This window comes from Xyrauchen texanus, chromosome 31 (assembly GCF_025860055.1).
Source record: "Xyrauchen texanus isolate HMW12.3.18 chromosome 31, RBS_HiC_50CHRs, whole genome shotgun sequence".
Taxonomy (NCBI): Eukaryota; Metazoa; Chordata; class Actinopteri; order Cypriniformes; family Catostomidae; genus Xyrauchen; species Xyrauchen texanus.
Window position 1 is genome coordinate 41,751,946 of NC_068306.1, and position 144,179 is coordinate 41,896,124.

At 41.7% G+C, this 144,179-nt stretch overlaps 2 protein-coding genes across 2 annotated transcripts; both read right to left on the minus strand.

Annotated features, from left to right (window-relative positions):
• Positions 1–23,784: 23,784 nt before the first annotated feature.
• On the minus strand, positions 23,785–65,789 carry col9a3 (collagen, type IX, alpha 3). Its single transcript, XM_052100477.1, has 32 exons — positions 65,657–65,789; positions 64,944–65,015; positions 63,978–64,013; positions 62,599–62,670; positions 62,371–62,424; positions 49,578–49,613; positions 45,949–45,972; positions 45,750–45,803; positions 44,777–44,830; positions 43,376–43,417; positions 42,711–42,767; positions 42,542–42,595; positions 42,362–42,415; positions 36,753–36,806; positions 36,570–36,623; positions 36,092–36,145; positions 35,919–35,972; positions 35,774–35,827; positions 35,636–35,689; positions 35,384–35,428; positions 34,904–34,957; positions 34,636–34,689; positions 33,111–33,164; positions 32,806–32,877; positions 31,955–31,990; positions 31,831–31,875; positions 31,705–31,737; positions 31,070–31,216; positions 28,845–28,899; positions 28,576–28,758; positions 26,857–26,934; positions 23,785–24,679 (listed from the first exon to the last, which is right to left on the minus strand). Exons 1-32 carry the CDS (start codon positions 65,720–65,722, stop codon positions 24,495–24,497), a joined length of 2,040 nt encoding a protein of 679 aa, XP_051956437.1. The 5' UTR covers positions 65,723–65,789; the 3' UTR covers positions 23,785–24,494.
• A 1,611-nt stretch (positions 65,790–67,400) lies between these two features.
• ogfr (opioid growth factor receptor) lies at positions 67,401–106,518 on the minus strand. The gene is made up of 7 exons (XM_052100725.1): positions 106,268–106,518; positions 91,700–91,768; positions 91,507–91,588; positions 90,731–90,809; positions 90,511–90,577; positions 72,277–72,425; positions 67,401–68,565 (listed from the first exon to the last, which is right to left on the minus strand). Exons 1-7 carry the CDS (start codon positions 106,370–106,372, stop codon positions 67,554–67,556), a joined length of 1,563 nt encoding a protein of 520 aa, XP_051956685.1. The 5' UTR covers positions 106,373–106,518; the 3' UTR covers positions 67,401–67,553.
• Positions 106,519–144,179: the final 37,661 nt, after the last annotated feature.

The window sequence follows — 144,179 nt, forward strand, 5'->3', positions numbered from 1 at the left end:
TAGCCTCAGTGTTTTTGTATTTACTTGCTAATTAATTATTTAATGTGTGTTTTTTTTTTTTTTTATTGCGATAGTGATCTTAAATTTTTTTTAATTCCTTTGAAGATGAAATCTCTTGAAGATGAGATACCATGTTTGATAAATAGCCATTCTAAATGACCAATTCAAGCACTTCAAGAAATATTTAATATGATTGATTTGATGAACTTTTGGTCTGTGGAAAAATTCATGGTTCAACAATTCAGTAACCGATTAGTCTCGTGATAAATTTTTCACCTCTAGTACAAGGATTCCCTGTTGTATTCCCTAGTATAACTGTTTTAGTTTTTTAACCAATTATTTAAGAAAAATATTTTTAAATATTAAAAAATAAAAATCTTAAAAAGATTTTTCTGCACATCAGTGGATGTATTTCATGAATCTTGACACATTTGTTTGCATTGTGCTTAGCAATTTTACTGGACATGTATCCAGTTCATAACATTCAAAGTAACACATTCCAGTGCCAGATCTCCACTTATTATAACACACACAAATATCTAAATAGAAATTCCTGCTCAAGAACTGGCAATGTTTCTTCTAAATTAGATATTTCTCATCTACATTAGACATTTACCTGACGAAAGCTATTTCAAAAAGAGTTAGGGACATGTACCACCCTTCCCACCCCTAAATGATGCCTACGGTCTTAAACACTCTGTCCTAACTGTTCTGGGTCATGGCAAGCAACAGGACATTTTGTTATAAAAGACGTTCGTAGAATGATCTTGAATATGAATGTTCTATACGACAATTTGCTAAATGTTACCAAAAACGATTTACACAATAATTCATAGTTCATCTTAAAATCATACGCACATGAATGCGCACATGGACTCATGGCACATGAATTACAGAATGCCCACAATTTTCCTAATATGGTGAGATGGAAAACAATTAAGACATATGCACAAGGTATTCATTCGTTCATTCATACATACATATTGAATGTTCCTGTGCGATTGGAAAGGTTTTCTAAAAAAGTAAGTGCAGCTACCGGATTCTGCCTATATAATAAAGCCTATTTAAAAACTTATCATCAGTTACTCATTTTCATTATGAATTTTATTCTCATTTTCATGATAAATCCATTCATTGACCATGTTTAGTGTAAATCCACACTATTCTTCAACCAATGTCCATATTCTTGCTAAATTGTAATTCCAAAAACATTAAATACTGTCATGTGAAAAATTAGAACACCCCATGAAATATTTTTTTATTTTCTAAGAAATATGGACATATCAATATTTGATCTTCTTTCAAACAATATCTATAGATAAAGGTGATGTAATTGAACCAAAAACAATGAAATGTTAACCAAGATATAATTTTTTTAACAAATAAATTACAAAGATGCCAATTCCTACTGAGGAAAAAGTTAGGACACCCATGCCCTAATAGCTGGTATTGCACCCTTTGGCTGAACTAACCTCAATTAGATGTTTCCTATAACTGTCTACAAGTCTCTGACATCGACTGGGAGAAAGTTTTTCCAACTCCTCCATGCAGTATTTTTTTTAGCTGTGTGATGTTTGAGGTGTTTCTTGCATGCACAGCCCATTTCAAATCACCCCACAGCATCTCAATAGGATTAAGATCTGGGCTTTGACTTGGCCATTCCAGAACTCTCCATTTCTTTCTTTTGAGCCATTCCTTGGTGGATTTACTGGATTGTTTTGGATCATTGTCATGTTGCATAGTCCACATCCGCTTCAGCTTAAATTTTCAGACAGATGGTCTTACATTTTCCTCAAGCACCCTCTGATACAATGAAGAATTCATAGTGGATTCTATGATAATGAGCTGGCCAGGCCCTGCTGCAGCAAAGCAGCCCCAAACCATGACATTTCCACCCCCATGCTTCACAGTTGAGATTATGTTCTTGTTATCAAATGCGGTCTTTGGTTTGCACCACACATGTCTTCTGTTACTGTGCCCAAACAATTCACCTTTGGATTCATCTATCCAAAATGCATTGTTCCAGAAGTCCTGGTCTTTGTCTGGGTGTTCTCTGGCCAACTTTAGTCTTGCCCTTTTTTTTTTACATCAAGGGTTTCCTCCTTGCACACCTCCCATGCAAATCAAACTTGTGTAGTCTCTTACTTATGGTATATGCATTTACTTTGACATCAACTGTGGCAAGAGCTACCTGTAGGTCCTGAGATGACATTTTAGGATTGTTGGAGACTACTTTAAGCGTCTTGCGATCTGCTCTTGAGCTGAACTTGCTAGCATGGCCTGACCTGGGCATGTTTGCAGTTGTTTTAAATGTTCTCCACTTGTAAATTATTTTCCGGATAGTGGAATGGCTGATTTCAAATTGTCTGGAGATTTTGTTTTAAAAATCCCTTCCCAGACTCATAGGCATCTACAACCTTCTTTCTGTTGGCCTCAGAGAGCTCTTTTGATCTCACCATGGTGATTTCACTCACTTCAACGATCATACAGGCTCCTCCACAATCCAATCTAATGATGTTCTAATCTTTTGCACCTGAGGCAGTGCACCTGATTCTAATTTTATGCATTTTAAGTAGTAAATAAATGTTGAGGTGTCCTATCTTTTTTCTCCTAGGTGTATATGACTTTCTTTCAGCCAAACATAATCGGAGTTATATAAAAAGAATATCCTGGCTCGAGTCAAATGAAGCAACACTAGGGGACTTTCTTGAAGGCCTCGGTTACCTCTGGACTTGAGGAAAGGCCAATGAGAATTTGGCAGACAGAATTTGCATGTCCCTCCCCCGGACATACGGGTATAAAAGGAGGGAATCTTGCATATGTTCATTCAGGTTTTGCACTGAGGAGAATAAAGTTAGGCCGTTACAGTGGCTCGGTTCAGCATCATGGCTGGGGTGAAACATTGTCTTTTTCCCTCCATCAGGGAACAGAGGTTACAACAGTAACCTAGACGTTCCCCGTCTGTCGCTCACTCGACGTTGTATCGAATGAAGCGTCACTAGGGGTCCCTATTCAATCACAGCATGTGCTGAACCATGTACGTGAGCTTTTGGGTGTTGCCCAGCCCGCTGCTCTGCAAATTTCTTTTTTTAGCAAATGCAAAAAGGCCAAAGCAATGGTGTCAACGACCCAGTGGGAAAGCATCTGTTTGGAGACAGCATTCCCTTTCCTCTGTCCACCAAAGCAGACAAAGAGCTGCTCAGAACATCTAAAGCTCTGTGTGCGGTCCACGTAGGTACGTAAAGCACAGCAATGAAAAGGCTGGGTCTGCCTCCTGGGGCAACTACCTGGTCCCTGAAGTGGGTCGTAGGAACCTTGGGCACGTAGCCTGGTCGCGGTCTTATGATAACATGGGTGTCTGCCGGACACGCTCCAGGCAAGTGTCGCTGACAGAGAAAGCTTGCAGGTCCCCAACCCTCTTTATGGAAGCGAGCACGATCAGGAAGGGCCGTCTTAAAGGAGAGGGCTCTGAGCTCGACTGATTCCAGCGGCTCGAAGGGGGGTCTCTGAAGGCCTGAAAGGACCACGGAGAGATCCCATGAGGGGAACAGGCATGGCCTGGGAGGGTTCAGCCTCCGAGCACCTCTAAGGAACCTGATAATCAGATCGTGCTTCCCTAGGGACTTACTGTCCACTGCTTCGTGGTGAGCCGATATGGCGGCTACATAAACCTTCAAGGTGGAAGGGGACAGCCTCCTCTCCTTCAGAAATTAATCTTAGAGAAAATTGTTTTTAATCAGCTTTCCCTATTTGTCTCAGGTAACAATATTCTCGGTGACTCGTGGGGACACTCCTCCACCCCTGGCAGCGGCCCTACCGCTCCAGGCGGTCAGGGAACACTTCCCTCCTCCCCTCACGGACGGCGGTCATCCTCTAAGGAGTGGATTCTAGATGCACTGGGAAAAACAAAAAATTGTTCATGGGGTGTGGGAGAAAAAGTGGAAACAGACAGTTCAAGGGGACACAAGAGGCAAGGGGATGGGAGGAACAGGGCAAAGACAGGGAGGCAGGGCCAAGATGGAGCCAGAGACCAGAGCGGATCTGGCAGAAAGCCATATGACAAGGGATAACAGAGCAGATCAGGCGGATGATCAGGAGACCCAGAAAACCTGAGCAGATCAGGTGGCTGGCCAGGAGACCAGGGCAGATCAGTTGGTTGATCAGGAGACCCAGGGAACCACCTAAGGGTAGGAACTGGATCAGGAGGTCTGGTTAATGGCCGCAGAGCTGAAACAGGGTCAGGAGACCACAGACTAGAGACTGGAGCCGTGGCAGGCGGAGCTATATGAGGCTCGAGAGGTGAAGCCATAGAAGGCAGAGCCATGGCAGGTTCGAGGCTAAGAGTCAAGGATGGCTGGGAAATTACCTCAGTGGTTGTGAACATGAGCAGAGTCTCGGGAGCGACCTCTGTAGTTGTGCACATGGACATAGTCTCGGGAATGACCTCTGTGGTCGTAGACATGGACGTAGTCTCGGGAACGACCTCTGTTGTCGTAGACATGGGCAGAGACTTGGAAACAGAAGCCTTTCTCCTCCTCCTCTGGGAGGCCGGTGTTGGCAGCACAGGCTCTGGGACGGACAAGGCTGGCAATGCAGGCTCTGGGATGGGCGAAGTTGACAACGCTGGCTCTGGGATGGAGGAGGCTGGCAATGCTGGCTCTGGGACAGACGAGGCTGGCAACGCCGGCTCTGGGACCGACGGGGCTGGCAACGCTGTCTCTGGGATGGATGAGGCTGGCAACACTGGCTCTGGTAAGGACGAGGCCGGCAACGCTGGCTTCCAGCTCATTGGCCATGGCAGGCGTTGGCTCGTTGGCCATGGTATGCTTGGCCGTTGGCAGGCATTGGCTCATTGGCCGTGGCTGGCAGGAGTACTGACAAGCTGTGAGGAAGGGTCTTCGTGACCCTACACACCGACATCAGAGGTGGGTAATTCAACTTGGAGACAAGGGCCGAGAAGGGCTTCAAGCAGAGGGTCGCGGAAGACAAGGTTATGACATGGTATGGAGCAGACTCAGGCGTGGATGTGACATGGCATGGAGCAGGCTGAGGCGTGGCTGTGACATAGCATGGAGCAGATTGAGGCGTGGCTGTGACATGGCATGGAGCAGGCTGAGGTGTGGCTGTGACATGGCATGGAGCAGGTTGAGGCGTGGTTCTGACATGATGTGGAGTAGACTCAGGTGTGGGAGGCTTGGAAACCGGGTTCAGGGTAGGGAGAGTAGGATCCACTGAATCAATATTTTCTTTAATTAAACTCACGTATTCCTCCCAAGTATATTATCCTGTTGCCGACAACTCCCTCCACTGGTGTGCAATGAGTCCGATTGAGTACATGGACTTCAGGGTTGATTCAGAAACGTCTGTGTATTTGGCAAAGACACAAAACAGACAGGAATATTCGAGGACAGTTCGCTTGGGTCAGCCGAATGAAGGGCGCTGCTAGATCCATTTCGGGAAGTCAGTTGTTCTGTTACGAGGAGGGAGGTCACAGGAACAGGATCTAAGTGCAGCTTAAAAGTGTAAATAAAATAAACAAAGTACAGATGATCGGGGTTAACACAGGAACAGAAGTAACATCCAGGATGGGAAAACACTGGAACAAAGGAAACATTCACGATGGGGACTGGTCATACACAGGGGTCGAAACACATTCAACAACTGACAAGGACTAAGCAAACAACAGGGCATTAAATACACACTGACTAATGAGGGAGTGTAACTCAGGTGAGAACAATGGGAACAGCTGGAAGTGATCAGAGCAGGGGATTATGGGAAGTGTAGTCCATGGGGAACAGATGACAGAGGCAAAACACAGGGCAGTCAACAGTGAACCGTGACAGCATCAAGGGCACTGCTTTAGATTGGTTTATATCATACCTCTCAGATAGGACTGTGAGGGTTATGATTCTTCTGCATTTTTCATTTGTGGGGTACCCCAAATTTCTCTCTATATTCTCCCTTTGGGTTCTATCATGAGGAATATAATATTTAGTATCATAGCTATGCCGATACATTGCTATATATTCCTCTTAGTTCTGACTACTCATGTTCTGTTCATCTAAAATGTTTTGAGGACATTAAATGCGGGACTGCAAAAAACGTTCTCCAATTAAAAGAGAGCAAAACTGAGGTTGTTGTGTTTGGTCTCCCTGGTGCTGTCGCTGATATCTCTAGGAACCTAGATACTGTCTTCAAATGTTCATCCTTTTGCAAAAAACCTAGGTGTGATTTTTGACTCGGAGCTACATTTTGGAAAACAAAATTGTGAGGAATAGCTTTTTTTAAGGATCTGAAGATAGTTATCAATGCCTTCATCTCATCTAGTCTTGACTATTCCAATGCACTGTATATGAGTCTAAATTACTCATCTCTGTATCGCTTGCAGTTGGTTCAAAACACAGCTGTAAGTTTGCTTACTGGTGCTAGGAAGAGAAGAGTGAAAAGATTTCACCGGTTTTAGCATCTCCCCACTGGTTATCGGTGCAATATAGGATCCATTTTAAGATCTTGTCATTTGTTTTCAAAGCTTCAGTGGTGTGGCCCCTTCTTATCTGTCAGAACGTATGAGTTATCAACAATCCTCTAGAACCCTCAGATCCTCAGACAAATTTCTCCAGCAAATACCTCGCTCTCGCCTAAAGTTTAAAGGGGATCGTGCTTTTTCTGTTGCTGGCCCTAGACTATGGAATAGTATACCTCTGGACGTTAGGTCTGCGCCTTCCCTTCCTATTTTTAAATCACGCTTGAAGACGTATCTATATTCCTTGGCTTTTACATGAATGTATATTGAGGATTTTATGGGTAAGTTTGTTTGTTTTTCGTGTTGTTTTTTCTTATTAGTCTTTTATTCCTCTGTATCTTGTTATTGTTTTATTTGCATATGTACAGCACTTTGGTATACACTAGTTGTTCTTAAATGTGCTATATAAATAAATTGACCTTGACCTACCATATTATTGTATGAAAATACTACATGATGTTTACATTGCAAGGCCATTGAAATAATCATTAAATGTTGCCCTGCTGAAAAGACCAGCTTAAAAACAGCATAAGCTGTGAAAAATACAGAAAGTTAGACAAACAGACAGACCCTGTGCATACAGAATAAAACAACTATTATAAGGTTACTAAAATGGAGTCTTCATCTCATGTGAGTGATCGATTTTATACATATATTACTGTTAAATTTCTATTCATTTCATTGAGTAAACATTTGTAATGAGGAAGAAAATGACTGAGTGCACCTTTAATTATGTTGATTTCAGAGTCACCATCTTGTGTGAGTGGAACATAGATGACCACGTATTCCAGCTTGATAATCTCTAAAGCTATTTATTTATACCAGGCAGCTATTGTTCTGAAAGGAAAACGCAACTAATAATAAAAAAACTATAGGCTCTCAACTGCACAGCATGACCTACGCAAAGCAAACACGTTCACTCACGCGACCGTCCACTGCACCGCTGCTAAACCTGGTGTGTGTCGCGCGTTGAGCATCTCGTGATGAGTGGTGATCATGTGAAGGGTTTGCCGGGTTGCGTGCTTCTGCTGGCTAGCGCTGTTTAGTCTCACTTTAAGATTCGGCATGCAGCTGCGAAGGACTTCAACATGTCAATAGACTAAAATGTATTCTCCTCTCTCTCGCTGTTGCTCACGTGCGAGTGAGTGATTATTAAATGCCAATGGTGGATCAAACAATAATTTGCGGACCCCCTGCAGTACCACCACGGACCCCTTGTTGAAGACCCTTGGATTACACTGTATTTTTATATTTTAGTCACATCATTTGTTTTTATTTATGTCCTCAACAACAGAAGGCAAGAAACTTAAGGATGAATTGATGAAAAAATGTAGGTGAGTTTTAAAAATTAGACTGTTGTGGTGCTTTCACACATCTGTATATTAATTTAGATGTTTTAAGGGCTGCAAACTAATCTCTCTTCCTCCTCGCTCCAAAAATGTGTTTGACATATTACATACTGTATATTACACCTGCCTGTTTTCTAGTAGGCCTTAAAAATGAATATATTATATTAATGTGCAGATAGGGCTATAAATATTTTGTTACAGTGGATATAAAAAATAAATTATGTACATTACGCATACTTAATCTAAATATGACCACATTCGGACTTATATCAGAATGTTCTTTTTTGCGTAAATTTGCTCACTCATTTATTAATAAATTCAGTCAGTTACTGACTATTCGTATTTGCATCACTAAAAAAAAGATCAAGTCAGTAGCACTGGTACTGGCACACCAGAGCATGAGCACAAAAAAAACCATTTGTACACATGCTTGTCAGTTGAACTATGCAAAAGACCATTTTCATATAAATTTCTGCTTTCACATTTGACATAGGAAATTATATCCATGTAATTTAGGATCAGATCTGATCATACGTGTGTTTTATTAATGAGGCCCCTGGTTCATATTTCTGCAACAATGCACTGAGTAGCTCCACCCACCATTGCTTGAAATGGCTTAATTGCTTAAAGTGACTTTCACACCCTGTATGAAGATGTGCATAATTATTAGGCAGCTATCTTTCTACAGGTAAAATGGGCCAAAAAAGAGATCTAACAGACACAAACATAGACACTCTTGAAATTTCCATCCTTTTGAGGTGTGACCACAAGACAATGAAATTTGCTTAATCAACTTAATCATAGAGCTGCAAAAATTTGTTGAGAAGAAAAAGCACAAATTAATTACAAAAGAAGCTTCCAGCGCCACTAATTTCCAGAGCTGCAACGCACTTGGAGTCTCCTATATTACAAGGTGCGTAGTTCTCAGAGACTTTGCTAAGGAGAGGAAGGCTGAAACACGTCTTCAAATTAATAAGAATGGCATGCATTTAGAATGGCATTAAGTTTGGGTCAGGAAACTTAATGCCAAATGGTTTAATACCAGAAGACTGATTTTTCAAAGGTTTTATGGACAGATGTGATAAGAGTGGCTCTTGATAGACCAGATTTGTGGAAACATAGCTGGATCACAAACATACATATGATATGGGTTCGGGACAGGTGCCATCAGGGTGGGGAGAGGTAATGATGTGGGTTGTTATTAAAACAATCCACATCTTTAAATGACATCTGGGAGGCTGTGGTTGCTACTTGAGCTAAAATTGGGGTAGAACCCATCACAAAACTGACAGAATTTATGGACTGGATGTTCATGAATGTTATTGAAAGAAGTGTGCTTATATTGCCCACTGAATATCTTGAAATGCCCAAAATGTTACTTTGTAATTATATAATTTTGCATGAATTATTTACTAAAAGCTACTTTTTTTACTGTTGAATTTCAGGTTAGTGGTGAAAAAAAAAGTGTTACCTAGTTGCCTAATAATTGTGCATGCTAATATTTTAAACTGTTGTCACTGTTGCTGACAGGTTAAAAATTGCTTGCTGCAATATATAGTGTTCACATATATATTGTTCATTGCCAGTATATCAAGCCATTTGTATGCATATTCATAAAACTCAGATGCAGTCCACACACTAGAAAATGTTCAGTCTAGACAAATTTTCCCCCATTTAGATCAGGAAATTATCTTGAGTTACGGATGTAATAGAAAATAGACAAGTTTTTTAGACACTGATGTAACTTAAATGCACAATGCAGAAATAATAATAGCCACATCGCTGTCCTTTTCTGCATATCGAGGCCCCCTTCGGCATATCACGACGCCGTTTTGCGACCCTCTTTAGCCAGACGTGGCCCATTCGTCTGACTTTCAGGGCCACGATACATTTTAATCATCTTGAAATCTGTGCATGATTGTACGTTTATTTTCCACTGAACAGGCTTTTTTAAGCTCAGCATTGTCGCCTCAGTTGAGTGAAGTCCCGTCTTTCACAGGACCATGTCGGCGGGTTAATTTTGCTCATCAAAAAAATCATTCACGCCTCCTCGCATATTATCTTTCAACACTAAAATTGTCTTACAAAAATTAATATATTGTTTTGTATGAATGAGTGATAAGGATGGTTTTCACATCATTTTGTAGCAAAAACTCTAGGCTACAAGATCCAGTTCTCAAAAGTCTTGTGGACAAATGTTTGGTATGTGTTATATGACCTTATTTCAGTGACTTAAAATTTTAGTTTTTCAAAAACCATGCATAAACGTTATTTTCTCATAAATACAAACCTGTACATACATGTTGCTCACATATTATTGTAGCCCAGTTTGTGTTGAATACAGTATTATCAGACATTAGCCATTAATATGTTTTTAAGCAACTGAAAAAGCACAAATGTCAAGGCGTCAAAACTTCTCCAGGGCCCAAAATACCCTCAGACCCCAGAGGGTTAATGGGTTAAACTTCTTTTATTCAGTGTACACGTCATGTATAGAAAACATTAGGTTTATTGTAGGCTACTTCAAAGGCGCATATCTTTCTATCCTATAGCGTTTTTTATTAGATTTTTTTACATCGTAACTGTTATTGGGAACGTTCTTCACAGAACAGCTGTCATTGATCAATGGCTAATGCACGACTGCACATTGTGAAATACGCTCAACTTTTCAGCTTATTTTTTCTCTCTTGTAGATTTGGCTTTCCTGTTATTTATTTTCAACAATGTCCTGACTTTTTTAATATGTTTAGTTACTTTTCCTTGGTCAATTACATTTAGAAAAGGCTATTAGGTTTGCTCTATTGGTCCTGCACTATTCTTTCAATAAATAAACCTGTATCTGCTAAAGGTGAATGCATGTCATGTTCTATATATTTAATATACATGATATACAATCATAATGCAAGGAGAAGCGTGTCACAGAAAAATGCCCCGTCAGTAAAATTAGTCATTCCGCTCACCCCTACTAGCCACAGTGCCGGTTGAGCCAAAACGTTCATGTCAAGCTCTGCCGCCTTACTGAAATGTCAAAATCCTATATCACACTTTCAGTGTGAACAGAAAATTGCACCTGCTTTCTTTTTGCACATTGCACATGGTTAAGGCACAGTATTGGATGTTTAAAGATGATTCACTCCAACCGCATGGCTGTTTGTTACACTAAATAAGGTCTTTTCCATATAAGTGAGTTTTCTGCATAATTTCTTGCCTCAATGAAGAGATGGAATAGAAGTAACGGATTACTAAAGAGCGTTCCACACCGAGAATGAGCATACAGTACATGCTGCAACAGCAGGTGAGTATGCCGATTTTTTTCCCCCTCACATGGCAATGAAATTGCTTGCATTTTACAGTCTTGCCATTTAGATCAGAATTGCTTACACATACAAGGATTTTTTCTTGGTGACAGAAGCTTCCAATGCACAAAAATACAGCAGCAAGACAGAGATAATAATATATATTTTTTTAAAAGCCAATAGAAAATATAAGTACATATAGAAATACACAATAAGATTATTGTGTATTAATGAATATACATACGTATGTACAAATAAAGATATGTTATATGCATTGCAAGGGATTGTAATGTAGAAGAGGTAGGATATGTTAAATATAATTGACCAAGCTGTGTATTGCACATAAATATTGCACAGTGGGGCAGTTTTAACTGTTCATGAGATGGATAGCCTGAGGGAAAAAACTGTCCTTCTGCCTGACGGTTCTGGTGCTCAGAGCTCTGTATTGTCGGCCAGAAGGCTGTAGTTCAAAAGGGTTGTGGGCAGTGTGAGTGGCATCCAAGTGATATTTCCAGCCCTCACTCTGGAAGTGTACAGTTCATGAGGGAGGGCAGGGGGCAACCAATAATCCTCTCAGCAGACCGAACTGTCCTTTGTAGTCTTCTGATATCTGAACCAGACCAGACAGTTGAAGTGCAGATGACAGACTCAAAGGCTGCTGAGTAGAACTGGATTAGCAGCACCTGTGGCAGGTTGAACTTCCGCAACTGGCAAAGGAAGTACAACCTTTGCTGGGCCTTTTTCAACATTGGAGTCAATGTGGGTCTCCCACTTCAAGTCCTGTGAGATGGTAGTGCCCAGGAACCTGAATGACTCCACTGCTGCCACAGTATTGTTTAGAATGGTGAGCGGGGTCAATGTTGGTGTGTTCCTCCTAAGGTCCACAATCATCTCCACTTTTTTGAGTGTTGAGCTCCAGGTTGTTATGACAGAACCAGTGTGAGCCGTTCAACATCCATTCTGTATGCAGAAATATCATCATCTTGGATGAGGCCTATGAAAGTAGTGTCATCTGCAAACTTCAGGAGCTTGATGGAGGGGTCCTTGGTGGTGCAGTTGTTGGTATAGAGGGAGAATAGAGTTTTGGGGGAGAGCACACATCCCTGGGGGGTCTACAGTGCTGATTGTACAGGTGCTGGAAGTGAATTTCCCCAGTCTCACTAGCTGGGTAAATTTATTAAAATAGGTAGAGCTGGGATGATGGTGTTGAAAGCCAAACTGAAGTCCAGGAGGTGTTGATGTTTGTGTGAAGTTAAGGTTAGAGCGGTTGTGGGGTGTGAGACTGGGCTTTTCAAATCTACAGTAAAACACATTCAGGTCGTCAGCCAGCTGCTGATTCCCTACATTGTTGGGGGATGGTGTCTTGAAGTAAGTAGCGTCTTTCAGGCCTCTCCACACTGATGCAGGGACGTTAGAGGAAAACTTGAGTAGCTTCTTTTAGCCACTTTAATGTCCTGTTTTTGACCTGAATACACAAGATTTTTTCCCTGCTTCTGTAAGTATCTTCTTTGGCATGATGAAGCTGTCTGAGTTTTGCTGTAAACAATGGTTTGTCATCGTTGAACATTAAATAAGTCCTAGGAGGAATGCATTTTTTTTGCAACTGATTTATGCTGTTACAGTATCTGTGAGCTATTCCAGATTGGTGCCTGCAGCTTCAGAAACACTCCAATCAGTGCAGTCAAAGAAGGATTGTAATTCCAGCTCTGCCTCATCAGTCAACTACAGGTTTAGCTGATTTTACCTTCTGCCTGTAGGTCAGAAGAAGATGAACCAGACAGTGATCAGAGTCCCAAAGCTGCTCTAGTGACAGAGCGATATGCATCTCTGACGTGGAGGAGGGCTCGATTCCCTCGCTTGCATCTCATAGCATGCTATAATAACACAGATGTACCTCTGACTAAAATGTCCTATAAAACGTCTGAATAGTCCAAAACTGGGAAAAGATCTGTCTGGTATGTGCTGCCAAATGTTCAGCAGTTCGTCCCTTGTAAAACTGATTGGAAAACATTACTAAACACAGGACAAAAAAACAAGTACTGTAACAAGTATTGTTCCAATTGATACCATTTGTTTTAATTATCTCAAATCTTTCTTGCTGAGCAAATCAACAAAAAACTCGTCATCACTGCTGCAACTTTTAGAGAAAGGCGTTTTCTTTTTTCAATCTGCTTGTTAGAGAACTCGCTTGCTTGTCTTTAACACTGATCCCATGGTAGTTTTTAAAAAAATTTGTAGACTTTTGTACAGCAGGTATTCATGTTGCTTGTGGTATGAAGGGGCCATTTGTCTACAACCGTCTCTCTTTTTCACATCGCTATCACCTTTACTCAGAAACACATTTTCACATAATTAATGGTTAGTATGTTTTAACTGGCTTCATTCACAGTTTGGTACAGATATTGTTCTTGTTTATCTCTTTCTCACTTTGCCCTCAGGAGAAGAATCCGTCTGTGCTGTGATGAGTTGAACCTGCTGGTGCCATTCTGTTACGCTGATACTGATAAAGCCACAACCCTGCAGTGGACCACAGCCTTTCTGAAATACATTCGAGAAATACATGGAGATTCTCTCAAACAGGTTCCAGCATCGTCTCACTTACCATGTTAACACATCGTTTTCTTTAAAGGTCCACATTCTGGTTAAAAGACACTTTCATGCTTCATAGTTATTAGGATAGTTTTGCTTACTGTTTTGCATTAAATGTAATGTTGTTGATTTAACACATTAATTTAGTGTGATAGATTTACTTTTTTTTTGCAGATTTTTTTACAATTATTAATTAATTATGCAGAAAAAAATAACGCAAATTATCACGCCATGGTAATTAGGAATTTTCCTACCAACTGAGCTTTTCAAGCTTGAAGTGCCACCTTCATGTTTTTGCAACTCACAATTAGCAGGGGGCAGTCAGCTCTACTTACATTTACATTTATGCATTTGGCAGACACTTTTATCCAAATCGACTTACAGAGCACTTATTAAAGGGACAATCCCCCCCGAAGCAACCTGGACTTAAGTGCCTTGCTCAAGGACACAATGGTGGTGCTGTGGGGATTGAACCAGCGACCTTCTGATTAATAGTTATGAGCTTTAGCCCACTACACCACTTTTTGTTTGTTTTTTGAAGTTTTAACTACATTAAACTTGACAGAGCATCGTGAATACACTGCATTTATGGCTAGTAATGCTGAAAACCAGTGAAATGCAACACAACCACAGTGAAACACTCCAAAAGCGTCTGTTTGACGCATATGTAAACGTCCTGTGAGAACAGCCCATGTCTACAGATTGATGAACTCAATTGTAAACTGGATTGCTGAAGACTGTAGGTCAGTGATAGGCTTGTGTTCAATAATATGAACATAACCCCACAATATATTGACCTCTAAAGCCACTATTGGTATTAAAAAGTCAATGCCTTACTCTTCTAACAATAATGTAATATATTTCAATTATCTGGTGTTATTATTATATTTTTTCTATTTCATTATTAATTAATATTATTTGTTTTAAATATTATATTAATAACTATTTTTATTATTATAAATTAAATTCTCTTTATTTGTGGGCCTTTTTCAGCAAATATTGATATATGTTATTAAATATTATTTGATTAATTAATCGACAAATCATTTCATTAAATTGATTGACAGCCCTCATTAAATGGAATCAGCATATTCTGAATAAACTAAGATATGCACATTCATTCCAGCTGTTCTCTTGGGAAAACTGGAGATTGCAATTAACTAGTTTATCATTCATGTCAAGTGTCCAGCATCAGAATTTTTAAAATGCCCTTAAAGCCAATTTTCTTTTTGCACATATAAGATTAAGGTCTGGACTTACTATAACCATTATTTTTACTGATATTAAAAATATTAAAAATATTTCCTATATAATTATTTACATTTTTAGATGAAGTCCATAAAAAAATTATCATTACCGCAACATGACATTACATTAAATATATGGTTAAAAATTTGTATTTTTGGCTAATGTTAAAGTAGACTCTTATTACTCGTGCTCAAAGCTATGTAAAACTCTGGAGAGATTACTTTTTCATATTTATTATTTTTTGTAATTTCCTTATTTTCTCTCATTACCGAAACATACGTGATGATTTACAATTTCTTTTATTTAATTGTTTTACTAAAAGATAACATACACATTTGTTATGTAGCAGACCTTAAATAAGTAGTGTTGTGTAATATGTATATACATTTTAAAACAAAATATGATTATCTAATTATTACTTAATTTGTAAAAAAGACACATGTTGCGGTAATGAAAATGCCATTTCGTTAATGAGAATCAATGTTTCGGAAATGAGATTTAGCTCACACATTAACTGTTGACAAAGGGGTTTGATGCCTAACCCTATTTTACATATTTAAAACGCATACAATTTTTTAAAAAATATTTATTTCATGAACAGAGTTTCATTTTCTCATTTATCGTAATCATCACAGTACCATGCCATGTGTTAACAAGTGTTGTGTATATAAGTTACAATGTTATGCTCATAAAGAATCATGTCATGTAGCCTACACTGTAGTGCTAACAAATATACAACCATTAGTATAAATATTATAATTCTAGTATAACATATAATCATGTGTTCATGAGAACTTTTTCAATGTAACATATTATCATGTGGTCCTGAGAAACATTTAAATGTAACAGCATCATGTGCTCTTGTAAAAAGATTTTAGTTTAGCTAAAACACTTTGGTCCTGACATTCAACCACACAACCTTTTTCTGAGAATAATTTCATGTGAAGAACTTGAATAGCAGCAACTCGATTCATGAGTCAAACAACTAAAACAAACAACTGGAACGACTGCTTTGTACTAGAGATGCACCGATCGACCGGCCGGCCAGGGACCGGAATTAGCCGATTTTTCGCATGCTCGGCCCGGACCGGTAACCGGCCGGTCAGCCTCACGTCTTACCGATTCCAAGCCGGTCCGTTTTGTTGCCAGCGGCGCAGGCAATAACGTCACAGCCGCATGTAAACATGTCATTGGCGTGGGAGATCTTCACTGTGTGAGTGAAGTATATATATAAAGTTCGAAATGTGTAATAATTGTAAGGCCAAAGTAAACCGTGGGGGAACCACCACAATAACTTTCGGAACAACAAACCTAATTAGACATTTAAAACACCATCACCCAGCTGAAAATGCCCATTTTAAAAAAGAAGCTAAAAAGTGAAAGCGGCTAAAGCTAGCCAGAGCTCAGAGCCAGCCACAAGTCAGCAGCCTCTCCTATCATTCCTTGGAATGAGCAGCGAAAAGACCAAAGCAATTACAAGGAAAATTATGCAATTCATGGCCCTGGATGACCAGCTGTTCTCCATAGTTGAGGACAAAGGGTTCAGAAATCTGATAAATTTCCTCGATACAGAGTATGAGGTACTTTCCGACGTCGCGTTGCCCGAGTTGTTTAATCTCGTGTCATGTCACACACGCAGCCTGTTATCTGTCAACATTTGGGTACACAAATCCGGGAGAGGGGAAGGGGGGTGCTGGATGGCAGAGGCAGGCTAAATACATACAAATTGTGCCGTTGTGATTTAACGTAATTTTTCCCACCGTGTCCGTATTAAAATCAGTGCGACACACATTACAAAAGGCGTGGGCATTGTCGATATGGCTTCGGGATATGAAATTCAATTCTTCCATCCAGCTGTTGTTAAATTTACATGTATATTTAGTTTTTTCACCGGAGCACCAGCTGATTCTTCTCCTCCCATCTACCAGTGATGCTTGATTTAACATCCCACGTCTACTACCTGCGCAGATATCAACAGTGCAAATGGGTTGTAGGTTGCCAGATTGTGGTCATGGCAACTGGACCACCTTGGAATAATATATTGATGTGATTATTCATATAACGTGGTTTGGGCCATACAAATTACGGGAGTTTTTTTGGGAGAAATAACAAAACGGGAGACTCCCGGGAAAAACGGGAGTGTTGACAGGTATGCAAGCCATTCCTGAAGCAGTGCTCAGTTTTACAACTGATATTTGGATATCTAACGTAAGTTGAGCGTATTGGACACTTCAGTTTTTCAGATCTTTGGAATTGTTTTGTTAGACGAGTAATAAAGAGAAAAATGTCCATTTCTAAAAATAGTGGAAAATGACATCTGTTATATAAAGCAACTCATTTGCAGTTAATTGTTATTTCTACCTCTTTCTAGTCACAGAGCACTTTATTTTGAGAGTTGTTTAAGTGAGAGAAGATCCTGTAACTTAGTGCAGTTTGGGGGAAATTGTAATGTTTAATAATTTATTTTATTATGAAAATAAAATTTAGCATTGAAGCAAGGTAGATTTTGTTTGTATATGTGGTCAATAATAGTTCTTGGAAAGAAAATCGGAAGAAAATCGGTATCGGCAGGTCACACTTGCAAAAAATCGAAATCGAAATCGGCCAAGAAAATTGCAATCGGTGCATCTCTACTTTGTACCAATCACGTTTTCCCCAACTGTAACTCATTCATGAGCGTTTTTATGTTTTGCCCATATGTCAGGTAAAATGCAGAAATGTCTAGCAGAGGAGGTGACATTTCTGCAAGGTTTACGCAATTTGTTCAAGTGTTTAAGGCAAATATCAAGTTATATTGAAATGAGCAAGAGTTATAGTGCATGTCCCTCCTTCATAAGTCTGTTTCTCATTACGGAAACATTGAGTATCTCCACCGCAACAGGCCTTCAATTGTTGCGGTGAATGATAATGGTGTTGCGGAGGATGAGCGACCTTAAACATTCTTGCTAACTGTGGAAGCTAAATGAGGGTTAGCTAAACTTTCCCTCTCTTTTTATATTTAGACCATAATGGGGTATATAGTAATCAAAAAATTAAAACGGCAACATTTTTAAAAAATTCACAAACTCATGTTTCTGTAATGAGAACTAAAAAGTTGTGTAGATACTATGACAAACAAAATTTTAACTTTTATTTGGAGAGAAAAAATAAGAACTGCTTACCTGGTAGCCATCTTGAGTGTCACAGTCAATTATGTCCCTTCCAACAAAATTTCTTGAAAATGTTAGTTCCTTGAGGACTTAAACAATGATTGAAAATTGTTGCGGAGGATGAGAAAATTGGTCTTGGACACATTTATATTCCTTATTATTGTCACTACATTTACCAATGATCAACAAATACCACATGTTTCTTTACTGTAAATGTTTATAGTATAACATGCACTGAAGCTTTTTATTTTTAAATTTTTAATTATAAATATTTCCATCTCAAAGAACACAAATCCAGTCATGGACACGCTATGTAATGAAAAATTTCCCTTCAATGTGGAAAAACAACAAAATTGGTATTTATGATGTCATTTGAAATCATGTGCAAAATAGTACATGAAGAGATGTTTATAACTGTATCCTTCTTATTTTGATAGCATTTACTTTTATCATCAAAATGTTGCATGACACCTCATATGTCTAATTTCGTGAGAATCACCCAACTGTCTGTATCTTCTATCACACTGAATATCACATTTGTTTGGACGTTGCAGCCACAGGTATACATTAATGTTCACTTTAGAGATGTCGCAATTATGAAATTTGGCTGACAATTAATTGTCAAACAAATACAGTACTGTGCCAAAGTCTTAGGCACATAATATGTTTCACAAAAACATTTGTCTTAAGATGGTTATTTATATAATTAGCTTTAGTGTGTCAATAGGAAATATAAATGTTAGACTCCCAAACATTATTTTTGCAAAAAGAAAAGATTAGAATAGAAGAACAGGGAGCCCTGCAGCAGATGTCATGGCCCCCATAGAACCCCCCACTGAACATTGAGTCAGTCTGGTATTACATGAAGAGACAAAAGCAGCTGAGACAGCCTAAATAGATAGAAGAACTGTGGTGAACATCCTATCTGAAAACAACCAAGAAAAATTGGTGCTGTTTTAAAGGCAAAGGTGGTCACACCAAATATTGATTAAACTTTTTTTATGTTTACTGGAATTTGTATGACATTAATTGATCTATGAAAACTATTTATTGCATTATTTTTAAGAAATCCTCCATTTTTCACAAGTCCTTAAAACTTTTGCACAGTAATGTAATTGCGATTATATTTTATATATATTATATTATATAATATTTAGTTATATTATATATATTAGTTTTTACAATTATGATGATTAATTGTCTGTTTTAGGGCTTTCAGGATTATTATTTGTTCATATTTAACAGTATGATTTTCTTAAGGCTTTAAAAACTTGCAAAATATTGCAGAAGGGTTGAATGACATGAAACATTATATTTTATCAACATTTCAAAATACTTCAAATATGTCTCTCTTTTAGGTGAATTATAGTCTTGGTCCATTTTACATTTACACATTTTTTTTTTTTTTTGGAACCCAGCCAACCTGAAAAGCTTATATAATATAATAAATTATGCAATAGTAAAATATTTCTGTTCTAAATTTTCATTTGTATACATTATTTTAAGACTCTTTGATTAAACCTATGAGCCCTTATTTCACATGAATGAAGACCTTTGAGATTCTGTGTGTCTTCAGTTTATCATCTCCACAGAAAGAGTAAGCTGGCATCTCTTCCTTCCATTAACGCTCATTAATATATGAACCTACAATTATCAAGAACATTTGCCATTACACGATTATTAAAGTGAATCCGGATTGCTTTGCATTCACTATCAATATCCATACTTATATTTTCGTATCCGCCACAGATGGCGCTTGTATTGGAGCGCTTCAGAAGCAGTAAAACTTCACGTTCATGGCATTTCAATATTCACTTAAAAGTACATACGATTATTTAATAATCACGACAGGTCTAGTTCACTTACAGTGGATAATCAGAATAGCGGTGTGTAATTTCTGCACCACCAAGCAGAATTGCAAAAATAAACATTATTTTCAAACAACTTTCTGAATATGCACTTTTTCTGCCATTAATTGAACAAAGTCCTGCCCCCAACTTACAGTTTTTGTGAAAATTAACCTAAGAATGGCTTACTTTAAGGCTCTCACGACGAATTTATTTTTCACTCTGAACTGGAAAGCAGGTCAAAGGAAAAACTCGAGCAACAGTATGCTCGACATTCAGACACCAGCCACACAGCTGGGGAAGGCGTTTAGAGGAACATTTAAATATGAGGACCCACAATACTCCTTGTCAAACCTTAATTAATGTGATATTAAAATGTGTTATCAATGACTTTATGCCTCATTCTACGAGTACAATTCACACAAAATCAATAAAAGAAGCTGTATGAACTACTTTATGATGATTTAAAGTAATACAGTAGTGCTGCATGATAAATCATATCGCAATCGTGATGTCAGCCTGTGCGATTATATGACGGCAAAATGCTGCGATTATATTAAATAAATAAGTGCATGTGTGGACGTGACCGCCCATTCTCTCTGAGAGCTGTTTGCCAATTTTCTACACTGCTAATAAAGATGACCAGTCAGTCTCAGTTTAGGGAGTGGCACGTGTGGTCATGTCAGTTTCCAGTGTTCAGCGTGGAGATAGATGCTGAGCAGACCGACACTGAACTGTGGCCAGAAAAAATAACACAGATCACTGCTTGGCGATATATCTTTATTTCATCCTTAATTCAAGTTCATATAATATGGGAGCATGCCAGGTAAATAAACAAACTCCAAAACTGTCAGAGCCGCTTCAACCAGTCGCGGAACAGACACAATCTGAGCGGGAGTCGAGACCGGGAGAGATATAAAGTTCTGCCAGGTGATGCGCACTCTAACACGGAGATGCTCGTCTCTCACCCCCGCAACTTGTAGCATCATTGATGAGATCATCATGATAAGATCAGTCTTATGTGAAAAATAACACTAAAATGACAACAATAAAATGTGTGTGTGTATATATATATATATATATATATATATATATATATATATATATATAGGTTTTGTATACACAAGATTGACAAATGCTTATCAATAATACTCTTATGGCTAAAATGTTTACAGTGTTCAGTGGCTAAAATATCAATATGACTAAATGTTACTAAAATGTCAACGGTTTTCATTGACTAAAACTACATTAAAAAGCCCAGTAAGCCAAACAAAGCACAATTACAGATGTGTTTGCGAGTGTCACGCCATATGACAAGTCTTCACGAAGATATAGAGACGTGATGCACCGTTAGCAAAGTGGGATTTCAGAAAATGATCCACGCACTGGACAAGAGGTACCAGCGATAAGTAGAACTTTTTAGAAAGAGGATTTGGAAATACCAGTTGGTCATTTAAAAAAAAAAAAACACAACAGTTTTAGTGGTTCGAGTGAACCACACTTTTATATCCAGTTTCCTTTCCAAAGAGTTTATAGAAAGTACATGTTACATCCTGATTCAATGTCCCTGTTTGTTTGGACAATCTTATTTTCATGAAAATGTGTATGTTCTTATTTATTGTTCTATTTTATTTAGGTGTAATATTGAGAAAATAACAAGTTTGCAGTAATGCAAAGATGTTATTATTTAATTTTGTAAAAATATTATTTTAATTTGAAAACACTGCATTTATAGTTATTGTTGTTGCTAGTTTTTATGTTTGAGTTGAGAAATACACATTTCAGCATTAACAGTAATTTATTTGTGCATTTTCCTTGATAACCAAGCAAGTTGACTCATGTTACCATTTGTTTATTATATCACAATCGCATATCGCAATATTAGCCTCAATAATTGCAATATGACATTTTCCCCAAATCGTGCAGCCCTAATATACAGTATATGTAGTGTATAATGTGTCATTTGTCATGTTTACATTTTGCATTTATGGCACTAATGTGCTAACATGCCATAATATGCACCAGTTACCATCTGTTGATGACACTGATTAGGGCTGCATGATTATGACAAAAATCATAATTGGTTGATTATTTCGTTTGATATTATAATTGTGATTATTAACTTTTATTAATAGTATTTACAGTAAAATACTTATTTTGTGTGGGGGCAGTTGCATGCCATATTCTTTATGTTGGCAATTCATCAAAACTTGAGAATTAAGTTCCTGAATTGCTTTAATATTTTAATTGCATGCAAAACAAAAAGCATTTTTAAAATGTAGAATCAATTGTTCACAGTATAATTTAGATAGTGAGCATTACTTATATGTCTTTAAACTAATTTAAACGTGTCAGATTTGCCTCTGCATGCATGCATACAACGACCCAAAAAATATGTTGTAAATAGACAATTTTGGTGCAATGGGAGTACACCTAAATGGAATGCTATAATTTTCCACGATTATATAATTGTGACAGCTCAATTAATTGTGCAACCCTAACACTGATACTACAAGATTGGTGTATAAATAGGTGCCTGGCAGGTGTAAGTGAGCAGAATACAGAAAAAAGAATGATGATTAGAGGCATATCTCACTGTATTTAATGCTGAGCAATTGTGATCAGATCACCAAGTCTATCCCGGGACTAAAACGCCTTCAGTTTGGCCAGACTTTGTTTGAAATTATGTCTCACCCATTTGTTCTGTAACTGCTAGAAGAATATTGAGGCTTTTATAGTTGTTTTTGTATTTTAACCTAGGATAGGAGGAAATATTTAAATATAGAAAAAGTTACAATATTGCAAACCGGTTCAGTCATTTACATGATTCTTTCAGAATTGGAATATGACTTATTAATTTTTGATTAATATCAAAATATTCTTAAGCATGTAAGCACATAAATGTTTTTGTTGTAGGATTTCCAGAGCACATTCTGTGGTAAGACTGGACTGCGGCTGAAGCCCAGCTGTGCTTCAGTGGTTCACCAACCAGAACTCTCTAAAGACGCTGCACAATCTTACAACTCTTCCTCACATAACTGACTTTCTCTTTCTGCTGTGTTGATGCTCAGAGAAAAGAGTTCCCTTTTAAAATTTAAACTCATGTAGCACTCTACACTACAGATTATGTAGTGTTTACCAAAGCACTGTTCTTTGCACAAGTAACAGATTTGAGAGTAATGTTATTCCATTTTTATTCTTATTAACAGGCCTCATTTATAAAAACATGAACAGAACAAATTTCTGTTTACATTTTTCAGAAAACTTCTTATGTCACATTTATTTCAGTACAATTTAAGAACTTTTTACGAACAATACATTTTTTTACAAACGATTCACACAGAAAATTTTTCTGAAATTCGTTCTGCTCATTTTTAATAAATGAAGCCCACTGTTGCATATTTGTTATTGTATGATCCTTGTTTACTTTCAGTATTTACTGTATACATTTTACAATATTTTATGAAAATGTTTTTTATTATTAATGGTTGGCATGTTTATGCCAACTTGTCAAAATTCACATTCAAACAAAAAATCTAGGAAAATATTTATTCAGAAAATGAAGCAAGGAATGTTCTGACACATAGCCATTTGTTGTCTTATTTTGTACTATAAATATTTGTGGTTGAAATAAAGTATTATTTATTGCTGTATATTTGAAGGGTTAAGAGATTTGAGCTCTAAAAGAACCGATTCACTGAAAAGTGGCTTTATTTAGTATTTCTTACAATACCGCGCTGTAGACATTCACTGTGCACACAACAGTAACTCGGAAATAATAAATAGTATTTAAAATAATGTAGATTTAATAGTTACAGCACTAGTTTCTATTGGGAGTTAAAGTCCACAGATGGCCAATTCAGTTTCTTACAGTAAAAGTGTTTGAAGCATCCAAATAGATGCGTTTTGTTTTTTATTCTTCAAAGGGTGATTTTGGACACTAAACATTTAAGAAAGTAACTTGGAATAAAATGACAAAAAAATGAATTTGAATAAAAATACAAATGTTTAAAAATCTTGCTGGAATACATCAAATATTTCTACACGTCTGTTTTTGATATCTGAAACAGTTCCCCAGATTTGACTGTTGTTGCCTCTGCCCAAAATTCATGCTTCATTAGAGGGTTATTACACTTTTAACTGGTGCTGTACAAAGTGACTTTAATTTGAGCTGCTATAAGAAATCAGATTTTTTTTTTTTTTTTTTTACATCAAATAGTTTCCACCGTGTCACTCAGTGAAGTATTTAGTCTTTGGTTGTATCTACACATGCTGCTGCTTCAAGCCAGAAGATGTTCTTGAGTTATGCTGATTGAAGTTACATTTAACATCTACATAACAAGTTAACATTTGTTCAGCTCTGAAAACGCTGACATTTGTTTTTGCAGTTCCATTTTCCCTCTCAAAAACATTTATGAAAAGGAATTCTGTTCCTCCCCTCCCCCCTCCCATCTTTAATTCTCATGTCTCTCCTGATGGTGTGGACAGGTTGGTTAATGGTTCTTTGGGTTGGTGGATTTCCCATGAATGACTGGACCCTGACACGCTGAAGTGTCACAGATTCCAGGTGAACCCTGGTGTCCTGTTCGCCCTGTTCTTCCAGCTTCTCCTGATTCTCCTGGGTCTCCAGGTGCTCCATCACGCCCATTTTTGACGATGCCATGCACTCCTGGCAAACCTGTCGAGCAGAGAGTACGATGATATAAAACTAGATTATTTGTGGTCTACCCTAAATCTATAAGTCATGAATGTTTGGAGGATTTGTCTCTGCAATTATCTAACTAGACAAGTTTGTGAACTTGGTATAGCTAGCAGTTTGCAGTTTTTTTCAGTCGCTAACAAGCGTTTGTCCAACCAGTTTTCACATTTTCAAAACTCTAAACACAATTAGCACAGCATCGGTCTTTTGTGGCCATACTATTCACACATTTCATGTCGTTTTCACACAATATAAAGTCAGTGAACACATTTCCACAATGCTTACATTTTCTTAACAGACAAGCTATACCTCCCAACAAAATTATGGATTGTTTTTGTAGTATTTACAAATGTTAACACACACAATCCCACAATAGCAAAAACAATATTCCAAACCTTAGATACAGTGTAAAAACCTCTGCTTCTGCAATGATATCAGTTCAAAAACCATATATCTCAGCTGATAATAAACAAACAATTGAATAATTGACACACAGCTGATTTATGTTGGGTAAATTGGGCCAACCACAGCTGATTCCAGTCTGGCTTAGACTCAGTGGCAGGGGTTATTTTTTTCTATTACATTGACACTTATACAGTAAAAGGAGAACTTTGAGGAGTGATGTTTTTGTAAACAGAAAAAGACAAACACTGTAATGTCTGGAAGAGTAAGAGCAAGGGGCCCAGGGAGAAGAGCAGGCCCAGTGAGAGATGGAGTGGGAGGTGCAGGAGCAGTGAGAGATGCAGTGAGAGGTCCAGGAGCAGTGAGAGGAGCAGGAGCAGTGAGAGATGCAGTGAGCGATGGAGTGAGAGGAGCAGTGAGAGGTGCAGGAGCAGTGAGAGGTGCAGTACAGTGAGAGATGCAGTGAGAGGAGCAGTGAGAGGTGCAGGAGCAGTGAGAGGTGCAGGAGCAGTGAGAGGTGCAGGAGCAGTGAGAGGAGCAGGAGCAGTGAGAGATGCAGTGAGAGGTCCAGGAGCAGTGAGAGGAGCAGGAGCAGTGAGAGATGCAGTGAGCGATGGAGTGAGAGGAGCAGTGAGAGGTGCAGGAGCAGTGAGAGGTGCAGTACAGTGAGAGATGCAGTGAGAGGTGCAGGAGCAGTGAGAGGTGCAGTACAGTGAGAGATGCAGTGAGAGGAGCAGTGAGAGGTGCAAGAGCAGTGAGAGGTGCAGGAGCAGTGAGAGGTGCAGGAGCAGTGAGGTGCAGGAGCAGTGAGAGGTGCAGGAGCAGTGAGAGATGCAGGAGCAGTGAGAGGTGCAGGAGCAGTGAGAGGTGCAGGAGCAGTGAGAGATGCAGGAGCAGTGAGAGGTGCAGGAGCAGTGAGAGATACAGTGAGAGGTGCAGGAGCAGTGAGAGATGCAGTGAGAGGTGCAGGAGCAGTGAGAGGAGCAGGAGCAGTGAAAGGAGCAGTGAGAGATGCAGTGAGAGGTGCAGGAGCAGTGAAAGATAGAGGAGCAGTGAGAGGTGCACGAGCAGTGAGAGGTGCAGGAGCAGTGAGAGATGCAGGAGCAGTGAGAGATGCAGTAATTTTGTGCTTTTTTTAGTTCCCCCTCTTTTTATCTGGGCTTTATGCTGTTGTTTTTTTGTTCAGAATGCTCTTGTGTGTTTCATGGATATTTTGTTCACTGTAAGCAATACTGTAAAACGTTTTCTGTTCTATCATACTGTGTTTCTACTGTACCTCCTGTAGTAAACAGTAAAGGGGAAAAAAAACGAATTTGCTTTTTACTGGAATGCTTTTGAATGTGAACATTACTGTACATGTGGACATACAGTTCCCAACCAAGAAATTTAGTGTAAAAACGGTGGATTCCATGTTTTGCATGCAAATACCTGTAAAACTGAAACACAAAAGTCTATGCAGTTTTTGTAATGTCAACAAGTGTTATTCTTTGACAGAATAATTTCATTTTGAGTCAGATTTCCAGTGTTTTGGTAAAGTTAGTGTGTGCAGAGAAAGATGTGTTCTATTTTGAAATGAAGAGTTACTATATATTTAACAAAATGTGTTTTTGAGAAGAAAATTATCCATTTGGCCAATTGTGTTTTGTAGGTGTGAGTCTGTGTTAAGAGTTTAGAAAAAGTATCTGAAGTATGGGTAAGCGCTTGTTAGTGATTGAAAAAAACTGTAATAAAATGTATTATGGGGCTGTACGTACCCTGGTCACCCTGGTCTCCAATGGGCCCTTCAATGGCTTTACCGACAGGTCCCTTATCACCTTGCTCACCAACATCACCTACAGGATTGAGATGAGACATGAAAATTCTTAGTTTTCTTTTAAATCAGGAAAGCGAATTTACAATGTCAGTGTAAATTAACCTAATGATGTTAAATGGTTCCTGGGTGCATTGAATATGTGTCCTTACAGTCATGATACCAAACTGGTCTTCATTTATGTAGTCCTTAAAGTGTAAAACGTCTCAAGAAAATGTTTTTTGAAAAAATAAATTCAAGGCATGTGCTGTGCTGAGGAAATGTCTTTCTCTGACATGAAACACATAAATGAGCAAAGGCAGATCGATATGTCAAACATTGTTTTTAAATGTTCAACTGATGCAGATTGTTCCAAGTTAAGGAGTTTAAAAGGATTTTATATTAAACATTAGCCATTATAACAGCCATGAATGATCAGAAGCTACGTCTGCAAAAGTGCCCTTCAGAGAAGAGAAGTAGGCCTATTCTTGTAACTGAGATGCTGGTAGTTGTGTGGTTTAGCTCTGGACTTTGTCTCTGGTTTGTCATGGTTATCAGGTTTAACCTGTGCAAGATGACTTATCACAACATAGAAACTAATGAATAAACATATCATGAAATGCTTAACCCTTGGTTAGGGTCTTTTTTGAGCCTGGGCAAAGGCCCCTTTTAATTCTAGTTAAGCATTATAGCAGGTAATATAAAAATGCCCACACACACAGGTGGGACTAAATAACCTAGGGTTAAAAATTACCCTGGAATACATTTCTAAATGCTAGCGTAGATATTTGTATGTAGTTTACATTTACAATTTTGTACATTTGGATTGACACTTAAACATATAATATCAACAGCATTTAAGTAAATGAATAAATAATATTCACAGTTTAAATGTAAACACTTTTACTTATGTAGAGCTTTAGAAACATACAATTCTTTATGAATCCTCTGACAACTGATCGGAAAAGAAATTCCCAAAACCTCCATACAATGCAAGTGAGTGGTTCCCAAAAACTCTGAAGCTCCAAAAAGCACATAAAGGCAGCATAAAAGTTATCCATATGACTCCAGTTGTTAAATCCATCAGTTTTGTGTGAGAACAGACCAAAATATACCTCCCTTTTCACTGTACATCTTGCCATTGCAGTGTCTAGGCTCAATCATGATTTATAGCTCGATAACTCTTCCTAGTGCTTGACACATGTGAAGAGCACTACATAGCACTAGTAAGTGTAATCAAGCTTGAAATCATGATCCATTTTTATCTCTTCAGAAGACATGGATTAAACCACTGGAGTTTGATGGATTACATTTATGCTGCCTTTATGTGATTTTTTGAGCTTCAAAGTTTTGGTCACCATTCACTTGCATTGTATGGACAAACAGAGCTGAAATATTCTTCTAAAAATCTTAATTTGTGTTCTGCAGAAGAAAGAAAGTCATACACATCTGGGTTGGCATGAGGGTGAGTAAATGATGAGAGAATTTTAATTTTTTGGGATGAATTATTCATTTAAACAAGTTTACTTACTGCATTAACACATTAGAGTAAAACTCAATGTGCTACAGATTGTTGCTAAGTTCAAATATACTTAAATATATAATAAAAGAGTATACGAATATACTTTTTTTACATTTTCATTCAAATGGACACTAGAAAGACATTTAAATATCTGTCTCTCACCTCTAGGACCAGGGTCACCAAGATCTCCTGGCAGTCCTCTATAGCCTGGTGGTCCACGCGCTCCAGGGTGACCGATAGATCCCACCTCTCCGGGATTCCCTGAAGGTCCTGGTGGTCCCGGGCGTCCCACGGCACCAGGAGCCAGAGGTCTTCTGAGGTTAGCAGCTAACTGAGCGATCTGATCTGAGATGAACATCAGCCAGTAATTTGACACTATCACACAGTTTTCTATAAGATGTGGTAGATTTGAGGGTAAACAAGAGCCCTACCATCTATCATTGATCCACACAGTTCTCTGATCTGCTGCTCACTGGCCAGTTTGCCCTGAGACACAATCACAAATCATCAATTATAAAACAAACCAATCATTTATTCTGAACTTGTGTCAAGTGACACACTATGTGGCCAACATTTCATTTCAAAACCATGGCATTATCTGAGAGCTTGTCCTCTTAACAGCTTTCTCTCTTCTGGTTCTGTTTTTCATAAGATGTTGAACATGGCTTCAGGCATTTTGATTCATTCCACTGAGTCAAGACTTTTGAATCCATTCAACACAGTGATTTTATTCAATGATGCATTCAGTAATTATTTCTGCACATCTTTATGCTAGTAGGTGGCAAAAACAATTGTGTAATGTGTAACTAGTGAGTCACTGAATAATGATTCATTGAAGAATATGGGCAAATTTGCAAAGAATTTGTGGCACTGTTTGTGATATTTCTGCACTAACCCACCCTCAATCTAATATAAGCAGGTGCTGCGTTTTGAATATTTCAATTAATGTAATTCCTTTATGTGGAAACACAACATTTTTCTATGTAAATTTAAAGCAGTTTGAGTCAGTTTTGTTTGAGTCAGTATTTCAACGAAAATGTCCTTTTGTCAATATTTCATCATGTCATATACATTTATTTCTGTCAGTTTTACTCTGACAAAAATGTAATATAATTTTAGCAAAAGGAAAAAACATTTGAGTTGATGATAATGTATAATATATTTTCAGATTTAAAAGACACATCTGGGGTTTTCATAGAGGTGTAAGGTTCCTGACACTATGGTCACTATGATAAGTTTTTATTTAGTGTTTGGACCCTGTCACCTGTTTTCTGTTTTTGTTTCCTGTCTAGCTTTTGTTTATTTCTTGTCACCATATGCTCGGTCTCGTTTCTGGACCCCCACACCCTCATCATCAATTCCATATTGTGTTTGTGTCAATAATCATGTGGATTTTCCCTTTCGGTTTTGAGATTTTGTGGATTATCCTTTAGGTCTGTGTTTGGTCTTGTATTTGCCTGTTTTTTTGGGGGGGGTTTTCCTGCCCTTTCAGTATTTCAGTTTGGATTTTTATATTTTCTGATTATTGACCTGTTTGGACTTTATTTTTGTAATAAACCTTATTTTGACCTGTTCCTGTCTGCAATAGATTCCTATTCCTCCCCCGAAACCCTGAAAAGAGGATTTCAACAAATAATATGTACAGCACTGTCCTTGAGCCGTGCTGACAATTCATCTGGGTAGCGCATAGCTCTATTTCATATTCCTTATACCCAACAGAAAACGACAGCACATCAGAAAGAGTTGGCCTATGGCCTTCCTTTGTAGTCACACCAGTGCAACCTCTTACAAACAGGAAAAATGGTCACAAAATAAGACCAGTCAGGAGCTGATGCTAAACACCCGGCCCCTAATCAGGCTAATCAAGCATCAGAGAGGGATAAAGGCCGACTGAAAGTTGCAGTGGGACAGAGAGAGAGATTTAAGGGCAGCTACCCGACACATTTGTGTGTTTGTCTTTTTGTTTAAATCCCTTATTATTTATATTGTCAAGTCGGTTCTCGCCTCCTCCTTTCCATTAATAACTTTACAGCTACCTTTTAGAACTTCCTGTATTCTGAATTCTTCTTGCTTTAGAGACATGTGTTTTACATTGTTTGTAGCATATTTACAGTGTATTCACAACACAAGTTACACATTCTTACACAAACAACTTGGTTCAAGTTCACCTGTTCATTGTAAATTGTAATATTACATATATGTTGAAGATATATTGATTAACCTCATGTATAAATAGCATGTTTGAGTGAGGTAAATAACCCATTAACAGCAGTTTATTTTGCTGGTACTCAGCTCTTTCTGTTCAAGCTGAGAAATGACCAACATACTGGATTACTGTATTAGATGAATCAGTTCTATCTAGAAGACAACATGGTTCTCAGAATCAACCCTTAAATATGGAATTTTGTGAGCAAACTGCATTCAGCACAGATTTTGTGGCCATGCAAAACCAGTGCAGACGATGCATGCAAATCCACAGAACTTCTACCAGCCGCAATTCATTCTGAGAGAGTTCCCCAACAGAGTTCTTTATGAGCCAAACTGACCTGAATGAGAATGACTGGTTCATATGAGTGTGGTGTATGTCCTGATAGGTTGAAAACACCTGGTGTAGTGCAGTAGAAACAGCTTAAGTATACATTAGGCAGTTACTCACAGGAACACCAGTCTTTCCAGCAACCCCTGGGAAACCTTGTTCTCCCTGAAATCCCATTGGTCCTGGTTTTCCAGGTGTTCCTCTTCCTCCGATCTCTCCCTGTGGTCCTACAACTCCTTTAGGTCCCAGTTCACCATGTTTACCAGACTATAACATAGAAAAACAGGAATTTATAGTCATCAGATAGCAAGTTTATTTAATCACATACCTTCATTTGTTTTAAATTATGTAGTCTGTGTTCGTCAGTCAGTACAACTCTATGAATTAGATGTGAATCTAAAACATCTCTTTTAAAACATGAGAGGAATCACAATGGAAATATATCTGAGCTACTTTCAAATTTCTGCCAAATGCAATAATAAGATGTTTTCAAACATGCATTTCAGTTGTACGATATCACTTAAATAGAATGTATAAACCACATCGTGTGACTCTCACAGCTGTGGGAGTTGAACTATGTCTCCTGAGCCTTACCGGAAAGTCTTAAAATGAGTTTAAGAAGCCATCGATTAGCATCATTAATTCAATTAAACTGAAATGTCACAGTTAGTGCACTAGATCAAATGTAGTCCTGATGCAGGATGTGTTATTAAGAGAAAGGGAAAGAGGTTTGCTATTTATAAAATAGATCTCACCTCTCCTTTCTGCCCAACCGGACCATACGGACCCTGAAATACAAGGAAACAGTGTCAGCCCTGGATATTTTCAGTTGACTGAACTGAATTACATACAGGGTTCAGTTGATTATTTGAATTACATACAGGTTCTCCGTTCTCTCCTGGCAAACCATCACTTCCAGCAACTCCCTAGAACACACATATAAGCATTGTTTAAACAGATACAACACTTGTAATATGTAAAAGAGTTTAAAATGATCATTCTTACCATATCTCCTTTTGGTCCACCAGCTCCAACTGGACCCTGAGAGAGAGAGACGTGATTTAAAAATAAATGACAAATGAAAGTGTGTGCCACGGTAGGTGCACTGGGTAGGTATGTAGTGTGTGTGTGTGTGTGTGAAGGCCTTTGGCAGCAGAATATAGATGGTCTTTGTTCTGCGTCCTGAGCTCTGAACAGCACCATACTTTGTAGGGAAGTCTGCAAGATTTTTAGATTCTTACTGAAATATATGAGCTGTGTTGATGCATGGGAATAGTCTGTGATTAAATAACTAAACAATATGTGTGAATGTGTTACTGTCTCTGTATTAATGTATGTTTGTCTGTGTGTTTAGAGATTATTAGGAATCAATTAAAAAGGAGGGTTCAGCCAGACAAACTTTGATGTTGTCTAAACAAAACCTTTTCTGAAAGTTGAAGACAGCTTCTAAAGGTTATATAGCCCTTATGAAGGTTCAATACAATAAGATGTATAGTGTTAAGAAATAAAGAGATATACAGATCATTTTATGATATTTATAGGCTTTAGGAGGAATGTTATAAAGGATCTTTGGGAGTTTTGATTTTGAGTTTAATTTGTTGGATGCAGCTTAAAAGCTCTTGGCTTGGTCTCAGTTAGGGATCTTGAAATAAGTGTGTACAATCACAGTGTGTTGCCTTTGTAAAGCAAACATAATTATTTAAACAGTTTGTGTATGTGTGTTTCATGCAATTTTTGAGGTTTTTTTTCTTCACTTTTGGTAAATCAGTTATAACACACATTGTTTTATTGTTGTCATGCAAGTTAAAATCCAGGAATGTTCTATAATATTTTCATACTGACATCACATCACTCACCCTTTCACCAAACCCGCCTCTGATTCCTGTCGGGCCGGGCAGACCTGTGTCACCAAGAGCACCTTTAATGCCCTGGATGAAAAAATGAAATAAATATATTAAGAAAACAAGTAATTGGATAAAAGGGATTTTAATCTAAACACACTGAATATCACATTCATAATAAATGATCAGCTTATGCAGATGTGGAATAGTGCAAAGATATGAAATAACTCTTGACACCGCAGTCACTTCTGATTATTAGAGTTCTTTTACAATAACACTTGCTCCCAGACAATGTTCAAATATTTTCATGTCCAACTGACCTGGAATCCTTTAACACCTTGTGGTCCAATGTTTCCTGGTAGTCCAATGCCCCCCTAAAACACACACATATTACATCCAGCGTAGAAATACTACAACCATAACTACATTTTTCAGTAGTGTGACATCACAGTAGTGTAGCTTTTCCAGTAACGAGCTTCGTTTTTCCAGGGAGTAGTGCTACAGCGTCACAAAACGCTTCATTTATCACATTATATTGTGAATGCAGCAATAGATTCGAAGAAGTAATCAAACACACTCACCAAAACCGTCCACTCTCATGTAGCACTGGGAAAATGGCAGAAAGAACCGACTCTCTAAAATAATTCATTCTGGTAAATAAACCGGTTCATGTTGGGACATGATTCATTTGAGTGAGTCGGCTCTTACAGACAGTTCAGGTAAATTTACTAGTTCACATAATAATTATCTTGTTCACGTATATGTTTCACCGATTCACTTTCCCTTAATTGTTTTTTGCTGCTGTTTATCACCATATTTACGACTTAGTTAAATAAAATAAGGTTTATTATAAGTTTAACAAATAAGTTTATTAGATTTTATTTAGTATAAATATATAAGTTTAATTTCATGTCACCCTATATATATATTAGGAGATAATAGATATATAAATATTTTCTTATTAAATAGCTTTCATGTAGTTAGCCACTTTTTGTTACTTATGTGTAGTGTATCTTACAGCCTTTTGAAAAGAGCAATTTCACTACCTTTTTCACAATATCTGCGCGGTTTTGCAGGTATAATCTGCAGAAGGGACTTAAACAGAGTACTACGCTCTTATGGGTAACTGAAAGCATTATCAAATTAGGCAAAATATTTAATAAACAAGGGGTAGAGAATGTATAGAGCTTTTGTGAATGACAGACGTTGAGTTCTGCAGAAGCAGATTCCGTCTGGGCCTAGTTAGGACTAGCTTGTAGCTTGGGAAGCTTGATTGAGCACATCCTGTAAGCTTAGCAAAGTCTACGCTCAAACTAATATTTTAGCCTATTTTTAAGATTTACACATTTCAATTTCAGAATAAAATGACATCTAATTAAGTCTAATCATAGTAATTTTTTATTCAATTAAATGAATTAAAAAACATTCACTTTAAAATTTGTATTAATTTAATTTAGTTAAAGATCACTCAATACAATTACATGGAATTGTGTTATGAAATTGAAACATAAATAATAACAAAAATAGGCTTAAATATTATTTTGAGTGTAAAGCTTTCCTAAAACGTCACACGACAACATTTTGCTCCTGAATACAGTAAATTTGGCTTTTTTTACATAATCATCAGGAAGGTATAGTGTAGCAGACATCACCTCAAAATGAGCAGAATAAGTTCTACAATACAATTACATGAAAACTGTGAGATGTTCATATTGAAGATGGTGCTGAAAGAACACAGTGCATTTCAACCAGTGGCTTTGTGTCCACAAAAATAGTGAATCTGTCTTTTTCATGAATATTAACATTCAGCCAGTGACATTTGCCTACAATATTTATGTTACTTACAGCCACTCCTCTGGGTCCAGCCTCACCTCTCTCGCCAGGGATGCCAATCTCACCCTGTGGGGGAGTCATGTTCAGTACACATAAGTTGTATATATACTGTAGTACATCAGTAATACAGCACTATACTAACATTACCTGACATTTCAATGAGCTTACTCTACATAACTCTGTCTTGTTTTTGTTGTGTTCATTATGCATCTCTCAGTCATTTCTAGTTAGTTTCTTATTTAATTGTAAGGGCATGTCGTGTCATAAGTCAGATACATACAGGGATACCTGGCTCTCCAGATGGCCCAGCTTCTCCCATCTCTCCCGCATTGCCCTGAATGCAGAAAGATACACCATAATAGATGATATTATATATTTTAGACAAACTCAACCAAAATCAAATGTGACTGATCCCTCATGTCAATTTATTCCAAAGATGCTAATCAGATCCTGTTGTTTTTGTCTTGGGTACTGTAACTCTCTCTTGTGCTGACTCCCAGCATACAAACAAATCTCTTCAGATGATCTGTAAATAAATCCTGATGATTTAAACAGATACAGATCCATTGTTCATAATATATATTATGAATCTTTCATCAACAAGTTTTCCACTCATCTGTCCATTGATGAAGATTAAAGTGACACAAGATGATGTTCTTGTTTTTGTCCTAAAAGATTCTTAAAGTTCCTAAATATACATGATATTGAATCCATGAATGTCCTTGTTAGCAGGTAAACTGCAATGGATAGGTGTACTTACAACTCCTCCCTTTGCTCCTATTGCACCAGCTTTTCCTTGCAAACCCTGAATTGCACACAGAAAACACGAGTGTGAGTGGTAAAATGATACAAGACAACTGGTCAAGCAACTAATGAAGTTCGAATGGTAAAACATCTGAAACAATTGCAACAAGCACATCCAGCAGCTTTTTGCAATATTTAATATTTTTTAGTCAACGAGCTAATCACAGAGTTTAAATATTAAAATCTCAATGTAATTGTTTATACGTACAGGCAGACCATTAGGTCCTTTCTCACCAGGTACTCCAGGTCTACCAGCATCACCCTACATCCGCATCCAAAAACAAACAATCCATCAGTTTTACACTGTCAACATGGAGAAACACAACCTAAACATGCTTCTACACACCTTTTCACCATCCAGTCCTTGAGTTCCATCCTTCCCATCTCTGCCAGGCATGCCCTGCAATTCCACACGGACCGTTTTTATGGGAAAATGGCATGGTCATCAATACAGATGTGATTTGATACGCTAACAAAAAACATTTCCTCACAGGTTCGCCTTTGGGTCCTACACCTCCAGGTACTCCCTTAGGGCCTATTTTGCCCTATTGAGAGGACGGCATTGAAAGTATGAAATCACTCATGTTAAATTTGATCTACAATAAAATAGACAGCATTATAATGAGGAAACTGCTCTAATTGAAATTGTTTGTACTTGACTTACAATCTCTCCTTTTGGGCCTTTAAATCCTTGAGGACCTTTTTCACCAGCATCACCCTGGAAGATTCAAAACACAGATACACACATCACATTTTTATTGATGTGATTCACTATTGATAAGACAAACACAAAATGATATTGTTGAATGTTCCTTAGTATAACTAAAATTGTGCAGCCAGTGCAGATTATCGTGCTATCATGCATAGCAATTACAACAATGTGCTATGACTAGGATATGACATCAAAACTGCAAAAAGGTGTGCAGATGGCATTGTTGGAGCATTTTACATTTAAGTGCTGTTTATCTAACAATTTTACATCTTCAGGGGCTTGTTGATGGGTGTCAGGCCGTAGCAGGCCTCCCAGCTCAAGGCTCCTGACAGTGGGCCTGATCCTGATCTGTCCTTGTATGCAGCACTATCACACATTCTTGATAGTAATGTGAACAACATAAGATTTAAAAAAGAATTGGGACACTCACTGTTTTCCCAATGACTCCAGCAGTTCCAGGTTTTCCTCTGAAACCAGGAAATCCCTAAACAATGAAGATGTGATTTATCAAGGGATGACTCAAGATGCACAGTTTTGTATTGACTTGTGATATATAGTTTGTTAGTTTAATGTGAGGTCAAGTCACTGGTGTACAGTGCCATGGGGGTCTTACTCTATCTCCTACTGCACCCACTGGACCCTGAAGACCTCTCAGACCCCGAGAACCCTGAAGTCATGGAGTGAATGACAGAGCAAAAGCATAAATCAATAAACATTTGTACATGTTGCACCCCCCACAATGATTAGAAATAATTTTGTCTTGTATTTCTTATGTATATTAACCCCCACTTTGTGCATAATCCTTTAATCCAGTAATTACAACTTTAAGTCTTCTTGAGGAAGTCTCTGTTATTTTATGGTGATATGGATTATGGAATTTCTGCCTGTTCGTCAGAGCAATGAAATGCAATTGTCAGAATTCAGTATGGGATTTTGCCTGCACATTCCATAATCACCCTTCAGAAAAGAGCAGCTTATACCACAATGAACTTGACATGCTTGTTGAAACTGGAGTGGTGGTGGTGTAGTGGGCTAAAGCACTAAACTGTTAAGCAGAATGTTTTCGGTTCGATCCCCACAGCCACCACCATTGTGTCCTTGAGCAAGTCACTTAAATCCAGGTTGCTCAGGGGGGATTGTCCCTGTAATAAGGGCTCTGTAAGTCACTTTGGATAAAAGCATCTGACAAATGCATAAATGTTAATTAAACTAGTGTATATATTGCTCAATGCTAGCTGATGGAACAGCATGGTCTTTCTGGTAAAACTAGTTGACTAAGGAAGTCTAGCTGGTTAAACTAGTCAAGCTTGGTGGGGAACCAAGCATTTTATGCTGGAGACCACATACAAAACACTAGTGATGGAAAGTCCAATTCTTTTCCGTGAAAAGGTTCTTTTGATTCAAAAAATGCAATTCACAAGTTATTTTATGTCATGATATGCCTTTTATGTCATTCAGCTTTTAATGTAAAAACTTGCCAACATCATGCTATAAATGCCAACCACATTCAAATAGTTACTTTTTCTATTTATATTAAGTATGGTGCTTATTGTCATCAGTGTTTCATTTAGTGATCCTGCACATCGAAAAAGACTGGCACATAATGAATCATTTTCCTACATTGTGCACCTAAAGTGCCCAATACAGACAGTGATGCACACATGCTGTGATGTTCTGTGTCTAATGCATATAACCATAATAATCAGCTCATCCACCTCATAGCAACTTAAAAGTCAGAACCTAAATATAATTTGCATGCACAATTAACAATAGTCAAATGTTTTTATCATCTGAAAAGTTTTTTCATGTTTTATGTGTTTGGCACATCTAAAAGACAGGTTTACTTATTGAGTTCCTTGTGGATTGAGTGTTGACTCAAGACACAATCTATTCCCACTGATTCAGTCCAATTTTGTGGACTGGTTCAACCAGTTCACTGAAAAAGAACTGGTGCAAAAGTATGATTCATTCACAAACTGATGACCACTACCTAACACAACAGATGCTGGTCTTTTCAACAGTGCAGACCACATTGTTTTCTTCCTAACAGTTTCAGGTTGTCACATAAACTTCCAGCGTTTTGTTCTAAAAGCTAACAGAAGTTGTGCAATCAAGGAACAGAACAATAGTGGGTTTGATATTAACATGAAATGGATGTTCGTGTCATAGAAGATGTTTTAAAGCTAATGCGTCAAATGTTCGGAGACATGACATTCTGCATGTTTTTAATGCAATCTTTTTATTCAACATGTAGAATATGTATCGTTATGTGTAAATAAAGAGTGAGAGAGTGCAATAATGATTACATTTCCTTAAACAATTGTTTTAATAAACAGTTAAGTATAGCATACAAACAACTTTTGAACATCAGAGAATTTACTCTTCTAAAGAATGTGACATTTATTACTACTGAGTATTTTAAATACATTGGTTTTGTATGGATGATGACTATTATTTTATGTACATATTGTTTTCATTATTATTTGTCTGATTCTGTTTCGAGAACATACAGAGTGCTCTTCCTGATTTCCTTTAATTTAGGATTAAAATCTTAACATTGTTTTAGAAATAAAAATGTACTATGCATATTTGTATTTGTCCTTGTTGTACTGTCCAAGATTTAAAAGTAAGAGACTGAAAATATCTACAATTGAAGTCAGAAGTTAACATACACAGGTTGAAGTCATCAAAACTACTTTTTTAACCACTCCACAGATTTCATATTAGCAAACTATTGTTTTGGCATCTCGTTTAGGAAAGTGGTTCTCAGTCATGGGGTCAGGACCCACTAGGGGGCCCTTAGCACACTTCCAGGGGGCCTCAAGATCTCTTAATATTATTTAAAATATGATATAATATGATAATTTTTATATAATTATTATAATTCAACTTGAAACTGAAAATGCTACAAATTTTATAACTCCCTTCAACAGCTTGCTTTTTATGAAGAATATACAGTTCTTGACATTTCTGGAATCGCAAGTTTTAAGGAAATATCTTATAATAGTTATTTCTTATAATACAAATATCTAATAGCCTACATGAGGGGCCTTCAGATATTTTCTACAATAATGTGGGAACTTGGGGGTCAAAAAGGTTGAGAACCACTGGATTTGGACACATACTTTGTGCATATTGTTTCACTTTTAATTGACTATATCTCTAAGTTAACTAAGTTAAAGTGCCTTTTAGCAGCCAGGAAAATTCCAGAAAATGATGTCAAGCCAATTAGAAAATTAGCTACTGATAGACTAATTGGAGTCAATTGGAGGTTGGTAAAATACATGTAGATGTATTTAAGGCCTAACTTTAAACTCAGTGCTTCTTTGCTTGACATCGTTGGAAATCAAAAGTTCCCCTTCTGTCAACTTTGTGTCTTGAGAGCCTCAGTTACCTCGATCTTTGAGAAAAGGCCAATGAGTATTGGCGAACAGAATTTGCATGCACCTCCCCCGGACATAAGGGTATAAAAGGAGGGAAGCATGCGTCTGTTCAGACAGATTATTTTCTTCGGAGCCGAGTAGTTGCGTATCAGCGAGCTGAATAAATCCACTGCTGTTCCACTCACGTCTACAATAGCGTATGCTGTTGGAGATACGGCGCAAATAAGCGGCTTTTCTCTTATCTGCACCCCAGTGCAGACTATAAAAGAGTATATACAACTTAAGAGTATATTTCTCTAAAAGAGTATAACACTTGGACGTTGAATGTCTTTTTAAAGACGCATCTTTTTCAAGATGCCCTTCCATCCTTGTGTTATTCCTAATGCGGTTGTTACCTCTCCACTTCAGACGGCCATGGGCGCTGCCTCACGTGTCTGGGCAGAGAACACACTGAGGCAGCGTTTGTGGATGGTTCATGTTCTCACTGCGAGAACATGACTATAGCAACGCTGTTGTCGCGGCTTTCCTTCTTCCTGGGGAAAGCCACACTATCTGCCCCCCCACACGTTGTGTCTTCTACCCACGGGTATAGTGCCGGCGCAGAAGGCTACCCAACAAAGTTTGACCCAAGTTAAACAATTTAAAGGCAATGCTGGGAGTGAGAACCACATTATAGCGACAAACGAGGAGGTTAACCCAACGTGACTCTACCCACCCTAGCAACCGGACCAATTGGTTGCTTAGGAAGCCTGACTGGAGTCATTCAGCCCACCCTGGATTCTTGCGACTCCAGGTGTTGTAGTCAGCTTCTTTACTTGCTGAGCTACCCAGTCCCCTGACATTTCACATTCTTAAAATAACGGAGTGATCCTAACTGACCTAAGAGGGAATGCTTTCTACGATTAAATGTCAGGAATCGAGAAAAACTTGTAATTGGCTATATGGCTATTGAAGTTATATGTAAACTTCAACTCAACTGCATAATTATTCTATTGTCTTGTAGAGACGTTGCATAACAGATGTGTAGAATTATTACATGCCTATGACTGATAATTAATGTATATCTCTCTGTGATATACAGTATGTGACAGAGTATAAGACACGTTATACTAAAATATGTTGTTATGGATAATATGGACAATACATATATTCTTATAAAATATGACTTACTTTAGATGACGAGAATAAAAAGAAGAAAATGTTAATCTTATGTATCCTGCAATGTTCTATTACAATACAGCACAAGTAGAGCAGTCTCGTTTTTAAAATAAGCATCAAACAATTAAGATGCCAGAGGGAGAAAAACATTTGTTATATGGATGAATTTAAACATTAAAGCCTACAGACACAGATGTCTCAGCAGTAGTTAAACTACTTACTTTTAGTTAACCACACTGACTAATTTGCGGGTAAACATTGTTTAAAGTTCTCAAGTAATTATTCAAGACAAGGAAACAGTCAGTAATAAAATAAGAACACAGAAACAAATTAAGAAAACCGTGCTTAAATTTTCTTTCAGCAGTGTCAAGTATTCAAGTAAACGTTCTCGTGGATTACAGGTCTTCACTGTATTCACACTGCAAGTCCTAATGCACAGATCTGATATTGTGATACATATTCGTTTGTTTTTTTTTTTGTTCCGGTTTTTATGCTTACTTCACTCACTTCACACTTTTTTGAAAATGGATTTTGAAATGGATTTGACCATCACATAAGCACATATCCACATTACCGTGAGCGCTCTCTCACAACACGCACACAAAACGTATCAGTCTGTCACAGTGCGTGGGGGGCAAGTATCCAAACAGATGGCAAAGGATGGCATGGAAAGAGTCATTTATATTCATGAGGAAAGCAATACTTGATTGGACAATCCCCATCCAATTCCATTGGATTCCATCTCTAAGATAACGTTACATAGTGTTGCAGACTGTCTGTTGAATAGTGGAAGCTCCGTCTAAGGCAAGGCTCTCAGAAGCATGCATATACGTCACATCCTGTAGATTTTCCCGGCAAAATCAACCCACTCCCTTCGCATGAAAATTAGTCTACAGGCTTTAATAGGCAACCTAGGAAGTTCAGGAAGTTCGGGAAGGGCTAATTTTTTAAGTTGCATAATAAGCCGTTCACACACTGAATGATTTTACATATTGCACCATTAAGAATTTCGTTCTTTGAGTAGTTTCTCTCTCTAATCCCTTTATAGTTTGACCACTTGGTCGACCACACTAAAACACTAAATAATATCATATGTGAAAAAGTTGTATACATAATCTATTATTGTTGTCTAATAAAATATGCATTAAAAACACATTGCTGGAGAGGAGAAAGTGGAGTGATAGAGCCAATTAATGGATGGGGTTTATTAGGAATCCATGACTGATAAGGGACAATGGGAGGAAATTGGGATTTTTAATGACCACAGAGAGTCAGGAACTCATTTTAACATCTCATCCGAAGGATTGTGCCTTTTTACAGTATAATGTCCCCATAACTATACTGAGCCATTAGGACCTACACAATCCACAGGGTGAGAACTCCCTGCTGGACTCCCTAATACCTCTTCCAAGGAGGTCTCCCATCCATGTACTGACCAGGCTCAGTCCTGCTTAGCTTCAGTAGGCAGCAGTTGAGCTACAAGGTGACATGGCTGCTAACATATTTAAGCCGCTGCTGTGTGCTGCATTTTGTGATCAGAACTATTCTCTCCAATATAATCACAGAAGTGACACAGGCCCTTCTAAATACCTATTTCCCTGTTTTATAATCATTCCAGTTAGATGTATATCTCTCTACAACATGTTTGCCTGAGGTAAGTTGAGGTGTTAATTAATCCCACCTGTAAACCCACTGTTCCCGGAATTCCAGGTGGACCAGGTGGACCCTGATCACCCTGTTGAGAAAACATAGAGATTGAAACACATGTTTTCTGCTTCAGTTTCATTCTCATGAACACAATATAATATGTGGACATTTTCAGAATATTGTTTCAATCCAGTATAATGATGTAAAATCTCACCTTCTCTCCATCTTTCCCCACCTCTCCTTTACTGCCTTTATGACCTGTATGACCCTAAATTAAAACACACAACTAGTTTAGATATAACTGCTCTTTTATTACATAATGACGAGAAATGGTAAAAGATTGGCTAAAGATGTTATGTCTTGTTGTTATTTGTGTGAATTACCTTGAATCCAGGCATTCCGGGTGGTCCGGGAGGACCCGGTGGGCAGATGGCAGGACACTACAAACAAGAAAATGATGCAATGAATCTGCATGCAAAGAAAAACAAGACCACTGAAGATTTATCCTCCCTAAAAAGACAACAGTAACTCCCAATATTCATGTGCTGCAGATGCTACTGTGACTAGAATTTGGTGTGTTTTTGTGAGATAAGCTATTACGAAAGCATACACATTACATTTACAACACAACTCTTATCACTTTGACTTTGAAAATCTGATTGTAACATACAGTGGCTCCTAAAAATACCTTGTAAATTTTGGACACTAAAATCACACTTAAAAGTGCATGAATTTAATTAAAAACAACAAACTAGACCTTTTCTCAGAACAAACTTTTCTAAGCCATATTTCCAATGACTTTTAATCAACTCATAGAGATATCTATCTCAGAAGGCATTTCCAATCAAGTTCACACAGGTCCAAGCAGAGATAATCACATGTATAGTTCATCACTTTAATTATAAATAAGTTCCTCTAATGTCTGAAATCTAGAATGTGTCAAATAAATGCTATAACATTTTGTTATGTATTATTATCTAATTCAGTTTCTTAAGAGCCCGAAAATATCATCTGTATATAAAGATACTCCAAACAAGCATCTCCATACCAGCAGATCTCCACTGCCTTCAGGAAGAGTTCCTGGAAGTCCCTAATAACACGGAGAACATACATTAAAGGTTTAAACATGTTATACACAGTTTCAAGTATCTGGATGTATGTGTGACAAAAAAAAGAATATTGGCTCTGCTGGTCAATAATAGATGAATCATGGGCTTGTTTCTGTTGTTGATCTGTATTTTGATGGCACCTTTGCCTCTTTTGCCCATTTAACAACAATCTTTTAACATTCCCAAGTTTAATTTTTTGAGATATACTGTATGCAAATTTGAGATTTTGAGCACAAATATTTTCCTAAATTCTGTAAAAAAAAGAAATCCTAAAATCTGCTGTAGAGAGTTGTTTTAAAGAGTCTATTTCAAATCTATATAGTGTGATTTGTTTTCTCCAAACTCCATCCTTTGACACTCTATTTGATACCTAATCCCAGGACCTCTGTATAAAGATAGATGAGGAGATGAGGAGAACTGGACAGAAGTTCTGCACTCTAGATCCTAATGGTCCAAGAGCTCCAATTAAACCCTGGCATCAATCCTGACTGTAATAGGTGTCACTCAGCCTGTTACCCTAATGTTCTGGGCCTGCCCTCTCCTTGTTTTGGTTCTCAGAGTATGAATCTCTAACAATCATATCTTCTTTTAACTTTACCCAGTATAGGCCTGTTTGATGCCCTGCCAATAGGTCACCCACTACCCATCTAATTCCCTGATATTTAAGCCTTTTTCACACTCTTGGCTAAACGAAATACTTACTTAACTGGAAAAGCTCTCATCCACCATCAAATTCCCGATGGATAAAGGGTGCCTTAAACTTTATTAAACTCAAGAAAATTATTCTATTTGTCGATGCAACATATTGTTTTCCAAAATCTGGAAGCCCCTTCTATCATATGTGCACACTATGCAGCTCAACTTAACCCCCCACCCCACCCCCCATATTTTTAAATATTTCGAACATTTAATATAATTTATTTATTTACTTTTGTACTTTATTTATTGTTCCTTCTCTAAAATAATTTGGATTATCAATTTTGGGTTAGTACTGAGTTTCCTTAAATGATAATTCAGAATAATAGTGGTTGTTTAGTGTTTTATCAATTAGAAACAAACTAAAAAGTGTCTTCATTAGAACAGTACCTTTACATTTAGTCATTTAGCAGATGCTTTAATCCAAAAAAATGAGGAACATAGCAGCAATTTATCATAAAAAAATGTAACAGTATTTGCAATATCGCACTGCCAATGTCTTAGTATAGAGGCTAACATTTAGTAACATTTATTGTCTTTTTTAATGTATGCATTATTAAAGGGAAGTGCACATAACTACATAATATCAAATAAATCATAAAAAGAGCATGTGATTCTCTTTACAAAGAGTATGTGATACTTACAGGTGGTCCATCTGGGCCCGGTAAACCAGGAAGTCCAGGAAGACCGTCAGACCCCTAAAACGCATCACACAAACCTGTCACTGATAAAGATATTGCTTAGCATGGCTTGATATTTAATGAGTTTGAATTCAAGTCTACCTTGAGGGCTCAATGGACTCAATGATACTCTTCAACAAATCTCTTTTCAAATGTTCTCTTTTATAATTTCTCTCATTCTGAAAGTATCTTAAGCAGTTATATTTACAAGAAAGCTCAAATTGAAAACAAGGCATGCTTTTGTTGAACATTACTCCACCAGAAAAATATAAATAAATGCCATTATCAGAAAATTAAAAAACAAAAAAACATTTTGTCTGTTTTTTTGTGTGACAGGGTCGTGACATTATTGTTCTGTGTCTATCTTGTGTTTTGTCTTCTGTCTTTGTTTGAACGCACGGCTTCGGTTGTGGTTTCCCTTTTCGGTCAGTCTCGTGTTTCATGTCTGGAGCATGTTATAGTACGATATGTGCTTGTGCCATTCGGATGTCTACGTTTTGTGAGAGTACGTGGCTTTGTTTTGTTTCTGATTTGCCTCATGTCTCTCTGTCTTGCATTATACCCCACCTCCTTTTTTGCTTATTATTAGTTCATTAGTCCCAACTGCCTTGCTTGTTAACCTGTTTGATTTCTCTCCCTATTTTAGTCTCCTCGTGTGTGCTGTCCAGTGCCAGCTCATCTTGTTTGTTGGTCTTGTTCGAGTCAGTCTTGTTCCCGTCCAGTTGGTCCTGTGTGTTGTTTCCTTTTTCCTCCAGCCCATACTTAACCTAGTTTTTTCCTCCTTCAGGATAGTTTGAGTTTTTGTCTTTGTTTATTTTTGTATTAATGAAGCGTTTGCTCTGCGTTTGAGTCCTGCATCTGCTTCAGTCATGACACAATCATGGATGCTATTCAATCTGCCACATCCTTAAAAAATCTGATTGCAACAAATGCTCACCGAAGGGCCTTGGGGTCCAGCTCCACCTGGATGTCCATTAGCTCCAGAAAGACCCTGACATCAGAAAAAAAATTAAGAATTACTCATATTTACTGCAGCGGTAAGATTATTAATGGGACACCTACAACAAATTCTGGTTGGCCAAAATATGGTCAACATATTTGTGAACCTTTAATAAAGTTTGACAGGTTGTACTTACAGCAGCTCCTGGTCTGCCTCTGCCCTGATAAAGAGAAGAGAAGACAAATGTTTGCTATGCATGTTTTTCATGAAATAACACTAGTTTTGTTCCTATGACTCTTTGGGTCCTATATTTGAACCCAAGTTACCCTACCAATTTTCATGAGAAAGCTTAATTTCTTGATAGAGCAACACACAACTGGGTGTATTCACATTAGGAGTATTCAGAAAAACATTTGTGTCTCAGCGGGAAGTCTAAACTGCCATGTCCACACTAATATTTTAATTTGTTTATTATATAATAACACATTGATTTTGTTATGTTTATCCCTTACATCCACACTAGAATTGTGAAAATGCTCTCCATTACTGCATACTTTGGAATACAATGATGTTTGAAAACTAAAACCTGAGGTTTCAAACATAAATGGATTAGTAAGAATGTGGCCTCAGTCTTTGCATTTAAAGTTTGGGGACTCCACCAGCAGGTGCTATCAAAGTGCATGGAACTTTTAATTTAAGTGGAACATAAAATGATGTCCCTGAAAATTACTGTTAATACTAGTTATGATGTTGTCCTTCAGATCAATATGATGAATAATACTTACTGTAAAGAAGCAACTTCTTAAGAATGGGCAGTCATCAACTTTGTGCACACAATTCCTAGCAACCTACTCCGCCAACACCTAGACTCAAATCACCTTGACCATGCCCACTGACTTTGCATTTATGATGTGCCTCATAACACTTCATGTAATCAGGGTCTGAAATGAACTTTTTGGCTCACCAGCCACTGTGGTTAGTAGTTTCTAAGGTCGCTAGCCAAATCCCCCAACCCACAAAAAGTGATAAAGTTAACGGGAGATTATAAATGCATGCTATTGTTTGGAGATTTTATTTGAATGAGAATGATATTAGTTTAGCAGGACACAGGCCTAATGATTTAAGTCAACTTTAAGATATCTGAAGGCACACACTGCCAGTTAGAACAGGACTAGTATAGAACAGGTCAATAATGTGTCTATAATTCATGGAAGTTTTAACCCCTTCATTAAAATGACCATTGTTCTATATTGTTTAACAGTGGCATTTGTAATGATAAGACCATTACCACAGGTAAGACCATGGATGGCTCCACTTTACTGTGGTTAGGTTGATGTTGATAGTCTTTTCTATAAATTTGCTATAGTATTAGTTATGAAAATTACTAATAGCCTAAACACTTTTAGAAACCTTTAACTTTAATAACATGTAGAGTCTAATAGTTTCACCATAATAGATTTAATAAGAATATTTACAAGTTACCAGTTTATATTACAGCAGTAAAAAAAAACTTTTAGGATGATGAGGTGTATTTTAAAAACTGATGACGTGTATTTGTCTCCTCTTTACCTCCTCAGCGCTGTTAATAACGTTAGGGCTGCCCTATCATTATGAGAGTTTGAGTTTTTCAACATAGAGCTTTATACTGGAATGCTGTCAGTAGAAATGAAATGGGTCACATATATTTTGTGGAGAGTCTATCTTGTCGAATGCAGCACTAAGATCTAAAAGCACTAGAAGAGAAATGCAGCCGCGATCAGATGATAAGAGCAAGTAATTTGTAACTCTGATAAGTGCAGTCTCTGTACTGTGATGAGGCCTAAATCCTGATTGAAATTCTTCATATATACTATTTCTCTGTAGAAATGAACATATTTGGGAGGATACTGCCTTTTCTAGAATTTTTGACATAAACGGGAGATTTGAAATCGGTCTATAATTAGCAAGTCCTCCAGGATCAAGTTGTGGCTTCTTAATAAGCGGTTTGATAATTGCCATTTTAAAGTTTCTTGGGACATGTCCTAAACATAGCGAGGAGTTAATGATATTAAGAAGAGGTTCTGAGATTACAGGAGATACCGCTTTTAAGAGCTTAGTTGGTATAGGATCTAACAAACAAGTTGTGGCTTTTGATGTTTCGATAAGTTTTGTTAGCGCTTCATGACCTATGACAGAGAAAGATTGAAGTTGCACGTGAGGAAAATTATTAGGCACTGTTTTCTGAGGTGCGATGACAGATGATTGCATAATTCCAATTTTATTTCTGATATTTCAATTTTATCTGTAAAGAAATTCATGAAGTCATTACTCCTGAGCTGTGACATAATATCTGGTTCTGTTGAGGCTTTATTCCTAACCAATTTAGCCAAAGTACTGAATAAACATCTAGGATTGTTGTGGTTATTTTCTATGAGTTTACTAAAATATGCTGACCTGGCAGCTTTGAGTGCGTGTTTGTAGCTACAGACACTATCCTTCCATGCACCACGAAATACTTATCATTTTGTATTTTTCCACATGCGCTCCATTTTCCAAGCTGCTCTCTTGAGAGCATGAGTGTGATCATTGTACCATGGTGCAGGGCTTATTTCTTAAAAAAAATTTCATCGAAGTCAGGCGACAGTATCAAGGGTGCTAGAGAAGACTGCATTTATATTTTTGGTTATTTCATCAAGTTCTTCTGGGCTTTGGGGTTTACTGAGTGTATGAGATAGATCTGGAAGATTATTAGTGAAGCTATCTTTAGTGGTCGAAAGAATAGTTCTACCTGAATGATAGCGTGGTGTAGATTGAGTAACATTAGCGGATCGCAGCATACAAGAGTTGAGGTAATGATCAGAGATGTCATCGCTCTGCTGCAGAATTTCTATATTATCAACATCAACTCCATGTGTTGGTATGGCGATGAGTTGGTCCTGTTACATTTTGCCTGACTCCAAGAGAGTTGAGAATATAAATAAATGCTAATCCCAATGTGTCATTTTCATTATCTATGTGAATGTTGAAGTCACCAACAATTAAAGCTCTATCTACAGTAACTACAAGATCTGATAAAAAGTTAGCAAGTGTTTAGATAAGTGTTTCCTACGAGTGCATTTTATATTGAAAAAGAGACTTTCCTTGTTTGATTCCTATTTCTCGATTTTCCTAGAATATTCACTCTTCAATTCATTACTTCAAAAGTAATATTTTGGAACCACATGTTAGAAACATAACATGTTTCTCAATGCATGTTTCTCAACTGCATTGAGAAACATGTTATGTTCAGTTCTCCATTTCAGTTATGGGCAAAAGCCTGAGTATGCATTTCTGTTTGAGTTTCATTCCTCATTTGAGATTTCTGTTATAACACAGACAAGAGCTCTGGGTCTATCACTAGAGCACGCTGATCCGGCGGTCGCACAAAAGCACGCTTCATTCGCCCCGCACATGCGCGTGTAAGTTATGAGAGGCATGAATAGCCTACCATTACATTTGCCTTGGCAGCACGGCTCCAAGTCACCTGAATTTAATCGAAATTTCAATGCAGGAAAAACCTTAAAAACATCACCTGCCAAAGTGGCTTGTAAGAATGATGGTTGGCGAGTGCTCATTTCAAACCCTTCACATAATGTAGTGCTCTTACAACAGGGCCCATTGTCTTTTATGTATAAGAAGGATGCTTGTCTTTTGTTTTGAGAAGTGAGTACATGACATGAATATGATAAAGCAGCTACACTTGTCTGGTGTGATTGTAAAATATGCTTTAGTCCTGTGTTGTTGCAGAAAGATTTAAATGTTTAAAACTGTCTGTTTACTGCAGGTTTATTGATATTTGACACTTACAGGTGGTCCACCTGGTCCAGGAGGTCCCGGGTCACCCTGCAACAACACAAAAAATATCATCAAAATCACAAACAATTTGATCAACCCGAAAACTGTATTTGACCCAGGCTCATAAACAGGAAACTACAGTGAATTATATGGATGCAAGGAAGTGACCATGTCTTAAACACTGGGGCGACTGAACCATTTTGGGGGTGGGGGGTCGTGGGTGTTGAGGTCACAAATATAATGGTCCTCTTTGGTCCTTTAATATATTAAAGGTGCTGAATGCAATAATTTCCTAAATAAAGGCTTGAAATGTGAAATTTTATACTTTTTTATTTTTAAAGTTCACACAGTACAAGACAAATACTGTGCCTGCATTGCTAGCAATTTGCCTGTTTTAGTCCTCTTTCTTTTTTTGTGCTGTCTCAAAGAAAAGATGAATATAATTTGAATTTCTTTTTATCATTGATGTATCTGTAAAATGACATGACATCAGCTGGCTAGCAAAAAGAAAATACACAAAATTATTTACTGCCCTCAAGAATCTTAACGCTGCTATTTTCTATAGGAAAAGAGTTCATATTGACCACTGCTGTCAAGGTCCAAAGAGAAAGAAAACAAATCATTATAAAAATACCATAAAAGTAGTCCATACAACACTAATCTTTTCTAAGGCCCCAGAAAGCTTGGAATATAGTGTACTTGTCATATGGACTACTGTTATGATGTCTTTGTACTGAACCTTTAATAACAATTTACAGTATTTGTCCTCACTATATATATCTGTTCTTCTATGGAATGGAGCAGCTTAAAATATCTATTTTTATGTTCCAAGAAAACACAATATGGGCATATGGGTTTTGAACAACACAAGGGTGAGTAAATGTGTAAAAGTACTGTAACGTGTTCAATGGAAGGAGGAGGCAAGAACCGGCATGACGATGTAAATTATATTTTAATTGTAAACTTAAACAGAAGACACAAACACACACATGACGGACATGTCCGTAAACTATCTCTCTCTCCCGCACAATCCTCCGCAGTCGGCCTTTATCCCTCTCGGAGGCTTGATTAGCCTGATAAGGGACCGGGTGTGTATGATCACGACCCGGCCTCGCCCTGCTATTTGCATTAAGAATATATGACACTGTCCCTGCCAAATACTAAAAGCACAATAGAAGTCACAAGTCAGGTCTAATGTTGTGGGTGATAAAGCTCTACTTTGGGCGAATTCCAATTGAAAGTGATCATCCCTATGCCCTATTCCCTTCGAAGGACAGATCTATTGATGTGGGCACTCTAAATGGTGCATGAAAGTACTGTATGAATGTAACCTTCGCTAATAGTCTTGTAAAATGTCTCTTTGTGGAAAAAAAAAGAAAGATTTCTTTTTTTTGTTTGGAACGAACTTTCGAGTGGCGTGCCCTTCAAGGGCGCAAAACTGCCATTTGGAAAAATGCCTACGTCCCGTGATGTTAGCCAGGGACTAACATTGTCATTGTTAGCCAGGGACTTCCATTGTCAAGTTTACACAGCTTTTGTTGCGGCGTACATCCATTCCTTCACTATATCAGTGTGTTACTGAACGATAATAAGACAATAATGTGAACAAAACCAGTGCGCTGTTTCTCCCAGATGCAGTTGAGATTTATTCTAAGCACAAATCAACATTTTGAGCAAAATTATCAGTTGTTTTAGTGGAGTACCTGTGTTTGTTCAGCTTCAGATGTGTGTACTTGTCATGTACCTGCGTGTTCAAATCAGACAGATACACAAGAGCTGTAAAGTTCTCATACTTGTGTATGTAATCGCTTTTCCTTTTTTGTTTTTCTCCCCTTTTTGGAATGTACAATTCCCGATGCACTCTAATTCCTCATGGTGGAGTAGTGTTTCACCTCAATCCTGGTGGCATAGTTTGAATTTCGGTTGCCTCCCCGTCTGAGATTGTCAATCCGCGCATCTTATCACGTGGCTTGTTGAGTGCGTTACCGTGGAGACCTAGGATGTGAGGAGACTTCACATTATTCTCTGTGGCATCCACGCACAACTCACCACGTGCCCCACCGAGAGTGAGAACCACACATTTTAGTGACCACGAGGAGGTTACACCATGTGACTCTACCCTCCCTATCAACCGGGCCAATTTGGTTGCTTAGGAGTCCTGGCTAGAGTCACTCAGCATGCCCTGGATATGAACTCGTGACTCCAGGGCTGGTAGTCAGCGTCAATACTCGCTGAGCTTGTAATCACCTTTTCAAGTTTTCCGATCGGATGGTTATTTCCTTTGAAATCTGCACGTTAATTTAAACATTTGTTCGGAAGGTGATTAACTGGTGAGAGGTGGTGCTTTGCTGCTGTCAGGGACGCATCAGACGTTGTTTTAAACCTCAAACGTGATGTGGATTTTTTGACAACCTCTGTATGTGTTTTTTGTGATCCAATCACAAAACATTTTGCACCCCGTGTACAACTATATTTAGCGCTGACCTTTGAAATCTGATCATAAGAAATGTGTCATTACCATCTGTAAACAGGCTCTTAAAATGACTGCAGCCAGAGCTAGGGAATTCTGTAGAACTTCCCACCCAAATTCGATTCCCCAGTAAGACCCCCAAGAGAAAAGTTGGACAGATAATTTTCTTAGACAATGTCAAGATATTTTCTAAAAAGCTCCTTCAAAAGCCTGCCAGATTACTACATTCATTCAATTCCTTTACAATGTACACACACTCACACTCTTTGTCTTCAGCCTGATTTGCTGAAAACGAATCGGTTACCTAACGTAACCTCGGTTCTCTCTAGATGAGGGAACGAGTATTGCGTAAGCTAGCTTACGCTACGGGAAAGATTCATCTTTTCTGAGATATTGAAGCCACAAAATTATCCTTAATTTTGTATCCATTGTCAACGCAGTGCAGCAGCTGCATACCTTGAGCGGGCTAGCTAGCGAGCTCATTGGTTGCTCTGCGGCAACTGCTGCAGCCTATAGACGAACTTGAGTGAACTCGCGTCCAATGAGAGGCGCCCGCGCCGTCACTGTATCAAAGCCCGCCAGAATGGCCATGGCTAGAGTGCATATAAGCGTAAGTTCATAGGCTGGAACCCTGGTTTTCATTGAATGAAGCGAAAGTCGCTCGTGGCGCGAGCACGGCCGGCTACGCAATACTAGTTCCCTCATCTAGAGAGAACCGAGGTTACGTTAGGTAACCGATTCGTTCTCTTATGAGAGGTTCTCTCGTATTGCGTAAGCTAGCTTACGCTACGGGAACCCATTGTCAACGCCGTGCGCGCCAAGCATCCACTGCATGAGCCCCGGGGTTGGGGGACCCGGGAGCCCTTGTGAGTGGGGAATAATATTTGGCCGGCAAGAGTGCGGGCCAGTGTGTGTGTAATACATAAGCACAGAGTGGGAAGGGAAAGACAGAGCGGTGGTGCCGGTCTGTGTGGAATGTGTCCCGTCAGTGCAGCTCACCAGGGAGCTGTAGCGTATTAAACTGCTAGTAGTTTTGCCTGCAGGGCGGGCACTTCCAGATTGTAAAATCTGACAAAGGTGGAGGGAAGCCCAGCCCGCTGCCACACATATGTCGTGAATGGAAATCCCGCTGGACCATGCCCACGAGGAGGCCATGCCTCTAGTGGAGTGAGCCCTAATGCCTAACGGGCATGGTAGGTCTTTGACGCGTACGCGGCAGCAATAGCGTCCACTATCCATCTAGACAGTGTCTGTTTCGAGGCGGCGAAACCTTTGGTGCGCCCTCCGTACGAAACGAAAAGCTGCTCAGAGCGTCTGAAAGAGGCAGAGCGCGCAGTATACAATCTCAGTGCTCTGACTGGGCAAAGGAGATTGGCGTCGCGTTCACTATCGGATGCTGGCAGCGCCGATAGGGAAATGATTTGTGCTCTGAAAGGAGTACCGATCACCTTGGGGACATAGCCGTGTCTAGGCTTTAAAATGACCTTGTAGTCACTTGGTCTAAACTCAAGACACGCAGCGCTGACAGACAGCGCGTGAAGGTCTCCCACACGTTTAACTGATGACAGGGCAGTTAGAAAAACGGTTTTGAGTGAAAGGTATTTCAAATCCACGGATTGAAGCGGTTCGAAAGGGGGCTTTCATCAGCCGAGAACTACAGAAAGATCCCAGATAGGAACCGATGGGGGCGCAGGGGTTCATCCTTCTAGCTCCCCTGAGGAAGCGGATGACCAGCTCGTTTTTTCCCAGTGACTGGCCGTGCAGGGGTTCAGCGAACGCCGCGACGGCCGCCACATACACTTTGAGCGTGGATGGGGATCTGCCCTTATCCAGCAGCTCTTGTAAAAACACGAGCAGCGACGACACCCCACATGTCCGTGGGTCCAGGTCTCTGTCGGTGCACCATTTTGACGCATAGAGTCTTCACGTGGAAGGGGCTCTAGCGTGTATGATAGTGTTTATTACTCCTTCTGGCAAAGCGACGGGTAGTCGTTGATCACCCACGCGTGCAGCGCCCAGCGCTCTGGGTGGGGATGCCAGATCGTGCCGCGAGCTTGAGAGAGGAGATCTGCTCTCACTGGAATGGGCCACGGGGCTGTCAGTGACAGCTGCGTAAGCTCCGGGAACCATGTCTGTTTCTCCCAGCGCGGGGCTATGAGGAGCACCGAGTGACGCGTTTCCCTGATCCTCTGCATTACCTGTGGCAATAGCGAGACGGGAGGGAAGGCGTAAGCGGCGTTTGGGCCAGTCCTGGGCCAGCGCGTCCTCGCTTTGAGAAAAATACTGGGCAGTGAGAGTTCTCTTCTGACGCTAAAGAGGTCTATCTCTGCTCTGCCAAATATGCTCCATAACTTCTGGACTGTTTGAGCGTGCAGGGACCATTCCCCTGGGGAAATATTGTCTCTGGACAGTCTGTCTGGGCCGTCGTTCAGGTGGCCTGGCACGTCGCGTCGCCCTCAGCGAGCGCAGGTGGCACTGGGACCAACTCAGTATGCGTTTTGTCAGATGGAAGAGGTTCCTGGATCTGACACCGCCCTGACAGTTTAGATAGGATACCACAGATCTGTTGTCCGAGCGGACCAGGGCGTGGTGACCCTGAATGACCGGGAGGAAGCGCATGAGCGCGTACTCGACCGCTATCATTTCCAGACAATTTATGTGAAGGAGCTTTTCCTGAACTGACCATAGGCCAAAAACCGGAGAGCCCTCGCAGGCCGCGCTCCAACCCGTGTTGGGCGCGTCTGTCGAGATGACTTTTCGGCGAGATACAGCTCCCATCGTCACTCCCCGCTGATACCATTCGGCCACTGCCCAGGGCTGCAGAGCTGAGATACAGGTCTGAGTCACTCTGATCGGCTGGCGGCCCGTTGCCCAAGCCCGGCGAGACGCTCGGGTGTTTAGCCAATGCTGAAGCGGGCGCATGCACAGTAAACCCAGCTGAAGTACTGCTGCGGCTGAGGCCATGTAACCTAGCATTCTCTGAAATTTTTTCAGAGGCGTGAGGCTGTTCATCTGAAAGGACGCGGCTAGTCGCTGAACACGGCGCGCGCGCTGTGTAGATAAGCGAGCCGTCATCGCCATGGAGTCTAGTTCTATTCCATGGAAAGAAATTGCCTGACTGGGCTGTAGTGAGCTCTTGGTCCAATTGACTGCAAGACCCAAACTGTTCAGATGACAGAGGAGAACTGTCTTGTGAGACAGAAGCTCCGTATGTGACTGTGCCAAAATCAGCCAATCGTCCAAATAGTTCAGAATTCGCAAGCCCTGACTCCGCAGGGAGTGCGGCGCCGCATCCATGCGCTTCGTGAAAGTACGGGTGCTAAAGACAGGCCGAACGGAAGGACGGTGTTTTGATAAACCTGGCCGTCGAGGCGAATCTCAAGAATGGCCTGTGACGGGGATTTATCTGAATCTGAGAGTAGGCATCTTTCAGATCGAGAGAAATAAACCAGTCCCCTAGGCACATCGCGCGAGGAGTTTCCTGATTGTAAGCATTTTGAACGGTCTTTTTGCGAGCACCTTGTTCAAAACCCTGAGATCTAATATTGGTCTGAGGCCGCCGTCTTTCTTGGGGACAAGAAAATAACGGCTGTAAAACCCTGACTCGCTCAGAGAAGGTGGCACTCTCTCTATGGCCCTTTTGCACTGAAGGTTTGCTATTTCTGAACGAAGCATGCAGGCTGCTTCCGTGTTCACAGTAGTTTCGAGCTGAAGCGGGGAGGGCGGCTATCGAACTGTAGCAAATAGCCCTGTTTTATTGTGCTTAACACCCATTTGGATATCCCTGGGATAGCTTTCCACGCTTTGAAGCTAGAGGGTGAATGGCCAAGTCGCCCTGATTGCCGCACACAGCGAGCTGAACAGAATGTGTGAGCGTGCTTACTGTGCTTATGCATGACTGCTCGCAGACAGCAGGGACAGGCTGTTCTGTGAGTGACTTCCCGATTGAGGTGAATGGGGAAAGAGTCACATCTGTTAAGTGATGCGCGAGCATAGTCACGGGCATGGGACTTACATACAGAGAGGTGTTTGCTGGCCGTGTGACAGAGCGGGCAGAGAAGGGGCGTGCGCACAGACTCGTGGGTGCGTTTATTGACTCTAACACTCGAGCTGGCTGTGCCCGCTTTATGTGAGTGGGCTCTGATAGGGACACGGGAAGTGTAATGCTTGTGTGTAGGGGTGAACACTGGATTGTGGGCACATTTTGTACACATAAGGCATGTTTGCTTTTTACAAGATTTCTTTGGGTCGCCGTGAAAACGGCATTTGAGTGCAGGCAAGCGCTCTAAGGCTGGTCACGTGGGCGGCCTGCAGAGGAGCTAGCGCGACGAGGCAGGAAGAGATTCATGGCTTGGGTGGCTTTCTGGACTTCCGAGAAAGGGTCAACAATGCCACTCACTGCAGAACCGAAGAGACCGGACGGAGAGAGCGGCGCGTTGAGGAACGTGGAGCGTTCAGCTTCTCCCATGTCGGCTAGCGTTAGCCATAGGTGTCTCTCGGTCACAGTCAGCGCGTCCATGCACTTCCCTAGGGCTTGATCTGCAGCTTTGGTGGCGCGAAGGGCGAGATCCGTTGCGCTCCTTAGATCTGAAACAGCCTCTGGGTGCCTGCCTTTCTCATTCCACTCTCGAAGAAGGTCCGCTTGGAGGATCTGTAAGACGGCCATGGAATGCAGAGCAGATGCGGCTTGGCCGGCGGCGGCATAGGCACGGCCAACACAGGCGGAAGTAGTTCTGCAGGCCTTAGACGGGAGCACTGGCTTAAACCGCCATCTCGCGGAGGGCGGGCAAAGATGCGCTGCTACCGAATCCTCGACCGGGGGGATGGAAGAGTAGCCCCTCTCGGTGGCGCCGTCCACCGACGGTTCCTGGCCGAGAGAGGTGCGTTCCACGATTTAGAGAGCTCGGCGTGGAGTTCCGGCAGGAAGGGAGCGGCCCAGGCCGCGGGCGTATCCTTTTTAGAGCAAGCTAGAAAGCAAGCTGAAGAAAGCAGCCGTCGAGTCTGTTGGGAGCCTGCTCAGAGGGCGGTGACCACTCGAGCCCGAGGCGGTTGACGGCCTATGTGAGGAGGCTTAGCTCGCAGGATGGCTGAAGGTGGTGAAGACGGCCGGCTTCTTCGAGCGCTGTCCAAGCTTGCTAGATGCCCCTCGAACGGCGACGCGGCTTCTGCAGTTCAGAGATGCGAAGAGCTTCGCTGAATAGATGAAAATCAGGGTTCCAGCCTACGAACTTACGCTTATATGCACTCTAGCCACGGCCATTCTGGCGGGCTTTGATACAGTGACGGCGCGGGCGCCTCTCATTGGACGCGAGTTCACTCAAGTTCGTCTATAGGCTGCAGCAGTTGCCGCAGAGCAACCAATGAGCTCGCTAGCTAGCCCGCTCAAGGTATGCAGCTGCTGCACTGCGTTGACAATGGATACAAAATTAAGGATAATTTTTTGGCTTCAATATCTCAGAAAAGATGAATCTTTCCCGTAGCGTAAGCTAGCTTACGCAATACGAGAGAACCTCTCGTAAGAGAACTACCCCTTTAATGTTTTCACATTACAAATCACGTAATGTACATGACATATTTTAAATTCAAAATGGCAAATTACGCCTAATAGTAAACAGTTTGTACCCTTGGAAATTACTGTTGTTCGGTACAACATTTAAATCATAAAACAGTGGTCAAATTTTGCATATTCAGTTAGATAATTACAGCACACCTTACATGACACTAACACACTTAACCTGAACTGCTTTCTGATGCATGACACTGGAATAATCCATGCTTAGGTTACTGCTTAGCATTAAACCCGCCTTCATCGATTTGATTGGTTATCTCATATGACATTGTTGAGTGGTGTTACACTACTGAGTACACTAAAAATGTAACTTTTTTAAAAACGGCCATGCATGGATGGAACTCAGATGACCTAATAATTTGACAAGATGTTGACTAAGATGCCACTCGCTGAATTAAATGTGAAACATAATGACAACAATGTACTATACTAGAGTTTGAAATGTTTTCATTGCATAATGCTCTCAATAGTTTCAAACTTTTTTATTTTTAACAATCCAGTGTGTAGCATCCAGGGCTAGAGTGGCTAACTGGGGGGATCGGGCAAATTCCCAGTGGGCTGGTCAAAAGTTGGGCTAGCAGGGCCACATGTTTATTAATAAACATTCATCATGTGTTGCATAACAGTTGCTGACCATCCGCATAATCTAGTATTTAAGGGATCAGAATTATGTTCTGTATTGTAGTGAATGTAGTCTCTACCATATTTTATTGTCTCACACCCAAACCAATGAGAGTGTGGGTTGTGAGAGAAGAAATATCAGCTGTGGCTGATGCTTCACTTGACAGCAGGGGAAGGATCACGGAAGATCCAGTGAGAACAGATTGAATGGATTATTGTGCTTTAGTACAAGAGCATCTCAAGTATAATAATGTAGTCACACAATCTCAGTCAGTTAATCTCTGAAATCCTCACTCTTAGCATTGCAGAATGATAACAATATTGTTTATTGTCACAAAATAAAAGAATACTTAAAGTAAATGAATACAGATGCAACAGCACAACACGGTATAAAAATAATGGGATTTTACAGCTCTCAAAACATGAAACTCAGCGAAGAAAACTGCGCAGAGAGCCTTCAATATAGTATCATGCGCGAAAATCCTCTTAAAGAGACTGTAACCATATTGCCACTGTCCATAACATTTGCATTCCAAGTAAAAAGAAAATTACAAATTAAAGGGCACCTATTATGGAATTTTGAAAATTACCTTTCATGTAGTGTGTAACATAGATTTAAGTGAACAAAAACATCCTGCAAAGTTTTATATATGAAAGTTCACCGTAAAAAAAGTTATTGTCTCTCAAAAGTAGTGGTGTAGTGGCTAAAGCACAGGGCTGTTAATGAGAAGGTCACAGGTTCTAACCCCATGGCTACCACCATTGTGTCCTTGAGCAAGGCACTTAACTCCAGGTTGTTCCGGGAGGATTGTCCCTGTAATAAGTGCACTGTAAGTCGCTTTGGATAAAAGCGTCTGCCAAATGCATAAATGTAAATGTAAAAGTAGGAGCCGACTCTGAGTCAATGTAATGAATCGTTTATCCAACGAGTCATTTTCGTTGTGACGTCAAGACGGAAAATTATCAAATTGGCCGCGCCCACTCATTGCGCGCGCAGACAACAGGGAAAACTTGAAAACATCATGTCGACAACAAGACGCTGTGTTCTGAAGTGCATATCAAAAGCGACCTTTTTTTTCACTGCCCAGGGACGAGCATGTGAAGAATCAGTGGCTACAGTTTATATTTACAACTATACCAAACAAGTATAGCCCGAACCTTGTGCTGTGTTTGCGTCATTTTAATGACGATTGCTTTACGAACATGAATGCTTTCAAGTGTGGATTCGCGAGCCGGTTGATACTGAAGGAAGGTTCAGTACCAAGTTTATTTGGATCAGCTTCCTCCTCCGAATCACAACCTGTAAGTATTATGAATAATTGTTGCTTTTATGTGTTTTTTAGCATGCTTAATAAGTATTTGTGTGTGTTGTGTACGTTACGCTTCTAGGTCTCCAATGTCAATTTTTTTTAAATATGTGAAATGTTTGTCGATGTTTTTGGAGTTGTCATAAAGAATAGAGCAATAACTTGTAGTAATGCAGTGCTTTACCAATATGTTTATGCGTTGGGCTAACGCAAACAATAACTGATTGGGTGTTTACCACCGAACTTTGGGCTATGATCGCAAACATAAATCAACTCAAATTCCTTCTCTGATTTTGATTTTTTTACTACAAAGCGGTGATGGGCGTTCCGTTTCCGACAATCTCTGCACAGAGTATACCAATCACAACTGACTGGGTCATCTGACCAATCACCGCAGATTAGCGTCACGCAAAGGAGGGGTTTGGAAAAATTAGTCGTTGAACGAATGTTCAATTGTTTTGTGCAGAACGATATAACCAATCACTGCTTCGTTCATCAGAGGCATTTTAATTTTCCGATTTCAAATTTTGCTCTGTGGATCGAGATTAAAGCTTCCAGGATCAGTGAAGACAGCAGAAACCCTGTGTACTGTATGGTCCTGCTAATGACAAACATTCATTGAATATACCGAGGTTCACCGTGATATTGCGGAGTGCAAAATAAGGAGATGCGTGGAAACTGTGCCTTAGGGACATTCACCAGTCAAAGAGAGATCTGCTCTTTACTCCCAAAAGTAATAACGGTAACAGCAATGCTACACAATATGTGCAGTACTACACAACGCGTGGTCCGGGCGAGAGCGCCCTTAGGTGTCAGAGATGAAGATGACCACAGATTCACAGTATTTACACTTTTCCAGAAGTCAACATACAAATGGCTTACTTTTATTCGACTATTACTAAAGCTGACGTGTGTCATTTTTTTGATGTTCAAACCTTTTCTCCTGTCCCAGCGTAATATACAGAAACATTTATAAGCCCTTTGTAGCTAGATTTCTTTGAAAAGTGTAAACAATGTGTCTCTGTGGCACTTTTAACATTCCTCTGTTTGATTTGGGCGATCTGTCCAGCCTGACACAGCAACATTGACAAATGGCATGAGTTTAGGGGGCTATCTGTTAGTTTGTTCTGTTTAAATCCAGACATCTGTTTAAAACATAATGTCTCCTCAGCTCCTGTGGTATTACTGGACAGGAAACTGACAAGAAGATGCACATTTCCCAATCTCGATTGAAATAGTAGGTCATTCAGGTTTTTTCTTGCTAACTCTTTTATAAATATTGAGGATTTAGACACACTACTAATTTAGCATACAGTTTCGGCATTCTGTATAGCAGGGAAGTATATATATATTCGGATGCAGCTCATGTTTATATTTGCTATTCCATTTGATGGTGCTAATGGTGTAGAAATAACACAATTCAGCTTTAGTCTTTGAGATATTTTAAAATCCAAAACAACGGTACATTTCACTTATATTTAAAGTCAAATAGACTAGAGAAAACAATTATTGAGACAATAAGAAAAACCTTTTGCCAATGTACAATTAACACATTAAATTGTTTATTCAGATGTGTTTAACTTCCCTGTTATGTACATTGCAGATATTAACCATTAATATTGATATTAGAGCAATATCAAACAGCTAATGATGGCATATTTACTAACGGTCACATCAACTGGCCAATATACAGTTCACTGGTAGCGGTCACACAGAATAACAGTGATTTGCGCTTATACCCACAGACTGATTGCCAGAAACCCTGTGCTGGGAACATTTCACATTCCTGGCTGGATTAGAGTAAAACCACAACCATTGCTGGATAAATGCACCAAAAGTCACCTGATGCACTTTAAACTCTTGAAAAGAACTGCTAGTGGCTGTAAGTAGCTCCTGACCCTGATAAGAGCCACAAAACGCTGTTTGAAATTAAACTAAATCAGTTTAAACTGGGGGTTTGTAATTTCTTTGTGACAATTGAACAAAATTGCAAAAATTATGACTAAACAGGTTCCAAACAGGTTTCCGAAACACTCAGACAAACAGGTAGTCCTGCCGAAAACTTGCTATTGGTTGAGTCAGAAGTTGACATGTGGGGCCACTCAAACCCAGTGGTCAAAGTTCACCCGTTACCCCCTGCTGGTAGATGCTACACAGATTCTTCAGCAACTGTACCATTGTGGGGGCGAAAAGTATCTAACTCCATTAATGGCCATTCAAAATGGGAATGGCAACATATTTATATATAGCTGATATTTCGGTACATTATAGTAGATATTTTACCAGTGCCTGATTCTTTTTGGAGGGCTCTTAAAAGCATGAAATGGACTTAAATTTTTCACTGTATGTTGCCATTTATGTCAAAGCTTAAGGTGAATGGCTTGGGAATGAGCATGTCCTTGTGGATCAGCCAATCAGTGTTTATTTTGGCATAAATCATTGTGACCATTTTTGTAAATCACACTTTCACACCAGAAGGTGGCAACAAATTAATGTATTTTGAGTACCAAAATGAGTCTAATTACACTATTAAAATGTGCGTGTATACAAATCAACTATGAGCTTTTATCAGAGATCACACATTTGTGTGCTGATTGCAAAGTCACAGATTTTTTGTGGGACTGAGATTACATTTTGGGGGGCTAAAGTTCTCTTACATAGGGTCTAGCAATGCCTAAAATTCAAGGTATTATAGGCCTCCTTGGCTTAAACAAATAGAGCAATGTTTTGCCATAATATCACAGTGTTTTGGGGGAATTAGCATCCATAAAATGACACACTTCAGCTTAAAGTGATCTGTTAAAAAACTCAACAGGTCAAATAGACAGAGATACTTACAGTTGCTCCTGGTGGTCCTTCCTTACCAGCTGGCCCATCAGAACCAGTTAAACCCTGTAAAACATTTCACACATCAATCAAGAGCACTAAAAACAAAAACCAATAATGTCACGATTATTTTTATTAGTAACAAATGACACATGTCAACCAACCATGGAGTGAAATAATTGATACATTTCATAAATAAATTTTTATGTGGAAAAATTAATCTATTTTGTTCAGACTTACATCCACTCCAGGGAGGCCAGGCAATCCCGGACTTCCTGCGACCCCGGGTGTACCAGCCTTTCCTTTTGGCCCCTGAAATCATAAGAGAAACAGATTTGAAAGAATATTTGATATAATATGATTTTTGTATTGATTCTTTCTTCTTGCTATTTGTTGTGTGGCTATAAGGATCTTCAGATCAACTGGAAAAATTGTTCATTTCATTTTTAAAGAGTGATAAATGCAAAGTGGTTTGGATGCTGTCCATAATGGGGCTCAAAATTGTGACTCAACTGAATCTAGTTTCTCTTCTTGACCTTATTAATGACAGAAATAAATGTGAAGTTTGGGTGGAGGAGGAATCCTGAAAGTATCACTCCTCCAGCATCTCTGCTCCCGAAAACCCCATAGTCTCAGATAGTATCTTAACCTGCCTTTCAGATGTCTTGCTTTGGATGAAGAAACGCTACCGTACTGTTGACCACAACCTCGCAATTTATCTTGATTCAATAATACTAATGCCAACCAGGGAAGTCAGGAAACTGGGAATGGTGTATGATGAGCTGCTAAACTTTACCGGACACATCTCGTCAACCACCCGGTCTTGCAGGCACACACTTTACAACATCAAGAAAATGAGACCCTTCTTGTCTGAATAAACTGTGCAGCTCCTTGTTCAAGCTTTTGTCATATCAAGACTGGACTACCACAATGCTCTTTGGCTGGCCTCCAAACTAGCATGATTAAGCCACTGCAGATGGTCCAGAACCTTCAACCAACCAAAGAGGGCTCAGGTCACTCGATCTCAATCCACTTGATCTCAATCCACTGGTTACCTGTAGCTGCCCATAACAGATTCAAGGCTTTGACTTTAGCCTTCAGGACAGCCAATGAAACAGAACACTCATTCTTCATCTCGCTCCACCAGGTCTGTGTCCCCTCTTGCTTCCTGTGGACAAAGAATGAGTGGCGCCTGGTGGTTCCATTGCAACGAGGAACGAAGTGGCTCTCTAGATCATTCACATTCTCTATTACTAAGTGGTGAAATGTGCTTCCAATCCCCACCCGATCTGTTGAGACCTTCTCAACATTAAAAAACACCTGAAGACAGATCTCTTCCATAAGCAAATATATATAAAAATGTCTCTGTGTCTTTCTGTCAGCTCAAACTTCTTTACAATGCAAGCTACAATTAGAACTTAGCAGTGTGATGCTGTGGATATTTTTGGCCTTTGTATGGCGAACACAACTTTTCACTTCTCATCCAAAGCAGGCTAATATTATCGTAAACTGGCAATGATAGTGGGGCCCTGAAATCAATGCATGGCTGAGATGTTTAACACAACAGAAGTAAGGTTAGTTTAAATGCATCACACATTAGAGGATTCAGAAATACTCACAGGCTTTCCAGGAAGTCCTGCAGGACCAGGTTTACCCTGCAGAGAAACATTAACAACCACTCAGTTTTCTATCATATCTGTTGATTTATTATACAGTCCAAAGTAATTATGCAGATTTATACCAATAAACTTGAACAAACTATTAAGAGATTTGAACAAACTTTATCACACTATGCATATTCTACTGAATGAGGATCAACACTGAGAGGTGAGGGGGGTTATGTGTGGAGAGCAGCATTGCGGGTTTAGAGGGGGTTGGGGAAACTTTAGACACTTGTGTTTGATTTCTGTAGACTGAATGAATGGACTCTCTGTCACTGCACTTCTACTGCCAGTGTGAAGCAAGTTTGAATTTACTAAGAAAACATTCAACTGTATTCACTGTTTGCATTTGTAAATTCTTGAGAGGGTTTTCATCCTTTCTACCAAGAATATTTTTTAACCCAACAATTTAACAAAATCCATCTAAATTAATACATGACGAAACCTTTTGTAGAAATCAATAATTTAGCCTGAGAAACCAATTAAACAATCAAAGAAGTATAAGCAAAGAAGTATAGGCAAATATTCCTGCAATGTTGAAGAAATCAAGGCTTTAGGTGAATGGAAGTTTCTAGAATGAAAATAAGGAAAACCGATTTCTGTCTGCATATGAATACAGCAGTAGAATCAGTAGTACAATTCACAGCTTTACCAAACAAAGAACATTTCTACTTTTGTCTTTCTGTCAGACGTGCTTTTTATATGTATTGTTTATACATTACATTTGTTTGTTATGTTTTTTGTATTCTTTTTATTCTCTCACACCTTTTTCCACTAAAATGAAAGAAAGAAAGAAAGAATGAAAGGGGAAATAGAAAAGTCTTGTTGTGTTTAACTTAATAATCATATCTAGATCTACTCCAGGCTTTAAGATTGTTTATTTTGCATTCATCTCAGTCAGTTATCGCATATGTGTCTACTCACATCAATGCCATCTTTCCCCGGGGGTCCTGGGGGCCCCTGCAGTCCAGGTGCTCCATGGGGGCCTGGCCTCAGCTATAAACAAAAACAATACAAAAATAAAATATTACAATAATCCAATAAAAAAAAAATCACTGGCAACAAAAGTATAAAGTAAAAGTAAACAGTCCTCAGGTCATGTCACCTGATCTGAGCACGAGAACAAAAGGATTCCGATCTAAATGAAACTGGAATTAATACTGCTATAACTAAGAATCAACAGGGAAATACGATACACAATATACATTTTTTTTATTAATCCCCTGAGGAGAAATTCAATTCAATATGAATTTACAGAGATATTTCCAGTTTTCTTTAGTAAAATTGACCAGAATTATGAACAAAAATATGCGCTGTACACTTTACAGAGAAGAGTCCAAAACACACAGAATGTTTTATTTCTTTTTATAAATGTAACAAGTTCTGAAGTTTACTGGCCATTTACGCAATGATGTGAATAGATATTAATAGACAATACATAATCGATTTAAATGATTGAGCTAGATAACATTTCACAACTGCATAAACTTGGCAATGCAAGTTAATGAACTCGTATAAACGACAGTCCTTTAAATTGAAATAAAACCCGACATGCAATTTGAAAGCAATCAATTAATTATATAATCTCAATCATCCCGCAGGTTCTGTGTTGCAAACCAGCTCGTTGGCTGTCTTACCTGGGTAAGAGATGATGTTAAGAGCTGGAACAGAAAGAGCAGCTGAAAAGTTGAGAGCATGGCCATGGCTCCTGTCCTCCCAGCAGTCCTGTGCCTGTGCTGGGTTCCGCTGCTCACAGACTCCCAGTATGATTGAAGATAAATCCGCAGCTGAAGGGGCAGGGCTCCAGAGGGAGGTGGGACGTGCTTAGAAGTCACACACACAATAAAAAAGACACTTAGAAGATATAATTGGTATTTACACAGCCAAATTCATGTTGTCACCATAAAGATATAGTAGATTACAGCCAGATATGCATTGATGGTGGAGGGAATAGGCAATAGATCTGCAAGTGTGCAAGAGCTTGTTTAACATTTTGCTCACTACATAATTCCAATCATTTGATATGTGCTATTTTTAAGGACTATTGTTCTAAAATTCCAAAAATAGAAAATGAATACTGTTTTCAAACTATTCATTGGTTGTGTATATACTATAATACATGTCCAAAAACATTTTATTACCATGGTACGTTTTTAGTGTGGCTAGCCTTCTTTTACAAACATATCTGGATTAATTTGTCAGTCATAATTACTGCAATGAACACGTGACTAGACATAAAAACTATGTAGCCTGCCTGCCATACATAACAAGGTAATATGGCTGGTAATTAAATAAATATTATTTAGGTCCAGAAACACTGTTTTAATGAGACATGGTGAGTTCTGGGATTATTGGCGAGCAGCTCAAATGGTCCACAACAAGACTCTTAATCCAATTAACGTTTTGTGCTGTGGTATGCGTTTTCCTTGTGAATTGCTTGATAGCAAGAGGCCTGTCTGATTTGAAAAGCTTTTATGTTTTCTAATCTTTATAATAATCAACTGCAGACATTGAGCAAAATGAAACAAACACGTTTATTATTGTTTTTAAAATGCCTAAAATGATGTAAGGAACCTTTATTGAAGAAAGTAGTTTTGAAAATAACAGTAGAATAATATATTGTCGACAGAAAGTGATTAAAGGACAAATTCAGTGTTAATGCAGGTCCTGAACCTTCTATTCTTTTAATTCCGTTTTCTTATCATATTCATTTCACATTATGATCTATGAAATGAATATGATCTATTTAGGTATCTGATATCCAGATCAATCCCTCTAACAGCTGACAGGCATAAAGTAGCACCTACAGCTGTGGTTATGCTTGTCAATATAAGACATAACTGTAAAAAAAAAACACATAAACAACAAACAAACAATGAGATTACAGTTATTTAGGATTTTCTTTTGAACATCACATCTTACAATTCCAGCTCTTTTTGAAATTGTAACTTTTTGTCAATTCTAGTTAAAGAGATGCAGAATTATGAAGATCAACTGGATTTCTTTCTTTATACCAATTCCAAATTGTAAAACATTCTTACCCAAGCATTTCCACAGGCTGGTTTCTTGTAAAACACTGGCCCCTTTTGACTAGCCCCCATTTGAGTTCAGGATTATAAATCAAAACGATTTCATCAATAAAAACATTCTTACTGCTCAACTTTCTTCATTCAAGCATTTTGGACAGTAGAGAAATACATGCTCAAAACCAATACATATATATTGACTACGCAAATATTGTTATTAATAATTGTTTCTACTTTGTTTAATTATTAAATTCTTCTTTCAGAATTTCAGTGTAACTATAGGTCTTTCACAGAATTAATGAAATTAAAATAACTCAAGTTTGGACAAATAAACAAACTAGAATTAATGGACAGAGAAGTTTACGTTTGGTATTTGGAATTAAACTGATATGCAAAGATATGCAATCCTGTGTGAATGAATCCCTTATTTAAAAAAACAACCAGTCAATTCTTGTGTCATTATAAGGTTAGGTTTATAAAGCATTTAATTGTTCTTGTTTTACAGTATTCAGGAATCATTCATGTCCATTGGCTCTTTCTTCTCTGGTCCATTTGATTGGTTGCAGTTTATTTCATTTTTTTCATCGTTTTCCACTAAGCGGATGTTCATCGTTTCTTCTGATGTCTCTTTATGAGCTGTCACTCCAGATGTGTTTTCAAAGTCAGATCTTGGAAGCTTCTGTGAAGACTGTGTTGGTGAATTGTGTGCAGATCTTTCAGGCACTGTCCTCTCTATACTTGTGCTTGAGGTTGCTCCATGAATTTCGACTGGACACTTTAGACTTTCTATACAATCCCGAGCATCATTGCATTTAGCTGAAATGGTGCTAGTACTAGCTACACATTCACACTTCATTTTTGAGAACTCCTGATCTGTTTCAAGCTCCAGTATTTGTTTCGCCACTATAGTAACCTCAGTCAACCCACCTACACTAATTTTATCATCTATCGCATGTTGGCCTTCAACGCCGCTTGGTTCATCGGTACAGTTGTTCATCTCTTCATTGTCAACAATGGTACCATTGTTAAAAGGTAAATCTAATGAAGAACCTTCCAGATTTGGCTCAAGGTCTTCTGAGGACTCTGACTGTTTTTCAGAGTCTACTTTTATATCATCTTCTCGGTTGCCATGTTTTTGTTCACTTGTGGTTTCTCCATCCTTATTTTTATGCCTCACGTGACCTTCAACATTCGCTGAACTCTCTCCGTTGCCGACTAAAGAGTTTTGCCACTTCTCAGACTTTTTCTTGAAGCGTTTCTGGATTTTTCTGGGGCACCACACAAACTTGTCTTTGGGCTCAAAGTGCTGAAAGGCGAAGTGGACCAGATTTCTGCGCTCACTCTTGTCATGCACAGAAAACAGGAAGTAGTCGAGCACACTGCGTTTCATGCTGCTGAGAGTCTTCCTGACAAGGGTCTCCTCAATGAAAAAGTGTACGAGAGGGGCTTGAAAATGCTCAAAACCGAGCTCTCCCAGGCTCTTGAGGATTCTGGTAATCCGGAGGTTATTGTGCATGTTTCTGAAAGCAAAAGAGATTAAGTGGGTAAATCATGTTATAAGTGCTATGTAAAAGACCATGTAGAAATGAACAAACAAACAAACAAAACGTCTCGGTTACTGACGTAACCTCCATTCCCTGATCTTGAGAAAAGGTCAATGGAAATTGGCGTGTGGAATTTGCATGCCACTCCCCCGGACATATGGGTATAAAAGGAGTGACGCTGCAAACGCACATCAGGTACTGCACTGAGCCGAGCCAAAGACGCGGCCATTTCAGCGGTTGGTTCAGTGTTGTGGCAGGAGGAAACTCCACAAGAGCTGAACGGAGTTATGCAAACTGGCGGTGCGAGACGGGCAGACATAGCCAGTGCAGCAAGCCGTCGCATAACTACCCCCAACACACTGGCTGGCCCAACTCAATTTTATTTGTATAGCGCCTTTCACAACACACATCGTTTCAAGGCAGCTTTACAGAAAATCAGGCATTAACAGACAATAAAACTGTAATGTCTATAATGTCGATGAATCATCATTGCGTAATTAGATCAAATACGATTTTAATCATGTTTAAAAATAAGTAATTAAATAATAATTGTATTAATAACCCCAGTGAGTAAGATGAAGGCTTCTCTCTATTGTTCTCCCCAAAAAAAGGAACAAAATCGTTGGGCTGGGGGCCAAATATATGGTCCAAGCTGGGGGGTGTCCCTCCAAAGAGGAGGACACCACGGACACCACACACGGCCCCGAGGAGGGGGGGGGGGATGGTGGTTAAGTGGAATACAATACACTGTCTTACCGGTTAGAATCGGAAGCACATCGTGCGGAGCGGCGTCGTGGGGAAGGGGGGAGGAGTTACTACAAACATGGCGACCAAGGACAGAGGGCCCTCTGCTCAAGGAAGACGCGCTTTACTATTTTGCGGAATATACATCACACAGGGTTGCCTAGGGGGACAACCAGCACATGTGGGGCACTTTCCCGTTCTGGGGCGGCAGCGAGCCTCTCTGAAGACTCGTCGGCCACTAGGCTAGGGAGGAAGAACGTCCAGGGTTCACACTTCTTGCGAACGCAACTGGGGAAAAAGCGCACATCTTCGCCTCACGGGAGGGGAAAGGCACTACGCACAAGCGATACACCCGGCCAGCTGACCCGAACTTACCTGTTTGTGTCACCCGATAACACATGGGACAAAACTTGCTCAACCCTGAGGTTATAAAACCTTGCAAAGGTGTTAGGTGTTGCCCAGCGTCTACATATGTCTGCTAGAGAGGCGCCGTGGGACAACGCCCAAGAAGCCGCAACATCCCTAGAATGGGCTCGTAGGCCAGCGGCACGTGCTGGCCATGGTATGCCATAGTGATGGCATCGACGACCCAGTGGGCGATCCTCTGTTTGGAGACAGCGCTTCCCTTCCGCTGTCCACCGAAGAAGACAAAGAGCTGCTCAGAGCTTCTAAAGCTCTGCGTGCAATCCAAGTAGATGCAAAGAGCACCCACCGGACACAGCAACACCAAGGCTTGGTCTGCCTCCTCCTGGGGTAGCACTTGCAGGTTCACCACCTGATCCCTAAAAGGGATCGTGGGGACCTTGGGCACATAGCCAGGTCGGGGGTAGCTCAGCGCCGGGGTGCTAGCCCCAAGGGGTGGGCTGTGGCGGGGCTGGTGCATCGTGTTGGCACTGCAGGGGGACACCCTGGGCGACGAGCAGACAGAGTGCGGGATCTGTGGCTCCGCCTGGGCAGGATGTGTTGTATGGCCTCTGTCTGCTTCCTCACCATTGAGAACTGCCGGGCAAAGTCTCCAACGGTGTCGCCACCAACCTGGGAGATGGGGGCGTCAAGGAAATGCACCTTGTCAGCCTCTCGTGATTCAACCAGGTTGAGCCAGAGGTGGCATTCCTGGACCACCAGGATGGACATTGCCTGCCCGAGAGCCCACGGCGTGACCTTTATTGCCCGGAGGGTGAAGTCTGTTGCCGAGCGCAGCTCCTACATTAGTCCTCGTGCAGTTCTCGGAGTGCCTTGGCTCGGTGCACCTGCAGGAGTGCCATGTCATGCAAGGCGGAGGCGGCGTGCCCAGCAGCGCTGTAGGCCTTAGCCATCATGGTCAGCCTACAGGCCCTGGATGGGAGCCTTGGACGGTTCCACCAGGTAGCGGCACTTTGCGCTTTTGTGCATAAGTGCACCGCAACCGCTTGGTCCACCTGGGGAATCGCCGAGTAGCCCCTCGCCGCCCCGCCATCGAGGGTAGTGAGAGCGGAGGAGCTCACAGACCCCGTGCGGGCAGTAAAAGGTGCCTGCCATGAGCGTGTGAGCTCATCATGCACCTCCGGGAAGAAAGGAACGGGGCGGAGCGTGGCCGTGAGTGGCGCTCTGGCCCCAGGAACCAATTGTTGAGCCGTGAGGGTTCAGGGGGAGACGGAGGATTCCACTCCACCCTGACACTCGCGGCTGCCCGGTAAGCATGGCCGTCAGCTCCGAATCGGTCTGCGACTGAGCTGCCGCACCCGAGGGTGGGAGTCCAGCCGACTCCTCGGCGTCACACATGACGAACCAGCTCTCCGATGCCGCGATCGACAGCTCATTGTCGTCGGGAGCGCTAAAAGAGATCACGGTCAATCCTTTTATACCCGTATGTCCGGGGGAGTGGCATGCAAATTCCACATGCCCATTTCCATTGGCCTTTTCTCAAGATCAGAGATGTCTGGGCTCCGCAGGAGCGACCCCTGGTGTCAACTCATCGACACAACGTCGAGTGAGTGACAGATAGGGAACAATTCACTAACAGAAAACAATTCACTAAGTATTTGGATGTAAGACGGTGGATTAAAAAAAAATTCTTGTTTGCTGTTAGTTGTTGTTTGAGTCAACAAATGACACTGACCACAAGAAGTACTTAAAAAGATCTATTTATTTTACAAAAAGCTAATCTGGAATTTGAATTATTGATCATGATAGTGTCTACACTGTAATCATGTAAACCCAATTTCACGTTCATTTAAATACCGTATTGCCTGGTGGTTAATGTATTCAATCAATATCTGAGGATTTTCATATTTGAGTTTGAGTCCCATGCTGACTGTCTGTGAGTTGTCACCAGAACATTTAGTTTTTTTCTGTTTATTCACAACAAAGTGTTTCTGTAGTATGAAAAATAATTTTTTTAATTTATATATTTTTTTAAAACAAATTAAAAACAATCATAAATTGGCCAACTGATATATGATGGTCTACATATTAGACATTCAGATCTGTGTATTCCAGGATATTGAAAATATATGGCAAAAACATGGCAGGAAATAATTTCAAATGTGTTGTGTCATTGTGGCTGCTTTTGACTCGAGTCTTCCCACTTGCATTTACATGGCTGTATCCAAAAAATTTCCTCAGCATACAGCGTTTTGAACACTTCAAAACAGTAAAGCATTCTGAGAAGCAATTGGTGGGCCTTTTATGTAGATCTTGATATTGTAGATGTTTATATCAGCCACTGAAAAACCCATTTCAGCTGATCATCTGCACCTGAGCCAATATCCCATTTGATGGCGTAAAAACAGAATTAATTTAATGTTCAAAAGTAGAGAAATACCTGCTTAAAACCAGTAACCTGTCAAATAAACAAACTAGAAAAAATGGACAGAGAAGTTAACATTTGGAATTAAATGGATACACAAGAAAATCATGTTTGAATGAATCCCTAATTTAAAAAAATAACCTTGTGTATCCCACCTCTCTAGATTGGCAAATCGTTCTCTCCAGTTGTCAGCTCGCTTCACCTCTCCGGTGTCTCTGTTCAGCAGCTGTATTCCATAGAAACCCAGCATGAGGTCATATGAATCCACAAGACGACTCTTGGCTTCATCGCTCTCCCTGAAGGCCTGCGCACAACAGACATTTCCATGTGTTATACACAGATTTTTTTTTACTAGAATCATGTGTCTCAGTGAGTTTAATGTGTCTGATTCAATGTATATTATAAAACTGATTGTTTGTTTTCTTTGATGCTGACCAGTCAATACATCACTACAGTCGAGTTGAAATACAAAATATTATGACAGCTATGGCATGAAACACTGGTTCATCACAGTGTATGCTACAGTGTATATCACTGCATAGCACCCATAGAAACTAACCTTGGTTGACATATCAGGTGACACGTGTTTGTTTGATTTTGTAAATTTTATGTTTTCACTTCGTCTTTTATTTTGAAATTTAGTTCCCGTTTCATTTGATTTCCTGGTCTTTTCATGTGACCCTCATGTTTAATGTGTTTTGTTCTCATTGGATTATTTAATGTTCTTTAGTCTTAGCTTTTCATTGGTTCAGGTTTATGTGTCTTGTTATTCTCATTCGTTCATTGTTTTATCCTTAGTCATTTTACTGTGTGTTTCGGGGTTTTCCGCTTTTCTACTGTTTCATTTGTGTGTATTTTACCTGTTGCTGCTGGCGCCTTGCTCAAGTCTGAGCTGGCGCCTAGCTAGTTTTATTTTTTTTAGCATCGCTTATATATCTGTTTTCGACATAAAGGCATTTAAGCGGGGCGAATACGGAAGTTCGTTCAGGATTTTTCTGAGGGCTCAGCGGTTAAGGCTCTGGGTTACTGACCAGAAGGTCAGGGGTTGAAGCCCCAACACCACCAAGACACCACTGTTGGGCCCTTGAGCAAGGCCCTTGAACCTATCTGCTCCAGGGGCGCCGTATCATGCTGACCCTGCACTCTGACCCCAGCTTAGCTGGGATATGTGAAAAATAAATAATTTCACCATGTATATGCAGAAATGTATGTATAATGTGTGACAATTGATCAATTTTGTTTTGTTTTTTTATTGTCAAAGAAAGCTTAAAATTTCTACTTTAAAATAAAACAATTAAAATTTAAAACAAATATTCTCCTGCAATGTAATATGTATGAAACAAAGCGATTTTTACTGGCTCAGCGAATTATCTCTAATGTGATAAGCAGAGCGCGCCATTCATACGCTAATGTGCTGAGACGATCAATGCGAATGGTAAACGCCCACAACTGTGTCTTAAAAAACAAAGTCATTCACTTTTCTGCACATTTGGAAGACAGCACGATACACAAGTGAGAAAACTCCTGGATAGTGACGAAGAGTAAACATTTTCCTCAGAAGAAGAGCGGGACTACGATGAACGTTTGTATTTTGAAGAGAGACTTGATCCAGCCGAGGAAACGATTTCGGACGAGTAAGTAATTTAGTTTTCATTAGTTGATATGCTATTTTATATAAACATGTACATATGTTACTAGTGGGACTGTTTCCAGACAGGATTCAGTATTGACATTTGAAAATATATCCTAATAAGCAAGTTTTAGTTACATTTAAATGCTGTTTCAGCTAAAGCAGGTATATAAATTGTATGCTGTATGATAATAAAATAATATGAATGTTTAGATTATATTTTAACTAGTGTTTATGCTGCCTCATTATCATCAATAAAGCTTGTGCTTGCAGATTTGTCTTCAGGTTAAATTAGTAAAATGCACTTTAAATATGCCCATATAAGAAAATCACCATCTTATAAAGATTTCTGAAGGATCATGAGACACTGAAGACTGCAGTAATTATGCTGAAAATTCAGCTTTGATTACAAATGCATTTTACAATATTTTCAAATAGAAAACTGTTCTTTTAAATTGTATAGTTCAAAATATCACTGTTTTTACTGTATTATGGATAAAATAAATGCAGCCTGGGTGAGCAGAACAGACTTCTTTTAAACGGTAGTGTAGGTCTAAAATTAAGTAAAATATTTATGTAAAGAAACGTCTAGGTTACGTATGTAACCTCCGTTCCCTGATGGAGGGAACGAGACGTTGTGTCAGAGAAGCGACACTAGGGGTCTCTCTTGAGCGCCGATATTCACCTCTGAACTATGAAAAAAGGCCAATGAGAGTTGGCAACCAGTATTTGCATGTCCCATAAACCAAGTCTGGGTAGGCCAGTAGGGGGCTACCAGAGTGACTTGCTCCTCGTCCTCCCTGACCTTGCATAGCACCTGTGCAAGAAGGCTCACTGGGGGAAATGCGTACTTGCGCAGCCCTGTGGGCCAGCTGTGTGCCAGCGCATCTGCCCCGAGGGGAGCCTCTGTCCGGGCATACCAGAGTGGGCAGTGGGAGGTTTCTTGGGAGGCAAACAGGTCTACCTGGGCCTTGCCGAACAGGTCCCAAATCAGCTGGACCGACTGGGGGTGGAGTCTCCACTCTCCGCCGGGCAAGCTTTGTCTTGACAGCGCGTCCGCCATCACATTGAGGTTGCCGGGGATGTGAGTGGCGCGCAGTGACTCCAGTCACTGCTGACTCCATAGGAGGAGACGACGGGCGAGCTGTGACATGTGGAGGGAGCGTACTCCGCCTTGGCGGTTTATGTAGGCTACGACCGTGGTGCTGTCTGTCCTGACTAAGACGTGTTTGTGCCGAATTAATGGAAGAAACTTCTGCAGGGCCAGAAAAACAGCCAGCAGCTCTAGGCAGTTGATGTGCCAGCACAGCGGGCCTCGGTTCCACCGGCCTGCGGCTGCGCCCGTTGCACACGGCGCCCCAACCTAATTTGCAGGCGTCAGTCGTGACCAGAACGCGTCGGGACACCTGCTGCAAGGGTACTCCAGCCCTTAGAAAGCAAAGGTCTGTCCAGGGTTTGAAGGTCTGGCGGCAGGCAGAGGTAACTTTTACGTTGTGCGTGCCGCGGCGCCATGCTCGTCTCAGGACTCGAGTCCGGAGCCAGTGCTGAAGTGGTCTCATATGCATCAACCCCAGCGCGCGCCGCCGGAGGATGCCATATGCCCCAGGAGCTGTTGGAAACGTTTTAGCGGGACCGCGGCGCCTGGCTTGAAGGAAGCGAGGCATTTCAGCACTGACTGAGCACGCTCGTTGGAGAGACGTGCTGTCATTGAGACTGAGTCTAACTCCAGACCGAGAAAAGAGATGCTCTGGACCGGGAGAGCTTGCTCTTTTCCCAGTTGACCTGAAGCCCCAAACGGCTGAGGTGCCTGAGCACCTGGTCTCTGTGTACGCATAGTAACTCTCGAGAGTGAGCCAGTATGAGCCAGTCATCGAGGTAATTGAGTATGCGTATGCCGGCTACTCGGAGTGGGGCAAGAGCTGCCTCTGCGACTTTCGTGAAGACGCGAGGGGACAGAGACAGGCCGAAGGGGAGGACTTTGTACTGATACGCCTGACCGTCGAACGCGAACAGTAAGAAGGGTCGATGTCGAGGGCAAATTGAGACGTGGAAGTACGCGTCCTTCAGGTCTACCGCTGCGAACCAATCTAGATGCCGGACGCCAGATAGAATTTGTTTCTGGGTGAGCATTTTGAACGGGAGTTTGGACAAGGTCCGATTGAAAACTCGCAGGTCCAAGATCGGTCGTAAGCCGCCGCCTTTCTTGGTACAACAAAGTAAGGGCTGTAGAAACCCTTCTTCGTTTCGGTTGGAGGGACAGGCTCTATCGCGTCCTTTAATAGAAGGGAGGCGATTTCTTCGCGCAGGGAATGAGCATGTTGCCCGTGTACTGTGGAAAAATGTAAGCCCACGAAGGGGGGTGGAGACCTGGCAAACTGAATTGTGTAACCGAGTCGAATGGTCCGGTGCAGCCAGCGTGACGGGTTGGGCAGTGAAAGCCATGCCTCTAAACTCCGTGCTAGGGGCACCAAAGGGACGGGTTTTTTGGACGTACCCGGCGGGGCTTCGCAGCGGTGCGGAACAGGTAACGTGGTGTCGGGAGGCAACTTGGCGTCCCGAGGCTCTGGTGCTGAGAATAAACTCAAAGCACTTAGCTTGCTCCGCGCACCCGGCAGGGGGCAGGTTCGTGACTGAGGAGGAGGTCTGATGCTGTCGTCCTCTGGACTCGTCTGAACCGGCCGGCCGGGGAACAGTCGTGGGGCTGAAGGCAGGGACACCGCGTCCATGGAGCCGGGACTGTTGAGGCCTGAAAGCAGAGTGCCGTGAGAATGGCATTTGCGGGCCATATGCCCCAGAGACAAAGGAAATAACTCTTTTATTGAGAATTTGGGTACCGCAGCCCCCTTAAGGGGTGCGGCAAATGAAAAAACAAAGGATTCTCCTCCTGGCCCTCCACCGGGGGACGGAGCAGTCTTACCACCTCTGGAGCTAACTTCTTGGACTCTGGGTGCGATGTCTCAGGAGGGCCTGGGAGCCTTCCGGGTCCTCGAGGGGGTCCGTGAGACAGGGGGCATGCGCTTTCCGCGGTTTGCTCGACGCTGGGGCTGAGAGCTGGGCCCGGGTTGAGGCGGAGCAGGAGCTTGTCTTCTGGCCGCGGGAGGACGCCCTCGGCGAGCAGACGGGGCATGGGCCGTGGCGGCAGGCTTGCGGCAAGGCATGATGTGAGAGATGGCCTCCGTCTGCTTCTTTACCGTGGAGAACTGCTGGGCAAAGTCCTCGACAGTGTCGCCGAAGAGGCCGAACTGGGAGACAGGGGCATGAGGAAGCGAGTCTTGTCGGCTTCACGCATCTCGACCATGTTCAGCCACAGTTGACGTTCCTGGACCACTAGCGTGGCCATCGCCTGCCCGAGCGCTTGCACTGTGACCTTCGTCGCTCTCAGGGCAAGCCCCGTGCATGTTGCGAAGTGCCTTGGCTTGGTGGACCTGCAGGAGAGCCATGGCATGCAGGGCGGAAGCGGCGCGTCCAGTGGCGCTGTAGGCCTTCGCTGTCAGCGAGGAGGTTGCTCTACAGGTCTGGGAAGGGAGTACGGGGCGACCTCGCCAGGTGGTAGGGGTACCGGGGCATAGATGGATCGCAACCGCCCTATCCACCTGGGGAATCGCCGCGTACCCGTGGCGCGCTCCGCCGTCGAGGGTGGCGAGGGCGGACGAGCCTGTGGCGGTGTGACGAGTGGAGAGGGGTGCTCTCCACGAAAACGTCAGCTCGTCATGCACTTCCGGGAAAAACGGAACCGGGGGGGCGAGGCTGTGAGCGGCGTGCAGACCCCAGGAACCAGTCATCCAGCCGTGATGGCTGTGGGGAGGATGGAGGGTTCCAATCCAAGCCCACGCTGTTGGCTGCCCGGGAAAGCATGTCGGACATCTGTGCGGCAGCCCAGGGGAGTCCTCTGCATCAGATGCCGCACCCTCCGATGTCGCGGCAAGCTCATCGGCTTCCATCGCAAGAGGGTCGGCTGACTGGCTGACTGGCTGTGAGGCGAGTCGCCGCCGCCTCGAGCACAGACGGGAATCAACGAGCGTGCTGGGGTGGTCCGAGGGGGTGTACCCGGCGGAGCTGCACCCACAGCCATCCCCAAATCGCCTCCATCGCCAGCCGCATCGTCCTCAATCCCGTGGGAAGAAGGAGCAATACGGGGGGCGGCTGGAGTGGCTTGCTCACGGTTATAAGCAAGCCGCGACCGCAACGTTGTCATGGTCATGTTCTCGCAGTGAGAACATGAACCATCCACAAACGCAGCCTCGGTGTGATCGCTACCCAGACACACGAGACAGCGCCTGTGGCCGTCGGAAGCGGAGAGCACTCTACCGCATCCAGAAACAACACAGGGGCGGAAGGGCCCACTTTCTTTTGTTAGTTGAGGTGGAGCACCACTTTCTTTCTTTCTTGAAAGCCGCAGGAGGACGCCCTCGGCGAGCAGACAGGGCATGGCCCCTGGCGGCAGGTTTGCGGCAGGGCAAGATGTGTGAAGTAGCCTCCGTCTATTTCTTCACCACTGAGGACTGCTGGGCGGAGTCGTCAAGTGGTGTCACCGAATGGACGGAGCTGGGAGACGGGAGCGTTTTGAGAAAGCGTACTTTGTCTCCTGTACTGCGACCAGGTCCTGTACATGTGTTGCATTTCTGGACCACGGGGGGTGGCCATCGCCTGTTCGAGTGCAGTTCCTGCAGCACGTCAAGAACAGGACTACCCAATTGAAGATTTTGAAGTGCCTTGGTCCGGTGGACTTGCAGGAGGGGGCCATGGCATGCAGGGGGGAGCGGTCTGGGACCGTTCTACCACCAAGGGTAGTGAGAGCGGAGGAGCGAGGAGCTGGGCTTGCTCAGCTCGTCATGCATGTCCGGGATGGAACCGGGGGGGTCGTGGCTGTGAGCGGCGCACATGCCCGCGGAACCAATTAAGCCCGGGGAAGCATAGCGGATCTCCGTGCGTCAGGCTCAGACTGGGTGGCAGACCCGAAGGTGGCGGCCCAGACGAGTTATCCGCGTCAGACACCGATGTTGCGCTCTCCGATGCAGAGGTGATGTCGTCATCCAATGCCGGGGAGCTCGAGGGACCGGACGGTAGGCCGTTAAGCGGACCGCACTAATCCCGAGCTCGGGGGAAGCAGGCAAGCGTGCCGGGGAAAACGTCCTGCCCCAATCCCGTAGGAAGGAGGCGAGGCGCGTGGGGCGGCTGAAGTGGCTTCCTCTCACTACAAGAGAGAGCAGAGATCGCAACGCTGGCGCAGTTATGTTCTCACACTGAAAACATAACCCATTGGAGAGAATGCTCATCCCGAGCTCGGACGGAAACAAGCAAGCGTGCCGGGGAGGCGGGGGGTTTCGAGGGGGTTCACCCGGCGAAACGGAGCCCGTCATTGTCCCCAGATCGTCTTCATCGCCACCGGCGCCTGCCTCAATCCCGTAGGAAGGAGGCGAGGTGCGGGGGGGCGCCTGAAGTGGCTTTCTCTCACTACAAGAAAAAGCTGCGACCGCAATGCTGTCATGGCTATGTTCTCGTACTGAAAACATAGACCATTCATAAAAACGCTGCCTGCGTGTGATCGCAACCCAGGTATGCGAGGCAGTTTTTATGACCATCAGAGGTGGGGAGAAATCAACCGCATCCAGAAACTACACGGGGGCGGAAAAAAAAGACGCGTCCTGAGAAGTGGTTTTGCTCTTTAGAGCAAAATTACTCTTTTAGAATAACTCTTTCGAGTTTAATGCCCGTATGTCCGGGGGCGGAATATGCAAATACCGTCTGCCAACTTCTCATTGGCCTTTGTTCATAGAACAGAGGTATATATCGGCGCTCAAGAGAGACCCCTAGTGTCGCTTCTCCGACACAACGTGGAGAGAGCGACAGAAGGGGAACTTTATTTTCTCAAAAATACAAACATGTAACACATCAGGTTTTCCCCCACATTATTCTCTTATCGCGATTCAACTGTGTATATTTTCCACATACATCTGCTTTCTATTTTTATCGCAATTAAACTGCGTGCATTTTTCAGCGCACACCCCTTTTTCTCCTCTGTGTTACACAGATTATTGCATTGATCTCAAAGCTCCTCTTATCAAGAACAACAACAAACAATTGCATGAGGGATTACATCAATCTCAAACCCTCACTGCTCAGGAACAACCAACAAAAACAAACAACTGCAGTAAGTCATGGCATCCGCTCATGTTATTTCTTCCTGCATTGCATGTCACATGTTTACAATAGCCTCTTCCATCAGCAGTGAGGGATTCACATGTGATAAATATAAGGAACACTAGTGGAGGTAAGTAAGAATGAGAAGCCAGTAGAGAATGTTTCAGATGAGAGTAGTACAGATAGCAACACACACTTTGGTTCCAGCTATAGAGCCCCCGCAGCAGGGCATTTGGGTGACGTCTCTGCTCAGCAAAGCGTCACCACTCTCCCATTACTGTATGGGTTTCCAATCGATTCTCTCTACTCAGTGATGCACCCACCGAGAAATAAAGTTCATATAAAGATAGAGCTACTAAACATTACATCTTTTTCTAGCAAAACACTAATTGTAAATGAAATTATTACATTGACTGATACCTGGCTTTAACAGGATGAATATATTAGTTTAAATGAATCTACTCTCCCAGGTTATTGTTATAAACATTGTTGCTACAATTTACAGTAAAGTTTTAGGTGTTACTCAGAGGACAGGATATAAATGTAAGTCTTTTGAACTAATAATGCTTAATGTGACACCGTCAGATATAAATAAAAAAATCTCTGTCATCTTTTGTCCTTGCTACAGTGTATACGGGGGCTTATTCTGATTTCCTTGGTGAATTTGCAAATGTTTTATCAGATCTTGTGGTTACTGTAGATAGAGCTTTAATTGTTGGTGACTTCAACATTCACATAGATCAGACATGGGCAACATATGGCCCCCAGGCCGGATCAGGCCCTCCACATGGTTTAATGTGGCCAGCGGCTCATTTATCGTAAAAGCGTTTTTATTTTTCATTGGATATTTCAGTTAACTTGCATTGGGACCCAACGCATCTCCACAAGCGTTTAACATGCTCAGGGTTGCCAGATAAGAGATGCAACACCCCCAGTTTGAGATTTATACTTGCGCAAATTGGAAATATTCTTCCTAATGTTATACTTATTTTGTGCAATCTGTCAACCATGCACACTTTCCCCTTTGAACAAATTTAGCGCTCTGTAGTGCAATATTCTGCTCAAGGAAATGTGTTATACGGCTACTCTGTGTCCATTCTTGAGGCTGCTTGTGATGTTTGATGCTACTTTGCAGGTAAACTTTCTCAGTGATTAAATTAAATATAAAAGTAGTTCTCTGCATCATTGACACGTGAGCAAAAATCCAGAGACGAATATGTATATGTATTTTTTATTTGTGCAATTTAGAAATGTTGAAGTCCCTTCGCACCTGTATGTTAATCTAACTCTTGCAGTAATCATTTATCACATTCATGCAGCCTGTGTTATTCTGTTGTGTGCTGAAAGTCAAACCATCGAGGAGACCCGCATCACGAAACTTTTAGCATGTAAACGGATAGTGTTATAGAAAAAAAATAAGTAAACTCGCCCGCTTTGCCCAAACATGAAAAGTTCTGTAAATAGTTTTATTTTTTATTAAAACAGATCCCTGATGTAGAGATTGTTATATTGAATAATAAATTAACAGGGAAGTAGAGATGGTAAAATACATTTATAAGCTCAGCCTTTATTCAGTTTTTTAATGCCTGATAGAAAAGTATCTCCCTTTGTAGAGCAATACAATACTTAAAACAATTGCAGAATAGTACACAACTGTTTCTGGGATTAAAAGTTACAAAAACGAAATCAATGCAGAACATTGTATCTCAAAAGGAATACAATGTGGCTCCCCATGCACTACTTAAAGCCCGATGTGACCCCTTTACCAAAATAGTTGCCCACCTCTGACATAGATAATGAAAATGACACATTGGGATTAGCATTTATCGATATTCTCAACTCTCTTGGAGTCAGACAAAATGTGACAGGACCAACTAATCTCCATAATCATACGCTAGATTTAATTCTGTCATATGGAGTTGATGTTGATAATATAGAAATTCTGTAGCAGAGCGATGACATCTCGTATCATTACCTCATCTCTTGTATGCTGCGATCCGCTAATGTTACTCAATCTACATCACACTATCGTTCAGGTAGAACTATTCTTTTGACCACTAAAGATAGCTTCACTAATAATCTTATAGATCTATCTCATACACTCAATAAACCCCAAAGCCCAGAAGAACTTGATGAAATAACCAAAAATATAAATACAGTAATCTCTAGCACTCTTGATAGTGTCACCCCCCTTCGATTAAAGAAAATTAAAGAAATAAGCCCTGCACCATGGTACAATGATCACACTCATGCTCTCAAGAGAGAAGCTCGGAAAATGGAGCGCATGTGGAAAAATACATTAGTATTCCGTGGTGCATGGAAGGATAGTGTCTGTAGCTACAAACACGCACTCAAAGCTGCCAGGTCAGCATATTTTAGTAAACTCATAGAAAATAACCACAACAATCCTAGATGTTTATTCAGTACACGGCCGCTGTTCTTGACGTCCGAACTGTTATAGTGGTCTTTGAATTGAGTTTGTATTTGTATTTGATTATTATTACTGACTTCATTTTGGAGGATGTTACTCTGTCGTTTGGGGACAGAGTTGGGGTGGGTGTGCGCTGCAAGCTGTTTTTCGATGTTTTGTCTGTCTGTTGTAAGTCAACTCTCTGCCGTCTTATTATGCCAAACATTCTCGTTTTATCTACGCGATTAATTTACAATCTTTATGACTGGTTCACTTAAACTTGTAACTTGGAATGTTCAAGGGATTGGGCATGTCATTAAGAGGAATTTTTTTTAACTTACTTGAAAAAACAAAAACCCGACATAGTACTGCTTCAGGAAACAAAACTATCCGACGTTGAGCATTCGAAGCTGGGAAGAGACTGGGTGGGTCAAGTCTACTTTTCCTCTTACTCGCAGAACAAAAGAGGGGTAGCCATTCTTTTTAATAAAAATATACCTTTTATTTTAGAACATAAGGAAACAGATCCTGAAGGGAGATTTATTATGATCACGGGTTCCATCCTCGATCAACATATAACTATTCTCAACGTCTATGCTCCAAATGTAGATTCCCCCAACTTTATATCTCAGATGATCGTACTGTTCACTTACCATTGCAAAGGCTTAGGTTTCCTAGCAGGAGACTTTAATTGTATAATAAATGCTTCTCTAGATAAATCTTCATCTGCAAATGTTTCAAACCCTAAATCATCTAAGGTGCTCAACAATTTATGTTCAGATTCTGTCTTAATAGATGTATTGCGTCAATTAAATCCTAAAGTGAAAGATTATACATTCTATTCTCACCCTCACAATTCGTATTCCAGGCTTGATTATTTCTTTCTTCCTAAACAATTTTTGCATGCAGTTCAGTCTTGTCATATTGACTCTATCGCCTTATCAGATCATGCAGCAGTACACTTGCAGATTGACCCTGCATTTAGCATTCCTAGAACCTCAAATTGGAGGTTTAATACATCTCTTTTAAACAATGATCCTTTCTCATCTTTTGTCTCAGATAGTTTGTCTCAGTTTTGGCTGGACAACAGGAATTCTCCTGTGTCTTCTGCCATGATTTGGGATGCGGCCATGGCCCTTTTACGCGGTCACCTTATTTCATATACCTCCCAACTAAAAAGAGTCAAAGACAGTAATAGAAAAAGTCTTGAAAATGAGGTAACCAGACTGGAACGAATACATAAGCAATTTCCTACTGTTTCGAACATAAAAGTTTTGACGAATGCAAGAATTAAGCTTAATATGGATCATACCTCTCATATTCAGAAGCTTCTGCTCTTCACTAAACAAAAATACTACGAATTTGGCAATAAATCTAGTAGGTTACTAGCATACCAACTAAAAAATCTAAACAATAACCGGTCAATTAATATGATACGAAATATAAATGGTGTCCCTTCGAGAGACCCTTTAACCATAAACAGCACTTTCAAGGAATTCTATAAATCCCTATATAGTTCTGAATCAAAAGCGACAGATTCTGACATTATTGCCTTTTTAAGTAAAGTCACATTACCGTTATGCTCCGAGGAAGACCGTCTTAACTTAAACGGCCCGTTTTCAGTAGAGGAGGTATGGACAGCAATTCAATCTATGCCGAACGGGAAATGTCCCGGTCCAGATGGCTTCCCATTGGAATTTAAAAAAAAATTCTGGCCCAATATACATCCAATTCTCATGCCTGTGTTCAATGATATCTGGAAAGGTGAAGTCCCCCCTTCGTGGAGACATGCTTCAATTAGCCTACTTCTAAAAAAAGATAAAAATTCTCTAGCTTGCTCATCTTATAGGCCCATTAGCCTTCTTAATGTGGACTATAAAATATTAGCAAACGTTCTGGCCCGCAGACTGGAATCTATTCTTCCCAAGGTGATAAATCTTGACAAAGCAGGATTTGTGAAATCCAGACATGGTTCAGATAATGTACGCCGCGCTCTTAATGCTATACATTATTTTCGCACCCGAAAAAAGACATCAATGATATTATCCTTGGATGCCGAAAAGGCTTTTGATCGCGTGGAGTGGCCTTTCCTGTTTTTGGTTTTGGAAAAATTCGGACTAAGCTCTAATTTTACTAATGTTATTAAGCTTCTTTATTCAGACTCTATTGCCTCTGTCAACACAAACGGCTTGATGTCCGAAGGTTTTCCAGTGCGAAGAGGTTGCAGACAGGGATGCCCTTTATCACCCTTATTGTTTACATTATTCATTGAACCCTTGGCAGAATCTATCAGGACCAATCCCGATATATCTGGAATTGTAATCAGAGGGAAAAAAACACGTCATCTCTCTGTATGCAGATGACGTTCTTTTATATTTAGAGAATTTACGGACTTCTGCTTCTGTAGTTCTGGATTCCTTAGCTTTGTTCAGTTCAGTGTCGGGCTATAGAGTCAATATCGAAAAGTCTGTTTCTATGTCTTTTAATTACTCCGATAAATCCCCTATACAATTTCCTTTTGAGGTTTCTAAAAAAGGCTTTAAATATTTGGGCATTTGCCTCACCCCTGACTTGAATTATTTATTTGAAACAAATTATTCTCCTTTAATTCAAAAAGTTAAAAAAGATTTAGAAAGGTGGACACCTTTACCAATTTCCCTTCTTGGGAGAGTTAACGTTATTAAGATGAACGTACTTCCTCGTTTAAACTATCTCTTTCAGAATCTCCCATGTTACTTAGCTTCCTCGTTCTTTAAATCCTTGAATTCTGTCATATCTCGATATATTTGGAGCAATAAGCAACAGAGTTGGTTTTTCTAAATTTGTAAACCAAGGGACCTCGGGGGTCTCTCCTTACCCAATTTCCAGCTATATTACTGGGCTGCTCAGATCAAAATGATAACAAGCTGGGTTATGAATAGGCAGGACGCTCTATGGATTGACTTTGAAGCTTCATTTTGTCATCCAAGAAGTTTAGACTCCCTGTGCTTTATTAACAGTACAACTTAGATAAACTCTCTCACTGATAATGTGATGGTCTATAACACATTACTGGTTTGGAAGGACGTGAAAAAACATCTGAATATCCCTCCAAATATATCCATTCACTCCCCTTTGGCTTTGAACCCGGACCTTCCCATTCAGATAAGGAGCATTGGGTTGCTGGACTGGAGTTTTAGAGGTTTGTCTGACTTCTCAGGAATGTTTACCTCTGAAACCTTGAGATCATTTGCACAAATTAGAACAGAGTTTGGTATACCCTCCCAAGACTTTTTTAAATATCTTCAAATCCGGCACTTTATAGAGTCTCTTATAAAGCGAAACAAATTTCGATTCAAATTATCAGAATTGGAAGAAACCATATTGTCAGTTAATTCATTCAAAGGGCTTATTTCCAAATTCTATACCTTACTAGCTTACTCTGATTCCTCAGTTTACGATTCTTTGAAACCATTGTGGGAACGGGACCTAGGAGTTATGTTTAACCCCGAAGATTGGACCAGGATTTGTGATGGAATTTTTCCAAAATGCACCTCGATTTCCATACATGAACAAAATTTTAAATTCTTTCACAGAATTTATTTTACACCTGTCCGTCTGCATAAAATGTTCCCAGATTGTTCCGACCTCTGTTTTAAATGCAGGACTTGAAAGGGCACATTTTTTCATGTATTTTGGTCATGTGTTCATATCCTACCATTTTGGAAAGGGGTTCACTCTGCAATTCAGGAGATAATAGGAAAACGTTTTATTTTATCCCCCTCACTTTTTCTGCTGAATGACATTCCTAAAGACCTGCTTGACTCAGGCTTCAATCCTCTGTTTACAACCCTTATATTCCTGGCTAAGAAATGTATACTATTAAAATGGTCTACACCTCAGGTCCCTACTATTTCTATGTGGATTTCTCAACTGTCAGCCTTTCTTCCTTTGGAGAAACTAACCTATGACCTCAACCACAAACAGGACAAATTTACGAGTCTTTGGGATCCTCTCCAATCCTTTGTATACAAATTTTGAAATTTTTATTTTGAGAAGGTTTTGGCTTCTCTTGTTTCGACTTGTGTTTTTTGTAAACGGACACATTTGTACAATGTACATTTTATCTAACTTGCAGCGCCTGGGGTTTGTTTGTTGGCTTGTTTGCCTGTATGTCTTTGTTTTTGATGTTATTATTATTTGAAAATCTTTAATAAAAAAAAAAAAAAAAAAAAAGAAATGGAATACGTAGACTATCAATTGCCAACAAAAGCCTTCATCAGCCAATTAACAAGGACAATCTATTTGAACTTCTGCAGTTAATACAGGCTGGACTTCAAAGGCATTTGTCATTAATCTTACAATTCATACAAAATCGATGTTTAAACACTGACCCTTAACACTTACTTAGATTAATAATTTTAAACCATGATTTTTACTATACATAAGTAATTAAATTATATTCATGATGTTAGCCAGAGGGGAACTGGCCCCCACAGTGAGTCTGGTTTCTCCCAAGGTTATGTTTTGTGTTCCTTGCCACAGTCGACTTCAGCTTGGTCACTGCGGTTATAAAAACAATTATTATTTAATAACTTCTTTTTAAACTCAATTCACAATCTTATTTTATAAGAACAAACTATACAATGATGACTCGTTGACATTATAGACATTACAGTTTTATCTTCTGTTAATGCCTGATCTTCTGTAAAGCTGCTTTGAAACTCTGTATTGTGAAAGGCGCTATACAAATAAAAAATGACATGACTTGCTAATTAGATCTGTCTGTTCATTTGTAATCGTGTTATCAGCTCAGTCTACTCATTGGTTGTTTTGTTATCTTCTTTGCCTCAGTCTCTGTATTTAATCTCTCATGTTTGCCATTGTCCTTCGAGTATTGTGGAAGTGTAATGCTGTATTCATGTTCTGTTTCAGTCATTGTTCAAGTCAAGTCTAGTTTAGTTAATGTTCTTGTTTATATTCTGTTTTGTTTTCATTTTTGGTTCACTGTAAATAAAACTGCATCTTCGTCGTCTTGGCTTCATCTGCTCCTGCTCTACGAATACTTTACAGAATATTCAACCGCCAATTATGAACCCAGCAGTTTAACTAATGCGCCTCCACCAGGGGAATCGTCCACTTGAGGACTTCGTAGTTGGGATTTGTGGGCTCTGCAACAGAGTTTGGAGAGGTCTCCCTCAAGCTATTTTTTCATGCAGGCTTAGGGCGTTTTCACACCTAGTTTGTTTGAGCACTCAAAGTGCTTTCAGATCAGTATAATGTATATATATATGAATAACCCCAGTGGTCTCAGACTCCCCTAAAAGGATCCAAAAGTGAACCGTACCCAGCCTGTGGTCTAAGTATTGTTCACTTGTGGGTCGTTTTGTGGCTCGATTGATTTGTGCGATGTGAAAGCAAAGAGGGACCAGTCTGCTTTGCATTTAATGACATAACTACCTTGTGATGATAGATAAAGAAACACATTTTCAAATGCACATATAATTTCACATGTTTTCCTTCATGCAAAATAAGGGCTTGTAGGTTTTATTAGAGAGCCTTAACATAATGTGAGAGAGTGAAGAATTTAGGACAGAAATACAGTATACATTATTACTACTGAATAATGTTTTATAATTGGCAGTGTTGTCATATAATCAACATATAAAGTATTACATTTTATGTAATTTTATCCCTGTGCAATAATTCTTTATGAAAAAGTCTATATTCTTTATAGCCTTAAAAATAATAATATAGCCCCATTTTATCATATGATTGCAAGGTAAACATCAATAAATTACTACTTAAGGTGTAGGCCTATATGTAATAAGCATATGTGAACCTTAAGAAGTACGACAATTTGTATGACAATTGCTTATCATAATATTAACAATTATTTATGAAAAGTTATTGTCAGCCAAATTTCATAATTGTGACAGCCCTAGCTGTAATGGGGTCTGAGATCTTAAGGAGCTGTGGTGTGAACAACAAGGGGTCTGAGACCATATTAAAGTTAAGAGGGCTAAAAAAGTAACTGGGTCCTCTTTTTAGTTTACTTACATTTTGAACACCAAAAGCACAGAGGAAATTTGCTGCTGGTTTCCTTTCTGGTTCACTTTAACCAGTGAACCTCTCTATTCAATGATGCCCGGAGGTGTTATTCCTTGGACTCTGGCTCAGTATAGTTGGGATGCCCATATACGGAGCGGTTTGTCATTTATTGTGGGAGTGGCTGATGAGGAACTTGGGCCTCCTATAGTTACCAAAATGCCAGAGTCCACTTCCATGGCCACGGACCATGAGGCGGTGCCCATGCCCGTCACAGATCACGAGCCATTGCCCACGCCCGCCATGGACCATAAGCCAGCGTCCATGCTTGCCATGAACCACGAGCCAGTGCCCACGCCTGCCACAGACCATGAGCCAACCTCGGCTGTCCCAGAGACAGCGCCTGAAGCCTCAGCCGTGCCAGAGCTATTGCCTGAAGCCTCGGCCATCCCAGAGCCAGCGCATGAAGCCTCGGCTGTCATGTCTGCCTCGTCATGCCATGTTGCCAAATCAAGCCATGTTGTCACACCTGCCATGCTAAACAATGTTGTCATGCCTGCCATGCCAACCCATGTTGTGCTGCCATGTCTGACCCGCCATGTAAAGCTGCCACGTAAGACCCGCCAAACCACCACATCTAACCCACTATGCAAGGCTGACTTAACCCCTTGGTCTCCATCTCCAGCGGCTCAGCCCCCTGAGTCTCAGTCACCAGTGGCTCCGCCCCCTGGATCTCTGCCTCCAGCGGCTCCACCCCCGAAAGTACAGCATGTCATGCTGCTTCGCCATGCCACGCTACTTGTCAGCCTTGCCACTCTGCTCGTCAGCCTTGCCATGCCCTGCTGCCTAGTCTGTCTCGTCAGGCCACACTCAATGGCTTCCTCACTTGGCTACGCTCCTGGCCTCCCACCGGATCCACCCTGGTATCCTGCTGGATACTGGCCTCTCGCCGAATCCGCCCTGATCTCCTGGCATCCTGCCGAGTCCGTCCTGGTCTCATGACCTCCCATAGGATCTGCCCTTGTCTCCTGCCAGATCTACCCTGGTTTTCGGGTCATTTGCTGGCTCCGCCTTGGTCACCTGATTCGCCCTGGTGTCTGGGTCCTCCGCCAGATCCGTCCTGGCCTACAGGTCTCTCAGCAGCTCTGCCGTGGTTGCCTGATTCGCCCTGGTTTTCGGGACCAGTGCCAGCTCCGCCTTGGTTGCCTGGTTCGCCCTAGTGTCTGGGGCCTCCGCCACTTCCTCCATCTGCTCCGCCATGATCTCTAGCACCCTCTGGTCCCCCGTGTTCTCTAGCCCCAAGATCCAGGTCCGCCATTTCCCAAAGAAGCCCTCCCCACCCCCCAACTCCCTATGGAACTCTAGGGTTGTTTATGTTTGGGTGTCAGGAGCCGCCCATTGAGGATGGGGATATGTCACATATTTGTGTGTTTTCCATCAATTTCATGTTTTGAGTTCATGTCTTTTATTTTGAAGTGTAGTTCCTGTTTCATGTGATTTTCATGTGACCCTCATGTTTCATATTCTCATTAGTTTATGGTAATTTTTTCTTATCATTTTCATTAGTCTTGCCTTTTCATTTGTTCAGGTTTATGTGTCTTGTTATCTTGCTTATTATTTCTGTTCATTGGTTATTTTGTTATTAGTTCAGTCTTTTAATTGGGTTTTTGTTATCTTGTTTGCCCCATTCTCTGTATTTAATCCCTCATGTTTGCCATTGTCCTTTTTTTTGAGTATTGTGGAAGTGTAACTGTCATGTTCTGTTTTGGTCATTGTTCATATCAACTCAAGTTATGCCAAGTCTAGTTTAGTTAATGTTCTGGTTTACAGTCTGTTTTGTTTTCCTTTTGGGTTCAATGTAAATAAAACTGCACTTGGGTCCTTCATCTTCGTCATGACTCATCTTCATCTGCTCCTGGTATGCCAATATGTTACATCAGGGACAATATCTTTAGTTTATAATAAATATATTTTATATATTTACAATAAAATAAATAATAAATTAAAATGTGAAAAATGTTTTACTTATATTTTTATGTTGTAGTAACTATTTTAGAAATGTAATAAAGTCCTCAAGGCTGAGCTATATTGTAAAAGCCCTTTGGCTGTGACTGTATTCACAGTAGGGCCTCTTGTTCCTTATTGCTTTATTCAGGTTGAACCACTGTATCACTGACTCACCAGGATTTCCTTCTTGGTGAGCTCTGCAGCCATGTAGTTCACTCCTGGCTCTCGCAAGGGAAACAACCTAGGTGAAATACAGCTTTAACTTTTAAAGTATTTAATTTGCCTAGAATCCCTAGTAAAAATCCTTCGCTAACTTTAATACAATTTTATTCCATCAGAGGTTAAATAAATATCATAGTTAATTTTAGTGTATATTTCAGGATGTGCTTCATACCACTGAATGTAGGAATGAACTCTCTCCAGTCTTTTGTAATCAGTTTTCCACTCCATATGAAACGTCTCAATTGACACATCTAAAGATCACAGCATGTAACAAAATAAGAGCTCACATTCTGATAAACCTTCTTCTGAAATCTTCTGAAAATTGAAAGGAATGGTTCCCCCAAAATGAAAATTCATCCTCATATTATTCCAAACCTTTAGGACTTTTTCTGTGAAACACAATTGGAGAATTGTTTAAGAATAGCTTTGTGTGATAGCCCAAAATTTAAGTATTTAAAGTTTCAATAATAATCTTTCCCTCCACTGAAGCTCTGAAATGGACTGCAAAGTTTGAATGGACAACAACAAAGGGCATTTGAAGTCAAACGTCATTGGTTCTCATGTGTCTCATGACCAAATTGCCATGAGATATTTTATTTGAGAGGTACAGCTGAGGGGAAGATTTTCAGTGAATAATGGTTAAAATGTTAGTCTGTTGGTCACACAAAACTATCATGTGGCTTCAGGTAATTTATAATATATTTTGTTGCATGGACCACTTTATGACACTTTTATCTTGCTTTTTGTCATTTTGGAGTTTACATTCCAAGTCCTCATTCACTTTTGTCATATGGCAACAAGCGCCTGAATATTCTCAAATAAGCACTTTTGGTGATCCATGGACTAAAAAGGTCCTTCAGGTTTGGAACTTCTTGAGGGTGTATAAAACAAATAGTAATGACATAATTAAAAATGTTCATTTAACAATCCCTTTAAAAGAGGACATACCATCAGGGGATGACTTAAGTTCATTGAGATAGAATTTTAAATTGGTCATCCTTCCTTCTGGGCATTCCTCTTCATTGATATTCTATAAAAGATGTAAAAGACAAACATCATGTCATCCTCTTTTTACAGTATTATGACCCAGAATGGGTTTAATTTTCATTTCAGGTGTTTAAGGTGAGAAGAGAACACTTACTGGATATCCATGCCTGTAGTTCTGCATGTCTTTGGCTGCCCTCAGGTTTCTTGAAGAAGAGTTGGACCACTGGAAAGAATAAAGAGACTAATGTTAGTGTGCCGAGGTGGAGGGCGTGGCTGATGGTGGGTGGTCTAATCAGAGGGAGAGAGATAAGAGTCAGTCGGGAGTGCTGGAGAGATAGTGAGACACACACAGAGCTGTGTGTGTGCATCATCCTGTTATTATTTTGCAGTTCAGTGTTTTAAGTTAATATTAAAGTCATGTTAAGTGTCAATCCGGTTCCTGAATCCTCCTTTCCAGATGAACAAGAGGCTTGTCTGCCACACTGGTGCAGAAAACCAGAACTGGAGGAAGACGTGCCGTCAGAGGATGTTTGATGCGGTGGTACTTGAGCAGTTCGCCCGAAGGAGAGGAAGGAGCCACTGTCGTCCGCCAGGGGGCAGGGGAGCTCGCTGCTGTTTGCCAGGGGGCGGGGGAGCTCGCTGCCATTCGCCAGGAAGTAGAGGAGCTGCTGCCAGTCGCTAGATGGCAGAGGAGCCACTACCATCCACCAAAGTGCTTTCATAATTGATGGCAAGTCAGATACTGTAATATTAGCCTACTCCTTTGCTATCTTGCATGATTGGTAAAGAATTAGCTGCTTTCGGAAGGGTGACGAAGGCCTACATGTCAGTCTATTCTTAATTTTGTTGTCTATTTAGATTCCTCCGGTAGGAGGAAATCTATTGTTATTGACGATTTTATTATTAGATTCCTCCGGTAGGTTTCAAGTGAACCAAATCAACCATTCACGCAGTCTGTATTTTATCAGCTCACACCCAAAAAAATGAGGGTGGGAGAGACGAAACTGATGTTGCTCAGCTTCACTTGACGGGAAGGATCACGGAAGATCCATCGAGAACAGATAAACTACTTGAATTAGTGCTTCAGGTTCAACATCATCACACGTTTAATACACAATTAAAAAACACAAATAATCTCTGAAATGAATACAGATGCAACAGCACGGCACAGAACGAAAATAATGATACTTCACAGTTCTCAAATGATTAAACTGAACTGTGCCTTGAATGTCGTATCATGCCATAAAACCCTCTTAAAGAGACAGTAATAATTTAGCCTTCATCCTGAACATTGACATTCCAAGTAAATGAAAAGTACAAATGGTATTATTTTAAGTTTTTTTATTTCTCTCTTATGTTGTAAAATGCCACGTTTTTGAATGGCATGTAAAATGTAAAAACAATCACTCAATCTCCATTTTTTCACTGGATCTGTTGCCATTTTAATGATTTAAAAAACAAAGCACTGACCATTTAAAGTGTGAGCTTGTACATTTTGAAATAGTTATAAACAGTCACAGCTATGCAGTGTTATTATGTGCCAGATAGTCTTTCAAATAAAATTAGTTTACCCCAAAAAGATATTTCTCTCATCATTTACTCACCCTCTTTCTATCCCAGATGTGTATTTCTTTCTTTCTTCTGCTGAACACAAATTAAGCTTTTTAGAAGAATATCTCAGCCCTGTTGGTGCTTTCAATGCACTTGAATGGTGATCAGAACTCAGAAGGTAAAAAAATCACATAAATGCAACATAAAAGTAACCCATAACACTCCAGTGGTTTAATCCATATTTTCAGAAGTGATATTATAGGTGTGGGTGTGAAAAAGATCAATAGTATATATATATATATATATATATATATATATATATATATATATATATATATATATATATATATTTTTTTGTTGTTGTTTTTTTACTATAAATTGTCCTCCCTGCTCAGGAGGTGTGATATGCTTATGTAACTCTTAAGAAAACCTAAAGATCTTCTTCTCCTAAACCATAGCTCCAATTGACTTGAAATTTGGTACACATGTGTAGAATTGATGTCTTTCCAAACGTTACTTAGCAAAAATGAATACAATACAAACTGGCTGAAATGGGCGTGTTTATGTAAATGTACACAGTGCCTCAATATATATGTGTCAATAAATCAAATGTCATTTTGACTGATGGTTTTTCAAACCTAATATTCTTCAAGATGACATCACTCTAAAGTACTACGCAAAGAATGGCCCACATTCGCCTTTTACAGGCCACGCCCAAAATTCCCATTTTCTGGTCAAAAATTTTCTAATTTTGTACATTGATACTATAGGCCAACTGGAACCCCCACACCAAGAATGGCCCACATTCATCCTTATGGGTCGCTACAGGCCACGCCTTAATGTCCCATTTTTAAAGTGATGTTATTTCCACCCCATCTGTCCAATTCTTCTGAAACTTGGTGTACATGCCTCATTTCTCATTGGGAAATAAAAAGCCTCAAGGATCCATAAGGTCTGGCATGATGGATTTTCCTGTACACTGAAAATTTGGGAAAACCTACAAAAATAGTCTTCTATTGAAATGTAGCTCCAATGGACTTCACATTTGGTTCCCATATTTAGAATTTATGTCTTTCAATTTGTTACTTAGCAAAAATGAATACAATACAAAATGGCTGAAAGGGGTGTGTTTATGTAAATGTCCAAATTGGCTCAATATATATGCATCAATAAAACAAAAGTCATTTTGACTGATGGTTTTTCAAACATTTCGAACATTTCGAAACAAGGACTGTTTGAGTTTAGAGAGATGGACACCAGGATTTTTTCTGTTTTTTAGGGGTTTGATTGTTACTCTAATGTTGGAATGTGGTCTTTATAATTTTATTTGTGACACAATAAATTTTTTTATATGTCAAAATGTCAAATGTTAATATGATTAGATTGTCTCTCTACACGTGGAATGTGAATGGATTAGGGCACCCCATAAAAAAAAGGAAGGTTATAAACAAACGATGTTAGACATGCTCTGGTCGTGGTGATGAGGGCTGGATGTCTGAGTGGTGTCTGAAGAATAAAATAGGATTTATAGACAACTGGAAGAGTTTTTGGGGTAGACCCGACCTGCTAAAGAGAGAGACGGAATCCATCCCTCCAGGGAAGGTACCGCTCTCCTCTCTAATAATTTGGCTCATAGTCTTAATAATGATAGTAATTGACTAACTGGGGCCCAGGTCAGAAAGCAGACAAACTGGTTAATCCGAACATCTGCTAGCTGCATTGAGACATCACACGGGTCACATAAACTACAACACATAAAGACAGTATCTCCTAGAGACTGTGTCTGTTCCCCGAACTACCAAACGCAATACCTTCACTAAATAATTTCGAAAAAATTTGATTAAGGTCAAACTTTAACAAAACAAACAAAATAAAAATACACATCATATAATAATAGGGCTACTAAACATTAGATCTCTTTCTACAAAAGCACTAATTGTTAATGAAATAATTACAGATCATAGATTGGATGCGCTCTGTTTGACTGAAACCTGGCTTAAACTGGATGAATATATTAGTTTAAATGAATCTACTCCCCCAGGTTATTGTTATAAACATGAGCCTCGTCTGAAGGGTCAAGGAGGAGGTGTTGCTACAATTAACTTTATTGGTGTTACTCAGAGGACAGGATATAAATTTAAGTCTTTTGGACTAATAATGCTTAATGTGACAGGGTCAGATATAAATTAAAAATCTTTGTCATCTTTTGTCCTTGCTAAAATGTATAGATCACCGGGCCTTATTCTGATTTCCTTGGTGAATTTGCTAAGTTTTATCAGATCTTGTAGTTACTGTAGATAGAGCTTTAATTGTTGGTAACTTCAACATTCACATAGATAATGAAAATGATACATTGGGATCATTACCTCATCTTTTGTATGCTGCGAACAGCTAATGTTACTCAATCTACACCACGCTATCGTTCAGGTAGAACTATTCTTTTGACCACTAAAGATAGCTTCACTAATAATCTTCCAGATCTATCTCACACACTCAATAAACCCCAAAGCCCAGAAGAACTTGATGAAATAACAAAAAATATAAATGCAGTCTTCTCTAGCACTCTTGATATTGTCGCCCCACAGAAAATTTAAGAAATAAGCCCTGCACCATGTACAATGATCACACTCATGCTCTCAAATGAGCAGCTCGGAAAATGGAGCGCATGTGGAAAAATACAAACAAGCCAGCGGAGCCCTTTGTTTGGGCTGCCCGGCCTCGGAAACGTAGAAGGAAAAGGGGAAAAAGAGCCGGCGTTCTCATCAGAGTAAGACGTCGCGCAAATCGACCCACGCTACCCAATATACTACTGGCAAATGTTCAGTCTCTGTACAACAAGCTGCGAGCTGAGAGCGCGGATCTCTTTCCAACGAGAGATGAGGGATTGCTGCGTTATCTGCCTTACAGAAACCTGGATGTCTGCGGTGATTCCAGACTTGGCCATCAAACCCGCAGGTTTCTCCATGCACCGAGCGGACAGAGTGAAAGACCTCTTAGGTAAAAGCAAAGGTGGTGGTGTATGTATTATGATCAACAAATCATGGTGTGATCAGAGGAACGTACATTTTATCAAGTCTTTCTGCTCTCCTGATCTGGAATATCTCATGCTTCTGTGTCGACCATTCTGGCTACAGAGGGAATTCACAGTGGTCATTATCACAGCTGTGTACATCCCCCCACAAGCCGACACAGACTGGGCACTCAGGGAACTGTATGGGAGTATAAGTGAGCAGGAAACCACGCACCCTGAGGTCGCGTTCATTGTTACCGGGGACTTTAACAAAGCCAATTTTATACAATTGCACAAAAATACCACCAACACATCAGCTTCAACACACGAGGGGACCGGGACAAATCCCTCCCCTGCCCACCATTTGGCAAATCAGACCACTCTTCCATTCTGCTTCTGCCCGCTTACAGGCAGAAACTGAAAAGGGAAGCACCCTCCCTCAGAACGATCCAGTGCTGGTCATACCAATCAGACACTATGCTACAAGACTGTTTTGATCATGCGGACTGGGAGATGTTCCGGTCCGCCTCTGTTGACGACATCAAGGTTTACGCTGATAGCGTAACGTGTTTCATCAGGAAGTGCGTAGAGGATGATATGCCAACCACAACAATACGGATCTACCCCAACCAGAAACCATGGGTTAACGGCGATGTTCGTGCGGCACTTAATGCGCGGCCCTCCGCTTTTAATTCCGGGAATGTGGAGGAGCATAAACAAGCCAGTTATGCCCTCCGTAACTCTATCAGTGCAGCCAAACGCCAGTACAGGCACAAAATTGAAGGACAGTTCAACACCACCAACTCTAGAAGTATGTGGCAGGGAATTAACATCATCACGGACTACAAAGGGAATTAAAAACTCTGCCGTGAACACCGCTGCCGGATGAGCTTAATACATTTTATACTCGTTTCTGCCCTTGTGGAGAGAGAGCACTCGAGGCTGACGCTACAGAGGTTGGTTAAAACTCAGTTTCTGTTGCGGATGTAACATGATCCTTCCGACGGGTGAACATCCGTAAAGCCGCGGGTCCAGACGGCATTCCGGGCCACGTCATCAGAGCGTGCGCGAACTAACTGACTGGTGTTTTTACGGACATTTTCAACTTGTCCCACTCCCTGTGTTAGGAATTCCTTGTCTTGTTTCACTGTTGCCCTCTGTCTGCCATTTTTGTCACCTTTGCATTCCATAGTTTTCACTTTTGTCCCTTGTTTAGCTCCACTGTCTCACTTGTCATTGTTTAGAACTACACTTCCCAGAATCCACCTGCCATCTTCACTGCCATTTTGTTCATTGTTTTCACCTGTATCTCATTCAGTCATCACTCACTGTGTATTTAAGCCCTGCTTTTTGTTCACTCCTTGTCGTTCGTTGAATGTTGTTGTTAGCCTGGTATGTGTTCCCTGCCCGTGTTTTCTAGTTTTATGTTTTATTTCCCCATTGAGGGTTTTTCCTTTGTTCCCGTGTTTTGTGTACTCGCCTTGTTTATTTTTCTAATAAAGTTTAAACTGCTTTTGGATCCGCATCTCCTCGTCTGCTTCGCTGCCTCCATTCATAACAGAACGAACGACCAAACATGGATCCAGCGGTTCGAAAAGCGAGCTGTCAGCTGCTCAGCCTTAGTCAGGGAAATCGTCCGGTGGAGGACCACATCCGCGATTTCCTCGCGATTGCGAGTGCCACCGAATTCCCTGACTCCGACCTGGTGGGGTTTTTCCGGCGAGCCTGAACAGTGCGCTCAAGGAGTGGTTGCCACAGGCAACGCGCGGCTGGACGCTCCACGCGTTCGTGGAGGAGACTCTGCTGGCCTGCGGTTCACCGTTTACTGTGGGCGTCATCGAGGAGAACCCTGCCACTCCTCCCACAGTGGTAACTCTCCCTTCGCCCATTGTGCGTCCCTTCACGCCTACCACGGCCAACGAGCCAGCGTTGCCAGCTTCGTCCGCCCGGCGGAGGAGGAGAAGAGGAAAGACTTCTGCTCCCCAGTCTCCACCTGCCACGGTCAGTGAGCCAGAGCCCACGCTTGCCCCGGTCTGCGAGCCAGAGCCCTCGTCAGCTACGGTAAGCGAGCCAGAGCCCTCGCCTGCCCCGGTCTGCGAGCCAGAGCCCTCGTCAGCTACGGTCAGCGAGCCAGAGCCCTCGCCTGCCCCGGTCAGCGAGCCAGAGCCCTCGTCAGCTACGGTCAGCGAGCCAGAGCCCTCGCCTGCCCCGGTCTGCGAGCCAGAGCCCTTGTCAGCTACGGTCAGCGAGCCAGAACCCTCACCTGCCCCGGTCTGCGAGCCAGAGCCCTCATCAGCCACGGTCAGTGAACCCAAGCCAGTGCATACCACAGTCACCCAGCCAGAGCCTGTCGCCTCAGAGGTCAGTGAGCCAGTACCTGTCGCCTCAGAGGTCAGTGAGCCAGTACCTGTCGCCTCAGAGGTCAGTGAGCCAGTACCTGTCGCCTCAGAAGTCAGTGAGCCAGTGCCTGTCACCTCAGAGGTCAGTGAGCCAGTGCCTGTCGCCTAGGTTGTCCCTGAGCCAGCGGCTGTAGCCTCGACCGTCACTGAGCCAGCGGCTGTAACCTCGACCGTCACTGAGCCAGCGCCTGTAGCCTCAACCGTCCCTGAGCCAGCGCCTGTAGCCTCGACCGTCCCTGAGCCAGCGCCTGTAGCCTCGACCGTCCCTGAGCCAGCGCCTGTAGCCTCGACCGTCCCTGAGCCAGCGCCTGTAGCCTCAACCGTCCCTGAGCCAGCGCCTGTAGCCTCGACCGTTCCCGGGCTAATGCCAATAGTCTGGACTGACCAAAATCCAGCGCCAATGGTCATGCCCGTCCTAGAGCCTGCGCCCCTCGAGCCTCCCGAGCTTCCCAGAGCTCCGCCTCCCGAGCTTTCCAGAGCTCCGCCTCCCGAGCTTTCCAGAGCTCCGCCTCCCGAGCTTTCCAGAGCTCCGCCTCCCGAGCTTCCTAGAGCTCCGCCTTCCGAGCCTCCCGAGCTTTCCAGAGCTCCGCCTTCCGAGCCTCCCAAGCTTTCCAGAGCTCCGCCTCCCGAGCTTTCCAGAGCTCCGCCTCCCGAGCCTCCCAGGGCTCCGCCTCTCAAGCCTCCCAGGGCTCCGCCTCTCGAGTCTTCCAGGGCTCCTCTTGAGCCTTCCAGGGCTCCGCTTCTCAAGTCTCCCGAGCCTCCCAGGGCTCCGCCTCTCAAGTCTCCCGAGCCTCCCAGGGCTCCTCTCTGAACCTCCCAGTGCTCCACCTCTCAAGCCTCTCGAGCCTCTCAGGGCTCCACCCCTCAAGTCTCTTGAGCCTCCCAGGGCTCCACCCCTCAAGTCTCTTGAGCCTCCCAGGGCTCCATCTCTCAAGTCTCTCGAGTCTGCCAGGGCTCCTCCTCCCGAGATTCCCAGGGCTCCGCCTCTCGAGCCTCCCTCTGCTCTGCCTCCTGAGCCTCCCACGGCTCTGCCCCCTGAGCCTCCCGAGCTTTCCATGGTTCCTCCTCCCTCGGCTCTGCCTCCTGAGCCTCCCACGGCTCCGCCCCCTGAGGCCTCTGAGCCTCCAGAGCCTCCCTCAGCTCCGCCTCCAGAGCCTCCCTCAGCTGAGCCTCCCGAGCCTCCTACGGCTCCGCCTCCCGAGCCTCCTGCGGCTCCACCCCCTGAGCCTCCCAAGCTTTCCATGGTTCCTCCTCCCTCGGCTCTGCCTCCTGAGCCTCCCACGGCTCCGCCCCCTGAGGCCTCTGAGCCTCCAGAACCTCCCTCAGCTCCGCCTCCAGAGCCTCCCTCAGCTGAGCCTCCCTCGGCTCCGCCTCCCGAGCCTCCTGCGGCTCCGCGCCCCGAGCCTCCTGCGGCTCCGCGCCCCGAGCCTCCTGCGGCTCTGCCTCCCGAGCCTCCTACGGCTTCCAGGTCACCGCCTTTGTGGCCTCCTCCCAGGCCTCCTGACCCTGTTCCCGTCCTGTGGCCTTCCCCCAGGCCTCCTGACCCGGTCCCTGTCCTGTGGCCTCCTCCCAGGCCTCCTGACCCTGTTCCCGTCCTGTGGCCTCTTCCAAGGCCCCCTGACCCAGTCCCTGTCCTGTGGCCTCCTCCCAGACCTCCTGACCCAGTCCCTGTCCTGTGGCCTCCTCCCAGGCCTCCTGACCCAGTCCCTGTCCTGTGGCCTCCTCCCAGGCCTCCTGACCCTGTTCCCGTCCTGTGGCCTCTTCCCAGGCCCCTTGACCCAGTCCCTGTCCTGTGGCCTCCTCCCAGGCCTCCTGATCCTGTTCCCGTCCTGTGGCCTCCTCCCAGGCCCCCAGACCCAGTCCCTGTCCTGTGGCCTCCTCCCAGGCCTCCTGACCCAGTCCTTGTCCAGTGGCCTCCTCCCAGGTTCCCCAAACCTGTCCTTGCCCGGTGGCCAGCTCCCAGACCACCTGAACCTGTCCTTGCCCTTTGTGCCCCCTTGAACTTCCTGCCTGCCCTCTGTGTCCCCTTGGACTTCCTGCCTGCCCTCTCTGCCCCCTGGACTGTCTATCTGCCCCTCATTGCCCCCTGGACTGTCTGTCTGCCCCTCGTTGCCCCCTGGACTGCCTGTCTGCCCGTTGTTGCCCCCTTGGTCTGTCTCCCTACCTCAAGCTCCCCCCCAGTCATGGACATTTTTTGTTTTGTTTTATGTTACTGTGATCGTCTGGAATCCGATCCTTGAGGGGGGGCTATGTTAGGAATTCCTTGTCTTGTTTCACTGTTGCCCTCTGTCTGCCATTTTTGTCACCTTTGCATTCCATAGTTTTCACTTTTGTCCCTTGTTTAGCTCCACTGTCTCACTTGTCATTGTTTAGAACTACACTTCCCAGAATCCACCTGCCATCTTCACTGCCATTTTGTTCATTGTTTTCACCTGTATCTCATTCAGTCATCACTCACTGTGTATTTAAGCCCTGCTTTTTGTTCACTCCTTGTCGTTCGTTGAATGTTGTTGTTAGCCTGGTATGTGTTCCCTGCCCGTGTTTTCTAGTTTTGTGTTTTATTTCCCCATTGAGGGTTTTTCCTTTGTTCCCGTGTTTTGTGTACCCACCTTGTTTATTTTTCTAATAAAGTTTAAACTGCTTTTGGATCCGCATCTCCTCGTCTGCTTCGCTGCCTCCATTCATAACACCCTGTCTGTAGTCCCCACATGTTTCAAAATGTCAACCATTGTGCCTGTACCGAACCAAGCCAAAATCACTTGCCTAAACGACTGGCGTCCTGTTGCTCTGACCCCCATCATCAGCAAATGCTTTGAGAGGTTAATCAGAGATCACATCTGCTCTGTGCTGCCCACCTCTCTGGACCCATTGCAGTTTGCCTACCGCAACAACCGCTCCACTGATGATGCCATTGCATCTACAATACACACTGCTCTCTCCCACCTGGAAAAAAAGAACACATATGTGAGAATGCTGTTTGTAGACTACAGCTCAGCATTCAACACCATAGTGCCCTCCAAGCTTGATGAGAAACTCCGGGCTCTGTGCTTAAACAGCTCGCTGTGCAGCTGGATCCTGGACTTCCTGTCAGGCAGACGTCAGGTGGTTAGAATGGGCAGCAACTTCTCATCACTGACCCTCAACACTGGAGCCCCGCAGGGCTGTGTTCTCAGCCCACTCCTGTATTCCCTATACACACATGACTGTGTGGCAACACATTGCTCCAATGCCATCATTAAGTTTGCTGATGATACGACAGTGGTAGGTCTGATCACTAACAATGATGAAACAGCCTACAGAGAGGAGGTGCGCACGCTGGTGTCAGGAGCACAACCTCACCCTCAATGTCAGTAAAACCAAGGAGCTTGTGGTGGACTTCAGGAGGAAAGACAGAGAACACAGCCCCATCACCATTAATGGAGCACTGGTGGAGAGAGTCAGCAGTTTCAAGTTCCTCTGTGTCCACATTACTACTGAGGAACTCACATGGTCCGTCCACACTGAGGCCGTTGTGAAGAAGGCTCACTAGCGCCTCTTCTTCCTGAGACGGCTGAGGAAGTTTGGAATGAACCACCACATCATCACACGGTTCTACACCAGTACTGTAGAGAGCATCCTGACTGGCTGCATCACCGCCTGGTACGGCAATAGCACCACCCACAAACGCAAAGACCTGCAAAGGGTGGTGCGAACTGCCAAACACATCATCGGAGGTGAGCTTCCCTCCCTCCATGACATATATAACAGGCGGTGTGTGAAAAAAGCTTGGAGGATCATCAGAGACTCCAGCCACTGAGTCATGGGCTGCTCTCACTGCTACCATCAGGCAGGCGGTATCGCAGCATCAGGACCCGCACCAGCAGACTACATGATAGCTTCTTCCCCCAAGCAATCAGACTTTTGAACACTTGATCTCTCACGATCAATAATCAGCACTGCATTTTATTAATCTTATTATCTCACACTGGACTGTCAAATATATTCTCCACAATATAACTACTGTATATATATATTTTTTAAATACTCATATTTTTTTTTTTTATTGTATGTGTATTCTATATTGTGTGTATTGTTTACTGTACATTTTATATTATTATTGTGTATGTGTACATTTGATATGTAAATTGTGTTGTGTAAATATGTTGTTTATTGTAATTGGTATATGTCTCGTCACTGTCATGACTGCCATGTTGCTCGGAACTACACACAAGATTTCACCTACTGTTGCACTTGTGTACATGGTAGTGTGACAATAAAGTGATTTTATTTTATTTGATCAGCCAATTTACAAGGACAATTGCATCTATGTGAACTTCTGCAGTTAATCCAGGCTGGACTTCAAAGACATTAGTCATTAAGCTTACAGCTCAAACAAAATCGATGTTTAAACACTGACCCTTAACACTTATTTAGTTTAATAATTTTAAACCATGATTTTAACTATACATAAGTAATATTTACATTATATTCATGATGTTAGACAGAGGAGAACTGGCCCCCACAGTGAGTCTGGTTTCTCCCAAGGTTATTTTTCTCCATTAATCAACATCTGTCTGTTAATGCCTGATCTTCTGTAAAGCTGCTTTGAAACAATGTGTGTTGTGAAAGGCACTATATAAATAAAATTGACTTGATTTGATTTCTTTTCTTAAACATAAGAAATATGATATTGTGATTCTTTCCCTGCAGGAAGCTGAAAAATTTGGGAATATATGGGGTGGACATGTTTTCTTTAGTTCTGGCTCAAGTAAGAGAAGGGGAGTCATTACATTGATAAGTAAGCATCTACAATTAAAATGTCTCAAACAGAGTAATGATAAATTAGGAAGAGTCATTATTGTTTTAGCAGAAATTCAGAGGAAAAGGTTGATTTTGGCTAATATTAGAGCACCAAACATTAATGATCAGGGCTCAAGTTGCAATCCGCTGGCACCCTTCATGATGTAATATTGTATATATTGAGGGGACAGTACCACGGAATTAGTCTACCACTCTAGATGCCCTCCACCGGGGGACAGAGCGGTCTTACCACCTCCGGAGCTAACGTCTTGGACTCTGGGTGGACTGTCTCAGGAGCGCCTGGGAGCCTTCCGGGTCCTCGAGGGGATCCGTGAGACAGGGGGCGTGCGCTTCCCGTGGAGTGCTCGACACTGGGGCTGAGAGCTGGGCCCGGGTTGAGGCGGAGCATCAGGTTTCCTAGCCGCAGGGGGATGCCCTCGGCGAGCAGACGGGGCACGGCCCGGGGCACAAGGTTTGCGGCGGGGCATGATGTGTGAGATGGCCTCCGTCTACTTCTTCACCGTGGAGAACTGCTGGGCGAAGTCCTCGACGGTGTCACCGAAGAGGCCAAACTGGGAGAGAGGGGCGTTGAGGAAGCGAGTCTTGTCGGCTTCACGCATCTCGACCAGGTTCAGCCACAGTTGACGTTCCTGGACCACGAGTGTGGCCATCGCCTGCCCGAGCGCCTGCGTTGTGACCTTCGTCGCTCTTAGGGCGAGGTCGGTCGCTTAGCGCAATTCCTGCAGCATGTCGGGATCAGGGCCACCCCCGTGCATGTTTCTGAGTGCCTTGGCTTGGTGGACTTGCAGGAGAGCCATGGCATGCAGGGCGGAAGCAGCGCGTCCAGCGGCGCTGTAGGCCTTCGCGATCAGAGAGGATGTTGCTCTACAGGGAGTACAGGGCGGCCCCGCCAGGTGGTAGGGTTTCCGGGGCATAAGTGGAGCGCAACTGCCCTATCCACCTGGGGAATCGACGTGTATCCGTGGCGTGTTACGCCGGCGAGGTTGGCGAGAGAGGATGAGGGAAAAAATCCATCGTGGAGAGGGGTGCTCTCCACGATGACGTCAGCTCATCATGCACCTCCGGGAAAAACGGGACGGGGCGAGGCTGTGAGCGGCGCCCGGACCCCAGGCCCGGGAAAGCATGTCGGTCATCTGCGCGTCGGCCTCAGCCTGGGCATGCAGGCCCGAAAGCGGCAGCCCAGGGGAGTCCTCAGCGTCAGATACCGCGCTGAATAATGAGGGAGGTAGAATCGAGGCAGCGATGTAAAAATTGTCCTGCCTAGATAATACCCCCCTGAATAATATACGTGTTTATGTCAATAAAATCACATTTGTTATGGGACATACAGTGCTTCTTGTTTCAATGGACCATACCTATTTTAGGACTATTTGGGCATCCATGCAGAATAATGAGGGAGGCAGGATCTAGGCGGGCTTAATTTCTTTATGATTAAAAAAAAAAAAAAAAAAATTCAAATTGTGCATGTTTAATGCTCTATTTTCCTTTTGTCGTGTGTCTATGTCTTGCCTGCTCAAATAATATAAAGAAATTACATTATTATTTGGGTTGACATGGGATTTGTGTGTGCACTTTCCATACGCGAAAACATTTTCAAAACAACCAAGAAGAAAAACTGTTTAAGTAAATAGAATATGTTATGGGACAAACAGTGTTGCTTGTGTCAGAACACACACACACACACACACACACACATATACTATGATATTCTTGTATGTTTATGTTGTTTATGTTATTAATTTATGTTGATTTCTCTTATTAATTAGTTAAAAACCTTTTGCTTAAAATCTGAAAGGTGCAGTAGAAATAAAGATAGTCTATATTATTTATTTCCACCAAGAGCCAATTACAGAACTTTACTACATCTACTACATGTACAATTTTAACAAGTGTTTAGATATAATACCCATAACATTATTATTAACGTGTAACGTAACAAGAGTTGCGGGTGAACTAATTTTCTTTTGTAAAGCATGTGACACCTTAGTGTAAAATCTACCAGTAGGCTAGAGATTTAACGTTCAAATAGCAGACAAAAGAGACCTAGAATCGACTTGTGTAGAAACACTGTTTCCATAAGGATCAAAAGGACATAGGGCAATGACTTTTGAAATCCTTTAAATTAAATGTCAGAGTCTGTGCTGCCATCTACTGGAAAATGTATAACTTATCATCCAAGCTGATCTTTCGGATGGCTTGGGGGAAGACGAAATTCACATATTTTACCATCTAGTGGAAGCACAGCGGTACTGTGCGCGTGCACGCTGAGGTGGGTAGGCTTTAGCCGGAAAGGCAACATTTAGATTTTTTTTTTTTAGCATACTCTGAGGTAAAGAATCGCAATAAATGATACCAGTGTCGTCAGATTTTACTGCTGATTTGAAATATGTTATTCTCACGTAATCTTGACCAACCGTTTTGGACATTTCTGTATTTCCCCATTCAAGCAAATAGGAGCTGCACTTGTATGCCGCTTGTTCAGCCTGCCCGAGAGCGTTCGAAAGATGGCCGCCGAGTGACCTGACTCGCTTAAAACACTTCACGCGTCTCATAGAACATCCGCGAGCCTGTGACCAGATGCACATGAAGTGTAGATCATATGCGAATGACGCACTTCAGGTCAGTGGAGCCCTAGTGTTCATTATCGGGCTAATGCCGCGAACGCGATTGAATAACTAACAATAAACAAACTGTTGTGAGATGACCAGAATAAACCCTCTAAAGTGTTTATTCACGCATTTCCTCACTGAATTGTCATTGAATTATTAGTGCTCACAGTGAATTATCGGAGGATAAGATGCATGTGAAATTGGCAGGGCAATCGAATGTCTAACACAAATATAAACCCTAAATAAAACACAACGCAAAGAAAAACTACATTTTAATGCGCATGTCTAAATATGTGCATAACATGTAAATGCATCATCTTCAATAGTTTGATGAATGAGAAGCAATAACATACGAATGTGGGCCGTGTTTTTTTAATGCGGCCGGTGTCGTGCAGCTCATCCCCGTCGCTCTCCGTGTCCCAAGTAGAGTCGTATTCACACACCAGGTCGTCGTCCATCCCGAAAGATCCTATGAGTGATGATAAATGCGATAATTAATAGGCTGGAGTTCGATGGGCATTCGCGCAGCTCCATTGGATGTGCAGATGTTCACGGGACAACAGCAGCATCGTTCTTCAGTGTCAATGATTGAATGGATGGACTCTTATCCACCACTGCCCTATATATTCCATGTACATACACACTGCTGCCATATGCGCACGATTAAATACACTCCCCTAGGTACCTATACATTATTATGTATCTATATGCCTCTGTCATAGTTTATTTAGTGACAGTAAAAATATTTTCTCATAAGTGATATTCATAAAAAAGAATAACATGGAAAGCTCCAGGGGTATGTATGCTGTAAACTATTTTCTCTGTTATTATTATTGTATTAATTTATTATTGAATTAAGCAGAAATACTGCTTGTTTCAGCCTGTTTTGTATTCTTAAAAAATAATTAATGATAGAAACAAGATCTGAGAAGCACCTTATTGACTGGATTGATGGAACGTCCATGAGGAATCAGAACTATTTTCCCTTGTTTTCCCCTTTATCATGTCTGTGAAATGGTCTGTAAATTATTTTTTTATTTATATATTTTATTTTATTTTATTGTATTTTATTGTATTTTTTTTTTTTTCAGCTTTTCCCCCTGTGTGTGTTTTCTGTGCAATAGCCAGAGCTGCTGTGCCATCCATTATTATATAATTTTCCCCTTTGTGGGTCTTAAATGACAATGGCACGTAATGACAAAACCAATTGTGATTGATCATTTTACACATCAGTACATGGCTCTTCCTGCCTAAGTGGGCCGTTTTTGCCCAATTTAAAGGAATAGTTCACCCAAAAAGGACAATTCTCTCACCCCAGATGCATATGACTTTCTTCTGCCTAACACAAACCTTGGAGTTGCCGCTGTGGATACAGCGTTGTGTTTCATTCCCAAGAACGAAACCTGCCGATTGGCACCAAGATACTCTTTTTTTCTCTCTCCCCCTTTTCTCCCCAATTTGGAATGCCCAATTCCCAATGTGCTCTAAGTCCTCGTGGTGGCATAGTGACTCACCTTAATCCGGGTGGTGGAGGATGAATCTAAGTTGCCTCTGCGTCTGAGACAGTCAAATTGCGCATCTTATTACGTGGCTTGTTGAGCGCATTACCGCAGAGATCTAGCGTGTGTGGAGGCTCACACTATTTTCCGCGGCATCCACGCAGAAATCACCACGTGCCCCACCGAGAGCAAGAACCACATTATAGTGACCACGAGGAGGTTAACCCATCGTGACTCTACCCACCCTAGCAACCGGGCCAATTGGTTGCTTAGGAAGCCTGGCTGGAGTCATTCAGCATGCCCTGGATTTGAACTTGCGACTCCAGTTGTGGTAGTCCACATCTTTACTTGATGAGCTACCCAGGGGGGGTGACACTATCAAGAATGCTAGAGAATACTGTATTTATTTTTTTGGTTATTACCTCAAGTCCTTCTAGACTTTTTGGCTTACTGAGTATGTGAGACACTTCTGGTAGATTATTAGTGAAGCTAGCTTAAGTGGTGTAGATTGAATGACATTAGATGATCACAGCAAACAAGAGACAAGGTAATGATCTGAGATGCCATTGCTCTTGTCATGGCAGATTCTCCAGAACAGCCATCAAAGCACAGTCGAGTCAAAGATTTTTCAGAGGCGCAAAGTTCTGATAACAAAAATAGACTTTATTATAAAAATAACAAAGCCAAGATGGTTCATGAACATCTGAAGTTATTTTAGAACATGCCTTTTTATACAGTTTCTGTTCTCATTGAGGATGGCCTCTTTGTCCAAAAATTAACCCATGTTATCAACCAATAATATCATCCAATAAAATCTTATACCTTGATTATTTATGTCATCACTCATTCTAACAGGACATCCTGGCTTAACTTCAATGGTGACAAAAGCATAACTATTTTATATGCATAAAACACACTGTAATCACTTCATATGGTTACATATTTTATATTAACTAACAATCATTATTTTCTGCATTAATTTGATTAGTATATTAAATGATGTCCCTTATTTCAGTTTATTGGTCACACACAAAACATCCCTGTGATGCCACAGGTGGTATTTTTTTTATCCTTGAGACTTCCTCTTGACGCATGCATCTCTATTCACCCCAGTACTCCCTATTTCTCTTGACGCATGCGCCACGGTTCACTCCAGTACTCCCTATTTCTCCTGACCCATGCTCCTGGGTTGACCCCAGTATTCCCAATTCCACAAATTGTCTGCATCAAATCATGCATTGTCAGACTCTGTTCTTTTAAAAGCATTAACTCATTGTTCCTTGACTCAGACAAATCCTGCATTGTCTGATTCTATTGTAGTGAAGTCACCAACAATTAAAGCTCTTTCTACTTTAACTACTAGATCTGATCGAAAATGTGCAAATTCACTAAGGAAATCTGAGTATGGCCCAGTTTATCTATATGCTATGCAAAATACGACAGAGTTTTATTATTTATATTTTACTGTGGCAGGGCCGGGTTGTGATTATACACACCCGGTCCCTTATCAGGCTAATGAAGTCTCCGAGAGGGATACAGGCCGATGGCAGGTGGCGGTGGTGTGACGAGAGAGAGATAGTTTACGGATGTCCATCGTGTGTGTGTTTGTCTTTTGTTTCAGTTTACCAAACTATTATTTATATTGTCAAGCCGGTTCTCGCCTCCTCTTTTCCATTAAACAGCTTTCTACTGGTGCCAAAACCCGGGAAGGAGGAGGGATGCCTGTCGCGGAGTCCTCGACACTGCCGTCCACCCAGGGGAGCGCCACTGCCATCCACTGGGGGAGGGAGTAGACTGACTGCCCGGACGCGGTGTCCATTAGGCAAGTGGGGACTGGACTCCCTGACTGCCTGGAGCAATGGAGCTGCTGCCAGGGGCGGACAAGAGCCCCGCCATCCCCCAGAAACGCAGAGGGGTCGAAGGAAGACCGCCGTCCACGAGGGGAGGAGGGAAGTGTCTCCCTGACCGCCTGGAGCGGTAGGGCCGCTGCCAGGGGCGGAGGAGTGTCCCCACGAGTCGCTGAGAATGCGGAGGGGCTTTTTGACCAGCCTGAGAGAACGAGGGAGGAATGTGGCAGGGCGGAGGGCGGGGCCGGGTTGTGGCACTTATAGGAATAAATGAAGAAGGGGCTCTGGCTTGGTTGAGAAAGAAGGTCCTTCCTCAGGGGAATTTGACAGGGAGGGGCTGTCGCGAGGAGCACGAGGTCCGAGAACCAGGCCCGGTTGGGCCAATAGGGAGCCACTAGTGTGACTTGTTCCTCGTCCTCCCTGACCTTGCACAGCACCTGTGCAAGAAGGCTCACTGGGGGAAATGCATACTTGCGTAGCCCCGCGGGCCAGCTGTGTGCCAGCACATCTAGCAAGCAGGTCTACCTCGGCTCTGCCGAACCGTTCCCAAATCAGCTGGACCGACTGGGGGTGGAGCCTCCACTCTTTGCTGGGTAAGTGTTGTCGTGACAGTGCGTCTGCTATCACATTGAGCTTGCCGGGAATGTGAGTGGCATGCAGCGACCTGAGTCTGCATGCCCTTTGCACACGGCGCCCCAACCCAGTCTGGAGGTGTCGGTAGTGACCAGGACGTGTCGGGACACCTGCTGCAGGGGCACTCCTGCCCGTAGAAAGCAGAGGTCTGTCCAGGGTTTTAGTGTTTTTCGGCAGGCGGGGATGATTGTCACACAGTGCGTGCCGTGGTGCCATGCTCGTCTCGGGACTCGAGTCTGAAGCCAGTGCTGAAGCGGTCTCATATGCATCAACCCCAGCGGCGTAGTTGCGGCAGAGGATGCTATATGCCCCAGGAGTCTCTGGAAGAGTTTTAGAGGGAGGGACCGTTGTGCCTGGCCTGAATTTAGTGAGGCATCTCAGCACCGACTGCGCACGCTCGTTGGTGAGACTTGCAGACATTGAGACTGAGTCTAACTCCATGCCGAGAAAGGAGATGCTCTGAACCGGGGTGAGCTTGCTCTTTTCTCGGTTGACCTGAAGCCCCAAGCGGCTGAGGTGCCTGAGCACCTGGTCTCTGTGAGCGCATAGTAACTCTCGGGAGTGGGCCAGTATGAGCCAGTCATCGAGGTAATTGAGTATGCGGATGCCGGCTTCTCGGAGCGGGGCAAGAGCTGCCTCTGCGACTTTCGTGAAGACGCGAGGGGACAGAGACATGCCGAAGGGGAGGACTTTGTACTGGAATGCCTGGCCGTCGAACGCGAACCGTAGGAAAGGTCGGTGTCGTGGCAAAATTGAGACGCGGAAGTATGTGTCCTTCAGGTCTACCGCTGCGAACCAATCTAGGTGCTGGACGCATGTCAAGATACCCTTGTGCGTGAGCATTTTCAACGGGAGTTTGAGCAGTGCTCGGTTGAAAACTCGCAGGTCCAAGATTGGTCATAAGCCGCCTCCTTTCTTGGGTACAATGAAGTAAGGGCTGTAGAAACCCTTCTTCATTTTGGTTGGAGGGGCAGGCTCTATCGCATCTTTGAGTAGAAGAGATGCGATAGAGCCATGCATCCAATCTCCGTGCTAGGGGCACCAAAGGGACGAGTATTTTTGACGTACCTGGCGGGGCTTCGCAGCGGGGCGGAGCAGGTAGTACGCCCTCGGGAGGCAAGGACACGTCCCGTGGCTCTGGAGCTGAGAAAAAACTCAAAGCACTTACCTTGCTCCGCACATCCGGCAGGGGGCGGGTTAGTGACTGAGGAGGAGGTCCTGTAATGGCGTCCTCTGGACTCGTCAGAACCGGCCGGCCGGGTAACAGTCGTGGGGCTGAAGGCGGAGCCGCGTCCAGCATGCCAGGACTGTTGATGCCTGGCGGCAGAGTGCTGTGAGAACGGCATTTGTGGGCCAGGTGACCCAGAGACAAAAAAGGAAATAGCTCTATTATTGAGAATTGCAATAGTACCGCAGCCCCTGTTAGGGGGTGTGGCAAATGAAATTAATTCAACAAAAGATTCTCCTCCCGGGACCCCACCGGTCTTACCAGCTCCGGAGCTAACGTCTCGGTCTCTGGGTCGTTCATCTCAGAAGCGCCTGGGAGCCTTCCGTGTCCTCGAGGGGGTCCGTGAGATGAGGGGGTGTCCATCTTCTGCGGGGTGCTCGACGCCGGGGCTGAGAGCTGGGCCCATGTTTGTTGAGGCAGAGCACTGATTTTCTTTCTTTCTTGAAAGCCGCAGGAGGACGCCCTCGGCGAGCAGACAGGGCGTGGCCCCTGGCGGCAGGTTTGCGGCAGGGCAGGATGTGTGAAATAGCCTCCGTCTGTTTCTTCACCACTGAGGACTGCTGGGTGGCGTTGTCAGGTGGTGTCGACGAATGGACGGAGCTGGGAGATGGGAGCGTTTGAGGAAGCGTGCTTTGTCTACCTCCTCTACTGCGACCAGGTCCAGTCCATGTGTTGCGTTTCCAGACCACGAGGGTGGCCATCGCCTGTTCGAGTGCAGTTCCTGCAGCACGTCAAGAACAGGACTACCCAAGTGCAAAATTTTGGAGTGCCTTGGCCCGGTGGACTTGCAGGAGGGGGCCATGGCGTACGGGGGGGGAGCGGTCTGGAACCGCTCTACCGCCGAGGGTAGTGAGAGCAGAGGAGCGAAGAAGCTTGGTTTGCTCAGCTCGTCATGCACGTCTGGGAAGAAAGGAACCGGAGGGGGGGCACGGCTGTGAGCGGCGCACATGCCCGTGGAGCCAATCAAGTAGCCGGGAGGGGGACGGGATTTTCCGGTCCAACCTCGCGCTCGCAGGACCCGGGGAAGCATATCGGACCTCTGTGCATCAGGCTCAGACTGGGCGCGCAGACCTGAAGGTGGCGGCACAGACGAGTCATCAACATCAGAAGCCGCTGTAACGCAAGCGAACACAAGCAAAAGTAAAAGACAAAAAAGTTTTTCTTTTTACCCATCAACTGCTCCGTGTAATGTTGTGAAACATGTTGGTAGAGATTTGTGGCTAAAGAAGTATAAATCTATAATACAGGTAACAATTAAATATAATTACATAAAAGAACAGAAAGATTTTAGAAATCACTTGCAAAATCAATAGTTCGAATTCAGAGGTTTTTATAGTATACTGTACACAGTTATCATAAAATCCCATGTAAATTCAAGTGTGAACATTTCAAAGAAATGGGGTGCTAGCATACTGGAAAACAATCAAATGACTTGTGATATACACACACAAGACATTTTAACACTAATTCATACCATGAAACTACATCCATGGTACTGTTACGTCAGTGGGGTGTCAAACACAAATGCAAAGGCTGAGTTTATATTGACACCCATATTTTTGGTATTAATTTACTCATTCCTGGATCAAACCCCACACTCAGAAACTTGTACATGTAAACAAAAATGTGTACTGTGTGATGCCAACTGATCTTTGCTTTACTGATTTTTATTTCAAGAAAACCACTAAAAGTCTACCAATAACTGATGAAGTAACATGTTTACAGGACTGCATTTACTCACAAATGTTCTTCTATTGCCACAATTGGATTTTTGTTTGTTGTAGAGTTATCCTCATTTATAAATAGTTGTTTGTTTAAATGTTGCAATATTTTCTAGTTTACAAAGATGTCAGTTTTAACACACACACACACACACACACACACACACACACACACACACACACACACACACACACACACACACACACACACACACACATGTTGTGTTTCCATGTTTTATGGGGACTTTCCATAGACATAATGGTTTTTATACTGTACAAACTTTATATTCTATCCCCTAAACCTAACCCTACCCCTAAACCTAACCCTCACAGAAAACTTTCTGCATTTTTACATTTTCAAAAAACATAATTTAGTATGATTTATAAGCTGTTTTCCTCATGGGGACCGACAAAATGTCCCCACAAGGTCAAAAATTTCGGGTTTTACTATCCTTATGGGGACATTTGGTCCCCACAAAGTGATAAATACACGCTCACACACACACACACACACACACACACACACACACATTTAAAGGTAAGTATCATTATAAAATCAAATTCACAGGGATCAGTCCTTCTTTACATTACACTAATATACATAAGTACATTAACTTTGTCATACATTGACTGAACCACAATAAATGTTTCTCCAAACCTGGAATAAAATAATTTGCCAGAGTACCAGATTTATTTGTTAGCCAACAAACATCCGGGTCAATTTTGAACATAAATGTTGAAGTATTTTAAATATTACTTAAATTGCAATACAGTTCTGGGGTTTTAATGGTATGTGACATATGACTACAAAATGTTGCATATGAATAAAAATAGTAAATAGCAAAACTTTATGGTTGAGGGTTTTTCTATGATGAGTTTATCTTTTATTTTTTGCTATTGTGTGGACATAATATCACTTCTTTTACATTTGTCATCAGTGTTTACACTCAAATCTGGACACAGAGACTTCAATTCAGAATGAAATGACAGAGAGTCAGTCAGATGTTTTATCACTTTGATTTACTTAATAATCACAGCTTGATGTTATTTGTTCTTTTCAGAAAGTTCACTTTCACATAGATCTTCAGACACTTAATGCGGTTTCGATCTGCAGGAAAATGACTCGGGTATGTACGTTGAACCGCAAATCGTAATTTACTTTTGCACATCTAAAGCACAAGGAAGAGTGAAAAACATGCAGGTACAAATAGTGTGTCAGTACAGTGTTTGTGCATGTGTGTAGTTAGTAAGTGTTTGTATGGTGTGATAATCCGATACAACCGCTTTTAACAAATAGCCTGTAAAACAACATTTCTTATGGGTCTTCGGGGAAAACAACTTTAGTTGATTATGTCAAACATGAGACGTTTAAACAGTCTAGTTGTCAAAACTGTTGGTTAACACATGCCATGAATTTCAAAATATTACTTTAGTATTTAAAAACTGTATAAACTATTATAAAATAATGCAATAGAAGAGCGATGAAAAATTAACATTAAATAAAATAAATTAATTTTATGATATTACACGACCCTTACTCAAAACATGCTGAAATAAAATATACTTTGTGGATTTGATTTGACATGTGAAAGGATGATCAACCATATCATATGGATCACACCTGTTTATGAGACTGATGATGAGTAGGCCTATTTCTTTCTTTTCAAACTTTGAAGAACGAATTGATAGAGCAGTGGTCGGGAACCTTTTTTCACTAAGGAGCCAATTTTTTTATTTTTGGTTGATGCATATTTTCGAAAGAGCTATATCACAAACGAATAATTTACTATTTTCAAAACAAAGTTTTTCAATAAAATAAAATGTATATATTGCCCATAGACTACTCAAAAACAAACAAATATGCAAATATTAATAGGTAGCATGTTGCAATATGTAATTGAGTACACGTATTTGAGCAGGTCTCCATAAAATTACTTAATTCTACTTCATGAAAAATGTAACTTCCCTTTTGGCGATATGTAGAAATATTTTAATGATATTCGCATTTAAAATATCAATATCCGATTATATGATCAAGCTCCATGGTCGGTGAATATTTTTGCTTTATTGATTTTGCTTTAAAAATGTTATTAATTTATTGACACACGACAAACTTAAAAGACATTTCTAAATTCAAATCGCACTTTATACGAAACGAAAAAGCAATACAAATAACGAAGTGATAAAAAATCCTCTATATAACCACCTCCCCAAATCCAAACATTTACCATCTCCATTGGCTCCATTTGCCATCACGCAAGTATCAGTATGCAGCAACAGGTGAAAATTACTAGCATACAACTTAAGAACTAAAAACAATTATAAATGTAAAGATAATTATAATAATCATCATAATAAATAAGCCTAATAAATTCTTGTGCCCCCAAAAAATGTGTGTTCTTATCAAATGTGTTTGTATTCCATTTTGGTCATATTTATGATGCCTAAAGAAAAAATAGAGAACTTAATTTAGGTTCAAGTTGAACGTGTCTTGTATTACCTTATGATTTAATCACTTTCGTCTTCGTTTTTTTAATACAAATATACCTGTATATATTACTGAACCTGCAGAGTTGTGCTCACAATGTGTAAGAGCGAACTAAACTCGCAGCACCTCACGAGATAATCGGAGATCATTTGCAGCATTCTCATAAACTACATTATTCTTGCAAACAGTTTTCAGTTGAATGAAATAGAGAAAAAGGAGTGATAATTCTTTACATGCGCTTGTTCCACGAGCAGTGACTGAGTTTCTTTTGACTGTTCATAAAAATATAATAAAGTGTATTTCTTCAAACAGCATTTCTTGTCATGTGTCACTCCGAGGCACCTTTTGCAGGTAGATGAGCAAAATGACTCATGCATGAAATGCATTTGGAGAGGACCTCACGAACTGGATTGAGTCTCGGTGCGTTTGCGGGTGCTATATCAAACCCTGTTTGCAAATAAAAATAACGAACGTTCATAAAATCGCTTGAAGAAAATGCTATGGAATCAATTCCACGCCACATATATTTTTTTTAAACAAAAATTAAGTGGCCTATCACAAAAGTCAAATAAAGTATCGAGAGAAAAAAATAAAGTTTTGCAAACAAAAATAAAGAATTGCAAAATATAAATAAAATATAGCAAAAACCAACATATAATTAATTGCAAAAATCAATGACTGTTGTAAAAGAAACTAAAGAACTTTTATCCTTTTTTATCTCTGCAACAGATTTGTAGGCAGCAATGATTTTGCCACACATCTTTTTCTTTGCAATGCCTACTAATTATTTTGCAATGCTCCTTTTAATCTGCATTTCCATCATGTGTGAGCTCATGATACCATTTTGCCTTTGCCCTTCACTTTTCTGTGCGTTTTACTTTATGGCAATGTTTTGACGTGGGGGTGGAGTCAGGGGATTGGGGCGTGTACAATGGGCTCAGTGATGCCTCCCTGGAAGTTACGTCATTAGCTTGAGACACGGATCAAATATCATGGCCGAGCAGAGGCATTGAGACAGAGTGTATTTAGGCGCATTTTATTCAAAGTCACTTGGAGACACGTGATAGCTCTCTGAATCACAAAAGGCTGTCTTATATAAGTAAATATAATAAATGCACACACAGCACAGAATCAGAATAGAAAAAGTGGAATCGGTGCATCCCTAGTCTGAATACTTTTTCAAACATGACCCCGTAAATTGCTAGTTTTTCCCATCTTTTCCAGTCTTTATGGTAAGTTAGGATAACCAGCCTGTCACGATCCCCGGTTGTCTGCCCCGTGTCTTTCTTGTCACCATCACCTCTCATGAACTACAATTCCCACTATTCCCGGCCCTCATCACTGCCAGCTTTCAATCATTGTTCTCACCTGTTTGTCATTTGATCTTCATTACCCCTCTGTATTTAATCCCGGTTGTTTGTTCAGTCTCTGTCGATTGTTGTTTGTGGATGTTGGAAGTGGATGTTTTGCCTTGTCTACCCAGTTCGTGTACCTGTGATGTTTTCATGTTTTGGTTTCATTTTCCCATCGTGGACGTTTCCTTTGTTCCTGTCTTGTTTGTTTTCACTTTGATCAATAAAAGACCCGCGTTTAGATCCTCACTCCTCGTCTGCCTCCTCCTGCTAAACGTAACAGAACGATCGACCAAATATGGATCTAGCGGTGCTTCAAGCGATCTGTCGACTGCTCAGCCTCATGCAAGAGGACCGTCCTGTGGAGGACCACATTCTCGATTTTATCGAGCTGGCGAATGTAGCTGTCTTCCCGGACTACTCCCTGGTGGTCTTCTTCAGGGCTAACCTGAACAGTTCGCTCAAGGAGCGGCTACCACCGGCGACGCGCCGCTGGACGCTCCTTGAATTCGTGGAGGAGACTCTGCTGGCCTGCGGCTCGCCGTTCGCTGTGGGCGTCGTTGAGGAGGACCCTGCCTCTCCTCCCACAGTGGTCACCACCCAGTCTTCCATGGCTCGTCCCTTCATGCCTGCCCCACCTGCCAGCGAGCCCATGCCCATGCCTGCCTCGGCCAACGAGCCAGCGCTGCCAGCTTCGTCTGCCTGGAGGAGGAGGAGAGGAAAGGCCTCCGCTCCCCAGTTCACAGCTGCCACGGTCAGCGTGCTAGAGCCTAAGCCAGCCACGGCCAGTGTGCCAGTGCCTACGCCAGCCACGGCCAGCGAGCCAGAGCCCACGCCAGCCACGGTCAGTGAGCCTGAGCCCACGCCAGCCACGGTCAGCAAGCCAGAGCCCTCGCCCGCCACGGTCAGCGAGCCAGAGCCCACGCCTGCCACGGTCAGCGACCCAGCGTTGTCAGCCTCGTCCTCCTGGGGAGGAGGAGAAGAGGAAAGGCTTCTGCTCTCCAGCCTCCACCTTCCACGGCTTCAATCCCAGAGCTTTCCACGGCTCCGCCTCCTGAACCTCCCATGGCTCCGCCTACCACGGCTCAGTCTCCAGAGCCTTCTACGGTTCCGCCTCCTGAGCCACCCATGGCTCTGCCACCTGAGTCTTCCATGGCTCCGCCCTCCATGGCTCTGCCACCAGAAACCTCCATGGCTCCGCCTACCACAACTCCGCTCTCGGAGTTCCCCATGGCTGTGGCCCTGTGGCCGACTCCCAGACCTCCCGAACCTGTCCCTGTCCTGTGGCCACCTCCCAGGCCACCTGACCCAGTCCCCATCTTGTGGCCTTCTTGGACTGCCTGTCTGCCCCTTGTGCCCCCATGGACTGCCTGTCTACCCCTTGTGCCTCCTTGGACTGCCTGTCTGCCCCTTGTGCCCCCGTGGACTGCCTGCCTGCCCGCCCTCTGTGGCTCCTTGGACTGCCTGTCTGCCCCTTGTGCCCCCGTGGACTGCCTGCTTGCCCTCTGTGCCCCCTTGGACTGCCTGTCTGCCCCTTGAGCCCCTGTGGACTGTCTGGTTGCCCCTTGTGCCCCCTTGGACTGTCTGGTTGTCCCTTGTGCTCTCCTTGGTCTGCCTGTTTTTGTTTTTTTGGTATTTTTTCTTTTCTTTTTAGGAGCGTCTGGAATGCGTTCCTTAGAGGGGGGTTATGTCACGATCCCCGGTTGTCTGCCCTGTGTCTCTCTTGTCACCGTCACCTCTCATGAACTACAATTCCCAATATTCCCAGCCCTCATCACTGCCAGCTTTCAATCATTGTTCTCACCTGTTTGTCATTTGATCTTCATTACCCCTCTGTATTTAAGCCCAGTTGTTTGTTCAGTCTCTGTCGATCGTTGTTTGTGGATGTTGGAAGTGGATGTTTTGCATTTGGACGTTTCCTTTGTTCCTGTCTTGTTTGTTTTCACTTTGATCAATAAAAGACCCACATTTAGATCCTCACTCCTCGTCTGCCTCCTCCTGCTAAACGTAACACAGCCAGCCTCATGTTTGAACAGGCAAACTTGTGCCATATTTACCTGATTGATCAATTATTTTTCTTTGTTTCTTTTTTTTTTTTTTAAGAATCTGTGTGAAGAAATGCAAGTACTTCCAGTGTGTCGGACGGAGACATCGAAAAGTTAATAAAAAAGATGATGCAGCTTGCATCTGACAGAGATGGGGATAAAGAGAGCGGGCCCTAAAGCAATCAAATTCTTTCTAAGGTATTTTCAAAATGTTGTTACCATTTACCATTACCTGAGTTACCATTCATGTTTTCCATTTAAGATTTCTTAAATCTATCTGACTAACTAACCATATGTGTCATTGTCTGTGCCCCCTCTTATCTCTCTCTTTCTGTCAATCTGTCTTTTAGGGTACACTTACTTTGTTTTGTATTTGTTCATGCCACTTTTTGCTAGTTCATATAAAGCTGTATGTTAATATTAGGGTTCAAATAAATTCTCATATTTCTCATATTTTCATGGTGTCATTTTTACTTTGGGAAAAGGAGCACATATGGATGTTATGGGGTAATACATGTGGTTGTCACGATTCACTGTTGTCTGGCCTGTGTTTTTCCCCTGTCATCTGTTCCCGGACTACACTTCCCATAATTCCCTGCTCTCATCTCTGCCAGCTGTCCTTCATTATCCTTTGTGTATTTAAGCCCTGTTGTTTGATCATTCGTTGTCAGTTGTTGTATGTGTTTGACCTCCCATGTGTCCCCTTTGCCTTTCGTAGATGTTTGCTCCTGTTAATGTTCCGGTTTCCCATCGTGGATGATTTATTTGTTCCTGTGTCTACCCGTTATTTATATTTGTTTATCATTTCATTAAAAACCCTAGCTGCACCTAGATCCAGCTGTCTTGACTTTCTTCTTCAAACGTTACAGAACAACTGACCGTAAAATGGATCTAGCGGCGTACTTCACTGAACTAAGTCAGGCAGATTTAACAATTCGAGAGTTCTCCCATTTCTTCTCCACCATTGCCATCTGGTTTTGATGACAAGACCCTGAAAACCATCTATCTAATCGGACTACCAACATGAGGGAATTGCCGGAGATTGCACATGGAAGGAGTATGTGAGGCTAGTTTTGGAGACACTCGCTGCAGAGGAACCACCTCTCTCAATCCCGGTTTAATGACAACCCATAATGACAACGTGAAAGAAGTTTGTTTGAAATCTTTGCAAATTTATAAAAAATTAAAAAATTAAAAATCACAGGGCACGAAGCTCCCGTTCCACCACATCCCAAAGATGCTCTATTGGGTTGAGATCTGGTGACTGTGGGGGCCATTTTAGTACAGTGAATTCATTGTCATGTTCAAGAAACCAATTTGAAATGATTCGAGCTTTGTGACATGGTGCATTATCCTGCTGGAAGTAGCCATCAGAGGATGGGTACATGGTGGCCATAAAGGGATGGACATGGTCAGAAACAATGCTCAGGTAGGCCGTGGCATTTAAACGATGCCCAACTGGCACTAAGGGGCCTAAAGTGTGCCAAGAAAACATCCCCCACACCATTACACCACCACCACCAGCCTGCACAGTGGTAACAAGGCATGATGGATCCATGTTCTCATTCTGTTTATGCCAAATTCTGACTCTACCATCTGAATGTCTCAACAGAAATCGAGACTCATCAGACCAGGCAACATTTTTCCAGTCTTCAACTGTCCAATTTTGGTGAGCTCTTGCAAATTGTAGCCTCTTTTTCCTATTTGTAGTGGAGATGAGTGGTACCCGGTGGGGTCTTCTGCTGGTGTAGCCCATCCGCCTCAAGGTTTTGCGTGTTGTGGCTTCACAAATGCTTTGCTGCATACCTCGGTTGTAACGAGTGGTTATTTCAGGCAAAGTTGCTCTTCTATCAGCTTGAATCAGTCGGCCCATTCTCCTCTGACCTCTAGCATCAACAAGGCATTTTTGCCCACAGGACTGCCGCATACTGGATGTTTTTTTTCTGTCCATCCAGGTGCAGTGGACCTTTCTGACACCCTAATAGTGTACTATAAAGGTCTCCACAAGATCCAGAGGTGGTACAAGACATTCTTATACCATTTCATGGACATCGCAATTGTGAACGCCTTCCTCCTCCACAAAGATATCACCAAAAGTAAAGGTGAGGTCCCTATGAACCAGAATGTTTTCAGAGAGACCCTTGCTGAGGAGCTGGTAGAGTTGGGGTCTCACTCCACAGCCAGACCCGTATCTCCTGCTCCACGGAGAGCACATCACAGGCCGGTGCACATCACTGAATCTAGCACCACTGGTCATCTGAAGTGCAGGCAATGTCATGCAAAGACACCAGTGAAGTGCTCCTCCTGTGATGTGCCTTTGTGCTTTGTACCAAAACGTGACTGCTACAATGACTGGCATGTTGCTAGAAACATGTAAAAGTTTATAATTGTTTGTAAATACTTTGTGTAAAAATGTATGCACTATAAAAACTATAAATCATATTAAATATGTGTAGCTGAAATGTTAATAAAGGAATTTACTCAAATTTAAATAATTCTGTAATAAACCGTGTCTATAAATGATAATACATTTGTCTATGCTCAGCCTTGAACGATCAGTTGATCATCGATTATCACTTTTGCCTTAACAGTGTTTACCTGACAGGGGAGGGGGTGGGCTGCTCAAATAATACAGAGACTCCAATGTTGAAGCAGCAGCTCCATGTCATCAAATTATTCCCTCATCAGGAATGAAATACATATAATAAAGTAAGGACATATTCCAGACATGTTAAAGGTACTGTAAATGTTAATGTCACTTTTTAAATTGTTTAAGTTATTGTTATTGAATGTTTGAAAGTTTGTTCAATGTTTAGCTGTTCTGTCATGATGCTTATGTGTGCTATGCTAACAGTGGGGACCATGTGGTCTTAGCAATGGAATGATAATGGATGGAACATGAGAATATAATATATATATTTTTTTCTTGATAAAGAACATGAACAACAGGGGTACTGAGTTACAGATGACTATATTGTGTGTTGTTTATTGAGGATGAGAGTTACTAACATGTATCAGAAATGTGAAAAAAGGTCATCCTTTGTAATGACATTATATTATATGCATATATATAAAGCAGTTAATGTTGATATGTAAAAGGATGAAGTAAATAAATATTCTTTTGGGGACATTAAAGAAAAATTATATGTGATTTTTCTTATGTAATATTTGATTGGTTGAGTTAAAATTACATGTTGTTAATTCAAATCTACTAACGCTGATCCATGTAAAACTTCTGAAAATATTTAAAGTTTTAATGTTTATAAAATGTTTATGGTGAAGCAGGTCCTGTGTTTCCTATCTGTCACTCACATGTTGTGTCAATGTAGTGACACTAGGGGTCACTCTTGGGAGCCTGAGACACCTCTGATCTTCGATAAAGGGCCAATGGGAATTGGCGAGTGGTATTTGCATGCCACTCCCCCAAACATATGGGTATAAAAGGTGCTGGCATATGAACTGTTATTTCAGATTTTCTCTTCGGAGCCGATTCTCTCTGAGCTAAATTTCCCATGGCTTCCATTCACCTGGATCTGACGGTGCATTTCTGCGGCTTCGGCAGAACCATAAAAGAGTGTATTATAAAAGAGTATATTCTAAAAGAGCGGCACACACGGAAACGTCTTTTTAAAGAGGCCTTTGTTATTCCTGGTTGCAATCGTTATCTCTCATTTTCTGATGGCCACGATCGCCGTCTTTCGTGTCTGGGCACTGCCTATGCGGAGACATCGCTCGTGGATGGGTTATGTCCTCACTGACAGAACATAACCATGCAACATTGTGGTCGCGGCTTGCCTTTCTAAGAAACCAAGCCAAACCGTCCTGTAGGTTTACGTCATCCCTGACAGCCAAAGCCTATGGTGCCGCTGGACAAGCCGCCTCCGCCCTGCACGCCATGGCTCTTCTGCAAGTCCACCAAGCCAAGGTGCTAAAAAAACTGCACGAGGGTCCCAAGATGGGCATGGCACCGTATGACACATCACGCCGGTCTGTCTCCACCTATTCGCCACCTGTTGCCACCTATTCAGCCCTTGGACCGACCTCACATTCCAACGGGAAGGTGTTCCTCTAGAGCAGGTCTCCAGGTGTATTGTGGTTCTGACGGACGCCTCGAAGGCAGGCTGGGGTGCTGTATGCAACGGGCATGCAGCCACCGGCTCCTGGATGCGCCCGCGGCTACGTTGGCACCTCAACTGCCTCGAGTTGTTGTTAATACTGCCGCCCTGTGGAGGTTCCGGCCGTTGATCGAGGGCAAGCACGTGTTGGTTTGGACAGACAACACGCCAACGGTTGCATATATCAACCGTCAAGGCGGTTTATGCTCCCGTTGTATCACCGTCGCTTCCTCTGGAGTCAGCAGCACCTCAAGTCGCTGCGAGCCACTCACATCCCTGGCGACAGCGGACACGCTGTCATGACCATAAGTGGAGACTCCACCCTCAGGTGGTCCAGCTGATTTGAGCCGATTCAGGCAGGCACAGGTAGACCTGTACGCGTCACGAGAATCCTCCCACTGCCCGCTTTGGTGCGCTCTGACTGAGGCACCCCTTGGTATAGATGCACTGACACACAGCTGGCCTTCTGGACTACTCAAATATGCATTTCCCCCAGTGAGCGCCAGGAGGTTCCAGACCACACCTCATTCCCTCATGGGACCTCTCTGTAGTTCTTCAGTGTCTATGGGGAGCCCCCTCTGAGCCCCTGGAGTCATCTGAGCTTAAGGCACACTATTTTAAGACTTCCATTAAGAGGGTAGGAGACCCGCAAGCGTTCTCTGTCAGAAAATGTGCCTGGAGTTCGGTCCGGGCTGCTCTCACATGATCTTGAGACCTCGACCGGGCTATGTGCCCAAGGTTCCCACGACCCCATTTAGGGATCAGATGACCTGCAAGTGCTGCCCCAGAAGGAAGCAGACCCAGCCTTGACATTGCTGTGTCTGCTTTATGCATCTATTTGGATCACATACAGATCTTTAGAGTCTCTGAGCAGCTCTTTGTCTGCTTTGGTGGACAGCGGAAAGGAAGCGCTGTCTCCAAGCAGAGGATCGCCCACTGGGTCATTGGCACCATAGCGATGGCATATCAATCCCAGCACATGCAGCCTCCTACGGGGCTACTAGACCATTTTACCAGGAGTGTGGTGGCCTCCTGGGCCTTGACCAGTGGCGCCTCTCTAATAGACATTGGCAGAGCAGCAGGCTGGGCAACACCCAACACTTTTGCGAGGTTATACAATCTCTGGGTTGAGCCGGTTTCATCCCGTGTTTTGGCATGTATGAACAGGTAAGTCCGGGACAGCTGCCCGGGTGTATCGCTTGCGCATAGTGCCTTTCACCTCCCCTGAGCTGAAGACATGCGCTGTTGACTCCCAGTAGTGTTCACAAAATGTTTGCCCTTTATGACTTCCTCCTAGCTTAGTACATGTGCTAACTAAGCCCTGTACTGGGGTAGGTGCTCCGCATGTGTTGGTTCCCCATAGGTGACCCCATGTGATGAATATCTTCCACTAAATCGTTTCCCTGTTGGTAAACTGCGTCTTCCTAGTCACCATATTTGTAGAAACTCCTCCCCCATTGGGTAGGACCTACCATGGGTCTTCTCCACATGACATACTTCCGACAAGGTCGTCAAGACCATGTGAGTGTGATGTTTTTTCACTCTCTGGGCGGGGTATGGTCTCCGCAGTGTCTTCCCCTTGGGAGTGACCCCCCCGCCCCCCACTCTTTTTTTGGGAATATTTGTATTTTTTTGCTGTTCGACGCTCATAACAGTGTTGGGGGAGGTTACGTTTCGGCCTGGTGTGCTGGCTTCGAGGCAGACAGTAGTCTGCCTGTCTCGCACCACCAGTTCATGTAACACAGTTCAGCTAGTTGTGGCATTTCTTATAGGGACCCCTAGTGACATAGACACAACGTCGAGTGAGTGACAGATAGGGAACATCCTGGTTACTTTCATAACCTTCATTCCCTGATGGAGGGAATGAAATGTTGTGTCCCTCCTGCCACAACACTGGACTACCCACTGAAATAGCTGGGACCTTTTCTCGGGTCCTAAGCACAAAACCTGAATGAGTGGTTTGCATGTCAGCACCCATATGTTCGGGAGTGGCATGCAAAAACCCCTCGCCAGTTCCCATTGGCCTTTTATCAAAGATCAGAGGTGTCTCAGACACCCAAGTGTGACCCCTAGTGTCACTACATCGACACAACGTCTCATTCCCTCCATCAGGGAACGGAGGTTCAAAGTAACCAGGACGTTTTATTTCACATCAAATTTTCCCCTCATCAGGTGGTGAGGGCGCTACACACACACACCCCCACCCACCAGACACGTGTGGCATTGGACTCAACGCACCACAGGCGAGTGTTTCAAACAGCTAGACAGAGCGCAGCTAATTGGAACAATGCAGCATCTTCAAAACTGAAAGCGATTTCAAAATACATGCCATTGCCTCTCAAGTACTCGAGTTGATAAAATGACCAACAATGCCCATCCCTAGCAGCCATAGGGCTAAAGCTAAATGCACAGGTGCTGAATGCACAGTGTGAATGAATGGGTTCTTTGGATAATTTATTATTTTATATAGTGGTGTAAACAAACTATTATATAATTTATGGCTGAAAAATATGATATATTTGTTAGAAATGTGAATAATTACTGGCTTTCACTGCTAACAATACTTACACTGTAATCATACATTCAGTCATTTCAAATCAGATGATTGCAACGCACTCCAAGAAAGTTGAGATGGGGCAATTTAATAACAATTTGAAGAGTTGTAATAAGGCAATGTGAAACAGGAGATGTTAAACAGGTGAGGCAACTGTGTCATAGTACTGTATACTGTATAATGAGCCTCCAAAAACAGCCTAGTCCTTCAAGAGCAAGGATCGTTCAAGAATTGTCAATTTACCAACAGATTCTTCATTAAATAATCCAGCACTTTGAGAACAATGTTCCTCAAAGACAAATGGAAGGATTTTGGGCACTTCACCCTCTACAGTTTCCCAACCACTATAGTTTACGAATATCAGAGACCCCAATTATTGAACTAATTTAAATTCACCAAGAAAATGCTTAGACCTAAACATAAACAAGTCAGTTTATTACTTTCTGCTATCAAAGCAACTCCAAGTTTTTTATCTCTTCCAAATACATGTTCCCTGTCTGTCGCTCTCTCGACGTTAGGGCTCTCTTGAGCGCCGAATTTGCCTCTGATCTATGAAAAAAGGCCAATGGGAGTTTTGTTTATGCACAAACGCACTCCTATACACAACCCCCTCTGTCCATATTAGAAAACCTAGCAGTGAATAATGGTACTGGCAAGGGTCAGATATCCTTACTCTATAACATACTGGTGGAAAATCATAAAGACTCTACTGAGCATAGGAAAACTCAATGTAATGACTTGCAAAAATATATCTCAGAGGAGGAATGGAGAGAGGTGTGTTCGAGAGCTCAACTCCTAACAATAAATACCAATCTTAAACTGATTCAATATAATTGGATTATGAGAACTTGTGTTACTCCAGATAGACTGAGTAAGATGAACCCAAATATTCCTGACAGCTGTGTTAAATGCAATGTCAAAAAGGGCACCTTATTTCACTGTCTGTGGGATTGTCCTGAGATATGAAAGTTCTGGAAGGAAGTTATAAAATGCATTTCTCAGATGACCTTGAATCCAGTACCCGACTGTCCTATACTTTGTATTCTTAATTTGTATCCAAAGGATTGTATGTTAAACAGCAAAGAGAGGAAATTGACAGACTTATGTTTAGTACAGGCTAGACGCTTGATTTCTCTTTGTTGGAAAGATGTCAAGAGCCGTTCTGTTGGTCGCTTTCTGGAAGAACTATCAGCATGTCTTGTCCTTGAAAAGTTAACATACACATTGAAAAAGAAACCAGCCAAATTCAAAGAGATCTGAAATCCCTTTCTTGCATTCTTGGAGAACTGTGAAGTTGAGAAAACTCTGGAAACTTGAAGGTGATATGTCCCTAATTGTCGAGACCTTAACCATGTGATGCTAAGCTGTGTATGATTATGTAATGTCCTTACCCAGTTTTTGTTTTGGTTTTTTTCTAGTTCTGTTTTTTCTTTAACTATTTATTTTTTTGGGTGGTGGGGGGAGTGGATTTCTTTATAGTTTGATTGTTAGATGCTTTGTTAAATGTATTAAAATGTAATTTTGTAAAGTGTTAAAACCCAATAAATACATAAAAATTGAAAACATGGACTAGTTCTTGAAAAGGGAAAATATTGATGATGGTTAGCCTATGTGGGATAGTGGTGTGCCATAGGATTTAGTCGTAAAAAGTGTGCCGTGGCAGAAAACATTTTGGAAACACTGCGTAAATCTTGGTCCAGACTCTCTGTGGTCATTAAAAATCCAAGGACACTTCTTGTAAAAAGTAGGTGTGTAATGTCAAGTGGTCCTGGCCAAATTCCCCCACTGGCTCTTATCAATCATTGCCACCTGATAATCACTCTCCCTCCTCTTCACCAATAGCTGGTGAGTGTACTTCATTCAAATTCAATAACATTTTAATAGATGGTTTTGACAGTAAATTTGTTTACTAATTACGGCACTGGAGAGCTGTATGTTTGCCGACAAGGTGGAGAGGATGCAAACATTAGCTTTTCGATTGTCAAGGATGTAATGTTTTGGAAACTGGTTCTTATTCGTGTTAAATGTGGCATTATACGTATTACAATAAATGAACAATTTACTTTATAAAAACATGTGAAGCAGTTATTTTGCTGATGTAAATTTGATTGTTTACATAACACATACTACTGAATAATTAGTATTATGTAGTATAATAATAATTATTATACTACATAATACATGTGACTACTGAATGTAAAGCAAAAGTAGGTTTATTCAGATGCATTTCACACTACAGGTGTAACGATCCATTAATCTATTAACCAACAAGTCAATGTCATCGATACATTGTAAGTAAGTAAAGTAAGTAAAATGTATTTCTAAAGCACACTCAAACACAGCAAAGCTACAATACAATCAAATAAAACAAACATGTAAAAAAAAACAATAACATGACAATCTCATTTAATACTGCAAAACGCTAGAAAATACAAATGCATTTTAAGCCTACATTTAAAAACAGACCATGCTGAAGCTTGTCTAATGTCAAGTGGTAGCTGATTCCACAGCCTAGGGGCAGCAACTGCAAAAATCTATCACACTTGCGTATATAACGTAACCGAGGAACATGCAATAATATTTTGTCTGCAGACCTTAAGACCTAGTTGGTAAGTATGGCTGTATTAAATCCCTAATATATGACGGGGCTGGAGATTAAGAGCTTTACAAACAAACAACAGTTTGTGTAAAGATCTATATTTATTTTAATGTTTATTTAATATGATTTATTTAATAGATTTTTAAAATAATGCACCTTTATTTTAATGCTCTAATGCCAGCCATGTCCCAACGCATTTCCATCATGTGATACACCAACCTTGTGATATTCATCTCGATTTATAAACACTAAATATGATTCTCATGTGGGTCACAAATGTGCACGGAATAATTTAAGTTGCATGTATGCACATCTATCCGTGTATGCACGCGGGCTGCTAGCTCCAGTGACAGGATAGCGTGGAGCAGCTCATATGCACGATTAAATCAAGCTTCCCACAATATGGTGGTGCATGGAACACGTTTGATTTCTACATGAACATTTTTGCTTTTAAAGCGCATTGGAGCAATTCAACCATGTCAAACAGCTAAAGAGAACCACTATTCTGAACAGCACTCTCTTTCCTAGCATTTGTCCCACATATGTGCAGGGTCCGCTTCGTGATAATTCATGATTAACACCAGATGCCCTTCTTGACACAACCCCCAGTGGCTGGGAGACTCTCACTCATACATACGGGGCAATTTAGAGTCTCCAATTCATGTTTTTGGACTTTGGGGGAAACCGGAGCACCCAGAGGAAACCCACGCAAACATGGGGAGAACATGCAAACTCCACACAGAAAGGCCCTAGTTGAGCCAGGTTAATGTGTTTTTTGTAGATTAGTGTCACTGAATGGCTGGATATCTGAGTGTATATAGAAAACACAACCCACTTTATTATGTATGTCCTCACTGTAAACACATGTTCCAAACTATAGAACACACATACACATGATGTACTTTCTGATCCACTACTGACAAAAATATTACAATAAAATCAGACTGCATACTGAGTGGGTCAAAACATGGCAACTAACTAACTAACTAATGGAATTTGCATGCCACTCTCCACCCCGGACACACAGGTATAAAAGTAGATGGCATGCATCACTCATTCAGATTAATGCTGAGGAGCCAATAGAGAGTCCAGGCCATGTCAGCGGCCGGTTCAGCACCGTGGCAGGAGGGACACAACATCTCGTTACATCCAGCAGGGAACAGAGGTTACATCAGTAACCAAGATGTTCCCTGTCTGTCACTTACTCGATGTTGTGAGACTAGGGGTTCCTATAGGAACTGTGTCAAGAAATATGGAAGTGTGGACACGGGCATGCTGCTGCGTGCCTCGCAGCGAGCGCTTAACCACGTTGTGACCTTCCAGTGAGTTAGGTAAGACGTCTCCCTAGTCCTGTTAAGGGGGGAGGAGTCACTTACCCAAGTAGGCTACCGGTGGTTCCTTTCTAAATTTTCTGTTTAGCAATTTCCGCCAAGCACTTTCTAGAATAGTGCTGGGAAGTGCTCTTCCCTCTCCAGGAAGGAGAGCACCAGAGGTGGGACCAAGTAATTGTTTTCCATGTCAGAAGTAAGTCTCAATCATTGCATTTAAGTCCCGAGTCAATTCCCAAGTCAAGGCAGGCAATTCCAAGTCAATTTACAAGTCCTCAACTTTTAGCTTCAAGTCTTAAACAAGTCATTAGTGCACTTTGCCCAAGTTCGTGTCAGAGTATTAATTGCTACAGTAAATTTATACTAATTTTATCTAGAAGGCTTTTAAAATATGTTCATCATTTCACAGTTTAACATCATTTGAGATATAGACTACTTTTTCACTAAGCGCACCCATCTATCTCAGTTCAATTTGTCTTCCTTAGGATGTGCTTGAAAGTATCAAGTGTGACATAAACTTAATGAAAAGCAGTGAACTTTTTTTATTTTTTATTGGTAGAGTAAAAAAAAGACAAAATCATTCTATAAAAATAGCACAACTGCTACACACTTTGCATGTGTGTGAGAGAGAATGTGTCAGTGAGGGTTTTTATATCTAACCCTTAGAACAATTATGTTATTGGTACCTCAAGGAAATAGAAGAAAAACATGGGAGAGAGGAAATATAGTTGCAGAACAAAGCAACTGTTACCACACTTTACAAGTATGCGTATGTGTGTGTGTGTGTGTGTGTGTGTGCAAGAGAAGGTGGAAAAATGGATACAGAATAACCCAGAAAGACAGTCATATAGAACTGCTGCTGCTACCTACCATATTTAAGATTTGAGAGAGGGAAAGAGAGTGTAAATGTGAGTCAGTGAGTGAATGTTTGAGTTATTGAGGGTTACAATATTGCTAATGATGCAGTAAGTTAAACTAAAAACATATTATTGTTTCAATTATTTCATGTGTGCCATGGGAGAAAAAATAATTAATCATGATAATATTTATTTACCCTTCACTCCTTGTGTAACCACTTCCTTGACTTCAGCGTTGACAAGCACATGGTGCACCACCCAGTGCAAAAAACTATTTGGATACAAGACAGCTGCTTTGAGGTATACTGGGTCTGAAAAAGGCGCAGTAGTCCCATCGTTTGTGCTTGCCATTTTCACATTGATGAAGATTCCAAGAAATCTTTTGGTCAGGGAGGCCTGCAGACTTCTGACCACGTTGCTTAGGAAACAGATCTGAGACTTCAGCTTCTCCAAGTGGTGATTCAGAGCAAGAACAGAGGGAACAACAGAGCTGATGGTAAACATAATCTCCCCCTGGGTCAAATCTGTTGCTTCTGCAAATGGCTTCAGGATGTCCACCAATTCCTTCAACTGATTCCACTCCCTTGTTGTGAACAACAACTCTTTATGTCCACAAATTCCAGAACACAACTGACCTTTGGATGATCACATTCAATTACTGCCCATACCAGTCTCAGTGTTGAGTTACATCTTGTGTTAACAGCAGCTGGAATGCTCCTTTCACCAAATTCAGACTGAAAAACTTCTTTGAATGTTGTGCTTGTGTAAAGCAATGTTGATACATTTGAGAGAGAACGCGACATCATATTTGTTTCTTTCAAGCCGTCCCCCATCACCAGTTGAAGAGTGTGGGCAAAACACTGAAGACAGCGTTTTCTTGCCATAGCAGCATTCAGGGATTGCTACTCCTCTTGGTTTAGATCAGTCCAGAGCTGTGGATCATTAAGTTGGTCCTCATCATGTGTGTCTTGTTCTTATTCAGTGGGGAAGCACACAGTGAAGGCTTTCTTCATGTTGACGGCATTATCACTAATAATATGGTCTAATTTATCTTTAAAGTTAAAATCATCACAGATGGCCTCAAATTGCTCACTGATTCTTTCACCAGTGCGTAGGCCTTTGAAACGGTTGCAGACCAGTAAATAATTAAGCTTAATACTCTCATCAGTTGCCTCAATGAAGTGTACAGTTACTCCAAGATACCCCCTCATTTTTTTGTTAGACCAAATATCCACTGTGACGGATACATTTTTTGTGTTGCTTAATGCAGTTTCTAGCTTGTTGCATCGCTCCACAGCAAGGTTTTCTACTTTTGGGACACTGTTCTGGGACACACTGGGGTGTACTTCTGGTCAACCACAGAGAAAAAGTGATGAAAACTTTTTTCCACAATAGACAGAGGTAGGTTGCAATCAATAACCAAGTCAGACATGATTGAACTAGTTTTAACTTTCTGTTGTGGATGACTGGCACTGTACTGCCCAACATGGGTTTCTATGAATTGTGAGACTGAAGGTAGCTGTTGATCATTTGAGATGCTTTTGTTAATCTGGAATTCTTCAAACCTGTGCTTGGTAAAGATAATACAAAGCAGACATTAATTCAATTTCTATGCATGACAATCAGAATATATATATATATATATATATATATATATCAAATACATTTGGACGAGTTTAAAAGTATTTTACAAGTAGGATAATAAACTTTATTGCATGGCTCTATTTTAAACTGTAATCTTCAAATCATATTTATTTATTTGGCAAGTAGATGTTGTACATTTAGCCAGTCATTATCACAAAGGATAGATATCCCTTTAACCAATGAAGCCATGCAGACTACTTGCATGACAAGCACAGTTCTGTATCTGTAAAACCAGTCTTTTCTGTGCAACATGCAGAACCAGAGGAGATACTGAAGAAATGCCTGCAGCGGCAGTATCTTTTAAGGAAGCTCAATTCCTTTGGAGTTAGTAAGAACTTGCTCACTATGTTCTACTACTCCTACATTGAAAGTGTCATTACATTTTCCATCATCTGCTGGTTTCATTCTATAAGCCTCCAAAATAGAAATAGTCTGGAGCGCACAGTTAAAGTCTGCTCAAAAATTATTGGACTCCCTATTAGGGCTCTTTCTATTATAAGTGAACAGCAAATGCTGAGGTTGGCTGGAAGGATCTTGCGAGACACATCACATGTAATGTTCTCTGTTTCTGAGTGGCTTCCTTCACGGCGACGGCTTCGTTGTCCATGTTGTAGGACACAAAGTAGGAAGGCAACCTTTGTTCCCAAATCGGTTGAGCTTTTAAATTCTCAACCGTCTCTAGCCCTTTTGTTTATTATGTCTTGATTGAATTATTTTTTAATATATATATTAGGTATTCATTAATATGTATTTCATGTACACTGTGTTATTTATTTAATGTAGGATGTTATAATGTATAATGTTTACGTTACTCTATGTGGCCCTATTAATAGTCCCTTGGGGACAAATAAAGTGTTTTGAAATTGAAATTGAAATTGAAGTTAAAATACATTTACAATCATTATAAAATCATTACTAGAACGTAAAATGTAATTACGTGGTATCACGATACACATACCATAATTCCACATACACACTAATATATATTACACACACACACACACACACACACACACACACACACACACACACACACGCACACACACACATACATACATGCATGAGTATAATGTAAGATTCACATGCTTTCAATTTTATTTCAATATATTTTGGTATATTTCAGTAAATGACAGGTAAAGGACAGGCAAGGAGGTGGTGGGAACCGGGAACAGTTAACATACATTTTCATGTAAAACTCAACTTAAAACAACATAAAACAAACATAGACTCATTCAGCGTGGCCGTGTGTCTCTCTCTCTCTCTCTCCAACTAGCATCTCTGGCCACCTTTTATCTTATGTCCATTTTGCTTACATATGAAAGAAATTATCTCTTAGTTTGTCTTTTTTTTTTTTTTTTACGAATTTTTCCATTACTTTAGTTATATTTTAGCTTTTAAAAATCGACAAATTCCATGTATTCTGTCAATAAATATGATGTCAAGAAATTGCATGTGTGTGCATGTCTATATAGTTCACATGCCTAATTTATCCTATTTAAAAGTATTTACATTTACATGAACACGTCCTGAAACCCGGTACTGTCGTGTCTCTTTAAGAACAGGAACTTTGATGCAAATGTGGTCAAATGGCTTGTTTAATATATCTGTGCTATGGCCGGTTTGAAATGTTTATTACCATTTTTTTGTGACATCTACCTGTAAAGACCAAAGAGGGTAATAAAGATGACACATGGATCTTATCTTTGGATACACATTAAGGCAAACCAAACTGTTACTCTAAACAGGTGAGTGAAATCTGAAACACTAAGAGGCAGTGGATAATTGCAGACATTTGAGTTGCATATACGAGTGATAAAATGTAAAGGGCTGCGAACAGAGTAAATGATCGGTTTTGTGATTTTTAGAACTATAACCAATATAGTTAAATAAATATAGCAAAATGCAGATACTGACAGATACTGCAAATGCCCAATCGCCCCTAGACTTTAACTTTGAATTTGGAACCACCAATAGGCTTTGATCGGCAGACCTGAGAGCTCTCACTGGGTGTTGATCTAACAAAAGGTCAGAGAGATATGAGGGTGTTAAACCATTTCTAGACTTAAAAACCAATATGAGCACTTTAAAATAAATTCTATAGAGAACCAGCATCCAATGCAAAGGCCGTAAAATAGGGGTAATATGGCAGCCACGTACACTTTCAGGGTAGAGGGATACAGCCATCTCTATAGCTCTTCCTGAAGGAAATACAGAACAGACCCAACGGCACATCTCTGTCGGTCTTCCCAGCGGGAAGAACTCCAGTTAGCGAAAAGACACCACTTCAAGGCATACAGCCGCCTTGTAGAGTGATTGTGTATACCACTGCTGACGGACGACCTGCTAGGTGTACCGTCCAGGAGCCAGACGAGTAGATTCCAGAGGTCCGGCCAGGGATGCCTTGCCCCTGAGTGAGAAGGTCCTACCTCAGGGGAATGTGTCAGGGAGATGCTACAATCAGGAGCATCAGATCCGAGGACCAAGTCCAGTTGGGTCAGTATGGCGCAACAAACAGAACTTGCTGCTCGTCCTCCCTGACTTTGCACAGTCTCACAGGAGTGCGCCAAGGCATTTGTGCCTACGAGAGCCTCAAACAGGGAGTACCACAAGGGGCAGTGAGAGGAGTCTTGGGATTCTAACAGGTCTACCTACCTATGCCTACCCGAATCTCTCTCCCCGCAGAGCGTTACCTGTCGTGAGAGCAAGTCTGCTGCATGGTTGAGGACAGTGGGAACGTGAGTGGCTCGCAGAAACTTCAATGTCTGCTGACTCTAAAGGGGAGGCGGCGGGTGAGATGCAACCCGAGTATATGCCGCCTTGGTTGTTTATGTACGCTATGGTTGCTGTGTTGTCGGTTCGGAAAAACACATGCTTGTCCTGAATCAACGGCCGAAGCCTCATCAGGGCCAGCAATACTGCCAGCAACTCTAAGCATTTGATGTGCCATTGGAGTCAGGGCCCCTCCCAGAACCCCGACACTGCTTGCCCAAGTTCGAGACGACAACGCGCCTTGAGATCTGCTATAGGGGAACACCTGCCTGTAGAAACACCAGATCCGACCAAGGGCTGAAAGTCTAACACACTCGACCGTGCAAGGGTGATATGCTGATATGCGCCCTTGAAAAATCCAGCAGCATAGCAATAGGTGAGAGGATGAACACACAAGCATTTGGCTCTGAAGAAAAATCTGAATGAGTGATACACGCCATCTCCTTTTATACCAGTTTGTCCGGGGCAGAGAGTGGCATGCAAATTCCTTTTCTAATTTAAGCAAAGGTGATTGGGGCTCTCAAGCTCGAACCCCTAGTGTCACTACATCGACACAACGTTGAGTGAGCGACAGACAGAGAACACATGTTAGACCAACAATATTCACCCAACTGTTATCCCAAATAGTCAAACAGAGTTGTCTGAATGAAAACTTTAATATTGAAAAATGTTGGCTGAACAAGAAATAAGTACTGTGGTTTTCTCAAGAATCTTTGCATATAGTGAACAAACAAATTGTGCTAGTAGGGGCCAATAGTCTTGTGTCTTTTATTTGGAATCTTTTTGTTTCCAGTTTTCTCATTTCATTATTCCCAGGTGTGTCTTGTTAATTATGTACCCTTCAATTGGAGTTGGAAATATCCAAATTATGAGTTCCGAGCACATGAATGATCAAGTGAAGTCGTATTAACAAGTGGGAAACTCGGAATTCTAGAAGACACCCGAGTTTCCGAGTTGGGACATTGGTAGGGGTGTGCCGGCATGAAAGATGATGGGAAGCAAAGACTTTGCAAAGATATTTAAACTTCTGTACTTTATTTCAATAACTTAAATTTGTTATATATGGCAGTCAACTAATGACTCACCCTTCGCTGTTTGTTTTAACAAATTAATTAATAATGTATTAGATACCACACATTAATAAAACACCCATGTTGTGTATAAGTGATGCAGGTTTATCGTGCACTTCCGGGAAAAACAGGACCGGGGTGCGGCTGTGAGCGGCGCCCGGACCCCAGGAACCAGTCATCCAACCACGATGGCTGTGGGGAGGACGGAAGCCCACGCTGGCGTGCTGGCCCGAAGGCGGCAGCCCAAGGGAGTCATCTGCGCCAGACGCCGCGCTCTCTGATGCAGCGGCGTGCTCATCCACTTCTAGCTCTAGAGGATAGACGAGCTGCTGTTACCTCAAGCACGGACGGGAATCAACGAGCGTGCCAGGGGACGGGTGGTTCGAGGGGGGGTACCTGACGGGGCCGCACCCGCTGCCATCCCCAAATCACTTCCAGCGCCACCCGCACCATCCTCAATCCCGTGGGAAGAAGGAGCAATGCGGGGGGCGGCTGGAGTAGCTTGCTTCCGGTTGAAAGCGAGCCGCGACCGCCACGTTGTCATGGTCATGTTCTCGCAGTGAGAACATGAACCATCCACAAACGCAGCCTCGGTGTGATCGCTCCCCAGACACACGAGACAACGCCTGTGGCCGTCTGAAGCGAAGAGCACTCTACCGCATCCAGGAACTACACAGGGGCGGAAGGGCATCTTTATAAAGACGCGTCCTGAAAAGGACGTTCAACGCCGCTGTGTATTTTGCTCTTTTAGAGAAAATCACTCTTTTAGCGAAAATCACTCTTTTAATAACTCGTTGAGTTTTTATACTGCGCTGTCGAAGCGCCCAGTGGCAATATGCACTGCCGTGCAAGGAGACATAACTTCTTTCTTGTTGTAATTATGGGGTATTGTTTGTAGAATTTTGAGGAAAATAATGAATATAATCCATTTTGGAATAAGGCTGTAACATAACAAAATGTGGAAAAAGTGAAGCGCTGTGAATACTTTCTGAATGCACTGTATATTGAGGCAATTTGGACATTTACATTAAAGAGCAACATGCAGGTTGAATTTATAACTGAATTAATACTTTATATTGTCTGCAGAGGTCTTTTAAAAACACATATGTAGAAATTACTAATGAAATCTCATTTGATGTAGAGATTTTGATGAAAATGTGCTAGGCTCTGGAATACGCCTTTCCCGCTATAGCAACGCGTCATATGACGTAGGCGAGGCAAATAAAAGAGCTTGCGGTCAGCTCTCTCATTGTTGGGTGTTGATGTAGTTAGAGCAGTAGTGAGAGACAGAAAGTTTTAGATCGAGTTTTAGAGAAGCCATAATGGTAAATTATTGTGTTTGTGCTGGTTGCACGAATTCCAGCCTGTCAGGATATCGTGTCCATCATTTTCCTTCTAGGAAAAACAAGGCTTTTTGGTCTTGGGTGCGTTTTGTGCAGGTGAAGAGAGCAGACTTCACTGCCGCATCTGTTACCACACACTCGGTCGTTTGTGGCGCACATTTCACTCCGGAGAATTATCGACCTGGAGATTTGTTGGAGTCTCAGATGGGATTTCGGAGTAAGGACCACGTGAGGCTGATTACTGATGCTGTTCCCTCGGTGCACTCGATGGAATCAAGTCCACCGTCAAAGTTTACACCGGATTTTGGCGCGGGCGGGACTGGAGGACCAAGTGCTAACGTTAGCAGACATTCTGTGCAACGAAAACGAGCACTTAGCAGAGTAAGTCTTACTTTGAATTATTTTAACTCTTAATTTGTGTAATTTCGTAATAATAATAGTATAATATTTTTCTATAATATATTTTTTATAATATTAAATATTTAATATTTATTTAGTATAATAATACAGAGAGAGGGAGAGAGACTGAGCTTTAGGACAGGTTGTCGTAACGTAATTGTCTGCTGTTCGTCCACACCGGAGAACTCGGTTTCTTTATTCGCATCCATTGTAACCTGAGCTTGAGCTTGACCAGACTCCCTCGGCCATCGTCACTTCCGGTTAGTGCTTTATAGACGCGGAAGTTATTTTATCACAATTTATCTCAAAATATCGTTAATGGCTAAATATATATTACTCCAGTTCAGAAAATCTAGTTGTTTTATCATCAACATACACTATGCTATATAGGGGTGTCCAACCTGCATGTTGCACTTTAATATGCCACTTTCAGCCATTTTGTATTGTATTAATTTTTGCTAAGTAACAAATTGAAAGACATCAATTCTACACATGGGTACCAAATTTGAAGACAATTGGATCAATGCTTCAAGAGAAGAGGATTTTTGAAGGTTTTCCCAAATTGTCAGTGTACAGGAAAATCCATCATGATGGAAACTATGTTTTTTTAGGCTTTTTTTGTTCCCCGTGAGAAATGAGGCATGTACACCAAGTTTCAGAAGAATTGGACAAATGGGGTGGAAATGACATCACTTTGAAAAACAAATTGTTTGCCCGTGGCCTGTAGCGCCCCTATGGAAGAATTTGGGCTATTCTTGGTGTGGGGTACCTGTTGGCCAGTAGTGTCAATGTGCCAATTTAGAAATGTTTTGACCGGTGACTCTTTGAGATATTGGGGAACAAGGATAATAATAATAATAAAAAATATAGCTGCAAGTAGCAATGTGGATTCCTCCTCAAATTGGCAAATCATTTAAAAATTGTTCAGTAGAGGGTTGGGGTTAAACCCTCCCGATGGAAGAATCCTAAAAACATGTCTTTCTGTTTGAATTCTAAATAGAAAATTATGGCTGTGGATGGATATGAACCTCTGACCCTTCACTTAACAGCACAACATCTTAGCCAAGTTAACTATTCAGATTGCTGAGTAATTCTGTTTTCAGTTTTGGTATAAAAAAGATCATTGTCAGATTTGGCCCAAGTTCAAACAGCTGTAATTCAGTCATATTTTGACATATTCAGGTGAAATTTTGCATGGTACTTTAGAGTGATGTAATGTTTATGTTAGGTTTGAAAAACCATCAGTCAAAATTACATTTGATTTATTGACACATATATGTTTAGGCAATGTGGAAATTTCCATAAATATGACCCTTTCAGCCATTTTGTGTTGTATTCATTTTTCAATTTGATCTACGGTTCAAGAGAAGAAGATTTTTGTAGGTATTCCAAAATTTTCACTGTACAGCAAAATCCATCAATACGGAAAGTATGGGTCCTTTAGGTTTTTTTGTTTCCCATGAGAAATGAGGCATGAACACCAAGTTTCAGCAGAATTGGACAAATGGGGTGGAAATGACATCACTTTCAATATGGGACATTTGGGCGTGGCCTGTAGGGCCCCCTAAGGGCGAATATGGGCCATTCTTGGTGTGGGGGTTCCTGTTGGCCTGTAGTATCAATGTACAAAATTTGAAATTTTTTAACCAGAAAGTGGGACATTTGGGCGTGGCCTGTAATGCCCCCTAAGGGTGAATGTGGGCCATTCTTGGTGTGGGGGTTCCTGTTGGCCTGTAGTATCAATGTACCAAATTAGAAAATGTTTAACCAGAAAATTTGAATTTTTGGTTTGGCCCTAGGTGTCTGTGAGACATTTGAAAGAAATCAGACACCGAGTGGCGCTAACGAGTTTTATGCCTCAGTAATCACGCTGAATTTCACACATAGACACAATATGCATATCATATCTTAGATCTCCTCATTCTGAACAACTTTGCCTCAAGTAGCACTGCTATCAATCAAATCGTTCATTAAATATTCACGATTATGTAAAAAACATACTTTTGCAAACTAGTCCTAGGTTTTTAGCTCAAACTCAATAAAATGAATGCAGTGCAATTCTCTGGACCCTCTACGTCAATAGTTTTCAAAAACAAAATGGAACTTTAGCCTTTGGATAGCTATAACAGGGTCATTTAGATAATGGGCAAGGCAAAATATCCTGAAAAGCCTATAAATCCTAAACGAAAAGTGAAAACTTCACGAAAATAGGTGAGAACATGCAACATACAATTCTAAATAAGAATACAAACCTTTGGAGGCGCTAGTGAGCAGGCAATGGAGTAGGTTGTAAGTTTAGAGAGTTCTGCACAAAACTATATTTTTTACCCTTCTAAATGGTGCTTTGGTCAACTGTGTGACACAAAAAGACTATCTTAGACTGCCCTGCATCTTCGAAGACGATTTATTCCCTGATAAATGTAAATGGCGAGCAACCTGCGTAAATACAAATATACGGGTAAGGCCTCTGCTAACAAGACGAGCACCGACACACCGAGCGTTAGCAACGCTAACACAACACCCGAGATTACTGAACAAGCTCAGCAAACTGGAGAACAGATAGATATGATGACGGAGATGAAGGAAGAGTTATTGTCCTCTATAAAAACGGAGATGACCACGCTCTTCCAAACCGAGTTAAAGTCAATCATGGCTAAAGAGTTTGAGGGAGTTAGATCGGAGCTACAAGCAGTTAGACAGGAGATAGCTAACAACACATCGGCTTTTCGGTCAGACCTGGAAGTGATTAGAACAACTGTGTCGGACATGGAAAGAGGACTCTCAGGATGCTCGGATGATATCACGGAGCTACAAAACTCTGTGCGCAAGCTGGAGGAAAATGTTCAAAATCTACAGGAGAAATGTTTGGACATGGAAGGTCGAATGCGGAGGTCAAATATCCAGTATTTTGAATGTAGCTGAGGAAGATGGCTCCAGCACCCCTGCTTCTGTTTCAAAGCTGATTAAAAAAGTCCTTAAAATGGATAAAGACGTGCTGATTGACAGATCCCACCGCACTTTACAGGCGAAGCGGATGGATGGTAAACCAATAGCGATTATAGCAAAATTACACTACTATCAAGATTGTGTCGAAATCCTCCGCCTCACACGGGAATCCGGCCCGCTACAACACAACAGCTCAACCATTCTCATCTTTCCTGATTATCCACCGAGTGTAGCCCGCGCCAGATCGACGTTTAACGAGGTCCGTAAATTACTTCGAGGACGAGAGGGGGTCCGCTATGGTCTCCTACATCCAGCCCGATTTCGGATTACGTATAACGGGACGGATAGGCAGTTTCAAGATGCAGCGGCAGCCATGGCATATGTTAAGGACAACATTTTGCTGTAAAAACATTTTACATTTTCTTTTCTCAGTCTTAAGGTCTACTAGAAGATAAAAAGCACCACTCTTCCTTTATTTTTATATTTAATTTGAAATATTGTGGTTATATTAAAATATATTTTAACATATCTGTGCAGAGCAAGCTGCATAGTTAGAGCTTTTTAAAAAAGTACTTTATGTGTGGATTTGTTATTTGCGAGGGGTTATTTTTTCACCATGTTCTAGTTGGTGAACGGGGAAGTTACTGTTGCACCAAATTGATTGCTCCTATTTTTTGTTTTGCTAACTCTGGATTAGTGGAGGGACTCTCTTCTGGTTACGTGGCACAAATGTTACTTAGGCTGGATCCGTATTACTACAATTTATAAATACTTAACACTAATATAAATGAACGCTCACACTGATGTATCGGGTACTTGCCAGATAAACTTGGTTAGTTGGAATGTTAAATCTTTAAATCACCCAGTGATACGTCGAAAAGTACTCTCACACCTTAAGGAGTTGAATGCAGATATTGCCTTCCTGCAAGAAACCCATTTGAACACATCTGACCATTTTAGACTTAGAGGGGGATGAGTGGGACAAATTTTTCACTCTATTTTTCATTCTAAATCTAGGGGAACGGCTATTTTGATCAAAAAGACTATCCCGTTTGTAGTGTCAAAAGTAGATGCCGACTCTGCTGGCCGTTATATAATAGTAGTGGGTAGACTGAACAGTACCCCAGTAGTTCTAGCGAATGTGTACGCACCTAACTGGGATGATAGTGCATTTTTTACCAGCCTCTTCTCTCGAATACCTGATATAGATACGCATCATGTCATATTAGGAGGAGATATTAATTGTGTACTGTCGCCCTCACTGGATCGTAGTTTACCTAAAACCATGCAACTAACTCGCTCAACAGTAGTACTTAATCAGCTTCTTAAAACTTATGATATAACTGATGTTTGGTGCTTTCAGAATCCTGGGCGCAGATGCTACTCCTTCTATTCACCGGTTCACAAAACATATTCTCGTATCGATTATTTTTTTGATGATAATAGTTTACTTTCACTAGTCAGTAAATGTGAATACCAGGCAATAGTGATATCAGAACACGCACCGCTGTTAATTACTTTAAACTTGCCGACTATAAGCAGTGGATATCGGCCGTGGCGATTTAATACATTACTTCTCTCAGATACAGAGTTTGTTAAATTTATTTCTAAGGAAATACATGAGTTTTTAGAGCATAACCGGACCCCAGGGGTGTCCTACTGTCTAATCTGGGAAACGTTAAAAGCCTATCTCAGAGGCCAAATCATATCGTATAGTGCCCGTGTAAAGAAAAAACAACAGGAAAGGCTTAAAAAGATAGAAAGTGATATCCTGCAAATCGATGGGGTTCTCTCACTCTCACCATCAGTTGATTTATTTAAGGAACGATTGGCTCTTCAGACAGAATTCAATCTGTTGTCTACGAAACGTATTGAGAACCTTTTGAATAAATCCAGACACAAGCCTTATGAACACGGAGAAAAAATAGGAAAAATCTTAGCTCATCAACTACGGCAACAAAGTGTCGAACAGTCAATCCTCGAAATTATTGATGGAAACGACAATAAATTAACTGATCCATTAGAGATTAATAATAGGTTTATGGAGTATTATTCACAATTATATACATCTGAATCCAGTAGAAATGAGGTACTGTTTGATTCATTCTTTAGCAAATTTACTCTACCCACTATTGATGAACAATATGCCTCAGATTTGGAAAGACCATTTTCAAAGGCCGAAATATTGAAAGCAATTGCAACTATGCAAAGTGGAAAATCGCCGGGGCCAGATGGCTTTCCGAGCGAATTTTTCAAGAAATTCTCCTCAGAACTTTCCCCTGTCTTACTCGCTGTCTATGATGAGTCCTTCATCTCAGGGTCTTTTCCAGAAACCATGAGACAAGCAGTTATTTCTTTAATTCATAAAAAGGGTAAAAGTAAATTAGATTCTAGCTCACACCGACCTATTTCATTGTTAAACATTGATAGTAAAATATTTGCCAAACTTTTAGCATGTCGATTAGAGATTGTTATACCTTCAATAGTGTCTGATGACCAGACTGGCTTTATCAAAAATCGCTATTCATCCGCTTAAGACCCTGCCTCATCTACTGTCATTACTTGGTAGTTTTGGGAAAATATCAGGATATAAAATAAACATGCAAAAAAGTGAACTTATGCCTATTAACACTGCAGCCAGACTTATTACATTTAACTCCTTACCATTTAAATTGAGTAAAGACAAATTTAAGTATTTAGGTATATGGGTTACCAATAATTACAAGAACCTCTATAAAACAAATTTTGTTCCATTGATAGATTCTATAAAACAACACCTTGAGCGTTGGGGTACATTACCGCTATCACTAGGAGGCAGGATAAACACCATCAAGATGAACATCCTACCTAGATTTCTATATTTGTTTCAGTGTATCCCGATATTTTTAACCAAATCATTTTTCCTACTGATAGACAAGCTGATATCAGCTTTTATATGGAATGGGAAAAATGCACGCATTCATAAAAGTGTTCTGCAGCGACATCGAGAGCATGGAGGACTATCATTACCCAATTTTCAGTACTATTATTGGGCAGCCAATACTCGTTCTATGTTATACTGGTTTAATTCGCATACTGGTGGTCCTAAGTGGCTGTCCCTTGAGAATTTGTCATGCCATCCTGCTTCTTTGCATGCATTACTCTGCTCAACATTGCCATCACCTCATCCAATTTATAAATACTCTCTGAATCCAGTGGTTAAGCACTCCCTCAAAATATGGGGACAGTTTAGAAGACATTTTTCACTTAACGATGTATCAGTCTAGGCTCCCATAGTAAGAAATCACGTTTACGCCTTCTATTATAGATGATTCTTTTGATGCTTGGTATGTAAATGGTTTTAGGGTACTAAAGGATATGTATATTGAAGGCACTTTTGCAACCTTTCAGCAAGTGAAAACTAAATTCCAAATTCCCAACACGCACTTCTTTAAATATCTTCAACTTCGCAGTTTTGTCGCATCATCTGTTAGTCACTTCCCCTCATTACCACCTGAGTCACTTCTTGAGACTGTTCTAAAAGTGAACCCATACTCCAAGGGGGCCATTGGTAAAATCTATAGTGCAATGAATACTCATAATATGGGACCTCTGGCCCATGTGAAAAGAGTGTGGGAAGAGGAACTGGCTATAGGAATCTCTGAGGATGTATGGGAATTTATATTGAAAAATATTCATTCATCTTCAATATATCAAAGACATCGAGTGATTCAATTTAAAGTTGTTCATAGATTGCATTGGTCTAAAGTAAAACTGGCAAAATTTAAATCAGACATAGATCCTCACTGTGATAGATGTGAAGCCGAACCAGGCACTCTGTCTCACATG

Bases quoted from the DNA above. Each gene is read 5' to 3' on its own strand.
- col9a3 (XM_052100477.1), bottom strand. From the start codon at position 65,722: ATGGCCATGCTCTCAACTTTTCAGCTGCTCTTTCTGTTCCAGCTCTTA. The intron at 32,878-33,110 runs GTCAGTTGGACA...TTTTTCATCCAG, and splicing joins AAGGTGTTAAAGGATTCCAG to GGCATTAAAGGTGCTCTTGG. The intron at 31,991-32,805 runs GTGAGTGATGTG...TCTCTCTCTCAG, and splicing joins GAGGCGGGTTTGGTGAAAGG to GGTCCAGTTGGAGCTGGTGG.
- ogfr (XM_052100725.1), bottom strand. From the start codon at position 106,372: ATGGACGACGACCTGGTGTGTGAATACGACTCTACTTGGGACACGGAG. The intron at 91,769-106,267 runs GTATGTTATTGC...TATTCTTTCCAG, and splicing joins AAAAAACACGGCCCACATTC to TGGTCCAACTCTTCTTCAAG. The intron at 91,589-91,699 runs GTAAGTGTTCTC...CATCTTTTATAG, and splicing joins ACTACAGGCATGGATATCCA to AATATCAATGAAGAGGAATG.